Source organism: Moschus berezovskii, chromosome 14 (assembly GCF_049115385.1).
Source record: "Moschus berezovskii isolate FMDL1 chromosome 14, NW_MosBer_1.0, whole genome shotgun sequence".
In the NCBI taxonomy this organism is placed as follows: Eukaryota; Metazoa; Chordata; class Mammalia; order Artiodactyla; family Moschidae; genus Moschus; species Moschus berezovskii.
In genome coordinates, this window is record NC_142473.1 from 18,867,207 (window position 1) to 18,989,102 (window position 121,896).

At 43.4% G+C, this 121,896-nt stretch overlaps 2 long non-coding RNA genes and 1 other non-coding gene across 8 annotated transcripts; 2 read left to right on the forward strand and 1 right to left on the reverse strand.

Moving 5' to 3' along the window:
* The first annotated feature begins 49,491 nt into the window (after window positions 1-49,491).
* LOC129554274 (uncharacterized) lies at window positions 49,492-119,887 on the forward strand. Of its 6 annotated transcripts, XR_008685579.1 has the most exons (8): window positions 49,492-49,627; window positions 68,791-68,917; window positions 72,709-72,879; window positions 75,050-75,088; window positions 94,531-94,660; window positions 95,959-96,140; window positions 115,938-116,249; window positions 119,614-119,887. It is a non-coding gene; the product is annotated as an uncharacterized LOC129554274 (long non-coding RNA). The 6 variants fall into 6 exon arrangements; XR_008685578.1 differs by lacking the exon at window positions 94,531-94,660 and having other exon boundaries at window positions 119,614-119,886; XR_008685580.2 differs by lacking the exon at window positions 75,050-75,088 and having other exon boundaries at window positions 119,614-119,886.
* LOC129554964 (U6 spliceosomal RNA) lies at window positions 57,992-58,094 on the forward strand. Its single transcript, XR_008685686.2, has one exon. It is a non-coding gene; the product is annotated as a U6 spliceosomal RNA (small nuclear RNA).
* On the reverse strand, window positions 77,437-94,935 carry LOC129554275 (uncharacterized). The gene is made up of 3 exons (XR_008685584.2): window positions 94,736-94,935; window positions 78,178-78,295; window positions 77,437-77,666 (listed from the first exon to the last, which is right to left on the reverse strand). It is a non-coding gene; the product is annotated as an uncharacterized LOC129554275 (long non-coding RNA).
* Window positions 119,888-121,896: the final 2,009 nt, after the last annotated feature.

The window sequence follows — 121,896 nt, forward strand, 5'->3', positions numbered from 1 at the left end:
GCTGACATTTCAGCCTGTCCCTTATAACTCACTTGTACAAATTTTCTGATTCCCAAGTGTGTGCGTGCTCAGTTGTGTCCAACTCTTTGCAACCCCCTGGACTGTAGCTGGCCAGGCTCCTCTGTCCATGGAATTTTCCAGGCAAGAATACTTGAGTGGAGTGCCATTTTCTTCTCCAGGAGATCTGCCCCACCCAGGGATCGAACCCATGTCTCCCACATCTCCTGTACTGGCAGGCAGATTCTTCAACACTGAGCCATCTGGGAAGCCCTTTTCTCATATGCACTTCTTTTCCCTATGAACCCACCTGAAGATTCTGATCCTTTTAAAAGGATCTGATGCATCAGGAATGAACTCACCCACTCAAAATATCTCTTGAGCGCCTACTGTGTGCCAGAGAAATCTAGAAGAAGGAGGGGCATGTGACACGTTGAAACTCACAGAGGTTACATTCTCTGAAGCGACAGAGTACTGGGTGAAGCTCTGACCCAGCTCATCTGGGTCATCTCTTTTCAAAAGTGTAAACAGTCCTTCCCTTGGGTTTGCATATTTTACATCTGGACTGACTTGATTATTTTGCCTGGCTTTTCTTTGGTCATCAACATTCTCAACTTTCCTAAAGTCTAAATTAAGCCCTTTTCAAAGACGACATTGTTTATCTACTTCATTTTAGGGATTAGAGAGCTCTCAGGTTACTGTTCCCCCCCCCAAAAAAAATGTGGTACCTTTTTAGTATCAACATAAATACATAGAATTAAATCACATTGGTCAAAACAATTTAACAAAGTGCATTCTATCCTGTAGGTAATTTTGTTCTTGCATTCTTCTGCTTCTTTGGATAAATTCAAAACAGGGTACTCAAAATTCAATTAGGGGTTTTCATTGAGAAAAGGCCTTGCAAAGTTCAAGCTGTACAGAATGCAGCTTCAGGAGTGGTGTACTATTTGATTTTAACAGCAATGAGTTTTGTTCCCTTGAGGATACATCTTGTACCATGTTTACTGTGCCTTCTAAGTAAACAAAAAAGGAGGAGGAAAAAAGAATAAGCAAAAATATTCTCTTTCAGAATTAGGCAAGCTAGAACATTCCAAAATGGCCACAGATCCTTCAGCGTTTCCCCAGGGGCTGGTATCTGGACCCAGGCTCCGGCACTCTACGTGTGAACAAGTGGCCTCCTTACCAGCATCAGGTCAGGTTACTCTTACGATCGCCCTTCCAGGCACTGGACCAAATGCACAGTCACCCTTATTCTCAAGCTGACTGCAAACCTTCGGATCATCTCCCTCAAAAGCTGCTCTTGACAAAGACCTTCAAAGTCCAGCTGCCCCAGTGTGATCCTCACCAGCTCTTCACTCCTCTCATTCCCTTCCCAGAGTTACTCAAAGTTTTGTCCAGCTACACTGGGGAAAAAGTGGAAACAGTGACAGATTTTATTTTCTTGGGCTCAAAAATCACTACAGATGGTGGCAGCAGCCATGAAATTAAAAGCTGCTTGCTCCTTGGAAGGAAAGGTATGACAAACCTAGACAGCGTATTAAAAAGCAGAGACATTACTTTGCCAAAAAAGGTCCATATAGTCAAGGCTACAGTTTTTCCAGTAATTATATATGGATGTGAGAGTTGGACCATAAGGAAGGCTGAGTGGTGAAGAATTGATGCTTCCAAATTATGGTGCTGAAGAAGACTCTAGAGGGCCCCTTGTACTGCGAGGAGATCAAACAAGTCCATCCTAAAAGAAATCAACCCTGAATATTCATTGGAAGGACTGGCCCTGAAGCTGAAGCTCCAATACTTTGGCCACTTGATGTGAAAAGCCAACTCATTGGAAAAGACCCTGATGCTGGGAAAGATTGAAAGCCAAAGAAGAAGGGGGTGGGGTGGCAGAGGGTGAGATGGTTGCATGGTATCACTGACTCAACGGACTTGAGTTTGAGCAAACTGAGAGACAGTGAAGGACAAGAAAGCCTTGTGTGCTGCTGCCCCTCGGGTCACAAAGAGTCAGACTTGACTTGGCGACTGAACAACAACACTCTTCAGTGTTTCTTAACCACAGACCAAGTTTTGCTGCTTCTGATCCTTGCTCTCAATCTTCCGTCTGCAGCATCCTTCTTCCACATTTCTGGTCGTTGAGCCTTTAACATCCTATCCATCCTTCAGTGGCCATCTGAGTGCGCTGTTCTTTATGAAAGCACTTGGAATTCCCCCAATCTGATGAAATTTCTACATCTGTATCACGCCACACCTCCCATAGCGTTTTTGCCTTCTTATGTGACATTTTTCATTCTGGCTATGAGAGCTATTATAATCTCCTTAGAGTAGAACTTGTGTCCATCCAAATGTTTAACCCCGAGATGATGGCCCATGATAGAGGCTCAGTCCTATGAAGTCAGATGTCCTGCTACAGCACGCCTTTCCTTCTAGAACATATACAAGTATTTTCTCCCTTCTCTGTTCCCGTGGGAAAACTGCAGACCTCAGCAGAGCTAAAGAAGCTAATTAGATAGCCTTGGAGAAGACAGCTTGGAGAACCAAGGGTGTGCGGAATCTGTTAGAGCCTCAGGGTAAGCTGCTGGCCATCCCGATGTCCCCACATCTTTATAGAGAGCGGAGTCGCTGAGGCATATGGTTCTGCTGGTGCTCAGTGAACGCAATACTTTCAAGATGGTCACATCCGGGTCTCTTGGCCGCACCAGGAATTTGCAATCCCTGCAGCTTCCAGGCATTCTGACCAGGAACAGAACTCGGGGAAGCAATTTAATGCCATGCTTTGCTGAGAAATTCTACCAATGGTAATGCCTAAGAACAGATACAAGGTAAGACACTGAAACCAGAATAACGTTGAAAGCCAAGCCCAGAAAACTGCCTAGACTAATCAGAGGAGAATGAAAATATGGCTCTGCCTGGATACAACGTGTTTATTTTCTACAATATCTTCAAATCCCCAGATATCCATGGGTACAGAGGATGGTAATCTGAACAGGGATATAGAAAACCCAGTTTCCAGCTTAGGACCTTACATGAAACAGCTAGGCATGTGTGAATGCATGCATGCATGCATGCATGCTCAGTTGCTTAGTCTTGTCCAACTCTTTGTGACCCCTCGGACCATAGTTCACTATGTCCATGAAATTTTCCAGGCAAGAATTTTGGAGTGGGTTGCCATTTCCATCTCCAGGGGATCTTCCTAACCCAGGGATTGAATCTGTGTCTCCTGGGTCTCTTGGGCTTCCCTGATAGCTCAGTTGATAAAGAATCCACATGCAGTGCAGGAGACCCTGGTTCGATTCCTGGATTGGGAAGCCCTCCTGGAGAAGGGATAGGCTATCCACTCCAGTATTCTTGGGCTTCCCTGGTGGATCAGCTGGTAAAGAATCCACCTGCAATGTGGGAGACCTGGGTTCAATCCCTGGGTAGGGAAGATCCCCTGGAAAAGGGATAGGCTACCCACTCTAGTCTTCTGTCCTGGAGAATTCCATGGACTGCATATTCCATGGGGTCACAGAGTCGGACATGAGTGAGTGACTTTCACTTTCATTTTTCTCCTGGGTCTCCTGCATTAGTAGGCAGATTCTTTACCACTGAGCCATCTGGAAAGCCCCAACTTGGGTAAATCACTCAACCTCCCAGGGGCCCATTTTCCTAGTTCTAAATTCTAATGACATGAGATAAAATTTGGAAATGCTACAGTTTATCTCAGTTATATTGCCAACTCCCATGGGGCCTGACATTGTCTCCTGGCCACTCATTCCTCAAGTATTTCCTCCCTTTGGCTTTTTCCTTGTGTTTAATACCACAGCCACCCTCTTATTATCAGTTTGCTAGAACCCTCTGGGGTTGTGACTGCTGACCCCAAAAATTCTGTGCCCAGTTACAGACCTACTGAGAACCCTCATCCTTTCTGGGACTCTTCAGATTGACAGTCATCACAATGAAGCTGTTTCTGTATTTCGAAGGTACAAGAAGAGAAGGGATTCCATTCCCAGGAATCACATATAAGTGAAAAAGTCCCACCACCCTTTATTCTGAACAACGAAATACAAGGAAGCTCAGTCCCAGGAAGACACTTTTCACAGGCATCTAACAAAGGGGTAAAAATCCACCTGATTAAATAATGTCTCACTTACACGTGAAATGTTACCATGAAACAAAGTAAGATTTCACAATCTTAGGACATGGATGATAGTATGTTTTCCAAAGGTCCACCTTGATAAATTCCATTAGAGGGCTGTATTTAACTTTTAAATGAAACAAATGTTAGAAAGGTGTCAAAAAATAACTAGAAGAAAAAAAAGCAGAGGGATTCACAAGAGTGAGATGTTTTCTTAAAGAAGCAATTGCTTTATTCCAGCTATCAAATGTTGCCTAAAAAAAAAAAAAAAAGACAAGTAGTACCGTTTTTTCAAGGTCTAGTTACCTGCTCAATCTTGTGATAATTGCTTTTGGTATGTCATGCTATTTAACAGCCACAAGAAATGTATTTTAAACCCCATTTTGAAGTTGGAGAAACTAAAACTAAAATTAACATTCAAACCCATGCCTATCTAACTTCAGAATCTCTGTTCTGTTTTCCACACCATATGATAAATCCAGAATGTAACCTTGAGAGATCTTCGTTTTCAACCAAGCTTCCTCCTTCCTTAACGCTCACCCTTGCTCCAGGCGTGGCTGTTTTTACATTGTTATGGAGGACGCTCTGTCTGGAATCTAGTATCCTGCTTGGAGGACTTTCTTTTACATTTGTTGATAACTCATTTCTAAGGCTAAAAGCCTTTATGATAAACAGGCAATTTTATAAAACCTAAATCCCCTTTGGTACAAATTCAACTATTTCTTTCCTCCCAGGTGTAATTCATTTATACATTCATTCCTATCTGTTCCAAACATACTTTCCAACCTTAAGTTTTACTGCTCCCTCTCATGAATGTTTTAATTAAGATTCTTTGGTCTTAAAATAACAAAAGAAACTCAAACTAGCTTCAGTGAAACAGGGAAATGGCTCTCAGCACACGAAAGCAGGAATCAGTCAAACCTACAGAAGGTTCTGGATCCAGGCTGCAGAGTTAGCTGTCTCCATTCTTTATCTCTTCTTTCTTTGTATGCATCTACTTCATTCTTCCATGTTTCTGCAGACCACTGTCCCCACTCCCAAGTCCCCATAAGCAGAAAACACTCAAATATCCCTGGGATCAAGTTTTGTCTTCCAGAAATGAGGTTCTCAATGGTTCAGTATGATTTCAATCAACTGTGTCCAGGTAAGCTGACCTGTTCAGATGGAGCACCTTCAGAATAATGAGTGCTGGGCCCTTGGGCAGTCTAAAAAACTACCAGGAGTCACTCTGCTGTGAGGCGACAGGGGGGTGCAATTCAAAGGGTCATTCTTTTAAAACATGCCCTCTCTAATGTCCTCTGTGCTGTGGACAATGTAAAGAGCTCACTCAGCCTGCAGGGCCCCTACCTCTCCCTGTCCCCCTATCTCTCCACCCCCCCACCCCACCCACCACATCAGAATCCAGCCCTTTCAACCCTCCAGCTCCAATTACTGCAGCCTTACAACGTCATCATTTTTCCCTTGGCTCTTTCCTCTTCTCTACCAGGCTGAAGGTTCTTTGAGAACTGAATGCCAGTCTGACTCACCTCTGAGTGCCCATAAAATTCAGTGAAAATATTTAATGGATGCTAGGTGAAGAAGTAAATCATTTCTCAGGGAAGAAGATGTTTTCTCTTCTGTTAAAAACTTGAGAGAGTTTTTATTTTACTTTTCAGCTTAATTGCTTTCTCTTTCCTGAGGTAAACATATTCTTTCCCCTTTAAATTGTCTCTCTTGAGCTCAGTTTTAAAGTAGTGTGATTATTTTCTGTGAAACTGAAGTGGCCTTATATTGTCCAAGTGGTTAGTCCTGGAGAGAAAAATAAAAGATAGTGGGTAATTGGAGGAGACTTTAATAAAGGGAGCATTCATGAAACTGTGGACACAGTTTTAGGAAACACTGAGGGTTTCCCTGGTGGCTCAGATGGTAAAGAATCTGCCTGCAAGGCAAGAGACTGGGATTCAGTCCCTTGGTTAGGAAGATCCCCCGGAGGAGGGAATGGCTACCCACTCCAGGATTCTTCCCTGGAGAATTCCATGGACAGAGGGTCCTGGCATTTACAGCCCATGGGATTTTGAAGAATCAGACATGGCTGAGTGACTTTCACACACAAGGGGTAGTGTAGTATTCCCGGGCTTGTCTGAGTGGGAAACCTCTTCTCTCCCATGCCTGGAGGCCCAGGGATGAAGGCGCTCCCAGAGGAGATTGCTGTGTAGTGAGAACCGAGAGGAGGTGGGTGTCCAGTGAGAACTGCCTGCCAGGAGCCCTCAGAGGGTGACGCCAGCTGCCGCTGACCCACCAGAGAGGAACTCAGAGGAACACATGATCCTGAGCCTAGCCTCCTCCTTCCCTCTGATCACCTACCAAAACACGCCAGTGATGGAGACCAAACCGGAAGAGAGAGGGCAAAGAGCGCGCACAGGGCAGCTCTGAAGGCCGAACGGGCCGGTGCGAGACGAGATCTGGAGGGAAAACGGGCCCGCTCCAACTGCCTCACGGATACATCCTCCCATGAGCCGCGGTCCTCGAGCTGGGCCAGCCCCACTCATCTCAGCCACGGAGGAAAGATCAGTAGCTTCATGTGGGAACTGGACTCACGTCAAATTCTAGGAGGAGCTTCCCTGGTGGTACAGCTGTAAAGAATCTGCCTGCAACGCAGAAGATGCAGGTTCGACCCCTGGGTCAGGAATATCCCCCGGAGAAGGAAATGGCAACCCACTCCAGTATTCTTGCCTGGGAAATCCCATGGTCAGGGGAGCCTGGTGGGATATAGTTCATGGGGTCGCAAGAGTTGGACATGACTTAGCAACAACAACTTCTAGGAACTCCCATGTCCTTATTCAACCAGCCTGGTTATGACTTCTCCAAATTTCAATTGTGTGTCACAACTACAAGAGATCAAGGGCAGCAGAAATGCTTATGACCCCACACTATAATGTGTATCACACGTTCAGCCTCCAAGTCACAGAGGAACCTTGGGGTTAATTGAGGGCCAGGAGACCTGGGTTCACGTCCTGGCTCCTCAGCTCACCTCCAGGGAGGTGACTCGGGACAGGTCGCTACCCCTGCCTAGGACTCGGTGATCTTCCATCTGTAAGGCTGTCGTGTCAGTGGGGCACAGACTTGTAATTGCCAAGGGGAAGGAGGTGGGGAAGGAATGGACTGGGAGTTTGGGTTACCAGATGCAGACTATTATATATACAGGAGGGATAAGCAACAAGGTCTTACTGCATTGCACAGAGAACTATATTCAATATCCATGTACACCCATGGCTGATTCATGTCAATGGATGGCAAAAACCACTACAATATTGTAAAGTAATTAGCCTCCAATTAAAATGAATAAATTAAATAATTTAAAAAAAAATCTTCAATGATAAAAAAAGAAAAATAATCTGAAATTATATTTACCAACTGTTTACAATTTCTGTATGCAGCATTTGGTGTGTGTATTTTAATTATTTTTCTTATCTGTATTTACTATTTTCTTCTAGCTACATCAAAAAGATTTTCAAATTCTTAAATTGCTTTTTTCTATTTTTATTCTAATTAATAAATGATTGAAACTTACAAAAAATATCCTGTGATAAACCATGATGGAAAAGAATATGAAAAAGAAAGTATATGTGTGTGTGTGTGTGTGTGTGTATAATTGAGTCATTTTGCTATATAGCAGAAATTAGTACAGTGTTGTAAATCAACTATACTTCAATAAAACAGATTAAAAATAGAAGACTGTCATGCTGCTTCCAACTCCATCATCCTGTGTTTCTAAGTCCTAGTCTCCTTTGCTTTAAAAGGAGACCAGACTTCACCATGTGGATAGTGACGGTAGGGTATCACAGCATCCTTCCATGCCCTCTGTTAGTACCAGAACTCTAGAATGAGAGAGTTTTTAAGGTCAGGGGTGATGGTTTTTCCCATCACTTCTCCACTCACTCAAATATAGTAGTTTGCCTGTTGAAGTGCAGTGCCAGTCACTCAGTTGTGTCTGACTCTTTGTGACCCCATGGACTGTAGCCCGCCAGGCCCCTCTGTCCATGGAATTCTCCAGGCAAGAATACTGGAGTGGGTTGCCATGCCCTCCTCCAGGGGATCTTCCTGACCTGCCAAGATTTAATTTTTTTTTAGTGTTTTTTTATTTATTTTTGGCTGCTTTGGGTCTTAGTTGCAGCACGTAGATTTTTCATTGCAGCAAATGGGCTTCTCCCTAGTCATGGCATACAGGATTAGTAGCTGCAGCGCACAGGCTTAGTTGCCCTATAGCTTGTGGGATCTTAGTTCCTCAACCAGGGATCGAACCTATGTCCCCTGCTTTAGAAGGCAAATTCTTAACCTCTGGACCACCAGGGAAGTCCTTCAGTTTCTTTGATTTTTGATCCTTTATTTTGATTCTTTCTCCCAATTTCTCTGAGTGAACCACAAAAAGCAGAACAATGAACAAGGTCAATAGAGTAAAAAGTAATTGATTCTCGGGGGTGGGTTCATTGTTTTGGATGTTTTAGCACTTTTAAGCCTCACAGTAACCCATTAAGATGGGCTCAGTTTTATCCCATTTCACCCACAAGGAAACTGAGACTCAGAGATGGTTACTTGCCCAAAGTCAGTGTTTGAACCACAGCTTAAACCTTGCTCTCGCTGAATTTAAAGCCCACACTCTTTCTTCTTTGTGACTCTGCACATGTACTTGATTTAGATATTCCTGGAACTAATGCTTGAACTTTCGCCTTTATCTTGCCTGTCAGGACATCCCAGTAACTTAAAAAACCCGCATCAGTTCCAAACCGCTACCTGCCCCAACCCCCAGGGTAGCCTCCCCCTGCCTCCCCTGGTGCTCAGGCCCCACCCATCCTGTGCGCATGGTTTGCACAACACACAGGAGAGTGGATAGCTGGGCCTGGACACAGCCCTTCAGGTCTTAAAAGGGTTTTACTGGCTTTTTATTGGCATTTCCTCCCTAAACCTCAGTGCAGTAATTCACCCTTCTGATCCCCAGGGTACAGATTAGCACATGGAAGGAAGCCTAGAAAGGTTGTGACTTGCCCTTTTGTCAGAAGGTAAAGTGGTGGCCAAGCCTCCCATCAGCTTCTCCTCCCTCCCCTCCTTCCTTGTTTTTACAGGTCAAAATATGCCTGACACTGGGATGGAAATGTAGCTTGAGTGGGAAAACTAAGGCAAAAGGAAGAAAAGGTAAAGCAGGCAAGCACAGAAGACATCACTGAAAAGTGCTGGGTGTTATTCTGCAAAAGGAAATAGCTAAGAAGGGAGACTAAAGAGTCTTTCAATGAAATAATCTGGAATCAACATGGGAGGAGCAGCTCAGTTGCCATGGCCAATCACTCAGACTTCAGAGTACAGAGTGAGGTCAACAGCAACTCTGGACTCTGACAGTACAAGGGCTGGGATGGTTCAAAGCACAAGACTCTTAGCCCAAACATTTCTTGATTGAAACTAAGCCATTAAGTGTCCCCTGGCATGGCATATTTTATATGCCAAGTATCTTCCACTTTGATATCTACCTGCATGACCATGATATCCCACTGTGCTGCACGCTGCGCTGCGTCACTTCAGTGGTATCCGACTCTGTGTGACCCCATAGACAGAAGCCCACCAGGGTCCCCCGTCCCTGGGATTCTCCAGGCAAGAACACTGGAGTGGGTTGCCGTTTCCTTCTCCAATGTGTGAAAGTGAAAAGTGAAAGTGAAGTCGCTCAGTTGTGTCCGACCCTTAGCGACCCCACGGATTGAAGCCCACCAGGCTCCTCCATCCATGGGATTTTCTAGGCAAGAGTACTGGAGTGGCTTGCCATTGCCTTCTCCGTGATATCCCACTAGCCCTCCTTATTCCTGAGAATCTCTGCTAGGACGCTTCACACATCCCCAACCAGCCTGCTGGCCTCAGTGTCCACAGTGATATTCCCCTCTACTGTCCACAAAGTCCCCAAGAGGAGCTTTTCCTATCCCTGCCCATCTTGAGAACATCAAGGTCCATGCCAAGGGGCTGCGACTGGAGGTGCCCAAAGCCTCTAGTCTGCTAGGTGCCAGACTGTGTGTTCTGGTCGACATTATACTGCATTTTGTCACCCAAGCCCCAGGGGAAGTCTGCTAGGATCACAGTCTCATCAAGGCTGTCTTGAATAGCTTCCGTTGGCTTTTACGTCTGCTGGCAAACTATGATACCAAGATCCTGTCTACAAGAACTTACTGAAGAATGCAAGGAGATTCTGGAGACTTTCCAAGAAGAAGGCATTTCTTGAAGGCATTCCACATGTTCATTTAACAAATGTTTATTTAATAACAACTGCAGCCCTTAGCCCATGTTACCCTGAAAAATGCAAAAGTTAATAATGCAAAACCCACATATCTCAATTTTTTTCTCCACCTCAATGCATTAAATGGCTATCTTCAAACACTCCTAGATGTAGTACTGGTTCATGATGGATGCACTGATTCTCAGCTGAAGAAACATTCCCCTCAGGAGAAGGGGAAAGGTATATACTAAAGATGTGTAACAGGCAATTCCAATAAAAACATGTGCCCCTTTTCCAGCTTCACAGCCTCTCCTACCCTCATAAGACTGAAAATCACATTTCCCCAAATCGAAAGACCACCTTCAAAGGGAGACATTAGTTCCCCATTCATAAATAGAAAATAATGCAAAATCAATGAGAACTGGGGCATGGGCAACAAAACAGAACTCCTTCTTGCTGTTGCTCTCTTCATGAGAATTATTTAAGAAAATTCCACCTCTTTCAGAGGAAGCAGGGCATTCCAGAAGCATATGTAATCACCCAAGCTCAGTCCTCTGCAGTCATGCAGCACACCCAGGTCTTTGCAGAGAGGAATGGTAGAAAGAGCGAAAGAGGCACAAATAGCCTCCCTATTCATGCGTCATTTAGATGACTCTCGGTATTTCCAGGATGCTGACAGTGGTCATTATTTCCCCATACTCTGAGAGATGCACCACCATCATTACAGGATGATTTAGCTTTGGGTGATAAGACCCTGGTGTAGGCAAGACTTGTTTTATGATGCCATGGGGTACGAGGTCAGAACCAAAAGAGCTCAGAGAAGGAGCCTGTGTTCCCATTTGACAGTGGTGGTGCATCATCACCCTCACTTCTGATGGCTGTATGTGAACTTTATGTTGTGGGATGAGAAGGTGGGGTTCTATTTCAGGTGGACCACAGCTACTACTGAAAATCTCTCAGAGTATGGGAAGTTGATGATCTTCAACAGTTTGTTTAGCTTTTCTATCACTCTGTTACCAATACCTATTTCACTGGCATACAGCAGGGACTAAATACATTTTAGTAGTTCAAGGAGACAGAGAAGGAGTAGGAGTAATAGTAATAGAGAATCAGCAGCAGCAGCTTACAGTAGTAGTGGTAGTTATCATTATTATTAACCTTACAAGACAGACAATGTCTAGAAGAGATGAGATTTAAATGCAAAGGAAAAGCTATATTTACCCTTACATTTTCCAGGCTACATCCTGGAGAAGGAGGGAAATGATTCACCCAAGATTATACAGCCCAGAGTTGCATAGTGAAGATTTGAATTCAGGACTGTCTGACTCCAGAGCAAATATAGGTGCTGCCAAGTAATAAAGATGTAGAAGTAAGAGCATAGTAATGGTAAGATAGGATAGGATAGCACTCAGACCAGCTCAGATGTCAGTCTAGTTGAGTTCAAATCCTAACTCTGCCATGAACTGGTTGTATAACTTTGTGGAAATTACTTTGTGTCTCTAAGCATCCATTTTTCTCACCCCTAAAATCAGCTAAGTGACTGCTATGAACTGAATGCATGTGTTTGTCCCAAATTTATATGTTGAATTTCAAGTTTCCCATGTGATTATATTTGGAGTAAGGAAATAACAAGGTTAAATGAAGCCACAAGGGTGGGGCCCTGCTCCAATAGGATAAGCGTCCATGTAAGAAGAGACACTGAGCTGAGCTAGCAGCAGCCTCTCCCCCCAGGTCCCTCTTTGTCTCTCTCTGGGTCTCTCTGTATCTGTGTGTGGTTCTCTGTCTCTGCCTCTCTCTCCCCTTTTCTCTCCCATCTTCTTGCTCCCTCTCCTCCCACCCATGTGAGGAATCAGAGAGATGGCCACTGCCTCTAAGCTTAAAGAAGAGAACTCAGACTGAAACTTACCTTGCTGGCGCCTTGATCATGGACTTCCAGCCTCCAGAACTCTTAGAAATAAATATCTGTTATTCAGGCCACCCAGCATGAGGTATTTCGTTATGGCAATCCTAACAAACTGATACACTAACACATTACTCAAAGAACTTCTCAGATAATTAAACAAGATCTCATAAAGAGTTTTCCACCATGTGTTGACACATAGACTGTATACAACAAATGGTATATATTATGATCACCTCATGAGAAATAAGGTCAAGCAGCCAATATGGTGCCTGCTAAAATAGTGGTTCCATCAGGCATAAAAAGTCAATGTGGAGTTGTGAGGGAGTGACCAGCAATGTGGCCAAGGGAACTGTATGCAACGTTGAGGAGGTGGGGGTATGGGATGGCGTGTGCAGTTACCTCAGTTACCCCAGGAGAGGGAAACCAGTGGGCCCAGGCTGGAAGGTCTGCTGAGCACATTGTGGTCAGAGGGAGAATCTAACAACTGTGATCCAGGTAAGAAAGCAGAGGTCAAAACAAGAGGTCATTGTAGGAGCTTAAGTGGAAAAACAGGACAAGGAGACAGATGGCAGGAAGATGAGGCAGAGAGCAGCATCTGAGGCAGACTGGGGGAGTTGTAAACCATTCAGCCCAGAGGCTCTGGCCCCTGCAGGTGTATGAGAGCTCCACACACGCCTGCTCTGCGGTGAGGGGGGAAGGACTGACAGCTTAAAGACAGTGAGCAGGACAAGGCAGGGAAGGATCCGGTCAGCAGCAGTGCTGGCAGGAGCAGTGGTGCCCACAGGTCAGAAGCACACCGTTCCCAGCCCACATCATTGGGAATGATCTGTGGGCACCAGAAAAAAAAACGCATTAGAGATGAGCATCAGCTGCTTAGATGGGAAGGCTAGTCATTCAAGGTCAGATAGCAGGAGGCATTCCAGGGAAAGGATCTGGGAGAAGTTGAGCTGTTAGCTTTTGACCTGTTTCTTTTAATTGCTCCCTCCAGGCTTCTGTGACCAGGCAAAATAGGGTTCATCTACTTCGCTACTTAATACATCTCTATTGAATAACTTCTCTGTGCTATAGACACCAATATAAGCACCAAAGATACCACAATAAAAAGACAGACATAAAATAGTTTATTTCAAAGAGGAAACGCAGGTAACAAATAAGCAAACAGAAAGACAAAATCATTTCACATGGGGAAAAGCACTGTAAAGACAATTAAGCAAGGGACTCTTAGAGAAAGTGATTAAATGGGTAGCAAGAGAGCTTCTTTAGACAAAATAAGGAAAAGTTGTCTGAGAAGAAGATAGTGGAGTTGAACCTAAATGACCACAAGCACATGGACTTCCCTCTAAAATGCTCAAAATTAAGGTCAGGAAATGAAGCAGAAAGTAGCACCTGTGTGTTGCTTCTTCCCTTCTTAGATTTTCTCCCAGCCTGAATATCCATTTGGGAACCGCCCGTTTGTCTTTTTATCCGTTCAACACGTATTGAGTATCGACACATTCCAGGCACTGTGTTTGGCACAGGGAACGTAATACAACATAGCTTCTGACATCTGACCACAGACCAAGGGTGAGTCAGTGAATGAATCCAAAGTTTAGGTAAGAACAGGACTCGGTACTTACTGTCGACTCCATTTGGATCAAAATTAAACTAGGGAGACATGTGCGCATGCGTGTTATGTGTGTGTGTGCTTATCCAGATAAACGTGTGCCTGGCAGCATATGAGTCCACAGTCAATAAAGCAAAGTCTGTACATATATTTGGCCAAAGCACACATAAGGCAAATCTTCTTTTAGCACAGCGAAAGTTACTTCTACACATTCAGCCAAAACAAGGCTTATTACACTCTGAAAAGGAAAGGCTGGGTCTGAGACAGTCATCCTGCTGCAAGGTTCATACTGAGCTAAAAATACAGAAGAGAAAAACAATGATCTCAGCCAGGTAATTGCCAATAGGTGAACAAATGAAGCAGACAGAAAGCGAACAGCAACTTGGCCGACCTCCAGGGCAGGGACGAGCTTGCGTGCGTGGCTAGTGCCAGGGTGGCACCAGCAGTGGTTACAGTCCGGCAAAACAGATTAAAATTGGTTATCCAGCCTTTCCTGACACTTCACACTCCTGGTCCCCGAAGGCATTCTTAGTGGGGAGGGGAAAGTGAGATCAGGCTGGGAGAAAGGAGACAAGCCGACAGGAAGGGGAATAGAGGGTCTTGTTTTCTAAACCTTCAAATATCCCAATTGATCTGACTTAACTCACATTTTTTTTTCCCCATGTGGATTTTATGCACCAGTGACCAGCAATGTCCAAGGAAACAAGAAACTTTATTTTTGTTTGGGCTTGGCCAGGATCTCTGGGCAGCCAGCTTGTTATTTTATTTTAAGAAAGCGGCTGTATTTTAGTTGAGGAGCCTTTAGGAGCATATTTGGAGCAGAGGTTTTAAAGTGCCATCTTCCAGAAAGATTTCGTCCAGACTGAAAGCAGAAGGAAACTGGATGAAAGACTGGGGCGCATCGCCCCTGATTCTGGTTCCACGGAAATAATCTGGGGGTTTGTCCCTCTGGGCATTTTTCATTTTTCATCTCCACAATGAGGGTGCTAATACCTGAAACCGCCACATCTTGCTGGGATCCTGAATGGATCGAGTTACCGTGAAAACCACACAGGTACAGGCCTGCAGGCTTGCAAAGGATTCTTCCCTCAGAAACCTCTCGGCTTGAGCCAGGAAAGAACACTACCACATTTTTCTTGGCTTTTTATAGGGTGTTGATCCAAGGATCTGTTTTTACATTCGAATGCAGCAGTCAGACTGGAGCATAATAGATTGCAGACCTTTGTGAGGAATCTCTGTGAGGCTTCGGCAGGCAACTGTGAGCTGTTGCAAAGAACTGCACTGTCAGCGGTTTAGCCCCTGGGCCCTCGGCCATGTTTTCCTTATTTTTAAAGGAGTCGTTGACCTTCCACAGGCCTGTATCAAAACGGGGCGAACAAAAATGCTGCCAGGCACGGCGGGGTTGGAAGAGACTGCTTTCAGGGTCTGGAAAGGGCTTCATTTGGTCTATTTACTGTCATGGAAATTCTGAGTGTGACTTCGAGGCCTTCTTGGCTCAAAGCCAGATGGAAAGGTTTGGGAAAAAAGAGCAGAGCCTCAGTTGGGGAGTGAGCGGGGTGGGAAAGCAGCTGCCCTGGCACGGCCCCAGAGGGATGCAAAGAGCCCCGGTGCCTATTGTGCAAAGGAGATTCAGAGAGCCCTGCGAATGTGGACGGAGCCGGCAGCCGGTGTCACTGCTCCAGGTGGCCGGGCTTGACGAGCATGCCGGGAACTTGCTCCAAGTTGTTCTTGGAGGGCCTGCCAAGCATATCACTTGCTCATTCATTCATTCCTTCTGCGAACAGTTCTTAATAGTCTGCCGGGTTTAGGACATGACGCTCAGCTCTGAGAATAGAGAAATGACTAAGTCTCTGCCTACTGTTTTGCAAGGGGAAAGAAAGTGAAAGTGTTAGTTACTCAGTCTTGTCCAAATCTTTGTGACCCCATGGACTGTAGCCAGGCTCCTCTGTCCATGGGATTCTCCAGGCAAGAAATCTGGAGTGGGCAACCATTCCCTTCTCCAGGGAATCTTCCTGACCCAGGGATCAAACCCGTGTCTCCTGCATTGCAGGCAGATTCCTTACCATCTGAGCCATCAGGGACGCCCTCTGTAAGGAGACCATCTAGTAAACAACTCTGCCACTACAGGAACCCAGACCAGAGTCCCATGGGAGGGTCAGGTCGCTTGCCTCGGCCCTTCTCCATGGGTGCCGTCACCACGGAATCTCAATTCATTTTACCCACCACCACCAGGAATTCCAGCGAACCCCAGGCGGGAAAGAGCTCTGTTCTCCGCATCACGGGCCCAGAGCTCCCAAGGGCGCAGGTACACCCACCAGGTTCAGAATCTCACTCCTCCTCAAGTGCAAAGGATGGAGGAGCTGTCCATTGTCCCCTCTCCCAGAGGATTTGTATGTTCAGGAGGATTATCACTTCAGCTAAAGGCAAGGCTCCCTAGCACAGGCTTTCAGGCCTGAGAAGGAAGGGCAGGGTGTGTCAGTAGAAGAGAGACTTCCTAGAAACACAGATGTCACTCACAGTGGGCAGGCTGCCCACTCTGAGCTTTAAGCTGATCTGGACCTGAAAGGAGGGTCAGAAACCATCTGCCAGGGGAGAAAACAGCAAGCCCGTGCTGAGCAGCCACCAGGGCCTTTTCTCTAGCTCTCTGTCTCCGGACTGGCCTCTCTAAGCTCTCTGCAAGCATGGACTTGTTTTCTGCTAAGCTCCTAGGTTTAGTGTGTGTGTTGTGTGTTGTGTGTATGCATATGTTTACAGCTTAAAGAGAAGCAGCTGATGGGAAGTGTGTGAGATAAAGAGGTTAGAGAAAAGACCCAAAGCAAAGAAGAGAGTTGGGGCTGGCTAGCCTCCAGAACCACTATTATTTTCTGTGGTCTATAATCACAGAACGGAGCTGAGGATGAAGAATGTCTTCTGAGCTGGGGGAGAGGAGGGGCCTGGCTCCTTGGAAAGGCTGATTAACACCAGGCTAACGGCACTGTCGTTAATCATCAGAGTGAACTTGAGCCACTGGGGTCGATCCTCCAACCAGCAGTATAAATGAGATCTTTATTTCGGGAAATACTGAAACTTAGATGTTCTTCTCAATAGGATTCCCATCACCACGGCTCTCTGTAACTCACATGAAACTTCCCAACTGAAGTGACTGTAATTGTCACATTTTCCCCTTTACAGTTCTATTCTAGAGATTTCTAGATCTCTTTAACTTTAATGTATCTGCTCTGATAGAGATGAAAGAATTCAAAACATTGGACTTACGTTATGAGTGTTGATGTAATCAGTGTGAATAGATCTTTTTTTCTTCCCAACTGCAATACCTTTCTTATTACTGGGATAGAGTTTGCTAGAAACAATTCTCATAAAAAGGAAATCTATTACTTTACAAATATACTAATTCAGACATTTTCTGGAATGAAGTTTAGCTCTACACTATCTGTAAACAAAAGGTTTGCTAAGGAAATGAGGACAATAAACAAAATCTCTGTCCAATTTTGTTTAGTCTCCTTGAAGAAACACATACTTGAAGGACTGTAGCAATGCTCACTCACATGTAAACATTTTTATGCTACTTCAAATAATTCTTATCTTAAAAGCTGATCCTTAAAGAACCTATTTGATTATCTTTTTAAAAGTCATTTTCACAACCCTACCCCCTATTTGAAATTCACAAAAATGTTTTTCTTTGCATATATTTCCCTCAGAATTAATTTGAGTGAATGATGTTGGTATATGTTAGTTTATTAATATAATCCAGAACTGATAAATGGATGGGTGGGTAGATGAATCTAGAATAAAATCAATCTGATTTATTTATATTACAATTTCCCTCAGATATAGGCCTCTGGATCTCAGGAATCCCTCTGGGACCTAGAAAGTCTGTCCATTTCTCTGAAGAGTTGTTTCTTCACCATCCAAGATTTTCTCCCACCCATGAGAGAATACCATAAACCACCAGTTCCAGGACAACTCCAGGCCTGCTCCCTGGTCCTCTAAGCAACCTCTTTTCCATCCTGCCACTTGTGCCAACCTTGGCTTTTTGGCCAATTATCCATTTGGATTTTGCTCTGCTTTGGGTTTGCCTCCCCAGGATTTGGCAACCAAGATTTGCAGTGAACGAATGGGCCTGTAAACTGACTCATGCTTTAAACTCATGCCTTGAGTCGTAACTAACCCTCCTTGGCTTTGACAGCCTGATCTTTTTCTGTAACTTTTGGCAAGTCGCGCTTCTGCCTTACCCCCCCAGCCCAGCCTTTCTCTCCCCTACCTTCCATCCCAGGCCCAGACTGGTGGGAGGGGGCAAAATTAGGCAGTCTCCTCCCAAACCCTCTCAGGAATGCCTCATCTCTGGTGCAGATAAACTACTATCTCAGATTTGGTTAGCTTTGGATTCAGCACAGCTCTACTTTCAAAAGATGAAATTAATGCTGTTTAAGAAGATAATGGTACTCTGCCACTTGGTCGTGAAAATTTCCACTCCAGAGTAAAGTGATTGATGACTTCGTACTGAAATCTTCATATGTTCCCAACTCATTTGCTCCTTTGAAATAGCAGCATTTCGTTTATTCAGCCAAGAAACTTTTTTTTCCTCCACTTTTCAATAGACCCAAACATTCTTCATTAATTTAATTCTGTCTTGAATACTTTCCCAAAATTTCCAAAGGTTTCTCTTAAAATATTTGTTAAATATTTTACTCACAAAATACACAACGTATAAAAAACAAGCACCCAGATGTTACCATTTTTTAATATGAAAAAGAATTATAACATAAAGCAAGCTTTTGTGTATAAAATATGAAGGAATGGGACTTCCCTGGTGGTCCAGTGGATAAGACTTCACCTTCCAAATGCAGTGGGGTGTGGGTTTGATCCCCAGTCAAGGAACTAAGATCCCACATGCCTGGAGCAAAAAGCCAAAACAGAAAGCAGAAGCAATATTTTAGATCACCAATCTGTTTATTTATTATCATATCTCCATTTGTTGGGAGGATATTTCTTTTCTTTTTTTTTATATTCATTCTTTTTTATTTTTTATTTTATTTTTTTTTTGGTAATTATTTTTTATTGGAGGCAAATTATTTTACAATATTATATTGGTTGGTTTTGCCATACATTGACAAGAATTCGCCCCGGGTTTACATAAGTTCCCCCTCCTGAACCCCCCTCTCTCCTCCCTCCTCCCTTTATCCTCCCTCTGGGTCATCCCCGCATGCCAGCCCCGAGCATCCTATAACATGCATTGACCCTGAACTAGTAATTCGTTTCACATATGACAACATACGTTTTTCAATGCCATTCTCCCAAATCATCCCACCCTCACCCTCTCCCACAGAGTCCCAAAGACTGTTCTATACATCTGTGTCTCTTTTGCTGTCTCGTATACAGGGTTATCATTTGCATCTTTCTAAATTCCATATATATGCGTTAGTATACTGTATTGGTGTTTTTCTTTCTGGCTTACTTCACTCTGTATAATAGGCTCCAGTTTCATCCACCTCATTAGAACTGATTCAAATGTATTCTTTTTAATGGCTGAATAATACTCCATTGTGTATATGTACCAAAGCTTTCTTATCCATTCGTCTGCAGATGGACATCTAGGTTGCTTCCATGTCCTGGCAATTATAAACAGTACTGCAATGAATATTGGAGTACATGTGTCTCTTTCAATTCTGGTTTCCTCTGTGTGTATGCCCAGGAGTGCGATTGCTGGATCATATGGCAGTTCTATTTCCAGTTTTTTGAGGAATCTCCACACTGTTCTCCATAGTGGCTGTACTAGTTTGCATTCCCACCAACAATGTAAGAGGGTTCCTTTCTCTCCACATCCTCTCCAGCATTTATTGCATGTAGACTTTTGGATAGCAGCCATTCTGACTGGTGTGAAATGGTATCTCATTGTGGTTTTGATTTGCATCTTTCTGATTATGAGGGATGTTGAGCATTTTTTCATGTGTTTGTTAGCCATCTTTATGTCTTCTTTGGAGAAATGTCTGTTTAGTTCTTTGGCCCATTTTGTGTTTGGGTCATTTATTTTTCTGGAATTGAGCTGCAGGAGCTGCTTGTATATTTTGGAGATTAATCCTTTATCCGTTGCTTCATTTGCTATTATTTTCTCCCATTCTGAAGGCTGTCTTTTCACCTTACTTATAGTTTCCTTTGCTGTGCAGAAGCTTTTGATTTTAATTAGGTCCCATTTGTTTATTTTTGCTTTTATTTCCAATATTCTGGGAGGTGGGTCATGGAGGATCCTGCTGTGATTTATGACAGAGACTGTTTTGCCTACGTTCTCCTCTAGGAGTTTTATAGTTTCTGGTCTTACATTTAGCTCTCTAATCCATTTTGAATTTATTTTTGCGTATGGTGTTAGGAAGTGTTCTAGTTTCATTCTTTTACAAGTGGCTGACCAGTTTTCCCAGCACCACTTGTTAAAGAGACTGTCTTTTCTCCATTTTATATTCTTGCCTCCTTTGTCAAAGATAAGGTGTCCATAGGTGCGTGGATTTATCTCTGGGCTTTCTATTTTGTTCCATTGATCTATATTTCTGTCTTTATGCCAGTACCATACTGTCTTGATGATTATGGCTTTGTAGTAGAGCCTGAAGTCCGGCAGGTCAGAAGCAATATTTTAACAAATTCAATAAAGACTTTTAAAAAATACGTGAAGTAAGGCCTCTGTTCTTACCATAGCTCCAGGTGACCTCTCAGTTAAGTCTTGATAAAAGTTTAGTGCCAGACTTTTTCTAGCTTTCCACAAATGGGCATAAGCATTTTCAAGCAAAATATCAAGTTTCCCTTGATTGCTCATTGCTTCTCACCACATATGAATTATCAAGAAATTCTGGTGACTTCCTCCAACACCATCTAAAATTCAGTTCACACCCTTGTTTTCACCTGCCCTCCATGCTCAACCAAGCCTCCATCTTGCCTCATCTGCCAACTGTGAACGCCTCTAAGAAGTCTCCCCACTCACCCCTTCCCTTTAAATGGATCAATATTCTTGATGGCAAGCAAACAATGCACACCAACCCTAGTTTAGCTGAGCAGAAAGACGATGATTGGAAGTCTCTCAGGAAATTCAGACGATGAGAAGGCAAGAGGACTAGCCTCAGAGAGATGCTGAGGAGCTGCTACAGTGAAGCCTGGTCCAGGATGAGCTTGGTCAGGATGTTAAGCTGCCCCTTCTGGACATAGATTCCCTCTCTAGCATGACCCCCTTGTGGGGTACTAGGCTCTGGACTCCACTGGGCCCCTGGCCTGGACACTGCGGCCTCTGCTGGAATAAACCTGCCTTGTCCCAGATCTTTGTCTCACTGGAACTGGATTTGCCGTGGCTGGTGGAGCACTCATGCCCATCCCTTAGCTGTCACAGTTGGGCAAAGGGACATCCGGCCTGTTCAGCTTCTGGAGGGGGAGGAGATGGGAAAAATCTCCCACCTGAGGGTAGGGGGGGGGTCCCTTGGTGGGGTAATTCCCCAAACACAGGCTGGAGGCTCAGAGGCTCCTCAGCTGAAAACAATGATGTCAGGACTATAAACACCCACGTTCCATTCCCACACAACAGCCTAAGAAAAGCTGTAAAACCTAAATTAGGTCAGGCTACTCCTCTATTTTAAACCTTCCAGTGGTTTCTCATCACCCTGAAAATACAGTCTGAACCACATGCCCTGGATACCAGATGCCCTGTGGCACGTCCCCAGGGCTGGAAACCCATCACCACCGAGGCGAAATCTAAGGAAGTCAGGCTCACGCCCTTACTGTCCTTGATGTCACCGGAGCCTCAACACCCTTCCCAGGAGCCTCTTCGTGGGCACGGAGGTCCAGATAAGTGCATTTGGACCTTGCTGCTACTCAACGACTTAATTAGGAACATTTTAAAACTTCAATTTAATTAACTAATTTAAATTCCAGTCAGTTTATCACATGCATACAATACACTTGCACAGGTCCAGGGTCTAATGACCATCTTCAACAGAATCACTAACATTTGCATAGCGGACCCCAGTTTGCAATGTGCTCTCATATGCTTTAACTCGTCTGATTCTCAAGAGACTCCTGCGAATAGGTAAGATAGACATTATTGTCTCATTTTAACAGGTGAAAAAATTCAGTCTCAGAGGTCGAAAGCACTTCTCAAGTGCATGAGGAGAGGAGAGACCTAGATTAAAACCTACCTCTCCTAAAAGGGACCCTCCTGCCCTGTTGGTGGGTAGGTAAATTGATGCAGTTGCTATTGGAGAATAGTCTGGAGGGTCCTAAAAAGCTAAAAATAGAGCTGCCATACGATCCAGCAATCCCACTCCTGGGCACATATCTCAACAAAATTCTAATTCAAAAAAATACATGCACCCCAGTGCTCACAGCAGCACTATTTACAATAGCCAAGACATAGAAGCAAACTAAATGTCCATCAGCAGATGAATGGATTATAGATACATATATGTAATATATATTGTATACATATACAAAATGGAATATCGCTTAGCCTAAAAGAGAAAGAATGCCGTTTTTAACCACATGAATGGACCTAGAGATTATCATACTAAGCAAAGTAAGCCAGAAAGAGAAAGGCAAATACCACATGATATCACTTATATATGGGATCTAAAATATGACACAAATGAATTTATCTATGAAACGGAAAGTCTTACAAGTACAGAGAACAGACTTGAGACTGCCAGGGGGTAGGGGAATGAAGGAGGGCTGGCTTGGGAGTTTGGGATTACAGACGCAGACTATTATATATAGGATGGATGAACAACAAGGTTCTACTGCATAGCACTGGGAACTATATTCAGTATCCCATAATAAACCCAAAATGGAAAAGAATATGAAAAAGAGGGCTTCCCTGGTGGTCCAGTGGTTAAGAATCTGCCATGCAATGCAAGGGACACTGGTTCTGTCCTTGGTCCAGGAAGATCTCACATGCCGTGAAGCTAGACTACTGAGCCAGTGCTCTAGAGCCCGAGAGCTGCAACTACTGAAGCCCACACACCTAGAGCCCATGCTCTGCAACAAGAGAACCCCCTGCAGTGAGGAGCCTGCATACCACAGGAAACAGAAGCCCCTGCTTGCTGGAACTAGAGAAAGCCCACATGCAGCAACAAAGACCCACAACAACCAAAAAATAAATAAATCTTTTTTAAAAAGAACACAAAAAAGAATGTATATAAATGTATTACTGAATCACTTTGCAGTACAGCAGAAACTACATTGTAAATTCAGTTCAGTTCAGTTCATTTCAGTCGCTCAGTCTAAATTAACTATAGTTTAAAAACAAAAAACCCCGTTGTGTACTGTGCTTAGTTGCTGTCGTGTCCGACTTTTTGTGACCCCATGGACTGCAGCTTGCCAGGTTCCTCTTTCCATAGGGATTCTCCAGGCAAGAATACTGGAGTGGGTTGCCATGCCCTCCTCCAGGGGATCTTCCTAACCCAGGGATAGAACCTAGGTCTACCCACACTGCAGGCAGATTCTTTAACCATCTGAGCCACCAGGAGAGGTAGGGTTATTACATTTTTTTTTCAATTTAAAATAAGATAGCCCTACCTCTGCTGCTAAGTCACTTCAGTCGTGTCCGACTCTGTGTGACCCCATAGATGGAAACCCACCAGGCTCCCCCGTCCCTGGGATTCTCCAGGCAAGAACACTGGAGTGGGTTGCCATTTCCTTCTCCAATGTGTGAAAGTGAAAAGGGAAAGTGAAGTCGCTCAGTCGTGTCTGACCCATAGTGACCCCACGGACTGCAGCCTACCAGGCTCCTCCATCCATGGGATTTTCTAGGCAATAGTACTGGAGTGGCTTGCCATTGCCTTCTCCGAGCCCTACCTCTACTTAACTCTAAATGTCACTCAGAACCATGAAATTCACCAGGCGTTCTGAGTAATCAAGGTTTGATCAGAGGGTGTGAGGAGGTAAATAAGTGAAGGTCAAGGGATCTTGATTCAGAAGCAGGTGGGAGTTAAAAAGAGGATAGCTGAGTTTTCAGGGACTTGGGACTATCCAGCAATTAAGGATGTGCCCAAGCAAGTTCTAGGGCCCAGAACAAGCCAGTACTGGGCCACCCGCTACTAACAGCCCACCCTTCCGTGGTGTCTGTGAGTAAATTAAAATGACCATCGGGACAGCCTCAACGAGGACAGTAAATACCAAAGAGACTGAGAAAAGGAGGTGATGCAGGAGATACTGGTGATTGCTTGAGGGCCCGTGCCCTGTGAAACTGACTGGAAGTATCTCCCAGCCTCACCTGGAGGTCATCGCTGCAGGTGGCAGGGAGATTGGGAGGAGGCGGAGCAAGGCAAGGCTAGGTTATCACCTTCCCCACCAGCACTCCAGGGAGAAGCTGCCTTCGGTCCCGTCTGGCTGCTTTGAGAATTTCTTTTGCAAATCAGAGACAACCCACAGTTCCCACACCCTTCAGTCTATCAGAGAGTCAATTTCCAGTGCTGGGCTTTTCCTGAGGAGACAGACCACAGTTCCTTGCTTAGGGTAACGGGATGGGGTGGGGAGGGAGCATGACATTCAGTGCTTCTAACCCCTCCCCTGCTATTGCCCCCCATTTTCATTGAGCCTGCCAGGCTTGGCCTCAGAAGAATCCAGAGTGGCTCCTGAACAAATGCACATCACTGAGTACAATGCCACTTTGTAGTCTATTCACACCTTTCATCCCAGAGTTTCAAAGCACAGTGCAAATGTTAACTTGTCCTCAGACATCCCAGGAGAGGCAAGTAGGTGGCATACGCTATTATCATCTCCTGTTTTATAGATGCAAACCAAGCTCTGAACCACGACCCGTCTTGCTGGAGGCCTCATGGTGAATAATTATACATCCCAGGGACCTACATCTAGTCCTTATATCATGTTGCTACCAGAATAACAGAATTATCAGCTCTCTGATTGATAGCCATTTTCTTCTCTCCCTTTCTTCTTCCTCTGGAGTCTCTCTTATAGCTTTATAAGTGGGTCCCACAAATGGACACAACCACCCGCCAGCCTCAGCTGCCCTTCACTTAAAACAAACCAGAAGACGAATTAGCATAAATAATCAGTTGCCTAGGGAAATAGTGTTGGCCAGGTCAGCATGTTATTTAGAGTGGACACTCACAGTGACCACAAGCCCCACTGCCCTCTCCTGAGATATCTGCCACCTTGGGCTGAGAAGAACAGCCCTGGCTATAACCTAAATGAGGAGACCGTCTTCTGTACCACATGACTGCAGCTCCAACAGGCCACACCTGATTGAACCAGGGAGCCAAGTATAACTATTCCAGAGGCATGTCTGTGACTTATAAGGGGAGCTGGTAAGACAGTTATATTCAAACTATTGGAACTGGGCAGGTATGGGGGGCAGAAATGGTGGGCTTCCAGTAGGTGGTCAAAGAAAAACACCTGAAGAGTAGGGAATCACATCAATGCAAAGAACAAGAGATCAGAACTTCTGCTGTTGTAAGAGTTTAAAAGCCCTTGTAACTACTGTGAATTCTGAATTATCTTCAGGTTCCAGTGTCTGTGAATCTTGGCCATACCACGATCATGTTCTTTTTAATTTTTTTAATTGAAGTTTAGTTCACTTACAATATTTTGTTAGTTTCTTACAATGTTTGTTAATTTCTGGTGTGCAGCAAATAGATTCAATTATATGTATAAATATAAGTATTTATGTATACTTAGGAAAGTTATGACCAACCTTGATAGTATTTTAAAAAGCAGAGACATTACTTTGCCAACTAAGGTCCGTCTAGTCAAGGCAATAGTTTTTCCCGCGGTCATGTATGGATGTGAGAGTTGGACTGTGAAGAAAGCTGATCGCCAAAGAATTGATGCTTTTGAACTGTGGTGTTGGAGAAGACTCTTGAGAGTCCCTTATACTGCAAGGAGATCCAACCAGTCCATTCTAAAGGAAATCAATCCTGGATGTTCATTGGAGGGACTGATGCTAAAGCTGAAGCTGCAATACTTCGGCCACCTCATGCGACGAGTTGACTCACTGGAAAAGACTCTGATGCTGGGAAAGGTTGGGGGCTGGAGGAGAAGGGGACGACAGAGAATGAGATGGCTGGATGGCATCACCGACTCTGTGGACATGAGTTTGAGTGTGCTCCAGGAGTTGGTGATGGACAGGGAGGCCTGGCGTGCTGTGATTCATGGGGTCGCGGAGAGTCGGACATGACTGAGCGACTGAACTGAACTGAACTGAACTGATTTATATGTATACTTATATATGTATTAGGGCTTCCCTGGTGGCTCAGAGGTTAAAGCGTCTGCCTCCAATGTGGGAGACCCGGGTTCGATCCCTGGGTCGGGAAGATCCCCTGGAGAAGGAAATGGTAACCCACTCCAGTGTTCTTGCCTGGAGAATCCCATGGACGGAGAAGCCTGGTAGGCTACAGTCCACGGGGTCGCAAAGAGTTGGACACGACTGAGCGACTGAACTGAACGGAACGATATATGTATTATATAAATATGCATATATTCTTTTCTAGATTTTTTCCACTATACATTATTATAAGATATTGAATATTGTTCCCTGTGCTGTGCAATAGGGAACAATATTTTATATATAGCAGTGTGTATCTCTTAAAACTCCTAATTTATTCCTCCCTGCTGTCTGCTTTGGTAACCATAAGCTTGTTTTCTATGCCTGTGAGTCTGTTTCTGTTTGGTAAATAAATTCATTTGTAGACTCCACATATAAATTATGTAATATGATATTCGCCTTTCTCTGACTTACTTCACTTAGTATGATAATATCTAGGACCATCCATATTGTTGCAAGTGGCGTTATTTCATTCTTTTTTATGGCTGAGTAATAGTCCATGGTATGCATGTACCACAACTTCTTTACCCATTCATCTGTTGCTGGACACTTAGGCTGCTCCATGTCTTGTTGTTCTTCTTGTTTAGTCAACAAGTCCTGTCTGACTCTTTCTGACCCCATGGACAGCAGCATGCCAGGCTTCCCTGTCCTTCACTATCTCCCAGAGTTTGCTCAAACTCATGTCCATTGAATCAGGGATGTCATCCAACAATCTCATCCTCTGGTGTCCCCTTCTCCTCCTGCCTTCAATTTTTCCCAGCATCAGATTCTTTTCCAATGAGTCAACTCTTTGCATCAGGTGGCCAAAGTATTGGAGCTTCAGCTTCAGTATCAGTCCTTGCAATAAATATTCAGGGCTGATTTCCTTTAAGACTGATTGGTTTGATCTCCTTACAGTCCAAGGGACATATCTTGGCTATTGCAAATAGTGCTGCACATTACAGTTTTCTCTAGATATATGGCCAGGAGCCAGAATGCTGGATCATATGGTAACTTCCATACTGTCCTTCTTAGTGACTGCACCAATTTACATTCCCACCAACCCTGTAAGAGGGTCCCCTCTTCTCCACACCCTCTCCAGCATTTATTATTTGTGGATTTTTTGATGATGACCATTCTTACTAGTGTAAGATGATACCACATTTTAGCTTTGATTTGCTTTTCTCTAATAATTAGCAGCATTAAATACAGGGTCCCATTCTTTTTATATTCCTATCTCATTGCTTTTCTTTATAATATGCTCCCATTCTTAGCCCAAGATCAGAAATGCCTAATAGTCTACGGCCATACCACCCTGAACGCGCCCGATCTCATCAGAAATGCCTAATAAAGATTTTAATTTAAGTTCTATGACTTACATGCTTGATTCAATATCAAGTTGAACAAGCCCCTTGTTTTTCGGGCTTCTAAGCTTTCATCAGCAAAATGGAGATAATTATTTCTTAGGCCATGTCTTCAGAGTTAAGTGGACTTCCTAAATATCTAGCTGATTTGAAGTGAAGTTTTTCTGGCCATCATAATATCCAATCACTAAGCAATCAGTGAATGTCCACCTTATTCGATTGTTTAGAGTTTTGGAATACTGACTAACCTTTTTGAGCCCTGTCACCAAGTCCTATTAAGAAAAGGATGATATTTCACTGACGTATACGTTAAGAGTGGGAGCAGATACTATGAAGCCTGGGCAAACGATTCCCTGAACATCTGGCATTTCTTTGAAACTGTGTGTTTGGTCTCTAAAGTTCAAGTAAATTTCATCTTCTACCTCAAAAAAAAAGAAGAGGATAGTGTTGGCTCTGCCACCCAACGGATCCAGCCCATCTCTAGGTGGCAAACCAGTAAAGATACTCATCTTCATGGCCTTGTAATCCCAGGCTTCTGGAAATGCTGGATATAAATTATGATGTAGAATATGGAAGACATCAGTTATGCTGCCTGAATGGTACAAATAAATCTCATCTAGGAGAGGGAAATTCAAATAAACACTGTGTCCTTAGGAGAAAAAGCTCAACACACATAAAACATTTTCAAGAAATGAGATGGTTGACATTTTGATCAATCAACCTAAGCTATTAAATACCACCATCTCTGCCAAGTTAATTCTCTGCAAATGAAAAGCCCAATTCTATCCAAGTGCAATGCTGCCAACATCCAGCTCTGCAATCACATTATGGAAGGAAAAAAACCTCAGAACTAAGGGAGTTAGGGCAAAGCCCAAAGACATGAAAAATGCTAGGTGAGCAGAGTGGCACTTCCCTCAGGGATCTGCCCTGAGCTATCTCAGCAGCTTTGCGGCCTGGGGGAGAGGAGCTGCTGTTGGAAGAGCTGTCACCTTCTTTTTCCATATCCAGCGCAGGTCAGCTCATCTCTCAGACCACCGCAGGGCAAGTGGTAGCTCCTCCAGGATCTCCCCTGCTCACACTTCACCCTGGCGGGCATCCATCCTAGGCTCTGTGGTCCCATGCTCATTTCAGGGGTAACTACCCAGAGAACAGAGGACTCTGCTGAGACTCAGAAGCTGCTCCTCACAGGAAACAGGAGTGGGGTCCATTCCATGTAGATGGCAGCAGGCAGGCAGGGCAAAATGAATAAATCCTGGCTTCACGGGTGGCTCGGTGGTCAGGTGTCCGGGAGTTGGTGATGGACAGGGAGGCCTGGCATGCTGTGATTCATGGGGTCACAAAGAGTAGGACATGACTGAGCGACTGAACTGAACTGAACTGAACTTGGAGAGGAAATCTGCCTTGAGTCTTTTCTTCCAAAGTATATGAATGAACAGGAAAAGTTTTATATGCCATCTTAAGCCATAAGATCAAGAGGCAGAGCTGATCAAGTTTTGAATAACCTGGATATTTTATCATTTGAGAAAGAGTTCCTCTTAAAAAAAAAAAATTTACAAAGTTAAGCACAGGATCTTAAAAGAAATCCCTGGCAGGGGCTGAAACATGGCAGCTTATATGTATATTCACCTGTGTCTTTTGCAATGTTCTTAGCATCTCTTTGTCTGAGACTCTCGAAGCCTTATCGGCACTAGGACATGGACTCAAGGAAGAGGGACAAACTTCACTGAAAATCCCATGCAGTTCTGTTACTCCGGCCAGGCTGGCTTTAGGACTCTGGTTTCTGAATTCAGTTCTGCGATCAATCCTCAGGGTCACTAAGTATGGCTCTGTAACTTTCCAAAATTTGTGTGTTGAAGTCCTAATCCTCAGTACCTCAGAAAGTAAGTTTATTTGAAAATAGAGTTTTTCCAGAGGCAATCAAGTTAAAATGAGGTCATTAGGGTGGACCCTGATGCAATATGCCCATTGGTTGGTTTAGTCACTAAGTCGTGTCTGACTCTTTGTGGCTCCCTGGACTGTAACCCGCCAGGCTCCCCTGTCCCTGGCATTCTCCAGTCAAGAATACATTTCCATCTCTAAGAGATCTTCCTGACCCAGGGGTCAAACCTGTGTTTTCTTTATTGCTGGCAGTCTGCTGCACAACTGCAGGTGGATTCTTTGCCGACTGAGCTAGCAGGGAAGCCCAAACGTGACTGGTGCCCTTATCAATAGTGGGATATGAAGGCAGACATATGCGTAGAAGGAATGCCATCTAAACATGAAAGCGGGGGTTGGGATGATGCTACTACAAGTCAGGGATGCCAAAAACGGCCAGAAAACCCCCAGAAGCTCAAGGAGAGGCAGGAAACTGAGTCTTCTTCACAGCCCCTTGAAGGAACCAACCCTGCAGACACCTTGCTTTCGGACTTCTAGCCTCCAGAACTGTAAGACAATAAATTTCTGTTGCTTAAGCCACTGAATTTGCAGTACTTTGTTAGTGCAGCCCTTTCAATCTAGTACAATCTAATCTAGTGGCCAAGCAAGACTGAGCAACTAAGCACAGCACAATCGAATGGGTACTTCGCTCCTCTTCAGCATTTGCCACAGGTGGCGCTATAGAGGTAAAGAACCTGCCCACCAATGCAGGAGACATAAGAGGGTCAGGATGATCCCCTGGAGGAGGGCATGGCAACCCACTCCAGTATTCTTGCCTGGAGAGTCCCCATGGACAGAGGAGCCTGGCAGACTATAGTCCATAGGGTTGCACAGAATTGGACACGACTGAAGTGACTTAGCACGCACACAAACACCAAAATCACACTCTTCATCATCTAAGGTACAAGGTAGCCAACAAAACAGCAATATGAAACAGCTCTTCTATTTATAAGGAACAGCTCATAACCCGAGTTTCTCTAAGCATATCTGCCAAAAGGTCCTCTTTTATTTGCCTGATTGCATTTCTAATAATTTCATTTGAGTCATCAGTCATCATATGAAAGAAAATTTCAATAATTTTTTTTAATGCACTCAGCTGTTCTTGCAGTCTCAGGCCTTCATCCCAGGAAAGGACAGCCTTTGTTCATGAAATTTCAGCAAGCATTCCTTGAGCACATACCGTGCAACTGCTGGGCTGGGGACTGGAAGACAAAACTTCACAAGACAGAAACAGGCTTTCATGGAATTGTAGTGTGGTGAGAAAACAAATGTAGCAAGAGCTATGATGCAACTTGTTCATCACCACAAGGTGATGTTTATAAGGTGAGATGGCAACTCAGAGTAAGAAGAATCCCAGCAGGACTGTTTTGGAGACAGTAAGATTTCAGTGGGGTTTTTAAGGATGAATAAGAGTTTGCCAGGCAGAGAAAGAGAGTCAGAAGGAAAACCATGGAGAGTTTGAAGCATGTTGATTGAATCTCTGTGGCTGCAGCACAGTGCTTAGATTAGAGAGAAGACTACCAAAGCAAAGGCAGAAAAAGAACTCTTGGCAGCAGTGAGTGGGAGAGCAGCAGGAGCTGAGGACAGTAATTCTAAAGTCAAAATCCATCTTCTTCATCTTCCTTGAGATCCATTGTTGATGCATGTCTCCAGGAAGCCTGACTCAGGTAGCATCCTTGAGAAACCCTGCTGATTCCGCCAGTTTGGACTAGTCTAGAATGAAAAGCCACATGGGCATGGAGCAGGCAAAGGAACAGAAGAAGGAGGAACCTGACTCCTGCTAAGCGCTGTGTTCACTTTTTACTGTGTAGCTTATATTTCCCTTCTGCTTAGGTTCTCAGGTGACCAGAGAGCTGGCCCTGCCTGGCTCCAGGGCACCTGGAGGGGTTTTTCAGCTTTGGTAGCTTAACCTGGTCAAATCGGCCCTGTCACTGACTCAGCAAACACTTCAGGCAGCGTGCAGGCCACCAGGCACACAACCACAGCCCTCACGAGCAAGTGTCACCTCTTCACCCCAAAGACAGTTGTTTACGGCTTGTGGCCCAGAAGGCAGAGCACGCACAGTGGGGAGCCGGGGGTCCTGGCTTTGAGGCCTGTCTGTGCAACCTCTAAGCTGTGTGACCTTCAGTGCATCACCTGGCATCTCTAGTCTTTTCTTTCTTCATATTTAAAATTCCTTTTGTGGTTTTTCTTCCCCACCCCCCACTCTGTTAAGAGCGTAGAATTAAATGATGGATGTGCAAATACTTTCTCATCAGAGACAACCCTTCTTTGTTACGGTCACCAGACCAGTTAGGTGAGAAGGAACCTAAGCATATTCATCATTAACTCTCTCTGAGGCGAGTCACAGGAAGCCAAGCCAAGCGGGCGAAGCAACAAAGGAGTTTATTGACTCGTTCACCTGGGAAGCTCCTGGAGAGGCTCAGGCTCAAAGGAAGAGCTGTGAGATCTCAGTCTCCAGGAGCCGGAGACCTGGGCACTCTGTGACTGCCCTGGAGGCCGCCTGCTTCTGTCTCTCTTTGCACAGCAGCCTCCTGCTTTCTGCCCAAGACCTTGGATGTTGACAGCACAGGCCGGGAGAGGAAGGGAGGTGGGAAGGAGGCTACAGAGGGAGATGGGGGAGTGCTGGGCAGATACCCCCCTGCCGCTCATGGGCTTCTGCAGCAGGACAGCCCCTCACTCAGAAAACCTTGTTGGGGACCCTCTTCTGTGCCAGACACGTGCCCACCCCCAGAACGAGGTCTGCTGCACTCCCTTAGGGTCCCCAACTCTTCAATGCACTCACTTAATTTCCCAGAGACAAGACACAGGGAGAAGGCCACTCCACCAGCCAAGTACTCAAGTGGCATCACAGCAGTGAACAAGACAGATGCAAACAAGGTCCTGCTCTTTTTTTTCAGAGATGGACAGGAAAGCAAACAAGAGGCTCAAACCCAAAACAATCCAACCCAAGTGGAAATAAAATATGGGCTATCCATACTGCCAAACAGAACTTGGCACCAGAAAGGAATGAAGAACCCAGTTCATAGTACCACATTGATAAACGTCAAAAACATGACACTCAGCGGAAAACAAATTTAAAAATAAATAAGCAAGCAAATAAAGTGAAAGTGAAGTCGCTCAGTCATGTCCGATTCTTTGCGACCCCATGGACTGTAGTCTGCCAAACTCCTCCACCCAAGGGATTTTCCAGGGAAGAATACTGGAGTCGGTTGCCATTTCCTTCTCCAGGGGATCTTCCCGACCGTGGGATCGAACCCTGGTCTCCTGCACCGCAGGCAGACTCTTTACCATCTAAGCCACCAGGGAAGCCCAAGCAAATAAACAAAGAAGCAAGTAAATCAACTGACCTCCATTTTAGAAACAAACATGACACTCAGTGAAAGAAGCCAGTCCCAATCACCACGTGTTGGCTGAGCCCTTGTATAGGAATGACCCAGAAAGTAGTTTCGTGGTTTCCAGAGGCTGGAGGGTAAGGTGGTCAGGGGGAGCGGGGAGGTGCTACCTCAAGGCTCATGGGTACCGGGTTTCCTTTGAGGGTGCTGGAAATGTTCTAAAATTAGATGCTTCTGATGTTTGCACAACTCTGGAAATGTACTAAAGCCCATTGCATTGTGTAACTTAAACAGGGCATCTCACGTAAAGTGTATCTCAATAAAGCTCTTTTAGGAAAAGCAAACAGAAATGCTATGTAGACAAGGTAATGAAGTGGGGCGTGACTTCACGGTTACTCTAGATGCAGAGTCATAAAGGTCTTTCTGAAGAGGTGGCCTGAAAGCTGTGGTCTGAGCGACAGGAAGAAGTGAGCCCCACGGAGAGCTGAAGGAATCTGAGTGCAGACAGAGGACACCCAGTCAAAGGCCCTCAGGCAGAAACAAGCTTGAGGTGGTCAGTGTGGGTGGGCGAGGCCGGTGGGGCCAGATCTTTCAACTCTTGCACACTGGGAAGAGGGGTGGATTTGACTCCAATGCAGAGGAAACTCACTGGAGGGTTTGGGTAGGGGAGCAGCATAATCTCAGTTATGTTTTTGAAAAAAATATTCTGGCTGCTGTGAGCAGAATGGATTGTAGAGGGCTAGGACTCATTTTTCTTTGATGGAATAAAGCATTTTAAAAAATGGACAAGAATAAGTAGGATTGATCTCTGCCTTAAAGGAGGTACAATGTAGTGGAAGAAATGATGTATATATAGACACCCATCCCTCTTGGAAGGAGCCGAATGTAGAAAGTGCCCACAGAAAGAGGTAGAAAGGGCTGTGGGAATACAGAGGCAGACACAGTGTGATCTGGTTGGGGAAGAAGCGTGTCAGTAAGGAAAACATGTAATCAGAAAGTGTCAGATGAGTAGGGAAAGAAAGGAGGGTGATCTTCCAGCAGCCAAAATAGCATCTTCAAGGCATGGTGGTGAGAACACACAGGGACTGTGAAAAGAAAGTGCACCGTCCAGCTAATCTACAAAGTAGGAGACAAAAGAAGAAGTCATGGGAGATGCTACCAATGAGTCAACATTTATTAAGAGCTTATGATGGTCTAGGCACTATTTTAACATAAAGTGTATACTAAAATATTTAGTTCTCAAAACTGTTGTATGAGGTAGTGAAACTTTGCATTTTGCTCTGTTTCAGTCAAGGCTCCCAAAAGAATGGCACACCAAATTCTGGACAGTTCAAGAGATGTTTATTTGAAAATGACTGTTTGGAACTTTCCTGGCGGCCCAGTGGGTGAAGAATCCGCCTTCCAACGCAGGGCATGCAGGTTCGAGCCCTGCTCAGAGAACCAGGATCCCACATGCTGGGGGCAACTAAGTTTCCACGCGCCACAACTACTGAGCCCGCATGGCACAACCAAGACCCAACACAGCCAAAACATAAAATAAATGTAATTAATACTAATAATAAATAATTTAAAAAGAAAACATCTATTTACAATGTCATGGGCAGTAATTAGAGTAACTACAGAGCAGAAGGCAGGAACCATGGGTAGCCAAAATAGAACACTTGATAAAGTAAGGCCTAAGAAACGAGGAAAGAGAGAGGCTGGCAGAATCTGGAGGACAGAAAGTCGTGTAGAGACCACTTCAGGATAAGTGCTGACCGTTGGCCGAGGGATAAGCCACCCTGAAGGGTTCTTGAAGGAAGAGAACTAAGGGGGCGAACACCCTCCTCCCCGCTTTGCACCTCCTCCCAGAGCCTCCAACTGGGAGAACAAAACCTGAAACCAAACACAGAGGGGCTCTGGTGATGCAGTCCGTGCAGGCTGACCTCCAAGGCTAGAAAGACTATGAGAAGAATGGAAAGATAGGCAGTTAGGTACCTGCCCATCAAAGGTCTGGAATTTCAAGTGAAAAGTATGGTATTAAGTCCGTGTGTACAGAATTAGCATTGAAGATCTTTCATCAATTGGGAAAGAAAATGACCAGAAACAGAAACCAATAAAAAGTCTCCTAACTCTGAATAACGGAGAAGGCAATGGCAAGCCACTCCAGTACTCTTGCCTAGAAAATCCCATGGATGGAGGAGCCTGGTAGGCTGCAGTCCGTGGGATCACTAAGGGTCGGACACGACTGAGCGACTTCACTTTCCCTTTTCACTTTCACACATTGGAGAAGGAAATGGCAACCCACTCCAGTGTTCTTGCCTGGAGAATCCCAGGGACGGGGGAGCCTGGTGGGCTTCCGTCTAAGGGGTCACACAGAGTCGGACACGACTGAAGTGACTCAGCAGCAGCAGCAGCAACTCTGAATAAGACGTAATGACCTACATGTGCTAGGAGAAATGAAAGAAGAGACAAATTCTAAAGCTTTTTTTTCCCCCAAGAGCAATATTAAAGATCAGTTCCATTGGATATTCAGGTAATGGGATAGGATGGGGGAGCTGGGATAAAAAAAGGGAAGTGACAAAGACAATATGAGAGTTTTTCATTTTGGATACTGAGAGAAGAGAGTTCTTACTATTTTCATTTCTGCATGTGAATATTCACAGCAGTTTTATTTGTAACTATGCAAAGGTATCAAACACCCAATTGTTTCTCTCGTGGGGAATAGATAACAAACTTCGGCGGGTCCACACACTGAATTCTACACAGCAATAAAAAGGCATAAACTGACAACACAACTATAGACATGAATCCGAAGCTCAGTATTCTAAACGAAAGCAGCCAGACTCGAGTGCTATATACATTTGAATCCCATTTTAGGAAACTCTGGAAAAGGGAAATGTTTAAGTTGAGAAACTATATCAGCAGTTGCCAGGAGCTTGGACCGGAGGAAGCACTGACAATAAAGTGGCACAAAGGAAATCTTTGTTGTACGAGAACTGTTCAGATCATTGGAAACACGATCTTACCTTCTGCCCCATACTTTTCTTATTCAGTATCAGTATCAGTTCCAGTTCAGTCGCTCAGTCGTGACCAACTCTTTGCAGACTCCCTGTCCACAGCACGCCAGGCCTCCCTGTCCATCACCAACTCCTGGAGTTCACTCAAACTCATGTCCATCGAGTCGGTGACACCATCCAGCCGTCTCATTCTCTGTCATCCCCTTCTCCTCCCACCCCCAATCCCCCCCAGCATCAGAGTCTTTTCCAGTGAGTCAACTCGTCGCATGAGGTAGCCAAAGTATTGCAGTTTCAGCTTCAGCATCAGTCCTTCCAATGAGCACCCAGGATCGATCTCCTTTAGAATGGACTGGTTGGATCTCCTTGCAGTCCAAGGGACTCTCAAGAGTCTTCTCCAACACCACAGTTCAAAAGCATCAATTCTTCGGCGCTCAGCTTTCTTCACAGTCCAACTCTCACATCCATACATGACCACGGGAAAAACCATAGCCTTGACTAGATGGACCTTGGTTGGCAAAGTAATGTCTCTGCTCTTTAATATGCTATCTAGGTTGGTCATAACTTTCCTTCCAAGGAGTAAGCGTCTTTTAATTTCATGGCTGCAATCAGCATCCACAGTGAGAATAAAAAGAAGAACAGTGTCAAACTTCCACAGCTAGCATAGGATTAAGTGACACAAAATAATTGCAAAATAGCATGTATCAAATATATGACCAAGAAGTATGCTGTAAGGAAGCGAGTTCTCAGTATTAGGGTGAAGGGTAATATAATGGAGGTCCAGGTATGAGACCGTTACAGTTAAGGCTCTTTCATTTGAAGCCCACTATTGTGGACTTCAGAGAAGGCAATGGCAAGCCACTCCAGTACTATTGCCTAGAAAATCCCATGGATGGAGGAGCCTGGTAGGCTGCAGTCCGTGGGGTCGCTATGGGTCGGACACGACTGAGCGACTTCACTTTCCCTTTTCACTTTCACACATTGGAGAAGGAAATGGCAACCCACTCCAGTGTTCTTGCCTGGAGAATCCCAGGGACGGGGGAGCCTGGTGGGCTTCAATCTATGGGGTCACACAGAGTCGGACACCACTGAAGTGACTTAGCAGCAGCAGCAGCAGCATTGTGGACTTAAGTGGGAAAGGGAGAATTTATTATAAAAATATAGGATTAAATTTCAAAACTTAAGGGCGGGAAGTATAGCTGAACATCCCCCTAAGCAGGAGTCTCCCACTTCTAGTCCACAGACTGGTACCTTCTGCCCCATCAGTGGTGGCATTAGATTAGAAATAAAGTACACAATAAATGTAACGTGTTAGAATCATCCCAAAACCATCCCCCTCATCCCCAGTCCGTGGAAAAATTGTCTTCTATTAAATCGGTCCTTGGTGCCAAAAAGGTTGGGGACCACTGTCATAAGGGACTGGAATCGAGCATGGGCAATACATCAAAGGCCACGGTCGTCCCAAGTCTGCCCGACTCACACCCCCGCATCACTTTGCTCTACTTGTGCCTCTCTTCACAAACCAGACTTCTCTGCCTCTCCACACGCATGACTGAGATGGCAGCTTCACTGCTGAGTCTGCATCACTTCCTGGTTCAGCCAGAGCAGTTTGGTGCTGCCATCATTCCATATGCTTGGGAGACTACATCCAACCAGCTATGGCCAAGGGTACAGGATCAGGTAGTTCAAGCCCACCCTGCAGTGTAGGAAGGTCTCAGAGGAGGTCCACGTGCCAGAGGGGAAATGCCTGAGAGGTGAGGGAAAATGAGCTCACTGCCGGACATTTCCAGTGGGAAGTGCACGTGGAATGTCTTTGTCAGAATATCTAACATGCTATAATGATCCCAGTCCAAAATAAGAGAGCCAGTTGGCAGGAGGATAGTCAGAGCTAGTGAGATAGAGGCGAGAACTGAAAGCAAATGCTGAAATAGAAAAGGACCAAGGGAAGGGCCCTGGGGAACGCTTTGATTTTCAAAACAAGATAAAGGGTATCAGTGATGGTTACTAGGAAAGAATACAGAAGAGCGTCTGTGGGAGGGTAGAACAAAAGACAGAGAATGGAGATTCATGACGTCAGAAAGGGAAGAAGAGCTGGCTGACCCACGAGGCCACCTCCTCAGGACACTGTGAGCTTCTGGAAGGCAGGGGCTAAACCTGCCACTGTGAGGGGGCATGGTGCCCAATGAGGAGCTAAACACATATCTGTTGATTTGAACAAAGAAAAGGAATAACTAAGGTTAAGCAAGACTGAGGTCTTTAGTGACCTGTAAGAAAGCAATTACGTTAGAATGTAAAGGCAAAGTCAAGATAAAAGGAAGGGGTGGGGCACCCTAATCTTTTAGAAATTTGATAAAAGAAAGAGCCACGTGACTTGAAAAGGAAGCAGAGTTAAAGGAATGATTGATTACTATCATTACTTTTTATTTTCCGGATGGAAGAAACGTCTACATATTTAGAAAAAACAGTCAAGATATGTGCACTTGAATATATATATGTGAACATATATTCAAGACAAGAGCAACTAATGGAACAGTTTTAAAAAAGGTGGGAAGAGGTGAGAGGAACTTTAGAAATCAGACAGAACTCTTCTCAGAGACTAAAGAGAAGAAAGGGAACCTAAAGATACAAGGAAAATTTGAGATAAAGAGGCGCAGCTCTGGGGAAGTTTCCCCACACACCTTCCATTTCTTGCTGAAGGAGGAATGCTCTCATTGACTTGCCTGGGGCAGGGTTGGAGGCTGAGGACCGTGGAGAAGACTGGAACTGCAACTAAGCAACACACAACGAGTAGTCTTCAAGAAACAGGCCAAGGTATCCCCAACAGTAAGAAGCCAGCTAAAGCTAGTGTGACCCCGTGTGTTAGGGCCTCGGTTCACAGAACTGCAGGACAGGCTTCAGTGAAATTCAGAGGTTTGGAAACCAAACAAAAGTCCAGTGGTGAACCCTGGGAGTAGAGAACAACAGATTCCAAAGTATCAGTAAAGTGCCTGTTGAGAAGAGCTTAGCCAGGAGTCAGCCTTCCCTGGAGGCTCTGAAGGTGAAGAAGCCACCAATGCAAGAGACCCAGGTTCGACTCCTGGGTGGGGAAGATCCCCTGGAGAAGGGAATGGCTATCCACTCCACTATTCTGGCCTGGAGAATTCCATAGACAGGACTGAGTGACTAACACTTCACTTCAGCCAGGAGTAGAGTGGCAGATGAGGAAGATGACTGGAGAATCTGGGACACTGGGAGAAGCACAGAGAGAGAAAAAATGGGAAGCTGTTTCAGAGGAGGAGATGTGAAGGTCAATATACCAACATGCCACGGAATGGCTCCAGCTGAAAAAACAGCTGAAAGCACAAAGGAATTAAGAAACATCTCATGAGCTCCTACTTACCACTGTGGAGAGGCCCACACTTCCCAAAGGGCGGTCACCACAGGGGTTATTAATCTCCAGGGCTGTTGGTTCCCACAAAACCCAAGGTTAGGAAAGTAGACATTAAAGTTCACCCTAGCATGTGATGAAAAATGAAAAGGAAATCACTACAAATCATACATACGGCATGATTAAAACTATGGGGATGCACTTTATAGAAGGTAAGAAGAAAGAAATGGGAGAATGGGGAAAGTTACCAAAAGCTCATGCTTTTGATCCTGGGAGGATGCAACTACGGATGATTTAATGGTTTCTTTCTTTTTGCCCCAACTCTTTGATTTCTGTGGGAGAAGTATTGTTGTTCCAAGGAAAGCTGGAAAGGTTTTGGAGTCGGGAGCACAATTATAGTCACTCACAGTTGTAGACCACCCACCAAGCAGGAGGCATTGTGCTTGGTGCTTTACATATATTACTTCTAATCCTTACGACAATCCTTGCAGTTACTATCATCCCCGGTTCAGATGTGAAAAGCAAAACTTGAAAATGATAAGGAACTTTGCCAAGTCCGAAATCCATCTGTGTTCTGTCAACGTTAACTCACAGCCACTTCAATTCTACTCCGACTCTTTCTTATTAGATGTCTGACATTAGGCGAAATATTAAGCCTCTCTGAGGCTCAGTTACTTTACGTGTAATCATTAAACACACATATCCAGGAGAATGAATCTACCACCAGCTCAAAACCTGTGTCAGAGCCACCAAATAAGCTCATGGGAGTGGGCTGCAAGGCAGTGGGCTTCCCAGGGCAGTAGACAATGAGAAGGTCCTTGTTCTATGGACCTAGTTATGCGGCTTGGCTAAAAAACCAAGAGAGCCCAATGTTCGGAAACAATCTCTTCACTAGAAATACAAAAGTTGTTAGTTTAGGGTTTTCTGGGATGATGTTGTACGCCCAAACATAAAAGGGCATCAGTGGAGCCAGAGTTGAGCTATTTTCCCAACTCAGACAGACCCTTCCGTCTGCAGAGAGAGGCAGCAGCAGCCCAGCAGCCCGTGGGAACTTCAGGGCCAGGGTAGAGCTCACTCAGGTGAGCCACACCTGCTCCGGTGTTCAGCCCAGTTCTACATCCAGAGTGAGTGAATCAGGCCTGACTGGGGAGGTGTGTGCAACAGCAGGGTTGGAGAGGAGGTGTCCTCTCACCAGCCTGCACCTCACCCTCACCCGGAATATTGCAAATGCCTACCTCAAGGAGTGCATGCTCGGTCGCTAAGTCGTGTCCGACTCTTTTGCAACTCCGTGGACAGTAGCCTACCAGGCTCCTCTGTCCGTGGGATTTTCCAAGCAAGAATACTGGATGATGTGGATGAAAAAGAATATCTTTAAAGTATTTGGTACAAAAGCCCTGCTGAAAATATGACCTCATTAAATGGCAGTGGGGTTTTTTTTTCCGCTTTTCAAATTTTTAATATGGAGCCTATATTAGCTTTTATGGGTAAGAAAATGAATATTTAAATGTGCCTGCATTTCAGCTGCAGTTATTGGCTCAGATTGGAACTGAGATTAGTTATTACACTGAATGAAAGATACTCACCTTATATTGATACATTATATATTTTTGTTTAGCTACACATGGAGCACATATTAATTGTCATGGGCTTTTTATTCCAAAGTAATTTTTTTCTTGAAACCTCATTATCAAGATTCTCTTTCTGAGGGTAAGGTGCCTTTTGGGCATTTCTTTCCATGAACCATTCTAGACCAACCGTTTAAAATAAAATGCAGGCAACAGAATTAAAAACCCAAACACCAATCACAATAATAGGTAAAAGTGATGACAAGACAATAGCCAAGAGGTGGAAGCAATTCAAATGTCATCAATGGATGAATTATATATAGATAGATATACCACATATAAACAAAATGGGGTACATGTTTATAATGAAATATTATTCACTCTAAAAAAGGAATGAAATTCTGTCACATGCTACAGTGTGGATGAACTTTGAGGACATGATGCTAAGCAAAATAAGGCAGTCACAAAAAGACAAACACCATATGAGATGATTTACAAGAGGTATCTAAAGCAGTCAGATTCACAGAAACACAGAATAGAGTGGTGGTTACCAGGGGCTGGTGGCAGGGGAAGGGAAGAAGGAGTTGTTTAATGAGTATAGAGTTCCAGTTTTGCAGGAGGTATTAATTAGGGTTCTCCAAAGAGAGAGAGATTTATTAGGAAGAATTAGCTTGCACAACTGCGGAATCTGGAAAGTTCCATGATCTGCCATCAGCAAGCTGGAGATGTAGGAATACCCATACTGTAATTCCAGCCCAAGGACAGTAGAAGACCAACATCCCAACTCAGCAAGCCAGCAGGAAGGAGACAAACCCTCTTTTCTCTGCTTTCTGTTCTATCCAGGCCCTCAACAGATGGTGACACCCACCCACACTGGGGAGGTCAATCTACTTACTGAATCCACCAATTCAAAGGAATCTCGTATAGAAATATCCTCACAGACACACCCAGAAGTGGTGTTCAATCTTGGCATGTCATGGCCCAGGGACATTGACACATAAAATTAACCATCACCCAAGATAAAAAGTTCAGGAGACATGTTTCACAACGATGTGAATATCCTTAACACTACTGAAATTAATACTTAAAAACCATTAAGATGGTTAAAAAAATTTAATGGGTAAAATTACCAATAAAATCATGTCAAAAGATCTTCATAAAAAAGAAATTTTCTTGAATATGTATAAAATAAATTTGAACGATTTAAAAAAAAGTGACACCAAAGGAATGAAACCACCAAAGGGCAGAAGATGTTACTTAAGGCAAAAGGAGCGGGGTGGGATGAGAGTTGTCCAAGCAGCCAAGTTCTGCCCACATCACCCAGGAGACAGAGATGGAGAATGCGTGGGCACAGGCTGCCTGCCAGTCCTGCGTGAGAACACAGGACTTTTCAAGATCAGTCTGCAGAGCAAACCGCTTGTCCTCTGCCTACCCTGCCTCCCTGAGTTCTGGTTGCCTGGCTGGTGTCTGCGGGAGGGCCCACCTGCCTCTCCTCAAGCAGACGCATCCATTAGCCCCACTAGAAAGTCAGCCTACAAAAGTCCCCGTGTGCCTCCGCCAGAGGAGTCCTGGTCCTGCCTGGGGCACCACTAATACACACCTGCTGCCTCAGACATCTGAGCTCAGAACAGCTCTTCCTGCACTCTGACAATCCAAATCGTGAGCCCTGACCAAGAAAACGACGGACTCTGCATGTGGAAATTTGTCATAAGAAGATTAAAGTGAGAAAATTCATTAGCCAGGTTGCTTCTGACTGCAAATAACAAAAAAGTCTGACTCAAACTAGTTAAAAGATAAGGAAACATATTATTACACAATAAGAAGTCAAAGTTAAGTCAATAAATAGGATCGGCTCCAGGTGTAGTTAATCAGAAACTCGGTGTCATCAAAGACCTACATTGCTCCAGCTTCTACTCTGCCATCTGGGCGTTAGTCTGCTACTCAGGCTGGTAGCAAGATGTCTCTACAGTTCCAGCTGTCATATTCAGAGAGAATATGACAGCAGCTGTCTCTTCCTGTTTTCTCTTTCCTAGGGTAGGAAACCTTTCCCCATAAGCCCTTAGAATACTTCCTCTCTTATTCTATTGGCCAGAAAATGGGGCCACGTGGCCATCACTAACTTATTCATTACAGGAAGAATGTTTTTACTGCACTCAGCTGAGTTTAATTATTTCGAGAGATCATAGTGTCCACTCTACAGGGTAAATAAGCCCATCAGATAAACACAGCTCTTGTATCAGATGGTTTCCCTGGAACCCTTCAGAGCATAACTATGATGCTCCATCTCAACTCGGTTCCAACACTGTAGATTCTCAGCAGTGGAGTCACTCATCTGGGAGAGATAAGGTGAACAGAACACTGTGGTCAAATATAATTAGGGAAAGTATATTCCATATCTCAGAAATTCATGGTTATCAGTTCATTTATTAAAAATTCTGCAGAGTCCTATAGATTGCTTATTCTATTCTTTCCCAAATTTATCTTTTATGTTCCCCCCCCCCCAAGGTGATTTAGAGTTCTCATTCTGTGGAATTAATGCTCCTCAAACTTTAAGAAATTTGAGTTGAGACATGATCTTTCTTAGAAGCAGGCAACATTTGATTTTGTTTGCTTGTTTTGGCCACACCGGGTCTCTGTTGCTTCCTCTAGTTGTGGTGAGCAGGGGCTCCTCTTGGTCGAGGTACACGGGTTCTCTTTGCAGGGGCTTTTCCCGTTCCTGAGCACAGATTCTAGGCACTCAGACTCAGTCGTTGCGGTGCATGGGCTTAGTTGTTCTGTGGCATGTGGAATCTTCTTGGATCAGGGATCAAACCTGTGTGTCCTCCATTCACTGTGCCCCAGGGAAGTCCCAATATTTGATTCTTTATCCCTGCAGTCTCAGCTTGAACAGCAACTCTTCCTGGAAGCCCAGCACCCACCCTGAGCAGGGAGGCCTAAAGCACGAAGCCCAGTGTCTTGTGATCACCTGCTCTTGAGTTGTCTCTGCCACCATCTGTGAGCTCTCCGAGGTCAGGAATGGTGTCTGGTTCATGGCTGTGTATACAACACCCAGCATGGTGACCAGCCTAGCAAAGACACTGGGTATTTCTCAGAAGAATCCATTCGCCTACCAATGGTTTTACCCAAAGTTAAGGACAGAAACTGGAATGAGGCCAAGATAAACAAACACTGATCTCAGCCTTTCTAATCCACTCTGCGTCTGTGTAATCACTGAGCACCTCTCCAAGACTGCTGAGGAGCTAACTTTTTCCAGAAACTCCAGTCAGCACAAAGGAAGCCTTTGTTCACAGACGCACCTCTGCACCCAGAGTCCTGCACAGGGAGTCTTGGCCCTTCCGAGCCCGTCACCCCTGTCGGAGGACCCAGGAGGGGACTGTGTTCTGCCTCCTGATTGGGCCTTTGGGGCTGCCTCGTGACCCTCACACCACCTCCATAAATGGAGGATAATAGTCTGCTGGGCAGAGGTCATCAAGTCTGTAAAATTGCCTAGAGCATGTTGGAAGAAAGGCCTTTCCTATGTGTAAAGTAAGATTATAACTAGCAAACACAACAGCAGGACTTCAGCTGGCATGGTCCAAAGACATCTGATGTGGGGGCCTCAGTGTGGGGCTGAGTAAAGGGAAATAGAAAGGTGAGTCACTTCTCTAATCTAGTAGTACAGATAATGCTGACCCCCTAGAAGCTAGACGGTGAGCTGTTGAGGCAAGCACTCTTGGTTGCCCATCCAAGATTATCACCCACTTCTCTTCCTCCTTCCAACAGAAATGAGTTTGGGTTCAGGCATCCACATCCTCTTTCAAGCATCCATGTATTTCAGGGGATGCTGATGCCAATCCAAGCTCCAGGTGGTGACTCTGATTTGTCTATGAGCCAACTGTGGTGAAACTACTCCACCTGGCAAAGCTTTATTTAGCAATGGGCATGTGACCCAATTCTGACCAATTAAGTGTCAGGGTGAAATCTGCTAAGGAAGCTTCTGGGAAAGTTTTCTTGTTTCCAAAACAGAGAAAGAAAAAAAATAAAAAGGAAATTTGTTCTTCCTCTGATCATTGCTGGTTCAGGAGTGATGGCTGGGACTGCAGCAGCCATTTTGTCACTACTCTGAGGATAAAGCCAACATCAAGGTGGCAGAGTAGAGAGAAGGGAACATCCTGGGTCTTTGATGATGCTATCCAGCCTGGGGTCATACTATAACTGCAGGTCATGGCAGCCTTCTTACTGTGTGAGCAAACATTTTATCATTGTTTCACTTTGGTTTCATATGGACTGTGGCCAAAAGCTTCCTCACTAAGTTAAATGTACCAGGCTGCAAGGCCAGGCCTCGTGCATTCTATGTCCAATTGGTTTAGCTTTTCTTCCCAGCACTGGATAGCGGACACCACCAACCACTGTGAACTGAGGCACTGACTCTAGAAGTTGGTTGGGAAATGCTATGTCATAGGTAAAACCCTCAGAAGATATACACAGTGCAAAGTACAAAGTACACTCTCCTCTGCCCAAGAGCAGAGTGAGATAAAAATGCTCAACTTTTTTTTTTTTTTTTCTCATCTACCCTTGTTCCTCTTGAGAAAAGACAAAGTTTCTACCCAAGTGTGCAAAACCAAGTCTATCCTTTTCAGCTGAGTTGGGGGAGGGATGTGGTCAGAAAACTGTAAGCCAGTGAGTGGGACCAGAGCAGAGTCAGGTCTGATGTCAACAGTGGGCAAGACTGATGCATATGGATTTAAGTTTAGTTGATATTATTTTGGCTTATTCCCAGGGCAGCTAATAAGTAGTGCAAAATATATAAACTAGGGAAGGTTGACGGTGGATGGACATGGCTCTCCTCTGCCCCTCTTATTTCTTACAGACTCTTGACTGAAACTAGAAGTCTTCAGAGCTAACCAGGAATGCGATGCCTGTCTGATTGGCGCTGTGCAGAATTGTGAGTGCAATATCAGTGTGTCCCCAGTCACGGAAGCTCCCAGAAACTACGTGCACCTTTGATCATTCAATAATTCTGTCTCTCAGGAAGCTGCACCCTCTGTCCTCATATCCGAGATCTTGGCTACAGAATTCCCACATGCTGGCACTGGGCAGTCTTTCCTCTTTTGTGCCTGCCTTGCAAGGGAGTCTTCCATGGGTGTCTACTTGGATTTGCTGTGAGCTTCACTCCAGCACTTTTCAGCCATGTGAACAGGCAGGCATCTCATCTCACTAAGTTCTAGTGTGTTCATTTCCCCTCTAAAAGGCAAATTCCACAATGGTAGGATTTTCCTTTTGCCCTGTTTTATTCACTGATATATCCCAGTAAAGTCACTCAATCATGTCCAACTCTTTGCAACCCCATGGACCATAGCCGTCCTTGGAATTTTCCAGGCTAGAATACTGAAGTGGGTAACCATTCCCTTCTCCAGGGGATATTCCCAACCCAGGGATTGAATCCAGGTCTCCTGCATTGGAGGCAGACTGTTTACTGTCTGAGCCACAAGGGAAGCCCTTCAGGTGCCTAAAACAGTGCCCAGTACATTGTTGTTTTTGTTCAGTCACTAAGTCGTGCCTGACTCTTTGGGACTCCATGAACTGCAACACTCCAGGCTTCATGTCCTTCACTATCTCCCTGAGTTTGCAAACTCATGTCCATTGAGTCCATCCAACTAGCTCATCCTCTGTTGCCCCTTCTCTTCCTGCCTTCAATCTCTCCTATCATCAGGGTCTTTTCCAGTGAGGTGGCTCTTCACATCAGGTGGCCAAAGTATTGAAGTTTCAGCTTTAGCATTAGTCCTTCCAGTGAATATTCAGGGTTTATTTCCTTTAGAATACACTTCTTTGATCTCCTTGCTCCCCAAAGGACTCTCAAGAGTCTTCTCTAGCACTATAGTTTGAAAGCATCAGTTCTTCATCGCTCAACTTTCTTAATGGTCCAACTCTCACATCTGTACATGACTACTGGAAAAATCACAGCTTTGACCATATGAACTTTTGTCCAGCAAAGTGAGGCCTCTGCTTTTGAATATGCTGTCTAGGTTTGTCATAGCTTTTCTTCCAAGAAGCAAGCATCTTTGAATTTTGGGGCTGCGGTCATCTTTCATGGTGATTTTGGAGCTCAAGAAAATGAAATCTGTCACTGTTTTCACTTTTTCCCCATTTATTTACCATGAAGTGATGGGACTGGATGCAGAAAATATAGTAGTCACTAAATAAATAGAGATGAATGAAATAATCTCTAAAGTGGGGATAAAACTAGTATCTATCTCATTCAGTTCAGTTCAGTTGCTCAGTCGTGTCCGACTCTTTGCAACCCCATTAATCACAGCATGCCAGGCCTCCCTGTCCATCACCAACTCCCGGAGTTCACTCAAACTCATGTCCATTGAGTCGGTGATGTCATCCAGCCATCTCATTCTCTGTCGTCCCCTTCTCCTCCCGCCCCCAATCCTTCCCAGCATCAGAGTCTTTTCCAGTGAGTCAACTCGTCGCATGAGGTGGCCAAAGTATTGGAGTTGCAGCTTTAGCATCAGTCCTTCCAATGAACACCCAGGATTGATCTCCTTTAGAATGGACTGGTTGGATCTCCCTGCAGTCCAAGGGACTCTCAAGAGTCTATCTCATAGGAGTATTCAAATATCAAATGCGATAGTGTGCAAAACTTCAGTGCAGTGCCTGGCACATAGTATATGCTAAATAAATGGCAGTTATTATCACTGTTGGGCTTCCCTGGTAACTCAGACAGTAAAGAATCTGCCTGCAATGCAGGAGGGTCAGGAAAACCCCCTGGAGAAGAAAATGGCAACCCAGTCCAGTATTCTTGCCTGGAAAATTCCATGGACAAAGGATCCTGGCAGGCTACAGTCCAAGGGGTCACAAAGTTTTGTTGTTATTATTATTATCACTATTAATAGTAGCAGCAGTAGGATTCTAGCCTTTGTCTTTGCCCTACTGAACAGATGGAGATGACTTGTTCCACCTGAACCAATAACTGATCATTCAAGATCCATTTTTTAAAATTTTTATTGAGTGAGTACTATATGTCTATGGGATTCCCAGGTGGCTCAGTGATAAAGAAACTGCCTGCAGGAGATGCAGTAGTTGTGGGTTCAATCCCTGGTTTGGGAAGATCCCCGGATGAGTGAATGGCAACCCACTCCAGTCTTCTTGCCTGGGAAATCCCATGGACAGAGGAGCCTGGAGGGCTACAGTCCATGGGGTCTCAAAGAGTCAAACACTACTGAGCAATTGAGTGTGCACGCGTGCACACACACACTATGTGTCCACATGAAGGCCCAGACAAGACTAGGGTTCAGAATTCATTTTCAAAGGTCAGGCCTGCTCCTCCTCCTCCAAATCTCCTTATCTCAGTCACTGCTATGCTCTCTACTCCAAAATTCCCTCTCGCCCATCTGATTCCTCTCTCACTCACCTACCACGTTCTTTTTGTCATCAAGTTTCCAATCTCCCTGAGTAATGTCGCTCATACCTGCCTCTCCTCTCCGCTCTCCCTAAGTTTAGTTTAGACCCTCCCACCTGGGCTGGTGCAGCCTCCAGTCTTCTGCTTTCACTCTCGCCCTGGTCCATGCCCATCTCTGTACTCTGGTCAGATTCCCCTTTCCAAACCTCATTGCTCTCCTGATGCAAAAGCCCCAGTTACTAGCAAAGCTATTAGCAAGGATTTCAGCTCAGCTCTAAACTATTCTTCCAGTCTCTGCCATCACTACATCCCTCTCCTTGTCTAACCCTGTGGCCACTTTTCCCGACTGACCCAGGCAAAGTCTCACTTACTGTCAGACACATGCTTCTCCCCCACCTCCAGCTGTGCAGGTGCTTCTCAACTGGGGACAATTTTGCCCCCAAAGGGACATCTGGCAATATCTGGGGACAGTTTTGGTTGTCACAACTGGGAGAGAGCTCACTACTGGCTCGGAATGTTACTGAAATGCACAGGACAGCCCCCCACCACCAAAAATTAAACAGGCCCCAAAGTGTCGAGGTTGAGAAATAGCAAAAGCTACTCCATGCTTCAAGACCTGCCTCAATGCCATACAGCCTCTCTGTGAGAGTCTAAAACTGGGGCCTAGGGATCTCTCCCCTCTAACTTCATTCCAGCTTTGGTGATCCCAGCAGTCCTCTCTTTCCAGAACCATGGGTACATTCACAGTCTTTCAGAATTTCTCTTCCAGCCTACAGGAAGTGCCCCACATTGACTCACATACAGTCACAGTCAGATAAGACAGTCTCTGATCGCCATTGGTCAAAATTCAGTGTCATTCCAGTTTTATTCCCCCAAACCTGTTGTTGTTTTTCAGTCACTAAGTCGTGTCTGACCTTTTGCAACCTCGTGGACTGCAGCACACCAAACTCTATTTCCATTTATTTGATTCTACTTCACGCTAGTGGTTAGAGAATAAGATGATTGGATGCCATTACTGACTCAATGGACATACATTTGAGCAAAACTCTGGGAGACTGTGAAGGACAGGGAAGCCTGGCATGCTGCAGTCCATGGGGTTGGACACGATTGAACGACTGAGCAAGTGGTTAACAACTTTGTCTCCAAACAAGGAAAGGACTATTTATCCTTTACCCCATGTACTAATACAACGTCTGATCAAAGTAGGGGTAGGATAGGTGTTTTACTGTTATTGTTTAATCACTAACTCATGTCTGACTTTTTGGAACCCCATGGACTATAGCCTGTCAGGCTCCTTTGTCCATGGAATTTCCCAGGCAAGAATATTGGAATGGGTTGCCATTTCCTTCTCCAATAATGGGCCTTCACTGAATAAATATTGACTCTATAGTCTGATCCTAGCTTTTGCAAAATAGGTTCTGGCAGAGAAACCTTTGTTTGTATTGTTTCTTTGTCCAAATCAACCTCCAGGATATAGCATGGGGAAGAAGGAATCATTTCTTGGGCATGCTTTTTATTTTAAAGAAGAGAATGTAGAACAATCCAATCAATCCTACTCCTCTTTCAGGTAAGTCCTACTTCAGAGTCAACATGTCCACTCCCATGGCTCCTGTCCTTTGCAGGACAGATGGACAGGATACCTTCATTAAAGTGTTAGTCGTTCAGTCATGTCCAACTCTTTGTGAGCCCATGGACTGCAGCCCACCAGGCTTCTCTGTCTGTGGGCTTCTCTAACTGAAAATTCTGGAGGGTAGCCATTCCCTTCTCCAGGGGATTTTCCTGATATAGGGATCGAACCCAGGTCTCCCGGATTGCAGGCAGATTTTTTACTGCCTGAGCCACCAGGGAAGCCTACCATTGTGAGATCCTCCGAATTTCAAAGCATGGAGTGTTCTAAAAGATCCATTTACCCTTTTTGTTGTTTTAATTTTTTATTTTGTGTACAATATTTAAAGGTCATTTTCTATTTACAGTTATTACAAAATATTGGCTGTATTCTCTGTGCTGTCCTTCAACTTATTTATACTCAATATTTTGTACTTCCACCTCCCCCACTGGTAATTACCAATTTGTTCTTTACATCTGTGAGACTGTTTCTTTTCTGTTATATTTACTAGTTTGTTGTATTTTTTAGATTCCACATATAAGTGATATCATATAGTATTTGTCTTTCTTTGTCTGACCAAGTCTATCTATGCTGCTGCAAATGGTCAAATTTCATTCTTTTTTACAATTGAGTAGTATTCCAGTGTGTGTGTGTGTGTGTGTGTGTATCACATCTTCTTATCCATTCATCTGTCTATGGGACACTTAGCTTGCTTCCATATATTAGTAATTGTTAATAATGCTGCTATGAACATTGGAGCACATGCATCTTTTTCAATTAGTGCTTTTTTTCTGGATATATACCCAGGAGTGGAATTGCAGGGTCATGGACTGCAAGGAGAGCCAACCAGTCCATTCTAAAGGAGATCAATCCTGGGTGTTCACTGGAAGGACTGATGCTAAAGCTGAAACTCCAATACTTTGGCCACCTCATACGTCGAGTTGACTCACTGGAAAAGACTCTGATGCTGGGAAAGATTGGGGGCGGGAGGAGAAGGGGACGACAGAGAATGAGATGGCTGGATGGCATCACCGACTCGATGGACATGAGTTTGAGTGAACTCCGGGAGTTGGTGATGGACAGGGAGGCCTGGCGTGCTGTGATTCATGGGGTCACAAAGAGTCGGACACAACTAAGTGACTGAACTGAACTGAACTGATAATAGTTTTATTTGTAGCTTTTTGAGAAACTTGCATACAGTGGCAACACCATTTTACTTCCCACCAACAGCATACAAGCAAAGAGCCACTTACCCTTATACTGATGGCAATGCAGGAGACGCAGTTTCGACCGCTGCATTCTAAAGATCCTCTGAAGAAGGAAACAGATACCCACTCCAGTATTGTTGCCTGGAGAATCCCATGGACAGAGGAGCCTGGAGGTCTACAGTCTATGGGGTTGCAAAAGAGTCGGACACAACTTCATGACTAAACAAAGTTATACCCTCTAATTTGCTGTTAAGTTAGCTGACAAGTATGGAGCTGAAATCTGACACCCCAACACTTCCCCTAGGTGACACTGGCCAAGATCACCTTTAGCAAGGCCACATTGGACTCTGGGGACCAGATCTCCAAGCACTCCCTCAGTCTCTAGTCCCTGATGACAGCTGGAACAATCTACTTCCTTCTTTGGAGGTGTCATGTTGGGATGGTGACTGGATGCTCTCCCTGGCCCTGTTCCTCCTGCTGCTATGAATCTATAAGGAGAATGCTCTCAGGTTGCCATTAAGAAATGATTTACTTGACTACAAAATGGGCATTTCAGAGTACATAATGTTCACTGATATGATGGTGCCCCCAGGCTAGGCACCAGTTCCCATCTGGTGTGGATCTGCCCAGCACCTAGCTCTGCCCCAGCTTCCCCAGGCTGCCTGCTTTGGCTTTTGGGGCTTCTGACTGTGTTCCAGATGCAATCTCCTTTCCAGACCCCAAACCACAGGTTGTATAACAGCTCCTTTCACTCCTGGATTCCATGTAGTCTACCCCTACACGAATGCCAATGCAGGAAACACAAGAGATGTGGGTTTGATCCATGAGTTGGAATATCTCCTGGAGGAGGAAATGGCAACTCACTCCAGTACTCTTGCCTGGAAAATTCCATGGACAGAGGAACTGGTGGGCTATATAGTCCATGGGGTGGCAAAGAGTCAGACAGGACTGAGCAAGCAGGGAAGTTCACCCCTACACAGGTCTCAATTCCTGATGCCTGACTGGCCAGCTGAGCTTAATAAATGATTCTTTAAGTCCCTTTTACCTTCCCTCTAGTCCAAGGGTGCTTAACTCAGGACTTAGGTTAAGAAAACAGCAGTATGAGCATATAACGTTATTCAGAGAGAGAGAGTCTCTTGTTTTCACTAGATTCTCAAAACCACTCACCTTCTAGATTCTATGCTTTTTACCGTTCAGTGTGTCTCCAGTCCTTCCTTTTAATCAGCTTGTCTTCTCTCAAAACCTTCTTTCTCTACATCAGACTTCTGTGTTCACCACATGTGCCCAACCACTGCTCTGCCCCTTGTCCATTTACTCTCTGACCCTGACAACCCACTTCCAATGTATTGCAAAATCATCCCACACATTTCCATGTCTTTCATAAAGTACCATTGTCTTCAGTAGGAAGGGACACAATTACACGGCACATAATTGGGGCAAGAGACTAGCTATTACAATCTTATGTCTCTATGGAAAAATAAACTCTTCACTTTGCATCAGTATCCTACTGCAGACCTTCAATCCAGACAATTCAGGACAGCAAAGGAATCTTTGCCTTTCTTTCCAAGTTGATTTTTCAACACCCAGAAAAGTGAAATTAGCAAGAGCCCTGGACTTAGCACCAGACTTGTTTTGCAATCCAAGCTCTGCCACTTAGCAGCTGAGTGACATCGGGAAAGAGGCTTAACTTCACTGAGGCTCAGTTTACCCATATGTAAAAACGGGGATGTTCATTCCTACCTGCTCCAGGACAATGAGTTCTGCGTGATCTGTGTTACCTGCAGATATGCATCTGTACTCACACAGTGATTAGTCTCATAGGTCTCCATGATCAGATTTAAATAAGAAGATACACTGGGGGACTTCCCTGGTGGCTCAGTGGTTAAGAATCTGCCTTCCAATGCAGAGGACGTGAGTTTGATCCCTGGTCTGGAAACCAGGATCCCACATGCCGCGGAGCAACTAAGCCTACATGCTACAACTAAAATAAGACATAGCCAAATAAATAAATAAATAAATAAATATATATATATATATATATATTTTTTAAGAGAAAGGAAGAAAGAAACACTGGATTTGGAGAGTACTCCTTGCCATGTAGTAACTGAGTAATTCTGGGCAAGCAATTGCTTTATCTCTCATTAAAGATTAAATATGATTTCTTCATCAATAATGTCTCCCATCCCGCTTACCTTACATCAGTTCAGTTCAGTTCAGTTCAGTTGCTCAGTCGTGTCCGACTTCCCGCGACCCCATGAATCACAGCACGCCAGGCCTCCCTGTCCATCACCAACTCCAGGAGTTCACTCAAACTCATGTCCACAGAGTCGGTGATGCCATCCAGCCATCTCATTCTCAGTCGTCCCCTTCTCCTCCCGCCCCCAACCTTTCCCAGCATCACAGTCTTTTCCAGTGAGTCAACTCGTCGCATGAGGTGGCCAAAGTATTGCAGTTTCAGCTTCAGCATCAGTCCTTCCAATGAACACCCAGGATTGATCTCCTTTAGAATGGACTGGTTGGATCTCCTTGCAGTCCAAGGGACTCTCAAGAGTCTTCTCCAACACCATAGTTCAAAAGCATCAATTCTTCGGCGATCAGCTTTCTTCACAGTCCAACTCTCACATCCATACACGACCACGGGAAAAACCATAGCCTTGACTAGACGGACCTTTGTTGGCAAAGTAATGTCTCTGCTTTTTAATATACTATCAAGGTTGGTCATAACTTTCCTTCCAAGGAGAAGGCGTCTTTTAATTTCATGGCTGCAATCAACATCCACAGTGATTTTGGAGCCCAAAAAAATAAAGTCTGACACTGTTTCCACTGTTTTTCCATCTATTTCCCATGAAGTGATGGGACCAGATGCCATGATCTTTGTTTTCTGAATGTTGAGCTTCAAGCCAACCTTTTCACTCTCCTCTTTCACTTTCCTCAAGAGGCTTTTGAGTTCCTCTTCACTTTCTGCCATAAGGGTGGTGTCATCTGCATATCTGAGGTTATTGATATTTCTCCCAGCAATCCTGATTCCAGTTGTGCTTCTTCCAGCCCAGCGTTCCTCATGATGTACTCTGCATAGAAGTTAAATAAGCAGGGTGACAATATACAGCCTTGACGTACTCCTTTTCCTATTTGGAAACAGTCTGTTGTTCCATGTACAGTTCTGACTGTTGCTTCCTGACCTGCATACAGGTTTCTCAAGAGGCAGGTCAGGTGGCCTGGTATTCCCATCTCTTTCAGAATTTTCCACAGTTTACAGTGATCCACACAGTCAAAGACTTTGGCATAGTCAATGAAGCAGAAATAGATACCTTACATAGGACATTTTAATCTGGAATTGCTTTGTAAACTGAAGCACATCACAGTGTTTTGATGGTGCATGCCCTTCTCAGAGAAGTCTGAACCTAAGAGTTTTAACCAGATTCTTTCATCTCCCCTAACCTCCGCCAATTGCCCCCACCCCCCAGCTTTCCCATGGTGAGTATATTCCCCAGGAAAAGATCAAAGAAGAAGCTCTTCCCTAGTCCCTGTCTCTGGGAAAGTAGGGCAGGCAGATCTAGTAGCCTGGAGGGAGTTGAGCCTAAATTAAACTCTGAGGCACTCCCAGGACCGGAGACACCAACTCATCAAAACTTCCATTGCTTGGCCTGAGTGACAACTAAGCTCCTTAAGTCTCCTAGAAAAATTCAGTAAGAATGAGGATTATTCATACTATCATTTTAATAAGCATGTGCGCTTAAAAATAAACTTTTTATTCAATAATGTGTTTAACCTGAGTCCATCCAGGCAAGTGTTTTGCATTAGTGCAGGTGGTATTTTTCTGTCATACCCCACATTAGACTCTGGAGTCTCTAAGGTACAGTGTTTCATCCAAAAAGCTGACAGTGAGCAACATTAGTGTCAGCCCTGTCCCCAGGAGACAAGCAAATAGGTTGAATAACCAGGCATAATATCTGTCTTCAGGAATGTTTTCTTTTGAGGAGGAAAGCAGAAAGAAAGAAAGAAAAAAAAAAAAAACCTACAACTCTCCAGGACTCCTCCCAAAGCCTAGACTCTGAAAATGTCCAATTCCCTAAAAGTTCCAGAACCATCTATCGGCATGTTTTCTGAGGAAAACAGCCCAACTTCCACATTCCCTTTATTTGGCCCAAAGAGACAAAGTCTTAGATGTCTCTGAAAAGTGCAGGAAGTGGTAGAAATAGGAAAGCATTACATTTTCTTTTCTGATAACTGTGAATTTCCCTTGCTTCATCTGGCTTTCAACTTTCATCAAAACAAGTTGTTTACCAAGATTAATGTCGGATACAATCAAGGCCCCAGATCGTTCTACCTGTGGGTACAGAGGCTCAGGAACACTGGGCTCAGATTACACTCTCTGCTTCCGCAGGGCGCTTCCCTGCGTTATTGTGGGTTGCTTTCCGCTGATTTAAAGCGAGATGACACGGAGACAGATGAGTGCAAACCACAGACATTATAAATTGCAATTTGGCCTCAAAAGATGAATGAAGAAGCAATGCTTTGATCTGTGATTCAGAGCTGAGCTGCAGTATTTACAGAAAAACATGTCTTTGGGGAAAGGGAGAGAGAGAGAGATTGAGGTAGAGAAAATAGCCTTTGGGTATTGAAAAAACTTTTTTCTCAAAATCACACATGATTTAAAGGAATTTGAGGGTGTAGGCGGAGAGGGCAGGGGTTTTCTTGCAATTTTGTTCAGCCTGTAAGGGTTGATATAGAGGGGATGTACACGATGGGACATCTGGTCTGTTAAAACATTGCAGCACCGAACTCGGTTCATACCTGACTATCCTGTAATGCAAGGCTGCAGCTGTAGCTGCAACTGTTTAGTCGCTTAGTCATGTCTGACTCTTTTCAGTCCCCATGGCAGACTGTAGCCTGCCAGGCTCCTCTGTCCATGGGATTTCCCAGGCAAGAACATTGGAGTGGGTCATTTCCTATGCCAGGGGATCTTCCTGACCCAGGGATTGAACCCACGTCTCCTGGTTGGCAGGCTATTCTTTACCACTGAGCCACCTGGGAAGCCCAGTGCAGGGCTACAGAGAAACAAATGGCTCCATGGTGCATGGATGTCCTCCGGCTCCACTGTAGCTCTTTCATAGATGCTGTGTAACCAGAGCGGCTGCCCTCTGGGCCCACCACCTCTCCGCCTTTCCCCTAGCACAGCTTACACAGCCATCCTGGGGACTTCCAAGGACCAAGGATGAACACCATGACAGGGCAGCCCCTTGGCCTCACACAGGCCCCAGGCGTCCTCGATCGACCAAACTGGTCTTTGTAGCGCCTGCTGGTGCCCACCTGTCTCCCCACTCCGCTTCAGCCCTTGACCCACTTAGAATCTGTGTCCTCATGGAGTGGAGAGGTCAGAGCATCAACCCTTCCAAACTGACAGATGGGCAAAAAGAAACTCAGAGAGGGAACATGACGTCCCCAGGTCCACACAGCTGACTGCTGTGCTCCGCCTCAGGGAACGACAAAACTTCCTAACATATCAGTCATATGACAGAATACCCCAGAGGAAAAATGCCTAAGGGAATGTCTAATTCTCTCCCATCCAGCATCCCCCTTCTGCTCCCTCTGGAGAAAGGAATGCTCAAAGACCCTTTTAGCATTTCCCTCCCTTAGGTAGAAAGATGCAGAAAAAGGTGGAATCTGCTAGTGAAATGCCCAATGATATTAGAAATAATTACCACTACCGATATTTATTGAGCAGTTACTAGAATCAGGCCCTGCTTATCTGTATCAACTTACTGAATTCTCATAATCCCTCTAAGAGATGGGTACTTTGATTATCCCCATTGACCATTAGAAGGACCTGGAGATTTAGAGGCATCCCAAGGCCCCACGTTTAATAAGGGACAGAGGCAGGCCCTCCCTTCACGCAGCTCCCAGCTGGAAAAGAGTCCCACTTCTTTACCTGTAACGAGCAGGTGTCAAACCTTGGTGTGTTTCCACACCACCCTCGGTGCTTGTGGGCAAGTAAACGGCCAGGCCTCACCCCTGGATTCCTCAAAGACCCCCTCGGTCCAGTCCCCCCACCACCCAGTTTTCTCTCCTCTTTGTCTCACTCTGAAAGCATTTCTTGGCCATTCATGCCGCTTATCGAACAGTGAATCATGCTCCTCCCCGCAAACCAGTCCCTCTCAAGCCCCCATCTCTCCTGTGACCTCCCTTTGAAGGCGGCTGTACGCCTTTCATCAGGGTCTCCTCCTCCTTCCCTGCTTCCCAGTCTGGGCCTCCCAGGCTCCACATCCCTCTCTCCCATCCCTTCCCTTCACCACCCCCAAAAAATCTCCCCTTGATTTTAGACCTGGTGTGCCTGCCCTCCCCTAGCTTTTGTTAATATACACAGTGTTGTTTTGTAAACGCCAGTGGATGCTGACACCTGTCCTAGCAGGATGCTTAGCTTACTCGGTTTATTTCTTTGGGGAGTAGGGAGTTGGGAGGAGGGGAATTTGTGCCAAAGTCTCTCTATTTTCAATTGCTTCTTATTCACCTAGCAAACATTCATGGTGCGATTTCTGTCTGCTGAGCACCGCACTGGCGCTGCCAACAGGAAGCTGAACAAGACAGAGTCCCTGAGCTGACCATCTACCTCTGAAAAATAAGGGTGATATCCCTCTCCTTCTGTGAAGGGCTGTCTGTCCTTCAGCCATTCACTCACTTATGCAACAGAGGGGTGTTAAGCACCTTCCATCCTGCCAGGCACTTTGTAGGAGCTTTGAACAGGGACTCTGCTACTCAGGACCTTAATGGGGAGAGACTCAGCAGAGAAATGTTATCCCGTAAGGGCACTGTGTGGGCCAGAGGAAGACTTCTCGTGCTCGGTTGCTCACTTGTGTCCAACTTTGCGACCCGCCAGATTCCTCTGTCCATGGGATTCTCTATCAAGAATACCGGAGTGGGTTGCCATTTTCCTTGTCCAGGGGATCTTCCCAACCCAGGGATTGAACCCGCATTTCCTGCATCACCAGCATTGGCAGATGAATTCTTTACTACTGAGCCACCTGGGCTTCCCAGAGGTAGACTTGCCACTGCCTAAATGAGTCAGGAAAAGGCTCCATAGGTCCCTTGGAGCTAACTCTTGAAGGACTATGTTGAGAAGGGTGCTTGCGTGGGCAACACATACTGAAACTGGAATGATGTAGAGATTAGCGTGGCCCCTGCACAAGGATGACACACAGATTCATAGACCATTCCATTTTTTTATTAATTTTTTTTTAATAGAGAAGGGAAAGGTACACAGGCAACATCACAGGCAAGGGTAAAGAGATGTGAAAAGGAGACTGCTCGAAGAAGGCATATTGACGTCTGTGGCTCTAGGTGGGTATGTGATGGGGAGGGTAGGAAGTGAAAAGTGAAAGGTGGGCTAGAGCCAGCAATGGGAAGACCCCCACTGCTTCCTGCTGGGCCTTCATTCACTAATCTAGGATGCTACTACCACTTCTCACATGCTCCAGGGGGTCTGGGGCTTTCCAATGCTCCAGGGGGCCTGGGACTTTCCACTCCTCACCGTTTACCCTGAAAACCTCTTTTCTGTTCCCTTGACCACATCCAACACTGTCCCTCAAGGATCCTTCTCTTCAGACAGTGACCTTGGCACCACTTGGCCCCAGGACCTCATATGAGTCATCAGCCCACCTCGCAGACTGCCAACCATTACGGCAGGAAGAAATCTCAGGACCCAAATGCTAGACAAGTATTTAATTATGGGTCCACACTTTAATTACTTAGTCCGGCTTTTTATGACTTAATTTATAAATATAATTTACAGTTCCCTTGTTTCTTTCTCCAGCCATTTAGCTCATTAGGCTCTGAGCCAGTGGTGAAAAGATAAGGCTGAGAGGTCAGGGTACCGGGAGAAGTCTACCCCAGCAAGAAGCATTTTATCACTGGCACTGTTAAGAATTTCCAGTGGGAGATGATCATAAAAAGGAGATAGACTTGTAGTTGGTTTTATTATTGTTTTTAAATCTTGTAAAGCCAGTACCCACCCTCCTCCACTTCTCCCTCATTGCCTGCACCCAGGACAGACCACATCTCCATGTCTCTGCTCCAGATACAACCTTTAGTTCCACATTAAGGCCAGCTCTCTGCAACAACCTGCTGGGCATTTCCCGGAGGCCATCCCAAAGAGCATTCATTTATTCCACCAGTATTTATTTCCATACCTACTATGTGCAAGGCACTTTTGGCCAAGAAATGAAAAGCTGGGATAAAATGCAATAATTAACAGTTACTGCCTACTCAGTATGCACCAGGCATTATACCAAGGTGTTGAAAAGATTGCATTCAATTTTCAGAATGAAGAAATGAGGCTCTGTTTCTTCAAAGCAGTGGCTCTGGACCCTGGCTGCATATTGGAGTCACCTGGGGAACTCTGATGCTGGAAACCATCCTCTAGAGTTTCTTTTCACTGACTTGCAGTATGGCCTGGGCATCAGGTTATTAAACAAAACCTCCTCAGGTCATCTGATGTGCAGCTATGTTTAAGAACCAATGATTTAAGTAATTTTCCTAAAATCCCACAAATAGAGCAGGGAAGGAAGACAGGCTGGCCAGTCAGCCTCCTGAGCCCTACTATGAGCCAGACCCAGCTCTAGGTCCTTTCACTACTAAGTGATGAAACAGATGGCAAATGCCATAAAAAAGATAAAACACTATTGCAGGTCAAAGGACAATCCTTTATGAAAAACGTCACTTATGGGTTATTTTTTTCAAGAATTTGCAGGCTACACAGAAGTGGTGGAAAGGATCAGGCAGAACTCCCAGGCAGAAAGAACCATGTGAACAAAAGTGTGTAGCTTGGGAAACATAGCAAATGGACAAGAAACAAGGAACAGATCCCGTGTGTGAAAAGACAGCTGAAGGAAATTTGGCAGGAAAGTCAGGGACAGGTTGTGAAGGACAAGGCTTCCCAAACCATTTGAGGTTGAGGCACATGTGGAATAATGATCACATTTGTAGTACAAACCAAGGTAAGTAGACAAGACTGTCACCATCTGTCTTAGTCTGTTCAGGCTGCAATAACAAAATTGTTCTTTATCTGCTAAGTCATTTGACTCTTCGCGACCCCATAGACTGTAGCCCACCAGGCTCCTCTGTCCATGAGATTTCTCAGGTAAAAATACCAGAGTGTGTTGCCATGCCTTCCTCCAGGGGATCTTCCCAACCCAGGGATCGAACCCATGCCTCCTGCATTGCAGGCAGATTCCTTACCACTGAGCTATCTAGGAAGCCCCACAATAACAAAATACCAAAGGCCTAAAAACAACAGAAACTTATTCCTCCCAGTTCTGGAGGCTGGAAGTCTGAGAACTTGGCTCCAGTAGATTCAGTGTCTGGTGAGGACTCACTTCCTCATCAACAGCAATCTTCCCACCATAACCTCACATGGCCAAAGGAATAAGACATGTCTCCAGTGTCTCTTTTATAAGGACACTAATCCCACTCAAGAGGACTCCAACCTGATGAGCTCAAGAGGACTCCTGATGAGCTAATCACTTCTTAGAGGCCCCACCTCCAAACACCATCTCACTGGGAATTGGGTTTGAACAATTCAGTCTATAACCTCATCTCAGCAGATCTGACATACCTACTGGGAATCTTTGGCATAAGGCCTGGCAAAGGATCCAAGAAGTCTGAACTTCAGTCTCTGGGTAACTGGAAGCCAATGAAAATACCATATTGAAATGAAGAGATTGTGATAGGATGGAAGTTGTATGTTTTTAATATAATTCCAGGTATTGTCACAATGACTTCCTAAAGGCAAAACCTGACTTGAATTTTCCACCAAACACTACTTGTGTGATATCTTTCCTACTAGACTTGGTTCTTAAACAAAAGGGATCATGCCATACTCTTCTTTTGTGTTTTTTTTGTGTGTGTGTTTTCATTTTGTAATTCGTGTCTAGCACAGATCTTGACAGACAGAAAGTGTACAATTAGAAACAGACTTTGAACCTCTAGGGCTTCCCCGGTGGCTTAGATGGTAAAGAATCTGCCTACAATGCGGGAAACCCAGCCTCAGTCCTTTGGTTGGGAAGATCCCCTGGAGAAGGGAATGGCAACCCACTCCAGTATTCTCGCCTAGAGAATTACATGGACAGAGAAGCCTGGTAGACTATGGTCGATGGGGTCACAAAGAGTCAGACACGACTGAGCGACTAACTGTTTGAACTACTCAGTAAATTCCATTTATCAGGCAGCCACCTATTCCGAGGTTAAGAGGCAAAAGTTTATGTAAATACATGTACATTAGAAAGAGAAGGGGTGTAAGAATCAGAGGACCGTGACATCCTATCTGTTAATTTTGCCTTATATATTGAGGCACTCCTATGTTGGGTGCATACATACACATTTAAGATTGTTATATCTTCTTGGATTGATCCATTGATCATTATGTAGTGACCTTCTTTGTCTCTTGTAATAGTCTACTTTAAAGTCTATTTTGTCTGATGTAAGTATTGCTACTCCAGCTTGATTTTGATTTCTATTTGCATGGAATATTTCATTTTCAGTCAGTATGTGTCTCTAGATCTGAAAAAGAAATATATATGTGACTACATATATATAAGAATTTATACATATATATATCTGAGTCCCTTGGACTGCAAGGAGATCCAACCAGTCCATTCTAAAGGAGATCAACCCTGGGTGTTCATTGGAAAGACTGATGCTAAAGCTGAAACTCCAATACTTTGGCCACCTCATGCGACGAGTTGACTCACTGGAAAAGACTCTGATGCTGGGAAGGACTGGAGGCAGGAGGAGAAGGGGACAACAGAGAATGAGATGGCTGGATGGCATCACCGACTCTGTGGACATGAGTTTGAGTGAACTCCGGGAGTTGGTGATGAACAGGGAGGCCTGGCGTGCTGTGATTCATGGGGTCGCGGAGAGTCGGTCACGACTGAGCGACTGAACTGAACTGAAATGATATATATCTGAATCATTGTGCTATACACCTGAAACTAACACAACACTGTAAAATCAACCATACTTCAAGTAAATAAATAAATAATAAAAATTGGGGGAAAAATGCAAAACTTGGAAGTCCTGGGCAAACACAGTTTCCAGGGATATCCCCCTTGCTAGTCTCTGTCTTTCTTCTGTAACAGGAACAGTGAAACCTACCTAGCAGCACTGTTGTGAAACAGCACATCGCAGAGTCCTGACACGCAGTGGGCCCTCAGAAAAGTTTGTTAGCCCCAATGCCCTTGACCATATTTTATTTTCAGATTCTTTGAATCAAATAATGAGTAACACATTAATGATACTAATTTGTCTTATTTATACTCTTTGTAAATATTTGTCCTATTGCATGTGTGTATGGCTGAGAAGCTGGAAGTCCTGAAAGTTTTGCTATTGCTTTTAGTTAGCCTTCTATACAACCACCAGGTAGGAATCATCATACCTATCATTTACTGAGAATTTGCTATGTTTCAGGTCCAATGCAAAACATTTCTTATATACTATCTGCTTTCATCTTTACAATAAGCCTAAACAGGGGTTGCCAAATCTGGCTCTTGCCTGTTTTTTTTTTTTTTTTATAGCCCACAAGTTCAGAACAGTTCATACATTTTTGAAGATTTGACATATATATATACTACATAGGTAGTGGGAGCCTACTGTACAGCATGGGGAGCCCTGCTCAATGCTCTGTGGTGATCTGGATGGGTGGGATGGCGGTGAGACGGGAGGGAGATCAAAGAGGGAATCTCTGTGTACAAACAGCTGATTCACTTCCTTGTACTGCAGAAGCTAATGCAACATTGTAAAGCAATTGTGTGTCAATAAAGCAAACAAACAAACAAGGTATGCCACGAAGACTATATATGCTGCAAAGCCTGAGATATTTATTTTTTTTAATTTTATTTAATTGATGGAAAATTGCTTTACAATTTCGTGTTCGTTTCTGCCATACAACAATATGAATCAGTCATAATTACACATATATATCTTCCCTATTGAGCCTCCCCCTCCCCTCCCCAACCCCTTCAGGTCATCACAGAGCTCCCGGTGTTATTTGGCGATTTCCCACTAACTCTCTATTTAACACATGACAGTGTCTGTATGCCAGTGCTACTTTCTCAGTTCATCCCACACTCACCTTCCCCAACTGCGTCCACAGTATGTTCTCTACTAGATTCATCTGTATCATTTTTATAGATTCCATATATACACATTAATATATGACATTTACTTTTCCAACTGACTTACTTCACTTGTATAAGAGGCCCAGGGTCATCCACCTTGCCATAACTGAGTCAGATTTGTCCCTTTTTTTGTGGCCAAGCAATATTCCATTGTGTATATGTACCACAACTTCTTTATCCATTCATCTGTCGATGGACATTCAGGTTGCTTCCATGTCCTGACTATTGTAAATATTGCTGCAACGAACATTGAGGTACATGTGTCTTTTAGAACTGTGATTTTCACAGGGTATAGGCCCAGCAGTGGGATTGTTGGATCATGTGGTAGGTTTATTCCTAGTTTTTAAGGAATCTCCATACTGCTTTCCATAATGGCTGCATCAGTTTACATTCCCACCAACAGGAGGGTTCCCTTTTCTCCACACCCTCTCCAGCATTTACTGTTTGTAGATATTTTTGATGATGGCCTTTCTGACTGGAGTGAGGTGATACCTCATTATAGTTTTGATTTGCATTTCTCTAATAATGAACAATGTTGAGCATCTTTTCATGAGTTTTTTGGCCATTTGTATGTCTTCTTTGGAGAAATGTCTGTTTAGGTCTTCTGCCCATTTTTTGATTGGGTTGTTTGTTTTTCAGATATTGAGCTGTATGAGCTGCTTATATATTTTGGAGATCAACACTCTGTCAGTTGCTTCATTTGCAATTATTTTCTCCCATTCTGAGGGTTGTCTTTTCATCATGTTTATGGTTTCCTTTGCTTTGCAAAAGCTTCTAAATTTTATCAGGTTCTACTTGTTTATTTTTGTTTATATTTCCATTAATCTAGGAGCTGGGTCAGAGAGAAAATTGCTGTGACATATGTCAAAGAGTGTACTGTCTATGTTTTCCTCTAACAGCTGTATAGTTTCTGGCCTTACTTTAATCCATTTTGTCTTTATTTGTATTTTGGTTTTGTATATGGTGTTAGAAAGTGTTCTAATTTAATTCTTTTACCCAGAGCTGTCCAATTTTTCCAACACCACTTATTGAAGAGGTCAATTCTCCATTGTATAATCTTGCCTCCTTTGTCAAAGATAAGGTGCCCATAGGGAGCATGGATTTATCTCTGGGCTTTCTATCTTGTTCCATCGGTCTATATTTCTATCTTTGTGCCAGTATCATACTGTCTTGATGACTGTGTACTAACTCATTCTTTACAAAAAAAAAAAACCTTGCTAATCCCTGGTCTATAAGACTATGGTCCCTTGACAGATGAGAAACTGAGTTTTTTAGAAAGGTGAAATAATTACCCAAGGCCATACAGAAAGTAACAAGTGACAAGTCTTGGTTCCAGGACTAATTTTCTACCTCTGGTCTTAAAACTAGCTCTGTTGCTTTACATTATATTTAGAAGGAACTTTCCCTTTGACTTAAGCATAAACTTGACACATCCCTAACTTGTTCTTAAGTGTTTATAATATGCCTTCTATATTGTCTACAACCTTAGCTGTGCTCCATCTCGCCTCCCCTTATGCTTATAAAAAGACAAGCATGGGGAATGGGGAGGTATCAGGTTCCTTGCCCACTCCCCACAGAGTTTCCAAAGCAAAAGAGGGTCAAGCGCTGGGAGGAGTCGGACAATCCAAAGAAGAGCCTGCTGAGGCGGAAACACAGTTCTTTGTCTTGGGAGCTTCCGGATTCCAGCTGTAGGGGAAGGGAGAGAACTCTGCGTTTTCTTTCCAAAGGAAAACATGGACAGAGGTTTCCAGGTAAGCACACATCTGAGCAGCCTTGTTGTCACTGTGTCTGGGCTTTGAGGGGAAAGACACCTGAACACCACGCTGCCTCAGCTCCAGCAGTTCAGCAGCTGAGAAGAGCAGCTGCTCCCCGCTTCGTCTGTTTCATACTCAGCAGGAGGATTAGTTTAAGGTTCTGACCCCAGGAAAACGATGCCTACAGCCTACAGTAGGCGCTCTGTTATCCCGTCCAGCTGGGACTGAGGTGCCCAGCTTTGTCAAATGCGCTGGTTCCTGGAGAGCTAGTTGCCACATAGACCATCGGCCGGAGATTGGTATTCGAAGATGCAGAACGCATAAAATAGGCTTTGTACTAAAACTACCCGGAATATAATCCCATCTTTCTTAGCTATTTTGCAGGCATGGTGCCTTGGGTACATTGTCCAAATAGGAAGAAGGTAGAGGAAATGAAATTCACAGTTTATTGAGTTCTATGCTGCTAGCAAGCACTGAGCGGAAGCCAAGCCTTAAATCAATAAAGGATTTAATGTTGACAATCGTCCAGTGAGGCATCTCCACTTTACAAAAGAAAAAACTGAGGCTTGAGATGGGTTCGTTCATTCGTACAGTATTTACTGAGCACCTTCGCTTGACCTCAGCACTGGGAATACCTATCTCTGCCCTCCTAGAGCTCCTATTCTTGGAGGGGAGCTTGAGTTAAACAAGTACAAGTAATTGATCAACTGTGGCAGGGATGAGAGTCACCAAGGGCAAGTCATGCTGCTATGACAACACCTAACAGAGGAAGCTGGCTCAGTTTGATCATCCAAGAAGACTTTCCTGAGAAAATGAAATTGAATCTGAGACCTGAGGTATTCCATAGGAGAAGGGCAAGAGAATGTACCCAGCAGGTGGAAAGAAGTATGGTCCTCCCAAAAAGTGACAACACACAGGCTGCTGGGGCAGAGAGTGAGGGCTGGGGACTGACACAGATGAAGCTGGTGAGGTCAGGAGAGCCTAGACCAGCAGGGCCAGCCTCAAGGGCCAAGCAAGGATGTTGGACTTTATTCTAGGAAGTCACAGCAGGATGCACGCCAAGCAGACAGGGCAGTCCTGCAGAAGGCCAAACTCTTAGAAGTAAGAAGCAAGCCAGAGTTCAAGTGCAGGTTCAACTCTAAAGTCCATGCTTTTTCCACGGTCACCAGCATATCGTTAAAATTTTTTCTGAAGCAAGCTGATTCAGTTAAGGGGTAGGACCTTTCAAGAAAGACAGAAAGGAGTCCACTGTAGAAAGAACACCCTGGATTAGGAATCAGAAGTCTTGGGTTCTAGTTCTGTCTCAGATCATTCCTGATCATGCAGGACCAAGCTAACTCTTTTAACCTCACAGCCTCAGTTTCCTCTAAGAGGGAGACAGTGCTTAGACTAAGTGCTCAATGAGTTATCACATGGAAAACACTTTAAACTACATAGAACCCATAGTAAATGATAAATAAATCTTAGCTGTTGGTTTTACCAACCTCTTTGAATTCTAGTATTTTCTGATTTTTAGTATAAACTCTGTGACTGTGTATGCACTTTTTCAGAACCCTCCCTGCCCAGGCACAATCATCAATCTTGGTTATTTCTAGAATAAGAAAATTGTCCTTTTGACATAATCCTAGAATTCTCCAATAGCACTTGAGGAACTCTTGTCTTCTTGGATTTTATAGCCCACTTAAATGTTTGCATAATTGATTCGCCCCTCTTACAGGATTTAGCCGCATAACCCACAGGCAGAAATTTAATTACAGATCTGAAGGGACTTACTGTTATAATACTGGCAGAGCTTTCCTAGGTTAAGTGATAATTAAGGTTTAAATTCCACTGGGATCAAGCAACTTTTAAAAGGGTCCTCTCCCTCTCCCAGCCCATATTGTACCAAAGGTAGTTTGACTTTTGAAATGCAGGACAATACTAAACAAGAGATTACTTTGTGTGCTATATGCAAGGTTGGATCTGCTTTTCTTTGGTTTCGTGATTTAGAGATAACGCATTTCCACATCCATCTTGTGTCCCGATAGCCTATTTCTGGAAGTTGGGAAGAGCTGGGAAGGCTACTCTTGATTATTATAGAAAATATTCAGTCCTTAGGCTGCTTCCCAAAAGACCACCCCATCCCATCACACAACAAGTTCTTGGGTCCTTGCCTTTCTTTTGCCTAGCCGGTCTGTGCTTTCTCTGGGAATGCGAACTCATTTTAATATTAGCTTAAGCAAGGCATAATTAGGAATGCAAATCTGCAGCAAGAAAACAATACAATTCATTCAAAAGCTAAGATTTGGTGACTCTGGATTATCTGTCATTAGGCTTTTTTTTTTTACATCCCCATTGCTCTCCATTCCAGTAACTGAAGGCTGTCTGTATGTTTAAGTATGCAGCTGTAATTGGCCCGCTAATATACTCTCCCAGGCAAGCTCTGTTGTTTTGCAAGAACAAGAAACAGGATAGCTCATCCTCCTTTTGCAAGCTTAGTAAAGGAAGAGGCAGAAGTTCTTTCTCGATTCCTCCTGTGACAGATGCAAGAATAGAACTCACTATACACTGAAGCTGAGTCACACACTGAGGGTAATTTTTATTCTGGGTAATAGTTCTTATTTTCCATAATCATCTTTTCTTGAGCTTTGTCTTCAGGCTTAACCATCTGCCCTCTCCTTCAACAGATTCATTTTGTCTTGAGAGCACGTTCCTTTACCCCTTTGTCAACACTGCAAAGCTCAAACAAACAAAAATAACCACCCACCTCTGCATTATCAACTTTTTGTCATCGGAAGACTTCATCGTCTGCACAAAAGTAACTGTGTAAAGAGCTCTTTTATATAACCATGTGTGTACTTGTGTGGGTGTGTAAATGTGCATGTTAGCAAAACTTAAAATCAAAAATGTGCTTATAACATATCACAATCAGAGAGTCACAACATGACTGGGCATTTTTTCAGGCAGAGGACCTTTGACTCACTCCTTAATATATAACACCCTCCTGCTAGGAAGTTGAACAAAATCCTGCATGATTTAGCTCCTAAACTATCCTTCTAGTCTCATCTCTCATCACTACCCCACTGCGTGCTCTATGCTCTGGCCATGCTAGCAGAATCTGTGCCTTGAAATTCATACTCCTTGCCTCCTCCAGACTTTACCACATGTTTTCACTCTACCTGGAATCTTCCTCTGCTCCATCCCTGAACTTTTTAGTCCTCATCCTCCACATCTCAAGTTAATTGTCACCTCTTGTGAAACTTGGCTGTGGACCTGCATCCACATACAGTTGCACAGATTTTTCAATTACAGAAAACATTTTTTTAACTCTTTCTTCAGGCAAGGCTGTATACTAGGCATTTGGGGTAAAGGAAAAAGAGGAAGCAGGCTTTGATGAAACATCCAAAGCCTTCCAGTATCCCCATCTCTAGCCCTTGAAAACAAAATGATCCCTAAGACTCTGAACTGCTAATATCTTTATAGTATAGCCATATAATTTTCTGATTCTCTATGCCATTTTATACAGGACTCTAATCATCTTTTATTCTAAATTCCTTATGAAAAAGGTCTATCCTACTTTTAAATGACCTACAAAGCCTAGCACCAGGATTAATATATAATACCAACAAACTCAACTGATTAACTGCCTACTGACCTGTCCTTAGAGTGTCTTCCACAAGAATCACTGAGCAGCATGGTGAAATGCCCAGGAGACTATAAACGGCATAAAGACAGGGACTTGGTTTACCACGTCCAGCATCTTCCCAAGTCCTAACACAATACCTGACACACCATAGGCACTCAGTAAATATTCATGGAGTAAGGAGATGAATGAATGATGATATAAAGCAGTGAACAGAAGCCTTGCCCTGAGGGACCCTCTAGACAATGAAAGGGACTTAAACTCACATTGTCCTCTCTCCTCCCCAACTTTTCATTGAAAATTAAGTTCATTTTTTTCCCTCACTTCTTCTCAGAGATCTCTTGACATGGGGTCTTTCATTTTCTCTTAGGTAACCCTTGAAAGGAAAAAGAATAATCTTAACCGAAACACATAGGCAGGAATCATCTTCTAAATAGCTTTGGACAACACCAGGAATGATGACTGGGATAACTTCTACTCTGGAAGGCCTCACAGAGGTAAGATAAATGACAGTTTTTTCTGTTATGCCCTTCTTTTCACCACAAAGAGTCAATGACAATCATTACAAAATATAAAAGCAAAGTCTGAAGTTCAAGCCAACAAATCTTCATTCTGTGTATTTGAGATAAAACATTAAAAGATGAATAAGGCTGGAGTGAAGTGAGAGAGAATGCAAACAACTCCATACAACTTGATAATCACCATGCTGCAAGGATGGACAGAAAGTTGAGAGAATGATGAAGATGAAGCAATTAATTCTGTCTCAGAGCACAGAGGAAAATGTCACAAAGAAACTGATCACTGACCTAGTCCTTCATGATGGTACAATCAGCAGGTGGAAGAGAGATGAGCAGTCCAGAGGCAGAGAGCAGCATAAAACATGAAGCATGCATCATGTTCCAGGTGATTAAGGCAGCTTGGCTAAGACAGGTTATCAACAATTTTAACACCAGTTTCATTTATCCCTAATGAAAACAGTTGTCGGTTTAGCCTACATTGATTGAGAAAGCACATCATAGCAAAATGTACTATGCATACAGTAGAGCTCTTGAACAAATGTGTGTTTCATCAATCACTATAGCAGCTATGTATAGATACAAAAAATATTATCACATTGCCAAGGTATGAAAGCAGTCTAAGTGTCCATCAACAGATGAATGGATATATAAGTATATATATATATATATATATATATAGTCCTATGTGTCACTTCGTGACTCCATGCACTGTGGCCCACCAGTCTCCTCTGTCTGTGGGGATTCTCCAGACAAGAATACTGGAGTGGGTTGCCATGCCCTCCTCCAGGGCATCTTCCCAATCCAGAGGTTGAACCCAGCTCTCCCACGTTGCAGGTGGATTCTTTATAGTCTGAGCCACCAGGGAAGCCCAAGAATACTGGAGTGGGTAGCCTATCCCTTCTCCAGGGATCTTCCCGACCCCAGAATCAAACCGGGGTCTTCTGCACTGCAGGCAGATTCTTTACCAGCTGAGCTACCCGGGAAGCTCAGGACTACTATTCAACCATAAAAAAGAATGAAATTTTGCCACTTGTAAGAACATGGATGGACTTGGAGGGTATTGTGCTAAGTGAAATAAGTCAGACAGAGAAAGACAGATACTGTATGATATAACTTACATGTGGAATCTAAAAAATATAACAAGCAAGTGAATAAGACTAGGAAAGAGCCAGACTCACAGATTCAGAGAACAAACTAGTGGTTACCAGTGGGGAGAGGAAAGGGGGAGGGGCAATACAGGGGTGCGCCAATGTGTGCTTAGTCACTTCAGCTGTGTCTGACTCTTTGTGACCCTATAGACTACAGCCCACGAGGCTCCTCTGCCCATGGGATTCTCCAGGCAAGAATACCAGAGTGGGTTACCATGCCCTCCTCCAGGGGATCTTCCCAGCCCAGGGATCAAACCCTGCATTGCAGGTGGACTCTTTATCCACTCAGCCTCCTGGAAAGCCCAATATAGGGGTTGCTGCTAAGTCACTTCAGTCGTGTCCGACTCTGTGTGACCCCATAGACGGAAGCCCACCAGGCTCCCCCGTCCCTGGGATTCTCCAGGCAAGAACACTGGAGTGGGTTGCCATTTCCTTCTCCAATGTGTGAAAGTGGAAAGTGAAAAGTGAAAGTGAAGTCGCTCAGTCGTGTCCGACCCTTAGCGACCCCACGGACTGCAGCCTACCAGGCTCCTCCATCCATGGGATTTCTAGGCAACAGTACTGGAGTGGCTTGCCATTGCCTTCTCCGAATATAGGGGTAGGGGATTTAAAAAAGGATAATCATGGGATTGTATGAAATCACGTTTGTGAAACATTTAAAAACTGTAAGCACTACAGAATTTTAAAAATCTTTTATTCACTGTTTTAAAAAATTAAAAAAAGTCAACCCCATCTATAAATTTCAATGCAGTAGTCCTAAACAAAATGTTTGTTGACAGATTTTAAAAAGTAGTAACACATAATGTCAGACTTAAGGTTCACATCATCTTCCCTTTCTGTAAAAGTCCCATTGAAACTAAAACAGAAGATTTTTATCTAGAAAAAATAAGTGATCTTCCCAGAAAATCTTCCTGGTGAGGAAATCAGAGCTTGAGAAAGAAGACAACTAGGACTTTAGGCAGTTCCTTCCACCCACACATACGTGCAATAATCTGTCTGGGGGAGATGAGTGGGAGAAGGAGAGGGACAAGCAGAGAAGGAATGGCAACTCTGCCCAGGAGGGACATATTGTTCCCCATCACCAAAGTGAGGTCATTCTCCTTTGCAAAGGTTGAGGTTCCCCCTCATGCCATCTTCTCAGGGAAACCCTACTTACAAAGAGCCCCCAGGCAGCCCTGTCATGCAATCATCTCTATAGCTGTAGCAAAACCATATCCTACAGGGCAACTCTCACTCAGAGATAACCTGGGAATTATCCACAGACACGGAAGGAAAATTCACTGACACCAGAGAAAACAAAAATTCCAGGGAACAGAAAAGAGGGGTTTTGGTTTTTTTTTAAGTCATTAGAATCCTCAGAGTCTAGATTTTGTATCAGTTAAACATGAACAGGGTGCTATATAATAGCGAACAATCAGCCAAAAGCAAAATAGTTCTTAGAAATTAAAAATGACAAGAAATTCAATAGGTAGGATGAATAATACACTAAATACAGCAGACAACCAAACTGGCTACTCAGAAAAATAAAAACAAGGAAACTGCTGAAGATTTATATCAAAAACTTTAAAAATATGCATACGATAAGAGAAAAAATAGGAGACAAGGGGGAAAGGGAGTGTGAGTAGGCAGTGAGGCAGTGTTCTTGACTTTCCCTGACAAAAACCCAATAATTCTCTTCAGCTTATAGAGACAAGTAATTAGAGGTTTGAGTATATTATTTAAGGTCATATGGTTACCAGTAGAACTAGAAACAGCCTGTTAGCAGTGATTGCCTCTAGGACATGACACTGAGTTGAGGAAGCTGCCTCTGGGATAAAAGAGCTTCTTTTGTGGACTCCTGTTTTCTTTGGAAAAGATAATTACTACATAGATACACATTTATTCTAATATTTTTAATAAAGTTATCCTGAAAAAAAGTATAACACATTGGCAGAATTGAGACACCATTTCCATCTCTGTCGAATCTATTCTCTGCCAATATGGGGATCCTTTGTATGCATCACAAAGAAACCCCAGAAGGAAGAACATATGCTATTTATTTATTCATTCAATCATGCAACAAACATGAATTGAATGCCTGTTGTAGGTCAAGGGCTGTTCCTGCAAAAATAAAACAGTTCAGGTAAAGCAGTTAATAAACAACAAACATCCGTGCCTCACAGAACTGTGTTCTTCCCTTATCACAATAATGCCAGGGTTATTACTTTGCAATTAATAGGCTCAATGAGAATCAACTCATATAAAGTTTTAAAATAGGTAAAGCTCATTTATGATGAAAAACCAGAAAAACAAGTTACCTCTTGCAGGGAATTGACTAGAAACTGGAGCATAAGGGAATTTCCCAGTGTGGTGGAAATGCTGTATATATTGACAGGATTTCAGGTTACACAGATATATGCATTTTTCTAAAAATCATGTATTGTACATTTCAGATTTGTACGTTTCCTCTTATGTGAATTTAGCCAAAAGAAAAAAATGGACAACAAAATTTGAACTAAAAAAAATATTGGGCGCAATGTTACTTTAACCAAGGAATGTGTTTCTCAGGTGAAAAATAAATCACATTATTTTCAGAAGAAAAAAATTAAATATTTCACAATGATGAGGTGTGTTTACTGTTAGGTAAATTCAGGTCGAACCCGACGTCCTCCCAACTCCACCCCAAGAAGAGATCTTCCCAAGGATAGGTGGGAAGATCAGATGTGAAAAATCTGAAGAAGAGAGTTTCTGGAAAAAGGACAAGATAAGGAGATTAAGTCGGGGAAGGAGGCAGCTACCACGAAAGACTAGAAGGTGAGGTTCTTTTGTACAGTGCCCGGGAACACGCTAACCAGAAAGTCCCAACTCCTAGCCAGCAGGCTCTGTGCTATTTGGGGAGGATCCAGTGACCCTTGAGTAAACCAAATGCTTGCCCCTCCCTCATGAGGCTTGGTCCTGGGGAGGATTAACCTGGGTACTCAAGAACAGACATGTTCCCTGACCAGAAGCCACTTTGTAGGTTCACAGAAAGACCAAGACCCCAAGCTTGAGAGCATGTCAGTGCCAGGAAAATTGTTCTTGCCTTCAGCGGGTCTCCTGGGAACAACCTCCACCCCAACAAACATGACCACAAAAGAAGGGTACCTCATGCATGAACTAATATTTATGCCTACTACCAGCAAGTGGAAAGACTCTAGAGGGAATAATCACAAAAGAAACTAGATTAGATCTAGACAAAATTAAGAAATTCCATTTTCTCTGCGAATCCTGGGAGATGCATGAGTTAAGTTTTGTGAACCTACAGCATATGTTTCAGTCACATTACTTATTCAGGCTGCAGACTTCTTGATGTACATATGGTTCTTCTGATCTTTCCAAATAATTCCATAAGACCCCAGAGTGCACAAGTTGGAAACATTAGGGCTAGGAGGAAGGGCGCTTATTGGGGGGAAGTGAGAAAATGAGGCCAGGGAGGCAGATTTTTGAAAACCACCTCTTGTGCCATACCACAAATTCAGAGGAGAGCCAAGAACCATACAAAGGTATAAAACGTCCAAATAAGAAAAGGGTGAAGAAAGAGAAGGTTTTTGAGGAAGGGAGTGAAAGAATCAGATCTGGGTTTTGGAAAGATGATGCTGGCAGTATCTGAAGAAGGAATTTACAGAGAAAGATTTGCAGACAGGGAGCAGACCTAGGAGGCTACAGTCCTTAATCAAACAAGAAATGCCCTAAACTAAGGCTGTGATGGTGGCGGGGTTGGGGGGGGCACGTTAAATCTTATGCATCACTTTTTACTTCCTCTATCCTACCCTGACTGCTGCGGTCACCATTTCTGCACAAACTTGAACTAGCTCTGCGTATGTGCGTGTGTGCGTTAGTCGCCCAGTCGTGTCCAACTCTTTGCAACCCTATGGACTGTAGTCCACCAGGCTCCTCTGTCCTTGGGATTCTCCAAGCAAGGATACTGGAGTGGGTTGCCACGCCCTCCTCCAGGGGATCTTCCCAACACAGGGATTCAAACCCGAGTCTCCTGCATTATAGGCGGATTCCTGAACTACTGAGCCATCGGGGAAGCCCCAACTAACTCTGAGCAGGTGCAAATGGGAAATGCAGATGTCCGCCCTGCTTCTCAACCCAAGTCCTCTCTGAAGTTGCTGCCCAAGCACCTACTCTGCAGTCTCACACAAACAATCCAGCAAGACGAAGGTGTGAACGCCTGGGGGCATCGGCTTGCATGGTGCATGCTTGGGGTGTCCCAAGGCTCCACAGAAGGCCTCGCAGGATCGGGACCCCGCAGCGGTAATCAGCCCGGGACCGCAACCCTGACTGGCCTTCTTTCCCTTCCAGATGTCCATGCCTCTCCCTCTCACCGCTCCCTGGGCCTGCCCTTGAACAAATCGCCGTCCACAGCTCTTGTATTAGATCTTGTCCTTCGTGGAACCCAGGCCACCGCAGGGAGTCACAGCACCAGCCTCTCAGATGAGGTCTGGTGCCAGAGAAGGAGAAGGTTCCACCTTGGGGGCGGGGCGGGGGGGGTTTCCGGTGTGCGTGACGGAATGACGTGCGCTGGGGCTACGTGACGTGACTGCCTCCCTCCGCGTCGCGCGAGAGGCTCTCTTTTCTTTCCGCGCGTGGCTAGAGCCTGGCTCCTGGCCTGTGAGAAGGTGGCTCCATGAAGCTCTGACTTCTTCAAGACTGATTGCTTCCTGCCCTTAGGATATGTGCTTTCGCTTCTGTGTTGTCTTCTTTCCTGCTCTTCTTCCTCCTTGTCCCTCAGTTCCTTTTATCCCTCCATGTCCTTTTTCACTCACATCACACAGTTCATTTTCATGTTCTGAGGTAAAATTCTTTTCTAAAAGCTTTTATTGAAAAATAGTTGGTTTGCTACGATGTGGCAGTTTCAGATGTATAGCAAAGTGATTCAGTTATATATATATATATATATTCCTTTTGAAATAATTTTTATAATTCTCTGCCGTTACAGTTATTACACGATAATGAATAGAGTCCCCTGTGCTGTACGGTAGGTCCTTGTTGATTTCTTTTTATACAGTTATTTCTGTTGTTTAGTCACTAAGTTGTGTCTGATCCTGCGACCTCATGGACTGTAGCCCACTGGGCTCCTCTGTCCATGGGATTTCCCAGGTAAGAATATTGGAGTCGGTTGCCATTTCCTTCTCCAGGGATCTTCCCGATCCAGAGATTAAATCCAAGTCTCCTACATTGGCAAGCAGGTTCTTTACCACTGTGCCACCTAGGAAGCCCGTTTTATGCAGTAATAATATGTATATTTTAATCCCAAACTAACTGAGCCACATTTATGTACAGAGGGAACCAATAAGTAAATTGGTACTAAAGATAAGAGGCCAAGCGTAAAAGTAACCCATCACTTCACAGGATGATTTGCTAGCAGGGTCGTCTGGTTAATTGGGGTCTCCTAGGCATCCTAACTAGGTTTTCTCAAAAGGCAACCGTGACTGGGTTTGATTCTCCACCCAAGGGTGCAGAGGATGCATTTCTGTACAGATGGAGCATAGAGGCAGCCCCCCTGTCTCAGAGGTCTGGTGCAGAGTTGTATCAGGGCAGGTGCAGCTGCAGTGGTTGAGTTTGTCTGTTCCTGAGCCATGTTGCAATGAGACTGTCTTTCACACTGTAAAGTCATGGTGACAAAAATGTGAGTGTGGAAACATGAACAAATCTTTACTGAGCAATACTTCCTTACTCTGCCTAGTTAGACTTGGAGTAAAATCCTAGACATTTTCGGTGATACAAAGAACCTGTTTTGTTGCTTTTCAACCCAGATCTTAGGGTATGACAAATGACAGTGAAGCTGTGCACCCTATGTATAAGTTGCCAGAAGCTTACAAATGACACAAAACTTTACCACTATGCCACCCCTGCCCTGTAGTCGCACACCCACTCCTTTCTCTCTTTGGTTCAGAGAGAGAAATCCAGTTCCTTTCTTATAATCTACAGAGTGCATACCAAAAGAATCTGCTATGTTAAGACGGAGTCTCAAAAGCCTTTTTTCCTGTCTTTGTAGCAAGCTATCATTTTTCATTTCCTCCTAAGTCAGACACCACCTCTGAGATTTACCTCTTTTCATTGATGTCAGCAGGAACTGACCTCTTGTCTAGCTGTCCTGAATCCCTATTGTCAGTTTGCCTTTGACCAGAAATATCTATATAAGCAGAGGGGGAATGAGAGCATTTATCGCTTTAAAAAAATTCCATGTTCTGTGTTCAAGGTCAGTTTCCCAAAGATTCACTTGAGGAGTGGGGGTGGGGGGGTTGGGGCAACCTGCCAATGGGCCTGGGTCAGAAGCAGCTGCATGAGATGCCATTTTTTCACATGCAAACAGTGGCAAAGAGATTTGTTTATGCCTTGTCATGACTGGACAACCCAAATACCATCAAGCCTGCATCAGCACTCGGGTCTGGGTTTTGTCATTGTCAGTCCCTCTGGTATTCAGAAGAGATGCTGGCTCAGGAGGGCCAACAGAGTTTAATTTCCAAATGCATCTGAAATCCTTTAAGCCTTTTGTTGGAGCCATTGCAAAATCATAGTGGCTGTAAGCCCTTTTTTTTTCCCTTCAGTGGTTGCATCACAGTCACCAAGACAAGCACAACTGGCTCTTTCTCCAGAGAGACGTTGGCATCCGTGGTCCAAAGGTTAAGCTGCTGGGGCCTGGCGGGGGAATTGCATTTCACTGGAGAGTCCAAGTGGGTGCAGGCTGAGCTCAGCAGCCGCTTGGGAGCAAGAAGCAATTGCTGGCTGTTCTTTCTCTGGGGGAATGCAGGCAGCATATGGTGTTCTGTGTGTGACACAAATGGTTAATTTCCACCAGCTTTTCTGTAGTTTCAGCAACTCTGGAATTAGAAGGGACAGGTTCTTTACAATTCCCTCCAATATCTCTCAGTTACTTTCCAAGTCTCTGCTTTTGTTCTGCTGTTTCTCTTTCAGCGGCTTTATTTTGCTTGGAGGTAAACACTTGGCTTGGAATTGAGGGGGGATTTAACTGCTTTAATTTTTTTTGCTTTTGCTTTTACCCAGGGTCACTGGAACAGTTATATCAAATCTTGAAATAGTCTTAAATGTTTCTACTCTACATGTGTGTGCAAACACTTCGCACACATAGCCACACACACACATGCTCACCCCCTTCCATATGTTTATTAATGATTGTGAAACTATATTGGTCCACATGGGCTAAAGATTAGCTGAAACAAAGGCAAAATATTTTATAGATTTGAAGGTGGGGGGAGGGAAGAGCGAGGGTGAAAAGGAGGGAGGGAAAGAGAAAGAGAGAAACTAATAATAATAATAACTGCCATTTATTGACAACTTTCTATGCACTGGGTAGTGGTGGTGGTTTAGCTGCTAAGTCATGTCTGACTCTTGTGACCCCATGGACTGTAGCTCACCGGGTTCATCTATCCACAGGATTTCCCAAGCAAGAATACTGAAGTGGGTTGCCATTTCCTTCTCTAGTGCATCTTCCTGACTCAGGGATTGAACCTGGGTCTCCTGCATTGAAGGCGGATTCTTTACAGACTGCACTGGGCACACACGCATTCATATTCATTGAATTGTCTTGAAACCTGTCGGACAAAGGGGTTATTACTATCCTCATTTTACAGTTGAGAACATTGAGGTCTAAATTACTTGAGACATCATCCCAGATCCAAGCCAGGTTTTCCTAGCACAAAAGCTATTCCTAATCATGATATCTTAATGCCTATCAATAGCACATACCTGACTCATTTACTCAGATTTGTGTTTTTGAAGAAGATAATTGTATCATTGCTTTTCCACAGCAACAAGTTCTGAGGGGAACAATGATAATGATTACAACTATAATTATTGGTACTTTTAGGATTCAGACACAACCATTGGAGCCTACATAGAGTATCTCACTTAAATTTTCTTGTATGTAAATAATAATATATATTATTTCCACTTGACCAATGAGAGAAGAAAAGCTAAGACTTTTTTAAGTAAGCAGCGTGTCCCAGGTCACACAACAAGCAAAGGGCAAACTGGAATTCCAAGTCTAATCAGCTGATTCTGAAGTCCTAAAGCTTCTCAGAGTCTGTTCCATTTTTTTCTTACTGTTTTCTTAGGGGGAAAGTCCCAGAAGAGTGTAGTTGGAGGACTTCTCTGGTGATCCAGTGGCTAAGACTTCAGCTTCCAGTGCAGGGGTTGCAGGTTCGATCCTTGGTCAACATGCCTCGCAGCCAAAAAAACAAAACATAAAACAGAAGCAATATTGTAACAAAATCAATGAAGACCGTAAAAAAAAATCCACATCAAAAAAAAAAATCTTAAAAAAAAAGAGCATAGTTGTTAAGTCATTTTTCAGTTTATCTGTGAGTGCCAGCATCTTGTTTCTAATACACAGAGAAATTTATGCATTGAACATGTTGTATGAGTACATTTGGAGAGATAAATGTTTCATAAAATGAGAAACAAGCATTTACTGAACTTCAACTATATGCCAGGCCCTAGGAATACTAACATTCAAAGGAACCTTCAGTACATAGACAAGGAGGCTCTTACATAAATGCTTTCAATAAAAAGTAGTGAGAACAGTGAGGGGCTATAGACCACATGCCCAGATGCATGCAGTCTATAGCATTTAATGCAGTCGAGGCTCTGGGAGGCCCTGGTACCACACATTCATTGTTTGCAGATGCTTATGTCTTCACGGCTAACAATTTTAGAGGATAATCATGTTCTTAGCAATTCATGAAACTGATAAACAAAGTAAAAGTCTCCCTACTGCCTCCTGAAGAATGGAACTATACAACAAGACCATCTCAACACAGATACCCCAGCCCAGCCCTGCCTGCCTACCAGGACTCCCTTCTAAAAATGCTGAGTAGCCAGCAACACTGCAACGCCTCCATTTCAGTGCCAGGTGACTTGACTAGGTGGACACCCTGCCTAGAGCCTCTCTCCCTCAAAACCTGTTCCAGGATCAGATACACTATCTGTAGTTCATTTCTGAATGTGTTTGCCACTTACTGCTCTGGATTATTCCCTAGACTCTGTACTCCACTCCAAAAAAGACCTGAATTTTTCTTTTTGAAATGACTGATAATGATACAAAGTGATAGTGCCTCTAGGTTTGTATTTTTAAAAAGAAAAAAAAAAAATGTCTTGACCAAAAAGCAAACAAACGAAAAACACACACACAAAAACAAACAACAAAACCTTAAACCACAAGACCTGGAGATGATTTTCTTTGCTCATCACCAGATTTGAAAGCTAAGTGGCTCCATTAGGCTGGATCATGAGAAAAATAAGTACAATAGAGGAAATCAGTAAGGAAAGAGAAGAGTGAAGCAGATAAACAATGAGAGAGAAGTAGAGACAAGACTTCACAGCCCCTAGGAGATGGAAGCCCTTGAAACTTCCCAATTTCCTACAAGTTTCAGTGGTGCCCACTTGTACTTCCCCTGAGTGCTGCCAATTACTCTGTTTTATTTAATAAACCTTTTTATGCGTTTTAGCTAGAGTGAGTTTCTCTTTCTTCCTACCAAAAGATGCTTGACAAGAAAACCTTCAAATCCTCCTTTGAGTAATAAATTTATTGTTTTAGTCCCCCCTTTCACCTCAAGAATCAGACCCAATCAGAGCTACTTACGATCCATCAGATGGATTTAGCCTTTTGCTCCTGCTCTGTCTTGGTTGATAGAGCAAGCTTGGAATGCCCATCGCCTACAAGTTTAAGTGTCCACAGCCCAGTCAGCCTTTGAGCCCCAGCTGGAAACTTCCTCCATATGGCTTCTTGGAACCTTTCTGTCTACAAGTAATTTCTCACTCCCCCATAGAGCCTTTTATGTAGGTTTCCTGGCTCTGGCACTTTCTCACTTACAATAGAGCTGTCAGGATGCCCAGCTTATCTTTCCTAGTAGAGTGTAAGCTCCTGGGGGCACAGACTTTTGTCTTATTCTTTCCAAACTCTACCAGTGTTTATTTAGCACACACTAAACATTCAAATGCTATTTATAGAACTTGTGGGTTGGGGGGATGAATGAATTCAAATTACCATAAGGCATAATTAACTGAAAAATGTCAATACTCCAATTTTGGAGGGGAAAAAATAAAAGTAGAGAACTCAGATCATATCAACTATAATATACAGTCAAAACACAAATTACAGGACTTCGGAGGTTACTACAAATTCAATCAGGTCTTAATCTCAATTGAACTTAATCTCTAAGGTTTCTTCCACCACCAAAAAAAATCCATACTTATGTGATTCTGTATTTCATATATCTACAGTACTCCACAGGGAGACCTGAGGTTAGGGTTCAAGCCTTGAGATGCTGTACATTTGTGGTGACTAAAAGAAAATCCTGTTGAAAAAAAAATTTGGAATTAAAGAGTTAAATTTTACTTGACGAAGAAGGAGGAAGGTGGGAAAGATGAAGAGAGGGGAAGCGGGAGAGGGGAGGAGGAGGGGGAAGGACAGTGCTGTTATCCATTTACTGTATAACATTGTATGTAATTATTTCTTTTAATTACAACCTCTTAGCTCAATTCTTCAGTGGCTCAGCAATAAAGAATATGCCTGCAATGCAGGAGCCACAGGAGACATGAGTTCAGTCCCTGAGTCAGGAAGATCCCCTGGAGGAGGGCATGGCAACCCACTCCAGTATACTTGCCTGAAGAATTTCATGGACAAAGGAGCCTGGCAGGCTGCAGTCCATAGGTTTGCAAAGAGTCAGACACTATTAAAAGCAACTTGGCATGCATGCAGCTCACTTCTACTGAAATACGAGTGCCATGAGGGAGTGATTTTTATTTCACTCACTGATGTATCCCTGTATATGCCTATAAGAGTGCTTGGCATAGAGGTGATATACAGTAAATAATTGCTGAATGGGTGATTGAATGATGAGTGAATAGGAAACATGAAAATGGGTAAGATGTATCCTCAGCCCTCAATATGCATCCAGGGCTTCCCTGGTGGCTCACTGGTAAAGAATCCCCCTGCAATGCAGGAGACGAGGGTTCGAGCCTTGGGGCAGGAAGATTTCCTGGAGGAGGAAATGGCAACTCACTGCAGTATTCTTGCCTGGAAAATGCCATTGACAGAGGAGCCTGGCGGGCTACAGTCCATGTGATCGCAAAAGAGTCAGACACAACTGAGCTACTAAACAACAACAACAGCATGTACAAAATAAAACACATTTTGGGTCCCCTGCCCAGATCACCTTAAGCAACCAACACCCCCATGCCCCAGCTGTTGTTAGTGTCTACAGACAGCTGTCAGCTGCCTGCTACTCCTGAGAATTGACTTAGTAGGTGGGAACACCTCTCCCAGAAAGACCTGGGAGGTTGTACGCTAATTCCAGAGGTGGCCACTAGCCAATGGTTGACTAATAAAGGGGTCCAAACAGTCCCTCCCTTGCCTCAGCGTGGGGAAGTTCTGTGGGGTTTTTCTAGGGTTCTCCCATGAAATTAAGCTAAAGCTAGCCTTCAGCTAAGTATACATCTTCATCTGGCCCTTCTTATTCTGCTTTTCTCACTTCCTACCTTACAGGTTGCCTGAGAGCATTCCCTCAGTAAATCAGGGAAGGGGATAACAGAGTCGGATGGCATCACCAACTCAATGGACATGGGTTTGAGCAAGCTCTGGGAGTTGGTGATGCACAGGGAAGCCTAGCATGCTGCAGTCCATGGGGTCACAAAAAGTCAGACACGACTGAGTGACTGAACTGAGAGCATTCCCCCAGTAAATCACCAAAAAAATCCTTGTCTCAGGCTCCACATCTCAAGAACTGGTGCCGAGACTGAAAGGGGAATTATTTGTTACATCTGATGTGCCAAGCACCACTTTTGAGATATTATATTCATTTTGAAATTTAATTTAATGCTAACTTCACAACCAATTTTCAAGACTGTTATTATCATCCCTAAATTACTGATATAAGCTGAATAATTTACTTAATCATTCTATATGGTCCAAGTAGGATTTGAAGCCTGACCTACCTAACTCCAGAATCTCTGTGCCTCATACTATACAACATTTTTGTTGTTTGTCACTAAGTCGTGTCTGACTCTTTGCAACCCCACGGACTGTAGCCCTCCAGACTCCTCTGTCTGTGGGATTTCCCAAGCAAGAATACTGGAGTGGGTTGCCATTTCCTTCTCCAGGGAATCTTCCCAACACAGGGATTGAACTGGTGTCTCCTGAATTGGCAGGCAGATTCTTTACCACTGAGGAATCCTAATGTTAGTACAGGAATTTATTCATATGCTTTGGGAACCTTTTTCATGACAAAAGAGGACTACATGAGATTTTTGTGGCTGATCCTCAGTTAACCAGAATATGCAGTTAATCGTAACTGCCTTTAAATTCAAGGTAATCAAATAGTCTCTCTCAGACAGGCTATCCCTTCACATTCTGATGAGAGTCTGACTTAGGAATTGACATGTTAGGGAGTCTTTCAGTACTCTTCACTGCATCAGATCTTTAAGTAAATTCTTGGCCCTATGGGAGAGTAGATATCTGTTGACCTATTCTGTTGACTGATGAAGACATTCAGACATTGAGTGATGTTCCCCAAGGCCTTATAACACATCTTCATCAGAACCAAACATTTCAAATTTCTTACCCATGCCTCAGACGTTCAAATTGTTAGCTTGCACAAACCCACAGTGTTCACCATTACTGAGAGGGATGAGTCCTGATAAAAATCTGTTTTGACTCAAGTCTGATTCTACTGGTCAAGAATGGGGCAAAAATATTTACACTTGAAGAATTATCATCTTTCCAAGGCAGAGCCTCCATGGACCATATTAATTGGAATTGGGAGAGGATTAAATGTAGAATTAAATTCTTCAAAATAATTAAAACTAAGAGAAATAGACAATTCAGACATTTCCTTTCTACTTGAGATCCTTGGGCTAGTTTGTTTCCAGAGCCGACTTGTTTGGAAGTGTATTATATTTTTATAAAGGAGATTTTGAACTTCTAAATACTTGAGAAATAAAATTTGCAGGTCTGAAAAAGAAGAGATAAATAATAGGCAGATGTATTATAGGCCAAATGTGGGCTAGAATGACAAAACACAAACATAATGCCCATAGAATGGGAAATTATATTGAAACTGTGGCTCATGAATATTTCTGATGCTTTCAGGGGAATTACTATAAAAGGGATATAAGTTATATTATGGAGTTCTGTGTTCTTCTGTCACGGATATTTTTTTGTTTCCATAAAAGCAATGCTCTAGATCTTCAGACCCTATCTAGATTTGATTTGCATTTGGCAGCAATGGATTTTGTATCAAAGAAGAAAATATAAAAAGGAGATTTCATATAGGTCTCTAGTTTTAAAAAGGAGAATTGCAGTGTAATACCCAGTGCATAAAAAACAAAATCTGTAACTTCATTTTGTTAATGAGTGTGCTTTTTTACCTGTTTTTAGACAACTCCTTTCTCTAAAGCTGAATCTCCCAAAACAAAGATCAACAAGCATACATTTTCATTGTAATAATGAGCACTTGGATATCAACATTTCAAATAATGATTATAATATGAAATTCAAAAATAGTGTCATTGATTGGGAAGCCTAATGTCCTGAGCCTGAGAGATCTGGATTCCAGCTCAATACAAACTAATTATGTGATATTGAGCATTCACTTATTATTTCTTGATTTCCTTTTCCTCATTTGCATATTGAGAAGATTGAACTAGACAATTTCTAAGATTTCTTCCAGCTCTATATGTGAATTCACATTTGTAAAATTAGTTTAAGTACTTTGGAGATCGATCCTGGTTGTTCATTGGAAGGACTGATGCTAAAGCTGAAACTCCAATACTTTGGCCACCTCACGCAACGAGTTGACTCACTGGAAAAGATTCTGATGCTGGGAAGGATTGGGGGCGGGAGGAGAAGGGGACGACAGAGAATGAGATGGCTGGATGGCATCACCGACTCGATGGACATGAGTTTGAGTGAACTCCGGGAGTTGGTGATGGACAGGGAGGCCTGGCATGCTGTGATTCATGGGGTCGCAAAAAGTTGGTCACGACTGAGTGACTGAACTGGACTGAACTTTGGAGAAAGACCTCAAAACCTCTATAATCATTTTCCCAAATTAAGTGAATTATATTTTTCAGAACATTTCTTTCAAGGCTATGATGAAATGATGAAACATAGCTTTCCCCCCAGAAACATACGTCATGTTGACCTGCTCCTTTGAAATATATCAGTATTGTTACTGAAAGCATGTTGAGGTCAGATATGTGAACAAGGAAAATATGATGGACATAGCGAAAGGAAATTATACAAGAAAAAAGATCTAGGTAGTGACACCAGAGAAATACTCAAGACTAAAATGGTTGGACAGACAACATAAATCTAGATAAGTCAGAAGTCAAATGCATACAAATCAGCTAACACAAGAAGAACAGAGCAAATGTGGTAGGTCAGAGTCTGGGATCAGAGAGTGGATATTAATAGCATTAAAGAACAGAAAACATCAAAGAGAGATCAGATTTTAGGGCATAGCTTATTTCCTCTCTATGCTGTTTATATTATGGGTAACTGTGCCCTTGTGTGCTCACTGTAGTCAGAATAATGTGAAAAGTAATACTGTTGAAGTAAGATACTGGTTCAAGTAGGATGTTGACAAGGATTTAGAAGATTGCTTTTCATTAGAAAGTATCAGAAGATTCAGATGATTTAGGGATACTGTACACAGGAGAGGAGAGACGATAAGAAAGGAGAAAGCAGCATGTCTTTCTTAGACACTTGCTTTGTCCTGGCTCGGTATGAGGAGAAAACAAGCCACTCCCTACTTCCCTTTCACTCATACGAAGCTAAACCAGTACAGCTAGCACCAGGGAACATGATCTGGATAATGAAGGCAGGGATATAATGTCCACTCTTATGGAAGACTCCTCACAATAACTGGCATAACCTTCCCCTCTTTCACAGCAACCCCTTTGGGTTATCCAAACGAGAACAATGTAGAAAGCCACACTGGGTAAAGACTCTCTGATATCCATTTCTGTCTGGCTTTGTATGAAAACACTCTGACTCATGCCTCATTCAAATAGAAGGATTCAAGAGAGCAGTTGTTATAGAAATGCATGGCAGCATAGAAGGTTCTATGGACCCCACAGAAGTTCCTTTTCCCAGAGAGAATTCTTCTTCTGTATCCGTTAACTAGTTGAAAGGGGGTGTCCTGATTTAAAGCAATCTTCTAGTTGCTCTATGGAGAGTATACTATAGGGCAGCAAGAATGTAAGCAGAGAAATTAGCTAGGAGACATTTTAGGAGTCCAAATGAGAGATGGTAGTGACTTAGAGGAGAAGGCAATGGCAAGCCACTCCAGTACTATTGCCTAGAAAATCCCATGGATGGAGGAGCCTGGAAAGCTGCAGTCCGTGGGGTTGCTAAGGGTCGGACACGACTGAGCGACTTCACTTTCACTTTTCACTTTCCACTTTCACACATTGGAGAAGGAAATGGCAACCCACTCCAGTGTTCTTGCCTGGAGAATCCCAGGGACGGGGGAGCCTGGTGGGCTTCCGTCTATGGGGTCACACAGAGTCGGACACGACTGAAGTGACTTAGCAGCAGCAGCAGTGACTTAGAATTCCAGCATTCATCTGTATATGGTTTCCTCACCATCCATGCATGTGGAAGAATTATGTTTCTTTTTCTCCTTGCAGTTGGGTGGTACTCTGTGACTAGTTCTTGTCAATGGATTGGTCGGGGAGCAAAAATGGTATGTGTTGCTTCCAGGGTGGAGCACTTGATTTCTGGGTTAGAATTTCCTGTGCTGTCTTATCCCCTGCAACTGTGACTAGTAAAATTCCAGATGTGGGGACATTTCAACGGGGGCCCTGGAATGAGGAAGAAGTGGAACAGAGCTCCCTGCTGATATGCAATGGACTGAGTGAGAAATGGGTTTGTTGTTTAAACCACAGAGATTTGAGGGATTATTTGTTACTGCAGCAAACCTTAACCACCATTGATACTAATAGTAGAAATGGTGAAAAGTAAGTAGATTTGGAATAAAGTCCAGAGGCTTGATTGACAGGACTTTCTGACAGTTTGGAGACAAATGGCCAAAGAAAGAAGAATCAGGGCTTCCCTGGTGGCTCAGTAGTAAAGAACCTACAGGCCAAAACAAGAGACTCGGGTTCGAGTCCTGGTCTGGGAAGATCCTCCATAGCACAAAGTGGCGTGGCCTTTGTACTTGGTGGTACAGTAGTTGCATGCCACAACTGTGAAGCCCGGGCTCCGGCCCCAGGGATCACAGCCATTGAGTCCATGTGCTGCGCTGCTGAGGTTCTCCCACCTTGGAGCCCACCCTCTGAAACAAGAGCTCACCACAGTGAAGGGCCTGCATGCCACAGCTGGAGAGTAGCCCCAACTTGCTGCAGCTAGAGAAAAGCCTACGCTGCAGAGAAGACCCAGTGCAGCCAAGAAATAAGTAAAATTCGTTTTTTAAAAAAGAAGAACCAAGGATGACGGCAGCACTACAGTGAGCCTATAGCTGGCATTGCTAACAGTTACAGCTCTTTTTGCAATGGTCCCAACTAAGTCTTGCAAGCCTCATTAACACAAGCTCTAAAAATGTGCTAGAGTGAGATGGAAAAATGAATGATGTGACTTGCCATACCTGGGAGAATATGGTGTCTTGCATTTCTACTTCTTGTAGTCTTTGACTCTATGAGGGACTTAGATGGTTAGAACTTTTATCATTGGGTTGGGAAGAAGTGGACACAACCAAATGCATTTCAACCTTCCCCAACATTAATACTGAGGACATTTCTATACCATAACTAACTTCAGGGGAAGTCAGGAAATAACTGAAGCATTAGAAAGCACCTACCTCAAAAAACACCCTTATGGCAGAAAGCAAAGAGGAACTAAAGAGCTTCTTGATGAAAGTGAAAGATGAGAGTGAAAAAGCTGACTTAAAACTCAACATTCAAAAAACTAAGATTATGGCATCTGGTCCCACCACTCCATGGCAAATAGATGGAGAAACAATGGAAACAGTGACAGATTTTATTTTCTTGGGCTCCAAAATCATTGCAGATGATGACTTCAGCCATGAAATTAAAAGATGCTTGTTCCTTGGAAGAAAAGCTATGACCAACCTACACGGCATATTAAAAAAGCAGAAACATTACTTTGCCAACCAAGGTCTGTCTTGTCAAAGCTGTGGTTTTTCCAGTAGTCATGTCTGGATGTGAGAATTGGCCTATAAAGAAAGCTGAGTGCTGAAGAATTGATGATTTTGAACTGTGGTGTTGGAGGAGTCTCTTGAGAGCCTCTTGGACTGCAAGGAGATCCAGCCAGTCCATCCTAAAGGAAATCAGTCCTGGATATTCATTGGAAGAGATGTTGCTGAAGCTCCAATACTTTGGCCACCTGATGTGAAGAACTGACTCATTGGAAAAGACCCTGATGCTGGGGAAGATTGAAAGCAGGAGGAGAAGGGGACGACAGAGGATGAGATGGTTGGATGGCATCACCAACTCGATGGACATGAGTTTAGCAAGCTCCGGGAGTTGGTGATGGACGGGGAAGCCTGGCTGCAGTCCATGGGGTGGCAAAGAGTCGGACATAACTGAGTGACTGAACTGAACTGAACTTCAAAAAATATTTTATGAAAACCAGAAATCAGAAAGAAAGAACTAACTTCTTGAGTAATAACTATTGGTAGATTTAGATGTTCAAAAAACTGACCCTAAAATACTTTATCCTAACACTGTATTTGATTGGACTAAATTTAAAAGGGAATTTTACACCAAAGAAAATAGTGAATATAACCTAAAAGAAGCAGACTCACAGATACAGAGAACAAACTTGTGGTTACCGGTGGGGGGCAGCAGGGAGGGAAAATAGGGGTTGGAGAGTGGAATGTACAAACTATTGGGTATAAGGTAGACTGAAGAATGCATTGTACAATGTGGAGAGTGTAGCCAGTATTTTGTAGTGACTGTAAATGGAAAGTAAGCTTTTTAAGTTATGTAAAATTAAACAATTTGAACTGTTTTAGAAAGGGAACTTCAAACACTGTTGAAAAATCTTGTCTTCATATAGGTCTGTGGCTGTTACACTAATTGTGTGATTCTGGACAAGTCGCTCTAACCTCTGTGAATTTTAAGTTAATCATTTATAAATTGGGAGTAATTGTGAAGGTTTTTTAAGAATTAAATAATGTGTATAAAACTCATTGTCAACTACATGGTACTAGTCTAATATTAGGATTATTATCATTTTTAAAGAATGAACTACAGGGGCTCTTTTTCCCTTATTTTCAAGGCTACATGTAACCCTGGTAGTTCTACAAAGGAGATATGAGAAGTTTAAGTCACCATACATTTGAATCATGACACAGTGGCATTTGCAATATATCACTTGCCCCCCTACATATCAACTCACATGGGAGAAATTAAGTCACTATTTACTGTTAGCGTTATTGGAACTAATGAACTCAGTAGTGCATGCTCTCACTTATTTAAGTATTTGTTAAGCAGTTTCTGGTGATAATCACATAGACTAATCTTAGCTGCATTCTCCCCACCCTCAACAAATATCCTATTTCTAAGAGGCTGATAGAAGAAACATATTTGAACCTGGCTCCCAAATCAGTCCAACACCAATTTGTCAATTCCTCAGATTTTAACAATGGAATTAAAACATAACAGCTGAACACCAAAGATACAAAATTGTTGAAGAAAGAAGGGGAACCCACCAAGAAGAATCTTTGAATGAACTTTCAGTGTGTTGGGTATACGTAACAGTAACAATTTAGTCACAAGGTTAGAGGACACCCAGTAGCTCTGTTACAAGGCTGACATGAAAACTAGAATAAACTAGTCTTGGTAACAATCTAGAAATGTGATTAAATCCAGTCATGAATGTGGTACAATGTAAGTGTTTCTCTAATTAGATTCTGAACAAATTCAACCACATCTTGAGTTCTTTCCCTTTGGGATATTCAATAACTTAGATAACATGTGTAATGTCTATTCCCTCAGTCATTAGTTTTAGTTAACAGCTAATTGAGTTGTAGTTTTTGATATCAAATTTCCTCTTTGCATCTATCTCTGGGTCTATACAGAATAAAGCAATTTAAAAGTGGAACAGTTATGCAGTAAAGCTAGGAAAGTTAATATTAAGATACATCAAATTCTGGGTCTACCTCGAGTGTTTCATTCAAAATTACCTGAGGGCTTTCTCTAGTAGGAAGTCACATTCTCCACCATGACAATAGTTTTAAGAAATATCTATTGGAAACTTAGCCAGACACTTGTGTTAGGTGTGCTAAATGATTCAGATGTATTAGGTGTGCAGAATTATTTAACTTGTGATAGGTGTGCAAAAACTAGGAATGAAAAAATGATTTAAACTTTTCTGCCCTTAAAGTGGGCTTCCCAGGTGGCTCAGTGGTAAAGAATCCACCTTCCAATGCAGGAGATGTGGGTTGAGAAAATCCCCTAGAGTAGGAAATGGCAACCCACTCCAATATTCTTGCCAGGAAAATTCCACGGACAGAGGAGCCTGGCAGACTATAGTCCATGGGGTTGCAAGGAGTCAGACATGACAGGGCACACACCCCCACACACATGCTCTCAAGGTACTTAGAGTCTAATAAGAAAGACACACAAACCACACTGACACCGTGTGATAAACGCTTAGGGAGATGCAGAACTTTCAGCACACCTTCGCTTCCTCAAAGAGATGATACCTGAGCTGAATATTAAAGACACACAAGAGTTATTCACACAGATGAAGAAAGCAGGCATTTCAGACACAGGAAACAGCTTGATCAAAAGATATGTAGGAGCCAAACGTTTGGAGACAACAATCTGGAACTCAGCTTGTTGTGGGAGAATGAGGTAAACTAGCAGGCATCTTGATAGAAAAAAAAAAAAAAGCAAAGCTGAGCAGAGAGTTAGGACTGGGAATGGAAATTTAGAAGTCATCAAATGGGGCAGGAGAGTAAGACAGGGAAACAGGGAGGGAAAAAGTTCATAAGGTGGGCTTGATTCCTTGAAGCGTATTCAGGTTTAAGGGTTAGGAAAAAAAGGAGAAATTCATGAAGGGGCAGCAGAGAAATAATCAGAATGGTAGAAATAGAACCAGAAAAGAAACATAGAATGTTGAAAGTTCCAAGGAGATGGCCAACAATGACAAATCAACACAAAATTGCAACTAATACCAGACTAAAATAATATGCATTCTATTTAGCCATGGGAAAAACATATGCAATCTCTTAAAAAGCCATTTCAATCGTGTGGGGGTTGGAGGAATGTGAAGGGGAACTAGAGTTTAGATTGTGCTTCTTGATTCAGAAGAGGAGTGAGTTGAAGGAAGGTTAAAGTAAAGTGAAAGTCACTCAGTCGTGTCCCACACTTTGTGACAACATGAACTGTACAGTCCATGGAATTCTCCAGGTCAGAATACTGGAGTGGGTAACCTTTCCCTTCTGCAGGGGATCTTCCGCACCCAGGGATCAAAACCCAGGTCTCCAGCATTACAGAAAGATTCTTTACCAGCTGAGCCACAAGGGAAGCCCAACAATACTGGAGTAGGTAATCTATCCCTTCTCCAGCAGATCTTCCCAACCCAGAAATCGAACTGGGGTTGCAATGCACTGATGGATGCTTTACCAACTGAGCTATGAGGGAAGCCTAAGTTAAAGTAAGAGAGCATTAATAAGCTAAAGGGAAAGAATTCATTAGTGAGTAAGAAACTGACTATGTAGAGAAGATAGAAGATAGTGGAAGGGGGTGAGGATGCTGTGGAAATGTGAAGGGGGTGGAGAATGGCTTTCAATAGGCTGACACTCAATATTTTTTACTTTTGCCCTCTATAAGGAATATATTTCTCACAAAACCCAGTACATCCACAAAGATATACATACAGTCAGAGATGTAAAGCAGTTTATAGGACAATATTTACCCTTACTACATTTTATGTACCCTGATGTTTTCTTTTCATTCTATTTTCATTCCATTAACCCAATGAAGGTTAATTTCTGCTAGCTTGCATGCCTTCCTGATTGGATCAGGGCCCAGAGTTTTAAGAACACTAGAATGAAAGAGTCTTCAATCTCAAACATCAGTCTCTAAATCTCTAAACCTTCCAAACTTAGAAGAATATAAAGTAGGATAGAGATGAGAATAAATATACAGTTATACAGAGGAAGTTGTGGCACTTCGGTGCTCGTGGCCTCACTTTTCTTGAAGTAAGAACTGAGGTCAACAACTGAGTCCAGGGAGAATAGAGCATGGTGAAGGGTGTAATGAGAATGATGTTGAATAAAAGTGGTGAGAGTGGACATCCTTGTCTTGTTCCTGATCTTAGAGGAAATGCTTTCACCTTTTCACCACTGAGTATGATGTTAGCTATATGTTTGTCATATATGGCCTTCGTTATGTTGAGCTATGTTCCTGCTATAGATATTTCTCCAAAGAAGACCTGTAGATGGCCAAGAGATGTATGAAAAGATGTTCAACATCACTAATTATTTCGAGAAATGCAAGTCAAAACTATAATGAGATTCCATCTCACACCAATCAGAATCAGTTCAGTCGCTCAGCCGTGTCCAACTCTTTGTGACCCCATGGACTGCAGCACGCCAGGCCTCCCTGTCCATCACCAACTCCCAGAGCTTGCTCAAACTCATGTCCACCAAGTCCGTGATGCCATCCAACTATCTCATCCTCTGTCATCCTCTTCTCCTCCTGCCCTCAATCTTTCCCAGCATCAGGGTCTTTTCAAATGAGTCACTTCTCATCAGATGGCCAAAGTATTGGACCTTCAGCATCAGTCCTTCTGATGAATATTCAGGATTGATTTCCTTTAGGATGGACTGGTTGGATCTCCTTGCAGTACAAGGGACTCTCAAGAGTCTCCTCCAACACCATAGTTCAAAAGTATCAATTCTTCAGTGCTCAGCTTTCTTTATAGGCAAACTCTCACATCCATACATGACTACTGGAAAAACCATAGCCTTGACCAGACAGATCTTTGTTGGCAAAGTAGTGTCTCTGATTTTTAACATGCTGTCTAGGTTGGTCATAACTTTCCTTCCAAGGAGTAAGTGTCTTTTAATTTCATGGCTGCAATCACCATCTGCAGTGATTTTGGAGCCCCCAAAAATAAAGTCTGTCACTGTTTCCATTGTTTCCCCATCTATTTGCCATGAAGTGATGGGACTGGATGCCACGATCTTAGTTTTCTGAATGCTGAATTTTAAGTCAACTTTTTCACTCTCCTCTTTCACTTTCATCAAGAGACTCTTTAGTTCATCTTCACTTTCTGCCATAAGGGTGGTGTCATCTTCATATTTGAGGTTATTGATATTTCTCCTGGCAGTCTTGATTCTGGCTTGTATTTCATCCAACCTGGCATTTCACATGATGTACTCTGTATATAAGTTAAATAAGCAGGGTGACAATATAAAGCCTTGGCATACTCCTTTCCCAATTTGGAACCAGTCTGTTGCTCCATGTCCCATTCTAACTGTTGCTTCTTGACTTGCATAAAGGTTTCTCAAGAGATAGGTCAGGTGGTCTGATGTTCCCATCTCTTTAAGAATTTTCCACAGTTTGTTGTGATTCACACAGTCAAAGGCCTTGGCGTAGTCAATAAAGCAGAAGTAATTCTTTTTCTGGAACTCTCTTGCTTTTTCAATGATCTAGTGGATGTTAGCAATTTGATCTCTGATTCCTCTCCCTTTTCTAAATTCAGCTTGAATATCTGGAAGCTCACCATTCATGTACTGTTCAAACCTGGCTTGGAGAATTTTGAAAATTACTTTGCTAGCGTGTGAGATGAGTGCAATTGTGCGATAGTTTGAACATTCTTTGGCATTGCTTTTCTTTGGGGTTGGAATGAAAACTGACCTTTTCCAGTCCTGTGGCCACTACCAAGATTTTCAAATTTGCTGGCATATTGAATGCAGCACTTTCACAGCATCCTCTTTTAGGATTTGAAATAGCTCAACTGGAATTCCATTACCTCCACTGGCTTTGTTCATAATGATGCTTCCTAAGGCCCACTTGACTTCAAATTCCAGGATATCTGGCTCTAGGTGAGTGATCACACCATCATGGTTATTATCTGGGTCTTGAAGATCTTTTTTGTACAGTTCTTCTGTGTATTCTTGCCACCTCTTCTTAATATCTTCTGCTTCAGTTAGTTCCATACCATTTCTGTTCTTTATTGTACCCATCTTTGCATTAAGTGTTCCCTTGGTAACTCTAATTTTCTTGAAGAGATCTCTAGTCTTTCCCATTCTGTTGTTTTCCTCTATTTCTTTGCATTGATCACTGAAGAAGGTTTTCTTTCTTATCTCTCCTCGCTGTTCTTTGGAACTCTGTATTCAGATGGGTATACCTTTCCTTTTATCCTTTGCCGTTAGCTTCTCATCTTCTCTCAGCTCTTTGTAAGGCCTCCTCAGGCAACCATTTTGCCTTTTTGCATGTCTTTTTCTTAGGGATGGTCTTGATTACTGCCTCCTGTACAATGTCATGAACTTCCATCCATAGTTCTTCAGATACTCTGAATTAATGGCACTCCAATCAGAATGGCTATAATCAAAAATTCACAAACAGTGAGTGCTGAAGAGGGTGTGGAGAGAAGGGAACCCTCCTACACTGTTGATGGGATTGTATATTGGTATAGCCGCTATGGAGAACACTATGGAAGTTCCTGTAAAAACTAAAAATAGAGCTACTGTATGACCCTTCAATCCCACTCCTGGGCATATATTCAGAGAAAAACATGATCCGAAAGGATACATGCACCCCAATGTTCATTGCAGCACTATTTACAACAGCCAAAACATAGAAGCAACCTAAATGTCCATCAACAGATAAATGAATAAAGAAGATGTAATAGATAGATAGCTACAAAGAATATTAGTCATAAAAAAAGAATGAAATCTTGTTACTTGCATCAACACAGATAGACCTAGAGATTGTCACACTAAATGAAGTTAAGTCAGAGGGAGAAAGACAAGTCTTACATGATATTATTTATATGTGGAATCTAAAACAAATGGAACTTATTTACAAAACAGAAACAGACCTACAGACATAGAAAACAAATTTATGGTTACCAAAGGGGTAGGATGGGATAAATTAAGAGCTTGGAATTAACAGACGCACACGGCTATATATAAAATAAAGACCTACTGTATAGCCCAGGGAACTATACTCAGTATCTTGTAATAACCTATAATGGGAAAGAATCTGAAAAAGCATATATCTCTGAATCACTTTGCTGTATACCAAAAACTATTAATAACACAATATTGTAAATCAATTACAGTTTGATTTTTAAAATAATAAATAAATAAACATTTGTGAGGATAAAAAGTAATCTACCTAGATGAACTAATTCACTGCCTGAGTTGAGAGTGCAATACTGGTCATTCCAAATCCTGCCTGTCTCTTGTGCAGAAAAGATACAAGGCACTCTCATATTCTCTGCCTCCTACCACACCCACCAAGGCTTCCCTTGAGAGTTTCTGCATTCAGAGAATTGTTGAACTGTCCAGTTGACAGCACTGAGCGTGGCACTTGGCACCCTGTAGGTACAATTTGTTTCTTGGTTGCCATCGAGCTTGTGTTATGTTGTAGAAGTATGCTATCTAGCTGAGCTTACCTGGTGAATCAGCGGTAAAGAATCTGCCTGCAATATATGGGACCCGGGTTCAATCCCTGGGTTCGGAAGATCCCCTGGAGAAGGAAGGGTTACCCACTCCAGTATTCTTGCCTGGAGAATTGCATGGACAGAGGAGCCTGGCAGGCTGTGGTCCGTGATGTCACAGAGTCAAAACACAACTGGGTGACTTACACTTCACTTCATTCTGTATAGCCAGCTTTGTGTTCACATTGTTTGTCCACGAGGACAACTCTGCAATGAAACTGAGAAACAGGTCTCTGTGTTTGAAGCAATCTAAATCCATTCATTCATTCAGCAAATATTTATTGAGCCTCAACTATGTGCCAGGCACTAGTTGAGGCATGGGGATTGAGCATGAACAGGAATGACAGGGCCCCTGCATTCAAGGAGATACCATACCATCCTCTTTTGGAGGAAAAAGAGAGATGATTTTATTTGTTTGGTCTGATTTTTGAGTGATGTGGGATGGGCTGGGAATCGGCATTCAGAAAGACAGAGAAGAGCATGTACAAGCTTAAGACCCTGGATGACATGGAGCATGGTACTCACATGTCCCAGAAAGGGAGATGAAGCCAGTGTGACCACAGCCCACTGAGGAAGGGGACAGGCCCAGACTGGGGGCCTTGTAGACAAGTTAAAAATATTCATCTCTCTCCCAAGAACAAAGGGAAGCCATTTTGGACAGGAGACTGATGAGCAGATTGCCAGTCCTGGATGTACCTCAGCGTCTGACTACTTATCCAATTGTTTATCCTGGTGAGGCATCTCTCAGCTGGCAGATTAGTCACAGATCTGGTTTTTGTTTTGCTCTTCTAAGTATTGCTGAGCAAGGCCTGCATTTTGACTTCCCTTCCACTCTCACAATTCACTTTGTCTGGGAGAGTCTTCTACTTCTCCCTCTTCCAATTTTCAGACCAACTGGTGACAGCAGTCCTTAGAGGAAACTGACATTACTAAGAACATGGGATTTGCAGAGCTGGTATGCCTGAGCACTCAGGAAGTTTTAGAGGCAAGCTTAAATTTCAATATCACACCAGAAGACCATACGAAAACATTTCTCTTTGTCAGAGTGGAGGGGTTTGCCTCTGCTCCAGTCCAAAGGGGACTTCATTCCAAAGGGGAAATCTGGGAATTGCTAACTCCGGTTTGCCTTCTTTGTTTCCTTCTGGATTGCCTGTTGCCCTGGATGCCATGAAATTCAGAGGAGCAACTCCCTTTCCTGGACTCCAGTAGGGACTGCAGCTCTGGACTGTTGTGCAGAAGTACCCCAGGCTGGGTGTGGCCAGGGAAACTCAGCTCCCAGTGATGCACAGAGCTTATGTCCGGTGTATGCAGAACCCCAGACCAAATAATTCATTGGAATGACAATGAAGCCCAGCTCAAGGTGGGTGCCCAAGCTTCAAACACAAGTGTACCTCAGGAAGGCCTGGCAGCCTTGCTCCTGTGGCCACAGACATGGGGCTGATGCACTCTGTGTATGTTATTCAAAACACCTGCTCCTTGACAAGGAGACCGTGACGCCAGTCCTAAGACACCAGCTTCTTTCACTGTGGGGGATGGAAGCTATTGTCACCCTAGGAGAAAAAGTAGGAGCTGTTAGTTTTGTAATTTTCTCCAGTCCATTTGCTGACCTTTGGCTTCTGCCTCTTAGGCATTCTGAAACTCGCCCTCCCACCCCCACTAAATCAACCCCAATTCTGGGAAGCTTCTCATTTTCCCTCAGCTCTTTGAACCCATCAAAGGAAATGTTCTTTACCTTAGAGAAAAGTGGTCTATAGTTGCAATGAAATGCAATTAACTCAACAAACAGACCTGCCTTTGAGGCTGAACTGTGCTTTACTACTTTAGCAATTGAACCTCATAGAACTTTAGTGTCTCACCTTTGTAATACTGGTAATAATAAAAGTCACCTCATTGGGTTGTTGGAGAGATTAAATTCAAAGAGATGATGCTGTGTCTGGGACATAACATATGCTCAATAAAGCATACCCTACATCCTCCACTAATCCAGGAAGGAGGGAATCATATGGGAGTTGATCTCATAGAGAGATCTTGGACATAAAGAAAATCTGAAGTTTGTCTTCTGTGTCCCAGTGCTGTGTCTTCTTTGGTGGTGCAGAATTGAGACAGAATTTCTAGCAGCTTTAACTGCCAAGGTGAGGGGGTACAGATGTGGCTAAACTACTTGCTAGACACAGATGTGCTTCAGGTCTGTGTTGTGCCCTGCCAAACAAATAGACTCATGTAATGGGAGTCCCATTATTCTTTATTTAGAATATGAATACAAAGACAAGCTACTTCAGAGCCAATAAACCCAGGGTTCCAAAGTCTTAATTTCCTAGAATTTGGTGAAATCGTCCCAGAAACTGCTGGTGGGTGGGTTTGGAAACAACAGGCTAATCAATCCCATGCTTCATCCCTTGTCTGTAGCTAATTCCACAGTGTGGAACCTTCTCACTGGGCCTTGGGGATGCTCCCTTTCACAGCCCTCCATGGAGGTGACTCATAGCTTGTTTACTGAACCTTGGATGGGCTTCTGGGCTCTGTGGAAAGTGTTCCAGAAACAGCCCCTGTCTTTAAGTTCCCTTCCAGTCTTGTCTGTGAGCAAAATTGTACTTCTCCTTGTCCCCAGGCGTACCTGGTTCTTTCCTACCTCCAGACCTTGACTGGTGCTGTTTCACTTCTGGGAATACAGTCTCCATTCCCTCCCTAACCCTGGTATCTCCACTTGTCAACATTCTTCCCACTTGATTTAAGTTCAATCCAAATACCACTCAACCTTTTTCCTCTAAATTCTCAGCTTAAAATCCTCCTGTTATTCAAAGAGTTACTTGGAGTATCATTTCTCCATGTATACATTTCTCTCTCCTAGTTCAGTGTAATACATTGGGAGAGAAATCTTTGTTACTTAATCTTTGTGTCTCTCATGATATTTATGGAACTGAACTGTGGACACTGAAGGTTGAGTGAATGAATTCATTCATTCCACAAATACTTATTGACTGCCCACTATTGGCCAGGCACTGTTCAAGGTGGAGGATACAGAAGTGATTAGATAGGCAAAGCCCTTATTCTTGGGAGCTCACATTCTCCATGAGTAAATTCCAGAACTGTCTCACATTCTGCATGAATAAATTCCAGAACTGTCTAAAGGTAAAGGTAATGGGACTTTCCTGGTGGCCCAGTGACAGACTCTGTACTCCCAATGCAGGCGCCCTGGATTCAATCCCTGATCAGGGAACTAGATCACACATGCTACAGCTAAGACCTGGCACCATCAAATAAATAAATAGATTTTTTTTTAAGTAAAGGCAAGAGATGCCTAAAAAAATACCAACCTTGGTGTTATCACAAGACAAGAAAGTATTGCAAAATTTAAAAAAGAGAAACTATTGCAAATATATACCCTCTTTGTTATTCCTGATTTTCCCATCAACTAATATTTTATTTAAATTACTACCATTTATGGTTTGGTATTACCTGGGAATTCTGCTAAGTGCTTCACAGAAAACATTTCATTTTATCCTCACTGCAAGGCTAAGAAACAGAATCTAGTATTGCATTTGAGGAAACCATAACTCATGAAGGCTAAGTAGCCCACCTGAACACAAGAGCATAAGGGAGTGAACGCATGGAGGTCTGAACCCCACTCTACTCGACTCCACACACACCACCTGTCAATCATTGTGTTGTTCCATCATAAACTTTAGCACATGAGTCTCAGTGCCATAAACCATATGACCCACAGTTTGCATTTGTTCATCTTCTACTAGGCAAAGTTTCCCTGAAACCAGCCCTCATTGCCAAAACTTTGCACACCCCTTCCTACATACATTAACAACTGGAAACATTTTCTCCCTAAATATCAACCAGCTCAATTGCTATATTTAGAACATGATTCCAGCAGTTCCTTTCTCCGAAGATCCCATGTTGGGCCATCAGCCATCTTTCACCTGGAGTTCACCATGTCACATGCAGCAACAGTTTAACTCCTTGGGCAAGATTGCCACACCTCACACCCCTAACATGGCAAGCTACTCACAACATGTTCATTTTCCTTGTATGGAGTCAATGATTAACTTGTAAATCACCTTCTAAGACTCTCACAATTTTCAACATAAGATGCCCAACCTGAAATTTCATGATTTTATCCAATACCATCCCTGTGGGAAGCAGATCCAACAGAATCAGTTAAACTTACAGACAGACTCTTGTAGTCCTTAATGTAAAGCATTGTAGACCCAGCCCCTAGTAGAGAATGACTGTCTTTCAAATTTATTACCTCCCCTGTCAGGTCTATGTCTAAAACACACTTCTCATTCAATATCAACACTCCTCATAAATATTTGTTGAATAAATGAATCAGTAAATGATTTTTTAACTCTCTCTGAAAGTAATTTAAGATAAGGTGTATAGTGTGACCAAAAGAACATTGATCTTGCAGATTTTTAAAAAAAAAACTAAAAAAAAAAAAAAGAGTTTAATTCCTGGCTCTACTACTTAAGACCTGTGTTGCGTGTAGCATCGTGCAAGTAAATAAGCAGCCTTACAGTTGTTATAAAGTGAGGATAATATTATTTGGCTCAATTGTTGAGAAGCGAAAAATGAAATAACTTGGTATACACGTATCAGTGTTGGTACATGGTAGGTCCTCAATAATGCTTTTCTCCAAAAAACAAGAAAAGAAAAGCCACTTGTTTGGGTTTCACTTTTCTGTAAAACATAGATGGAAAAGAGATTAGATCTGGGGTGCACTTTTGTCTTCTCTTGGAATCTCTTGTTATTTTGAGGTGAGCCAGTATCTATAATTTTGAAAAGCCATTGATAGACCAGTGACAAATGCTGAGTTACTCTACTTGCTGGGAAATTAGCCATGGCACATTATCTCATGATAGCCAAGTTGTTGTGCTACTTGAATCAGCTATGGGATTCCCAGGAACACTGTAAGTTACTTGGCACTTCAGTTCTAAGAGTTTCATAATGGAGGGAATTTCAAATAACCAGAAATTCCAATTATTCCACATAAGTGAATGTAAAGTTACTTTCATTTCCCAGAGGTTTCCAGTACCTGATTTATCTCCAGATATCCCAGAGTCCAAATTAGAGGGACTAAAGTGAATACAATCTTGAGAAAATGCTCAGGAATGCTTGAAATGTGATAATGTAATGGAGAAAGCAAGAGAGTTTCAGAAAAACATCTATTTCTGCTTCATTGACTATGCCAAAGCCTTTGACTGTGTGGATCACAATAAAATGTGGAACATTCTGAAAGAGATGGGAATCCTAGACCACCTGACCTGCCTCTTGAGAAACCTGTATGCAGGTCAGGAAGCAACAGTTAGAACTGGACATGGAACAACAGACTGGTTCCAAATAGGAAAAGGTGTACGTCAAGGTTGTATATTGTCACCTTGCTTATTTAACTTATATGCAGAGTACATCATGAGGAACGCTGGGCTGGAAGAAGCACAAGCTGGAATCAAGATTGCTGGGAGAAATATCAATAACCTCAGATATGCAGATGACACTACCCTTATGGCAGAAAGTGAAGAGGAACTCAAAAGCCTCTTGATGAAAGTGAAAGAGGAGAGTGAAAAGGTTGGCTTGAAACTCAACATTCAGAAAACAAAGATCATGGCATCTGGTCCCATCACTTCATGGGAAATAGATGGAAAAACAGTGGAAACAGTGTCAGACTTTGTTTTTTTGGGCTCCAAAATCACTGCAGATGCTGATTGCAGCCATGAAATTAAAAGACGCTTGCTCCTTGGAAGGAAAGTTATGACCAACCTTGATAGTATATTAAAAAGCAGAGACATTACTTTGCCGACCAAGGTCCGTCTAGTCAAGGCAATGGTTTTTCCCGTGGTCATGTATGGATGTGAGAGTTGGACTGTGAAGAAAGCTGATCGCCGAAGAATCGATGCTTTTGAACTGTGGTGTTGGAGAAGACTCTTGAGAGTCCCTTATACTGCAAGGAGATCCAACCAGTTCATTCTAAAGGAGATCAATCCTGGATGTTCATTGGAGGGACTGATGCTGAAGCTGAAACTCCAATACTTTGGCCACCTCATGAGACGAGTTGACTCACTGGAAAAGACTCTGATGCTGGGAAAGGTTGGGGGCGGGAGGAGAAGGGGACGACGGAGAATGAGATGGCTGGATGGCATCACCAACTCTGTGGACATGAGTTTGGGTGTACTCCGGGAGTTGGTGATGGACAGGGAGGCCTGGCGTGCTGTGATTCATGGGGTCGCGGAGAGTCGGACACGACTGAGCGACTGAACTGAACTGAACTGAATATCAGCTCATTTGACTTCTTCATCCATTTCCATAGGCTTTGCCATAGAGTTGCTTCAAGAACTACAAGTATAGCTCAGGGTGCCGGTCCCCAGTATAGAGCAGATTCTCAAGAAATGTTACTGCCTCTCTTTACTCCACTCCCGTAAGAGATTCTCATATCACAGCCATGGCATTTGGGCAAAACCTAAATGTTGGTCAAAGATAGTGAAACAAGAGAGTGCAAGGCAGTAGCTTTAGCAGCTACCAAACTGGGTGGCCTTGAGTATGTTTTTCACCTGGGTAACTGAGTGACAACCACTTGGAAGATAATTGACTCTTTCTACCTCTTATCGGGTCTTTGAGATAGGTACTGTTATCCTCCTGGTTACAGATAAGGACAATGGCTATTAGAAAGTTAGGAAGTTCCCCAAGATCACATACCTTGTGTTTTAATCACAGCCTGATTAAAACTTGAGGTCTTTTTGCAGTTTATGGTTCCTAGCACCATATCTCCAGATCTTCAGGTCTAAAATGGCATCTTCAAATCTTTTCCTCTAAATACGTAGTGATTTATTATCTAATTCCTTCAAAAAAAATGTGAGATTCTACTATGCTAGATATGGCTTCCCTAGTGGTTCAGACAGTAAAGAATCTGCCTGCAGTGCAGGAGACTGGGGTTCGATCCCTAGGTCGGGAAGATCCCCTCAAGAAAGGAATGGCAACCCACTCCAGTACTCTTGCCTGCAGAATTCTATGGACAGAGGAGCTGGAGGGCTACAGTCCACAGGGTCGCAGAGTCCAACACCGCTGAGTGACTAACACACTATGCTAGCTAGAGTTGAGTGATTTTGAGAAGAATAAAATGTGGAATTTAAGATCTATGTGGACACACATAATAATAACACAAGATAGAAGCAGGGACAGTCCACAAGGGGCTCTAGAAAAAGGCCTCAGGGACTTTAGAAGAGAAAAGAATTGGTCTTGCTGAGCAGGTGAAAAGAGACTTCCTAGTGAAGGAAGAGCCTGATCTAGACCTCAACTGTCTACTGAGTGTCCAAAGCAGCAGACTCTCCTTCTCAGGGGATAAAACTCCTGAGCTAATTCTGCTTCTCCATTCAGGTTGAGAGAACCCCTCTGTGAATTGAGAACTTGCTATTATTTTGGACAATTTGACCATAATAAAGTATACTTTAAAATGCTTGCTTTAAAAGGCCGTGACATTTAAGGTTCAGTTCATCTAAATTCTTCAATTCATCATCTTTGTCATTTCTTCCATAAATCATGGACACATGGACATCCAAATAATACAGAGACCTCACCATCAAACTTCTCCTCTTGACTAGTGGAGGGCACAGGCTTTGGATTTCAAACCCTTGACACTAAACAGAGCTCTGCTTGTTTAGTAGAAGTCATACTATGGCAACAGCAAACACAAAGATATTCAGTATTTGCCAGGCATGGTGTTAAGTGCTTTACACATTATTTTCATTTAATAAGTTCAATCACTCTATGAGGCAGATACTATTAATATTTCCATTTTGCAGATGAAACTCCAAGACATTAAATAATTTGCCAAAGGTCATCCAAGCTAGTAAGAGTCAGAACCCAGGAATAAACTGACAAAGCCTGGTTCGGGCTCATCACCACTATTCCACATGGCCTCATTCTATGCTGACCCAGATTGATTTACCTGGTTTAAAACCAATGAAAGAAGAAAAACTTGCATAATTCTAATATTTGGGGAAAACTCAAAGTATGTTTTTTGTCTGTTCATTTGTTTTACTGTAAACTTTTGGTTCAATGCATAGTCATAGGCCTCAATTGTGTAGGCTTAGAAAAATTACTCTAAAAATATTTACATTGCTATTTTCCTGACTAAAAATGTAAATAAAGGTCTTGAAGTAATATTTTTAAACACAGAAGAGACTAAAAAAGAAAAATCACTTATGAAGTAACCCCTGTTTACACTTTGGAGTATTTTGTGCTTAATTATTTTTTCTCATGTAGAGCTCCAGCTTTGCCTTCTAGATATACATGTTAGGGATAATGCTACACCCAGTTTAGAATCTTGATCTTTGTCCATATTGTACCTTGTTACTAAAAATTCTTCAGAAGCCTCATTTTGAGGACAGGAAAATATTTCACCAAATGTATATTATTTGATTCATTTAATCAAACTTCAGTTTTAAGCATTCAGACTGCTTCTATTTTCCTAATTAAAATAAATGCTTCAATAAACATCTACAAACATTACTACAACTGATAAAAATGTATGTATTGTGTATCAGTAGCTCAGGGGCAAAGATTCCACCTACAGTGCGGAGACATGGAGATGTGGGTTCAATCCCTGGGTTGGGAAGGTCCCCTGGAGAAGGGAATGGCAACCCACTCCAGTATTCTTGCCTGGAGAATCCCATGGACAGAGAAGCCTGGTGGGCTACAGTCCATGGAGTCTCAAAAGAGTCGGACAGGACCGAGAGACTAAACAACAACAAAAAAACCTCTAGATAACAGTTTTATAGCTGATATTACTTTCTTCGGCTTTGTTAAGGTTATATCAGACTTGATTAGCTAATTAATTAATTCCACAAATACTAAAATGTCTATCATGTGCCAGCTGCAGTTTAGGAGCTGACTGTACTATGGTGTTACTGGGTCACAGGGGAGGACTATGGTTAAGAATCTTGATTCGTGGGCCCAGTGCTTCACTCAAAACGTTGTCCTAGTCATTGATCCTACGTGAGCTGTTTGACAGCTTGCATTTCACCGAATCCTATATGGATTAAGAATCATATCTTCCAGTTTGAAAGAGGATAATTATATTTCGTTGTTGCCTCTGTATTTCTTTGATGTTGAAAGAGATTATCCCTTCTGGCATATTTATTGCTCACAGATGTCGGTTTTTAAATTCTTGTTCAGGCCTAACCTAATTGAAGAAACTTCTCATTTCATATTTCTTTATAGCCTGAGAAAACGTTAAAATGCTCCCTGAGAGCCTTAATGTTGCCTTTTAGTACTCATAATAGTCAAGGTCAGGCTTTTAATGCAACTAGCTCTCAGCAATCTGGATTATTGCAAAACATCAAAAATGGGCCCCTTGTATGAAGTGAACACTTAGGATTGCCAGGACCAGGGACATTAAACAAATTTGGGCAGAAGCATAAAATCTGTTGGTCTCTTGTCTGAAGGAAGTTAACTGTCTTAATAGTTGGTGTTCTTTCTACAAAATATTTTTTAAATCTTGGTTTTCTCTCTAAGGTTAGTTAATACACTAGCATAAAAATTAGCATAGTAACATCAGTTAATGGAACATGCATTTCACTGAATCTTACTTGCATAAAGTATCTCTAAGTACTTTAGAAGGATTTTCACAGTGTCTTCTCAGAAATGAATGGCATCCCTTTTCCTTTGCCATATTCTACTAGTTAGAAGCAAGTATTTCCAGCTCACACCCAAGTGATCACACGAGAACTTGATTATTGAAAGGTGGAGACTGTTGGGGACTATCTCAGAGGCTGCCATCACACTCTATCCTTTACAGCTTTTTAAAAATAATTTTATTTATTTATCTTTTGGCTATGCTGGGTCTTCGTTGCTACATGGCCTTTTCTCTAGTTGCAGACAGCAGGGGCTACTCTTGAGAGGTGGTGCGTGGGCTTTTCATTGCAGTGGCCTCCCTTGCTGAGCAGAGGCTCTAGGGCACATGGGCTTCAGTAGTTGCAGCCCGTGGGTTCTAGAGCACAGGCTTAGAAGTTGCGGTGCACGGGCTTAGTTGCTCCGCAGCTTGTGGGATCTTCCTATATCAGGGATCAAACCTGTGTCCCCTGCACTGGCAGATGGATTCTCTACCATTGAGCCACCAGGGAAACCCTATCCTTTACAGTTTCATTTTCTTCAATACACTTATTGTCAGCTAGAATTATTTGCTTATGTTTTTTATTGTCTATCTCCCGTCTCTAAACCGTAAGCTCCATAAGGTCAGGGGGTTTGCCACATTATCTTCAGAACCTCAACTGTAATGATATATAGTACGTTTTAAATAAATATTTTTGGTTAATTAATTAATTAATCTGATAAACTAGACTCGACTGAGAAAGCAGTTGTTCGGTGGTCAAAAGCAAAGTCTGTTAAATCAAATGGTGGTGGTGATTTAGTCGCTAAGTCATGTCTGACTCTTTTGCAACCCCATAGACTGTAGGCTGCCTGGCTCCTCTGTCCATGGGATTTCCCAGACAAGAATACTGGCGTGGGTTGCCATTTCCTTCTCCAGGGGATCTTCCCAACCCAGGGATCGAACCGGGATCTCCTGCATTTCAGACAGATTCTTTACCGACTGAGCCACTAGGGAAGCCGCTAAATTCCTGTCTTTGCCACTCACTAACTGTAAACTTGGGTTCATTTCCTCAATGTCCTTATCTGGAAAATGGGAATAATAATATCTACCTAAATTATAGGTAAATTCTGATAACTTTACTTTAATTGTATATAGAGATATGAAATATCATATATACCCACTTTATATCACATTGTATGTATTTTATTGTATTATATATATGGCATATATATTTAATAGCACATATATTTTATACTATATATTTTATGTAGTATGTATTTATATATATATTTTTATGTTTATTTTATATGTTTTATCTATATATATAAAGACAGAGAGAGAGAGTTCTTGGTACACCGTAAACATCCAGTACATGGTCGTTATCACTACAGGTATTACAATTCAAAAGATGAATCTCCTGACCTCTGGGAAACTCAACCCAGCATCTGATGCTCTACCCTGGGCCTCTTTGCTCGCAAGACCTGCCTGGAGAAGAGGGTGTGTGTCCTTCCCCACACTCACTGAGGGTCTTGTTTGGCCAAACTTAGCCATAGAGAAGGAGAAAGGGGAGCCTCCCAAAGGAGAGACCCACATTGCATGGAGCTCATTTCTAGTTTCACTCCAGTTCCTGGCCATCACCCTCAGGCTAGACTGCTGACCCTCATCGTGAATTTGTGCCAACCCCTCTGCCCTCCTTCACTCTGGGACTCTAGTGACCGAGGAGAGGCCCTGCCCTGAAGCTCCCAGTGTTGCCCGGGGTGTGGGAGTTAGCTGTGTCTGACCCCAAGCAAAGGCACAAGCACACCTTTTGACCAACTGAACTAAACTGCCATGATCACAATCTGATGAAACAAGGAAAATCAATCAAATTAGGGTTAACCTTTTCTACTTACTGCAAACGATTCAGAGTTTCACACTAAGCAAGGGAAATCCACCCACACATATATGGTAATAAGGTGTCCATTATGTGTCTGTTCATCTACTCCACAACCATTTGCTTGGTACCATGTGCAAAGCAGATTCATAGATGGGAGAAAGGATATTATAAAATCTTGACAGAGCACCACAGGAACTGGGAGGGAACTCCTAATTTTGGATAGTTATATAGGGGGAAAAAAAAACACATTGAAATGGGTCTTGAGGAATAACAGATTCCTTTCTTCAATTCATACTTATTAAGCTCTTACTCTATGCTAAGGAAAGTACAAGGTAACAGAGAGAAATGGTGAATAAGACACAGTTCCTGCCTTCAAATTGCTCATGGTCTTGTGGAGAATCAAAGGGTAGGTGGAAAGTCTCTGGGGAGCAGATGGGTGCAGGAGTTTAGGAAAGGGAAGTCCATGGCTTGTTTAGTACTGTAGGCTGGTTAGAATATATGAAATGTGGGGTGTGTGGAACTCAGTGGGAGTCGATGGGAGAGGTTTGGTCTGGTCGTGAAGAGCCTCACACCAGCCTAAGGACTTTTAACGGTATTCTCTAGGCAAAGTCAGGCTGTAGAAAGTGTGTACAGGGGAATGATGTTATTGGATCTGTGTCTACAAAGAACCCTCAGCCACTTGCATTAATGTATAGGTTGCCAGGGACAATAGTGTTCCAATTTTCCAAGAAAGCAGTGACGGCCTGACCTCAGACATGGTCACGTGTAGGGAGAGATGGGGAAGGACTCAAGAACTAGATTAGGAGAAGAAAAGCTATCACCTGTTGGGGAAAACTACCTAGTCTCAAAGGACATTAGAGTTCTTTTAAACCACATGCGTGCATGCTTAGCTACTACATCATATCATACTCTTTGCAACCCCATGGGTGATAGCCCACTGTTCATGGGCTATAGGCTCCTCTGTCCATGGGATTTCCCAGGCAAGAATACTGGAGTAGGTTGCCATTTCCTTCTCTGGGAGATCTTCCTGAACCAGAGATCGAACCCATGACTCTTGCATTGGCAGGTGGATTCTTTACTAATAAGGTAGCAGGGAAGCCCTTTGAATCATCTATTCCATCTCTATTTCATGGATTAGAAAACCTTCTTCCAGAAATGTCGACAACTTGCCCAAGCACGCAGCTGCCAGTTTTATCCAGTCTAAAGTGACATCAGTAATTTTGGTTAATGCCACACACCTTAGTTTCTTAGGGCTGCTGCAACAAAGTACCTCAAGCTAGGTGCCTTAAAACAACAAATTTATCACGTCACATTTCTGGAAGCTAGATTGTGACTGAAGTCAAGGTGCCAGCAGAGCTGTACTCCCTCCAAAACTTGTAGAATGCGATTTCCTGGCAATCTTTAGTGTTTCTTGGCTTGTGGATGAAGCACTCCAATTCTCTGTCTTCTAATTGCATTTTCCCTGTACTGTCTGTCTTTACACTGTTGTTGTCTTATAAGGACACCACATATATTTGATAAGGGACTAGCTTTGCTCCAGGATGACTTCACTTAATTTAACTAATTATGTCTGTTGCTGTTTAGTTGCTAAGTCGTGTCTGACTCTTTTGTGACCCTATGGATTATAGCCTGCCAGGCTCCTCTGTCCATGGGATTCTCCAGGCAAGAATATTGGAGTGGGTTTCCATTTCCTTCTCCAGGGGCTCTTCCCAACCCGGGATAGAACCCATGTCTCTTGTGTCTCCTGCATTGGCAGGAGGATTCTTTACCACTGAGCCACCTGGGAATCAAGTTACAGCTGTAATTAACCTATTGCCAAATAAGATTGCATTCTGAAGTACTGGGGGTTAGGATTTCAACATATTTTCGACATATTTGGAGGAGGACGACAGGATTCAACCTATAACCCCATATCAAATTGTTCTGACACAAACTGGCACTCGGAATAAACTGGCTTCCCTGCACCTAAATACAGGGAAAGATTTGCTTTCCCTGTGTGCATGTGTACAGAGGTTCAGTCAATCAAAAACAGGCAAGTCTGGACTCTTGGTTAAAGCATAGCTGCAATTTTACCCATTTTTTCTCTGCTTGGATTTGAAATGACTGTAATAGCAGAGAAAGGTCAGGAGAGCTCACATTTCTGTTTCACTGTTTCCCGATTCAGTATCTCCACTCTACTGTTCAGAGCTTTCCCTAATCTCTGAGCTTCACTCACGAGCTATCAGTTTCCCTCTCTGTAAAGTGGGAAGAAGGTGTCTTCTCATTACCTTCTCTCTGGTGCAATAAACCTCAAGGGAACAGAAAATCTACAGCATTTTATCTTAGACAGCAAATGCATTTTTCAAGAGAAAGGCCCTGTTGAAATAATAGAATGTTACCATTTCTGTAGTCTTCTTGACTGCTGACTAAAGAGGAACCAAAGAGTCTAAAATAGCTGATTTAGTCTCACCCAGGAAATACATCCCCCACCCCAACTTCCTCCTGCCTTCGCCTCCAGGCATCACAGCTGCTCTGACCTCTAACCTGCCCTGGGGTTTTCACACCCCCTGAGACTCCCAGTCTGTCCCAGTCGGCAGAAATCTTTTCTAAACTCCCAGGAGCATGTTCCCTTCAGGAATACCAGATGAAGAAGGGAATGAACAGGATGGGGTCAGATACTTGACAGTTTTATCTTTCTTGCCAAGAGTGTCAGGCCTTTCTAGAAGGATTAGAAAGCCCACTAAATTCATCTCAAGACTTCCGAAAAGTGAAACTTAGATCACACTAAAGCCACCTTCATTTAGAGTTTGGGATCATTCAAACAGATCCTGGACTGAAATTTAATTTCACCCTAGGATTTGCTGAGCAAATTAATGCTAGAGTGTAAACAAGGCTTCCCAAGTAAGCCTGAGTCTGTAAAGAACGACCTGCTTTCAAGGCTTGGAAACAATCCTTTTTCATGCTAATTACAAACCCTCCGGTATTTGTGAAAGCCAGTCCCTCTGGGATTTCTATTTGCCAACAAGTTGTTTATTTCCAGTGTAAAGGGGGCGGTGGGTCTATGAATTATTGAGTAGCTACAACGTGCTTGCCTGTGCTTAGTACGAGATTGTTTCTCTTCTCTGCCATCCTTGGAGCTACGCCTTGCCCCAGTCTGCACCTGTGGAAGGGAGCTTTGGCCCTCCAGGGCAAAGCTGGTAAGTCCTGGAACTGGGATTCAACCCTGCATGAGACTGATCCCCAGAACCCATGTGCCTTCCTCCAGCAGCACCACCCTTTGGACATGTTAGGTCTGCCTTTCTCTAAAATATATTTCAGAATGGCTTGCCCCTAATTAGCCCTAATTAGCTAGCTTTTGTAAACTCTGTCTTCATTTCAGTAATGAGGGGAAAAAGAAGAGGCATTCATCCAAGAAGCAAGCTGTGGAAGGAAAGAGGTCGTGGCAGGTCTGGGCTTATAAATCCTAGTCCATGCTCCTTCCTGATACCGATGACTCTGAAAGGAGAGAAGGTGGAAAATCACTCCTTGGTTACATATTATTTTGAGTTAGGGAAGATGTTTCCTCCAGTCACAGGAGACAGTCGTCTGGCCTTAGGACAGAGTCAGTGTAGACCATCCTCGGATAGGGCATGCTGGGTAGGTGAGGAGCCTGCCTGGGAAGTGTAAGAAAAAGACTGCGATGCTGGGTGGGGAGGTTTAACCTTCTGAGCCTTTTTCCAGGACTGCTGTCACTGTCTACTAAGGTCAGAAAACCAACAAAATGCCAGGAGATAACCACATGTTCTCAGCAGTACCACAAAGCTCTACCCTCCCCAGGGTGAGCCCATTTCTGCAAGTCACCTCATCCATCACCTTCCCACTTATGCTTATTTTTAAAGCATACACAAAACACATTTTAGTGCAATTAGAGAACTGGAGCCTTTGACCCAGAAATGAAACAGCTGTTGACTTCCAGACTGCTTGTCACTGGAGAGGAGACTTGAAACCTAAGAAGCAAGCTCAAGCTCTGTAAGGTACAGTATTCACCTGTATATATAGCTCACGGGCCAAGAGCCGCCCCGCAGCACATAATGCATGAAATGAAGCAGGTTTCAAACAATTATAAGGCATACCATAGAAATCAAGCTTTTAAAATACTTATTAATTCTGAATTTTTAATTGCCGAAAATACTCGCAGGAAAGCATAGCTATGACTCTTATATGACCCAGAGGACTGGCCATTTGGATGCGAATAATCTTAACGGCCTGCACCCCCATTGGTATCCTTTCAGCTGAGGAGTCGTTCCGTCTCAGCTTCAAGTGTACAGGAAGTGTAAACAGCCTCTGCGCTTCAGACCTGAGGTTGCTTTGCTAGGAGACCGTTGAGCAGAACCCCAGCGCGCTCTGATTCATGCCGCCTCCTGATTGGCGGGCCTCCGGCCGCTGACGTCATCCTGTTGCTAGGTGGAAAACTTCTTCCGCACCTCCCTCAACGCTGACTTGGAGGGGACGGTGTACCCAGCGTGAAATCAGATTACAGCTCTAACGCAATTAGAAGACCTGTTTGTGCGATCGTTCCAGCTCCCTTAGGCCTCTTAGACGATAGCGTGCTTCCCCATGCCCCGCCACCTCGCCACCTCTTTTGTGTGGCGCTGTGTCCTCCAGGCCACCCAACCCCCAGCACCCTCTAGAACACCGTTTTCCTTTGAGTATAGGTGTAAGGTGTTTTAAACATCTCCCAGTTGAGGCTGGCTTTCTGACTGGTTTGCTGCTGCTGCTAAGTCACTTCAGTCGTGTCCGACTCTGTGCGACCCCACAGACGGAAGCCCACCAGGCTCCCCCGTCCCTGGGATTCTCCCGACAAGAACGTTTCCCTTTATCAACAGATTTGAAGAATGTCCTTACTCGCTATAATGATTGTGAAGTAGTGCTTTGGACGTTTATAATAAACCCTTTCTAGTTTTCAGTTTTTCTCCTAGTATTCTGTGAGGCACAGATAACCAAGGGAAATGAAGGCTCATTTGTCTCTTGCCCTTTACAGTTTGCAAAGCCCCTTTTATGTACATCGTCTATTTGTCCATCACGGCAACATGAATGAGGTGCTGTGTGCATGCTCAATTGTGTCTGACTCTGCGACCCTTTGGATTGTAGCCAATCAGGCTCCTCTGTCCAAGTGATTTTTTAGGCAAGAATACTGGAATGGATTGCCATGTCCTCCTCCAGGGGATCTTCTCCACCTAGAGATGGAACCAGCATCTCCTGTACCTCCTGCATTGCAGGCAGCTTATTTATCCACTCAGCCATTGGGTTTTATTACTTCCTCTATTTGATAGATTAGGAAACAAGCCTCCAAATATAAAATTCTTTGTCAGCTACGTGGCCCATCCATGACAAGGTGGGGACTCAAACCCAGACTTTCGGATCCTTGTTTCTAGTTCTTCCCACTCAGACATAGCCTATTTTGGTCCTGGGAATTTAAGCGGTTTGCAAAAGCCAGTGCAGAGTAAGGGGCTAAACCAGTGCCAGGATCCAGCGGTCCCCTCTCCTCATACAGGGCCTTTTCTCCTAGACCTCTTGCTAGCTCTCAAGAGTTTCCTTAAAGATGTTCTTAGATACACTTTATTTTAGAAATCTCTAGGCTTTCACAGGCTTTTACTTATTAAGTGCAGCTTTGAAGGGGAAAAAAATAGAAGGCTAATAATTTAGATGCACATTTGCATACATTACATAAGGCTTCTATAAGGGGTAAGATTCTCTAGTTGGAGGCTTATTTTATCTTTTAATAGAATGACTTTGACAGAGCAGAAATAGCAGGCTTAGTACCCAGCTCAGGCACTTAGATGTCAGAGACGCTTTTGCCCTGACAAGTGGGACTCTTCCTCATCTCTGAAGAGACACTGGACTTCTCTTGTCCATCTCCAGCTGAGATGATTAATTGCCCTTTGCTTGGCTTTCAGTTTGCCTGGCACAAATTTCTCTTTCATCTCATTCATTGCTCCAAAACCTTCTCTCTTCAACTTTTCATACCCGTTTGAAATAGTTCAGTTTCCCCCAGTTACTTTTACATAAGCAGACCAGTCCTGCCATGGAGCCAAACCACATCTGATTTGCTCAGGTGAAAATTCTGCCTCACCCATCCTTATTTTTCAGTGAGAGTGAATCCTTCAACAAAAGACAGGTGAAAATGTTGGAGGAGGGAATTGTGGGGGTGAGGGGCACAGATGACTCAGACATGAAAGTGTAGGTTTTTCATCTTCTCTCTTGATCTTTGTGGCTGCAGCCTCCAAACACATACATTTCACAACTGACACAGCTGGTTTCATGGACTTTGCATGCTTCCATCATCTTCCCAAGAGTTGCCTTCTTTCCTTTTGGGGACACTGTGGGGCTGTGTGTCTTCCTCCATCTTCCTGTCTCTCGCTTGCTGGGTATGACTGATACACACACGTCACTCTCGATTTCAGCAAAATGCTCTCTCAGTAACTATTTGTTTCACACTGCTCACATGTTCACGCTTTCACTGCCTGTGGAGGTACAAAACTATTGATTTTTGTCTCGGTGTGTTATTTTAAGGTAATGAATAATTTTTCATATTGAAAAAATAGCATTTCACTCTTACGGACTCTCCAGAGTGAACCAAGACAGTTCTTACATCCGGATCTCCCCTCTCTGTTCCATGAACACATCATACCTTCGCTTCTGCTGTCCTTTTGCCCGAAATGTATGTCTTTAAAAACGCACAGTTAAGGCTCAGCCAGTGTTGGGGCGGCGGGGGTGGGGAATGCTATGGCTACAAAGCTAGTTATATGGTAAAGCTAAAATGGGATTCCAGCCTCAATTATTCAACGAAAATTTTCTTGATGAAGTAATACATTGTTGTTGTTCAGTCACCCAGTCGTGTCTAGCTCTTTGCAACACCATGGACTGTAGCATGCTAGGCTTCCCTGTTTCCTCGCCATGTCCTGGAGTTTTCCCAAGTTCGTGTTCATTCATCAGTGATGCCGTCCAGCCATCTAATCCTCTGACACCCTCTTCTCCTTCTGCGCTTAATCTTCCCCAGCATCAGGGACTTTTCCAATGAGTCTGCTGTGCGCATCAGGTGCCCAGAATACTGGAGCTTCAGCTTCAGCATCAGTCCTTCCAGTGAATATTCAGGGTTGATCTTCCTCAAGATTGACTGCTTTGATCTCCTTGCTTTCCAAGGGACTTTCAGAAGTCTTGTCCAGCACCGCAGTTTGAAGGCATCAATTCTTTGCAATTCTGCCTTGTTTACAGTCCAGCTCGCACAACCATACCTGACCGCTGGGAAGACCATAGCCTTGACTATACAGACCTTTGTCGGCAGAGTAATGTCTCTGCTTTTCAACACACTGTCTAGGTTTGTCGTCGCTTTCCTGGCAAGAAGCAATTGTCTTCTGATTTCATGGCTGCAGTCACTGTGCACAGTGATTTTGAAGCCCAAGAAGAGGAAATCTCTCACTACTTCTGCCTTTTCCCCCTCTGTCTGCCATGCAGTAATGGGGCCAGATGTCATGATCTTAGTTTCTTTAATATTTAGTTTTAAGCCAGATCTTTCACTCTCATCAGGAGGCTCTTAGTTCCTCTAAATGCTATGGCCACATAGCTAGTTATATGGTGGTTAAAGCTAAAAATGTGATTCCAACCTCACTTAATTATTCAACGAATATTTTCTTGATAAAGTGTAATACATTAATGTAGGTTAAAGATTTGTATTATATCCATTCAGTTCCAGAGCCTTGAGCATGAAAGTCCTCTCCTGGGATCCTAGGAGTCAGAATCATTCCCCTCCCTCTTCTCCCACTCCTGCCATCCCCATTCAGCCTTTCACTCTCCGTTGGGAGAGTCATTTTGCCCAGAAAGTGACAGAATCAGGTCCACAAGTATAACGTTCCAAGCTAGACATTCTCAAAGGGCACTTCTAGCACAGCACTCTAAACTCTCTGGGCCCTTTGCAGAATTGTGTGTGCTGGGTTAAGAGTCTGGGCCCTGGAATTAGAACTCTTTCAGACCTCAGCTCTCCACACACCAGGAGCCTGGGAGGAGGGACAGAAACCAATATAAATGAGTATAAGCAATTTCAGTTCAGTTCAGTCGCTCAGTCGTGTCCAACTCTTTGCAACCCCATGAGCCACAGCACACCAGGCCTCCATCTCCATCACCAAACCCAGAGTCTACCCAAACCCATGTCCACTGAGTCAGTGATACCATCCAAACACCTCATCCTTTGTCGTCCCCTTCTCCTCTTGCCGTCGATCATTGCCAGCATCAGGATTTTTTCAAATAAGTCAGCTCATCGCATCAGGTGGCCAAAGTATTGGAGTTTCAGCTTCAACATCAGTCCTTCCAATGAACACCCAGGACTGATCTCCTTTAGGATGGACTGGGTGGATCTCCTTGAAGTCCAAGGAACTCTCAAGAGTCTTGTCCAACACCACTGTTCAAAAGCATCAATTCTTAGGCGCTCAGCTTTCTTTATAGGCCAACTCTCACATCCATACACGACTACTGGAAAAATCATAGCCTTGACTAGACAGACCTTTGTTGACAAAGTAATGTCTCTGCTTTTTAATATACTATCTAGGTTGGTCATAACTTTCCTTCCAAGGAATAAGCATCTTTTAATTTCATGCCTGCAATCAGCATCCACAGTGATTTTGGAGCCCAGAAAAATAAAGTCAGTCACTGTTTCCACTGTTTCCCCATCTATTTGCCATGAAGTGATGGGACCGGATGCCATGATCTTAGTTTTCTGAATGTTGAGCTTTAAACCAACTTTTTCACTCTCCACTTTCACTTTCATCAAGAGGCCTTTGAGTTCCTCTTCACTTTCTGCCATAAGGGTGGTATCATCTGCATATCTCAGGTTATTGATAGTTCTCCTGGCAATCTTGATTCCAGCTTGTGCTTCATCCAGCCCAGTGTTCCTCATGATGTACTCTGCATATAAGTTAAATAAGCAGAATGACAATATACAGCCTTGACGTATTCCTTTTCCTATTTGGAACCAGTCTGTTGTTCCATGTCCAGTTCTAACTGTTGCTTCCTGACCTGCATACAGGTTTCTCAAGAGGCAGGTCAGGTGGTCTGGTATTCCCATCTCTTTCAGAATGTTCCACAGTTTCTTGTGATCCACACAGTCAAAGGCTTTGGCATAGTCAATAAAGCAGAAGTAGATGTTTCTCTGGAACTCTCTTGCTTTTTTGATGATCCAGCGAATGTTGGCAATTTGATCTCTGGTTCCTCTGCCTTTTCTAAAACCAGCTTGAACATCTGGAATTTCCCAGTTCATATATTGCTGAAGCCTGACTTGGGAGAATTTTGAGCATTACTTTACTAGCGTGTGAGATGAGTGCAATTGTGCAGTAGTTTGAGCATTCTTTGGCGTTGCCTTTCTTTGGGATTGGAATGAAAACTGACCTTTTCCAGTCCTGTGGCCACTGTGGAGTTTTCCAAATTTGCTGACCTATTGAGTGCAGCACTTTCACAGCATCATCTTTCAGGATTTGAAATAGTTCAGCTGGAATTCCATCACCTCCACTAGCTTTGTACGTAGTGATGCTTTCTAAGGCCCACTTGACTTCACATTCCAGGATGTCTGGCTCTAGGTGAATGATCACACCATTGTGATTATCTCAGTCGTGAAGATCTTTTTTGTATAGTTCTTTTGTGTATTCTTGCCACCTTTTCTTAATATCTTCTGCTTCTGTTAGGTCCCTACCATTTCTTGGAGTACAGAATGAAGCAGGGAAAAGGCTAATAGAGTTACAAGAGTGCAAAGAGAATGCACTGGTCATAGCAAAAACTCTCTTCCAACAACACAAGAGAAGACTCTACACATGGACATCACCAGATATTCAACACCGAAATCAGATTGATTATATTCTCTGCATTCAAAGATGGAGAAGCGCTATACAATCAGCAAAAACAAGACTGGGAGCTAACTGTGGCTCAGATCATGAACTCCTTATTGCAAAATTCAGACTGAAATTGAAGAAAGTGGGGAAAACCACTAAACCATTCAGGTACGACCTAAATCAAATCCCTTATGACTATACAGTGGAAGTGAGAAATAGATTTAAGGGACTAGATCTGATAGAGTGCCTGATGAACTATGGACAGAGGTTCATGACATTGTACAGGAGACGGGAATCAAGACCATCCCCAAGAAAAAGAAATGCAAAAAAACAAAATGGCTCTCTGAGGAGGACTTACAATTAGCTGTGAAAAGAAGAGATGGGAAAAACAAAGGAGAAAAGGAAAGATATACCCATTTGAATGCAGAGTTCCAAAAAATAGCAAGGAGAGATAAGAAAGCCTTCCTCAGTGATCAATGCAAATAAATAGAGAAAAACAATAGAATGGGAAAGACTAGAGATAAGCAATTTAATCTCCCCCATTTGTGTCTTTTTTGTTAATAAATCAAGGATAGTCATATACATACCTCTTATAAATAAGGATTAAATAAGATAATGCCTATGAAATTCATATTGCAAAACTAGGGTGTGGAATGCAGAAAATTCCCAAAAAAATTACCAAGTATTTTTCTTAATACCATTTTTAAAGATTATGGCCTGTTAACAGTTATTACAAAATATTGGCTATATTCTCCATTTATCTTTGTGGCTTCAGTTCAGTTCAGTTCAGTCGCTCAGTCATGTTCAACTCTCCGCGACCCCATGAATCACAGCACGCCAGGCCTCCCTGTCCATCACCAACTCCCGGAGTACACTCAAACTCATGTCCACAGAGTCGGTGATGCCATCCAGCCATCTCATTCTCTGTTGTCCCCTTCTCCTCCCACCCCCAACCTTTCCCAGCATCAGAGTCTTTTCCAGTGAGTCAACTCGTCGCATGAGGTGGCCAAAGTATTGCAGTTGAAGCTTTAGCATCAGTCCTTCCAGTGAACACCCAGGACTGATCTCCTCCAGAATGGACTGGTTGGATCTCCTTGCAGTCCAAGGGACTCTCAAGAGTCTTCTCCAACACCACAGTTCAAAAGCATCAATTCTTCGGCGATCAGCTTTCTTCACAGTCCAACTCTCGCATCCATACATGACCACTGGAAAAACCATAGCCTTGACTAGACGGACCTTTGTTGGCAAAGTAATGTCTCTGCTTTTTAATATACTGTCAAGGTTGGTCATAACTTTCCTTCCAAGGAGTAAGCGTCTTTTAATTTCATGGCTGCAATCAGCATCTGCAGTGATTTTGGAGCCCCCAAAAATAAAGTCTGACACTGTTTCCACTGTTTTTCCATCTATTTCCCATGAAGTGATGGGACCAGATGCATCTTAGACCTAATAGTTTGTGCCCCCTTCTCCCCACTGGTAACCACTAGTTTGTTCTCTATATCTGTGAATCTGCTTCTTTTTTGTGAGTGTGTTTTATTTTTCAGGTTCCATGTGTAAGTGGTATCATGCAGTACTTTGTCTTTTTCTGTCTGACTTATCTCACTTAGCATAATGTCCTCTAAGTCCATCCATGTTGCTGCAAATGGCAAAATTTCATTCCTTTTTATGTCTGAGTCATATACTTTGGCCACCTTATGCGACGAGTTGACTCACTGGAAAAGAGTCTGATGCTGGGAGGGATTGGGGGTGGGAGGAGACGGGGATGACAGAGAATGAGATGGCTGGATGGCATCACCGACTCGATGGACATGAGTTTGAGTGAACTCCAGGAGTTGGTGATGGACAGGGAGGCCTGGCGTGCTGTGATTCATGGGGTCGCAAAGAGTCGGACACGACTGAGCGACTGAACTGAACTGAACTGAATATTCCATTGTGTGTATACATGTATATATATATATATTTATCTGCATTCTTTTTCCATTCATCTGTTGATTGACATTAGGTTACTTCCATATCTTGGCTATTGTAAGCAGTGCTGTTATGAACACTGATGTGCGTGTATCTTTTTAAATTAGTGTTTTGGGGTTTTATTTTGGGGAGGGGGGAGAGTATATACCCAGGAGATGAATTGCTGGATCATATGGTAGTTCTATTTTTAGTTTTCTGAGAAACCTCCGTACTGTTTTCCACAATGGCTGTACCAATATACATTTCCAGCAAGAGGTTGCCAACTATATTTGTCAAATTGACAGAAATTCAGACACAAAAAGAAAACAATCAAGGTATTAATGAAAACAAATTTCAAAAATGAGTTATCTGTACTGCCCCATGGTTAAAAACGTCAAATGGAAATTCCCTAGTGGCTCAGTGGTTAGGATTCAGTGTTCTTACTGCCAGGCCCTGGGTTTGATCCATACTTGGGAAACTAAGATCTCTCAAGCTGTGCACCATGGCCAGATAAAATAGAGTATAACATGTAGGGATAATATGAAAAACTAGAAATATGTCAATATGATTAACATCAAAGAGAAGGATTTTTTGATTATTCTTATTAATGATTTTTGCCAAATTAAACCATGGCTGTTATTATATTTGGTATATCCATTAAGCAGAGTTCTATTGGCAAAATCCAGCCAATATATTGGGCACTATACCGTATTTTTTCCTAGAGTCTTCCTGTCTTGTGGCTAGAGGTAAGTGTACTTTTTTATAAGAATGCCTGGTACTTGTGAATACTCATATCACAATATGTGTGACATTGCGTTTTCATTTTGATACCTATCTGACTCTCAGTATGGGGCTGACATACCCTGTCCATGAAACTGGGGGATCAATTATGTGTAGAAGTGGTTACATATCTCTTTTCTCCAGATTTCACTGAATCACTTGCTAAATCTCTAGGATAAGCTGAAGACACTAAAAACTTTCATGAAATATCAGGAAATGTTCCATAAAGCAAAGGGTATCATACTATGGTGCCAACTCTGGGGAATCAATGTGAGGCCTTGTTACTGATGCATGTAGAGCTAAGCTGGCCACATACCTGGGAAAGGTCTGGAGGGCTAAACTCTATATTTCAATCCTTGAAATGTATCAAATAGCTTAGCTGTTTCTTCAAATTCATAAAATATTTTATGCAGGCTAAGTCACTGAATAAAGTGTGTATTGAGTTCCCACCATATGCAATACACTGTGCTCAGTGTTGGGAATAGGGTGATGAGTAAAATAGCCCCATAATGATGGTTAGAGAGGTAACAAAATTAAAATGCAATGTTACAAATACTGTAACACTGGCATTCACCAATGCAGTGGGTTCCCATAAAGAGTGCATTTATCTCTAGCTTCAAGATAGAGAGACTCTTCCCAGGGGGAAAAAAAAATACTATAATGAGCCCAAGATGTATTGATCAACTAATCAATAATCACTCAGAAAGGAAACTCTATTATGACCTTGCTAAGAAGCTTAAGGGCCCTCTGACATCTGTCACCAATTTTTAACATAGGATCTTAAGTTTGTTTTTGTTTTTTTTTAAAGGATATGTTCATCGGATCTGCATGTGGCATAAAGTTGAGAGACAGAGCTGAAAAACTGATAACTGAAGCAAGATTTAAAAGAATATCAGTTTGGGAGAATGGCCTGAAATCAAGAAAAATTTAAAATTTTGTATAAAAAATACATAAGAACAGAAAGAGGGAAAGCTGTCTCAGAAGCAGCCTATGTGGGAAGACCTGGGGAATGATTAACCAGAAGTTCTTCTTGGTTTGACTTTAAGCTTCTTTAATAAAGCAAAATATCATTACTAAACTGTGGTATCCTTGAGGGCAGGAATCATATCTCAAATATTGAATAGCCCTCACTTGACTCACATAGGGCTTAACACAGAGTGTGTGCTCCATAAAACTTTCTTAAGTGGGGTCAAAACTGAAGAAGCCCAAAGCAATAGGCTCTGTGAACCAAGGGGCTTTGGTCAGACTATTAGAGCAGGCTATCAACTCTCCTCCTACATACCAGCTTCCTGATACTGCTCTGGGCTTTCTCCTCCAGACTTCTTCTGGCAGTGAAAATCAGACTCAGCTGCATGATCGAGCAGCTGACCTGATCCCCCCTGACTTCCAGCCCCACCTCCCAGGATCCTCCTCCTTCCTTATGTGCTGCCCCAGCTCTTTCCTCCAAGGACCTGGCGTCCCTTCCAGCCTGAACACGTGCTGGCCTCTGATGGGAGACTTCTCCCCAGCCCCTCACACGAACCCACATTCCTGGCTGGTTCCTTGCTCCTCCTGGTTCACCGCGACTTGTCACTGAAACCTACACGGGGAAACCTCCCCTGAGCCCTGAGCCCAGGGTGTGTCTCGGTTCCTTGCTGGTACTTACCATCACCATGCAATGTTAATGAGGGCAAGGGTCTCAGCTGCCTTGTGTCTTCACTACTGAATCCCCAATACCTGGACCAGTGTATTGCAAGCTTGAGTGTGTCTGTGAGTGAATGGCCTGAGGGATCTTGCTAAGCTGCAGATCATTATCCAGTAGGCCTAGGGTGGGGCCTGAGAACCTGCTTTCCTTCCAAGGGATGCTGATGCTATGGATCCTCTGACCCACTTTGAGAAGGCAAGTCCTGCCACACTGCTTGCCCGTGTGTCCTCTCTGCTTGCAGCACATCCCCTTCTTTCCATCCTCACAGCTGTTGCCTTATTGGAATCCTTTCGCATCTCTTATCCAGATGATCTGATCTCCCAGCTGCTCTTCCTGCTTCAGTGTCCTGGAGGTCCAACACCTGGGTCATACAGCTTCAAAGCGTCTTTCTATGGATGATATATAAACCCAATCATGTTGTCTCTCTTCATCCAAGCTCCTCAGTATGGCTTTCAAGGCTCTACCCTGCCTAATTTTCTAGCCCTAACTCTTTTGCACCATGCTGTCACACCCCACACTCCTGCCCTATCAAAGCCTTTGCAGTTCCTGGAACTCACTAGGCTGTTTCATTCCTCCCTATCTTTGCTCAGGCTGCTGACTCTCCCTACAAGACTATCCCCCAACTCCATCTGCCTATCAGATGTCCACATGCACACTCTGACTTACTTCCCCTGGGTGGGAAGCATTTCCAAGGATTCTCCTCTCCAAGGAAGACTGGCAGCTCCCTCATTTTGTTACCAAGTCCAAACTCATACTGCTCACCACACAACAGGCCAAGAAATTGAGAGACAAGTCGTTGGGACAAGAAATCAGGACTTCATTCAGAAAGTCGGCAGGCCAAGAAGATGGTGGACTAATGTCCCAAAGAACCATCTTTCCTGCGTTAAATTCAGGCTTCCTTAATACTAAAATGGATGGGGTGAAGTCCTGGATCTGGATGTATTCATTTCTTCCTTCCTGTAGCCATTTACAGGGGGCCTGGTCAGGAAGCTTCCTGTGGGCTAAACAAAGGTATTTTAGCTTAATGCTCATTACACAGGAGGCAGCGGTCCTACATGTGGGTCATTATGTATGCTTTAAGCTATAGGCAACATCCCTTTACTGATTATGTGTGCGCATGCTAAGTCGCTTCAGTCATATCTGACTCTGTGCGGCCCTGTGCACTGTAGCCTATCAGGCTCCTCTATCTGTGGGATTCTCCAGTCAAGAATACTGGAGTGGGTTGCCATACCCTCCTCCAGGAGATCTTCCTGACCCAGGGATGGACCCCAAGTCTCTTAATGTCTCCTATATTGGCAGGCACATTCTTTACCACTAGCACCACCTAGAAAGCCCTTTAGTGAGTAACTTGTAGCAAAAGTAATAGAATACAAAGATTAAAATAATTTTCTCTTCCCTATTACAACT